This window comes from Sorex araneus, chromosome 10, assembly GCF_027595985.1.
Source record: "Sorex araneus isolate mSorAra2 chromosome 10, mSorAra2.pri, whole genome shotgun sequence".
Classification (NCBI taxonomy): domain Eukaryota; kingdom Metazoa; phylum Chordata; class Mammalia; order Eulipotyphla; family Soricidae; genus Sorex; species Sorex araneus.
In genome coordinates, this window is record NC_073311.1 from 66,648,024 (window position 1) to 66,769,919 (window position 121,896).

The 121,896-nt window shown below is 59.3% G+C and overlaps 2 protein-coding genes across 10 annotated transcripts; both read left to right on the forward strand.

Annotated features, from left to right (window-relative positions):
- The first annotated feature begins 10,968 nt into the window (after window positions 1–10,968).
- Window positions 10,969–31,908, forward strand: RESF1 (retroelement silencing factor 1). Of its 4 annotated transcripts, none has more exons than XM_055118403.1 (4): window positions 10,969–11,087; window positions 11,378–11,523; window positions 25,133–31,035; window positions 31,117–31,908. In XM_055118403.1, the coding sequence occupies exons 3-4, from the start codon at window positions 25,167–25,169 to the stop codon at window positions 31,260–31,262; spliced, it is 6,015 nt and encodes a 2,004-aa protein (XP_054974378.1). In that variant the 5' UTR covers window positions 10,969–11,087; window positions 11,378–11,523; window positions 25,133–25,166; the 3' UTR covers window positions 31,263–31,908. The 4 variants fall into 4 exon arrangements, with proteins under 4 accessions (XP_054974378.1, XP_054974379.1, XP_054974380.1 ...); XM_055118405.1 differs by lacking the exon at window positions 10,969–11,087 and having other exon boundaries at window positions 11,198–11,523; window positions 25,133–29,719; window positions 29,759–31,035; XM_055118404.1 differs by lacking the exon at window positions 11,378–11,523 and having other exon boundaries at window positions 11,045–11,087.
- A 21,783-nt stretch (window positions 31,909–53,691) lies between these two features.
- Window positions 53,692–114,024, forward strand: BICD1 (BICD cargo adaptor 1). Of its 6 annotated transcripts, none has more exons than XM_055118163.1 (10): window positions 53,692–53,994; window positions 83,951–84,163; window positions 92,759–92,911; window positions 96,923–97,327; window positions 101,922–102,986; window positions 103,985–104,136; window positions 105,083–105,290; window positions 105,781–105,940; window positions 110,463–110,538; window positions 113,441–114,024. In XM_055118163.1, exons 1-10 carry the CDS (start codon window positions 53,782–53,784, stop codon window positions 113,724–113,726), a joined length of 2,931 nt encoding a protein of 976 aa, XP_054974138.1. In that variant the 5' UTR covers window positions 53,692–53,781; the 3' UTR covers window positions 113,727–114,024. The 6 variants fall into 6 exon arrangements, with proteins under 6 accessions (XP_054974138.1, XP_054974140.1, XP_054974139.1 ...); XM_055118165.1 differs by having other exon boundaries at window positions 110,453–110,538; window positions 113,441–113,583; XM_055118164.1 differs by lacking the exon at window positions 105,781–105,940 and having other exon boundaries at window positions 110,453–110,538.
- The last annotated feature ends 7,872 nt before the right edge of the window (window positions 114,025–121,896 follow it).

Sequence of the window (121,896 nt, forward strand, 5' to 3'; positions counted from 1 at the left end):
TTCTCAGTACGTGCAGTGGAGGATGTGGTTCAGTGATGAGGCCAAGGCAAAGCTTCATGACTTAGGTCATTCTGGATGAAAGTTTTCAGGGATAAAATTGATTTATGAGATGGTCATAGGCTAAAGGAAAATAGCACGACCCCAAGGAGGCACCTTGCCTCGTGCTGTTTTTGCTCCTGTCTGTCAGGCAGCCCTGTGGACTTTGATTGTTTTTTTTTTTTCTTTCTGGGTCACACCTGGCGATGCACAGGGGTTACTCCTGGTTCTGCACTCAGGAACCACTCCTGGCGGTGCTCAGGGGACCCAATGGGATGCTGGGAATCGAACCCGGGTTGGCCGCGTGCAAGGCAAACGCCCTCCCACTGTGCTATCACTCCAGCCCCAGCCCTGTGGGCTTTGAGAAGATTGATGCAGATGCAGAATTTGAGGGACGCTCCACAGGATCGCTCAGGGGCCCTGGGAACCATTCGCAGACGTTACAGGGAGGTTGATGGACGCAGTTGATACGCAGGTTAAGTGTAAGGTGACTCAGCAAAACCCGTAGAAACAATTGGCTTTTGTGAGGGCTGCCAGGCTGTTCTGCGCCCCACTAAGGAAGACGTAAGAGGAAGGTGTGTGTGATGTTGGCTCCGTGCAGTGCAGAGACACGCTCAGGAGAGTGTTTCTATTGTGGGAAACCAGGTCACTTTCGAGAGGACTGCAGGGAGCCCCCCAGCCCCCCACTTCGAGAGCACTGTGAGGACTGGCCCAGGAATTCCAGGACAGGCCATAGGAATCTATTTAACTGTCTTAAGATTCTTTTTACAGGAACCTGCATTGTGAAATAACTTGTCTATCTGTCCCTGAGCAAGGAATTTGGAACCAGGCGCCCTGGGTCGCAAGAAGGGTGGTAGTCAGACCAGATAGCCGGATGCATATCACAAGACCCATGTCACAAGACCCAGGACTGCCCCAGAACCGGGACATTCCTGAGTATTGGCGCGAATACTGTTCTCTAAAACCATAGGCTAAGGGGTGATGTCATTTTAAATAGATTGGTTAAGAAAGTTTGCAACATTACAAATCTATTGGCTATGAAATGCGCGGGCTCTGCTGTAACGGCCGGGGAAGGCCTATATAAGATCTCCTTTGGAGAAGCTCGGGGTCTTGCCCAACCTGCTGGACCTGCGTGTCCGTGTAGGCGGCTGGACCCTGGCTAGCCAGTCTCACAATAAACCCTGCTTGCTGTTTGCAGTCTCTGGACTCTCTGTCGGTAAGGGAGATCTCGATCCACGCCCTAACAAGCACCACCCAGGCTCTTGGCTCCGTGTAAGAGAAAGCACCTCCTTCAGGGGGTAGCAGTTGATTTCACACTGGCGGGCCCAGAGGAGAAAATCTCCCGAGTCTGGCCCCGAGCACAGAGAAGTGGGCATTACGCAGCGTCATTTCCGGACAGATGACCACGGGGACGAGCAGGGCCTGGGGCTGGCGGGTGCTGACACAATTGCGGGACCTATCACAGGACCTTGGAGGGGCCTTTGGAGGAACACTTGATGTCGGTGGGCCCACGGGTGACTTCCATGAAGCAGGGAGGAGAAAGACGATCACTTTCTCCCCAGCCGCCTCTACCACCTGGGACCCAGAGTTACTGGGTTCTTGTCTTCGCTCGAGGAAAAGAATTTCAGGAGTAGACAAGCAGTGAAGTAACAGATTTTATTTAGAGGTTTCTGAGGGAAGGAGGGAGGGATAAGTGGAAAGGAAAAAACAGTAGGAGTAACGCGCTCAAGAGGGAACGCGGGCTTCTCCAAGGGTGGAGGAAGCTCTACACACATCCTAGCACTGGACACGAAAGCATGAAAGTACACATCTCAAGGGGGGAGATGCGGGCGACACATGTGGTCGGCCACGTGGGCACAAGCAGTACATGGGCTCAGGCAGCATACGCGCGCACTTCCTTTGTTCAAGGTGGCCTTTATAGGGTTTCTCCAACCTGCCCCCACGTGGGGCTTCTTCCCAGGTAAAAGTCCGTTGCTAAGGAGGTTACCGGGGAGGCTGGGTCTTCTTTAGGCTGGATCACATCTTAATCAGATTAAGGGAGAGGTCGAGGGAATTCGGGAACTTCGTGGGGAGGGCCCAACCTCCTCAGGGTCTGCTGAAGGTCCTATCAGGTCTGTTTTCTGCATCCACAGGGTGGGTCAGTCTCAGGATTCTCCTTCCCAGAGACTTGGTTAATCTGTTCCATTGCCAAGGGCCTTTCCCTACCTACCTGCCTACATCACACTCACCCGGGGTGTGGGCGCGTGTCCCTGTGGTTACTCCTGCCTTAGTGCTCAGCGGTGGTTTCTCACCCAGGGTGGTGGACCTAACCCCTCCTGAAAAACAGGAACTGGACGGTACTGGTGCCAGGTCCGGCTGCATCGGCATGGCACCCGCAGGCCAGCCTCTGCCACCCCACAGCAGGGGGAGGCGGCTGTTCTGTAGCCGCATCCTCTGGTGGCGCCAGAACTGTGTGCTAGGGAGGAGGAAGCCGCTTGCAAAGGCCAGTGGACTCAGCTCGTGTGGGCAGCTCGCGCTGTCCCGTCAGTGCGACCTCCCCCTGGTGGATAGTCGGAGCCTGCCAGTGTCTTTGTGGCCCCAGCCCTGGCTGTTGTCTGTTTTTTGTATGAACAGGCTTTGGGGAAGCTTCTGGCGAGGACAGGAGGGGGCGGGGCTCCGAGCACGTGCCAGAGTGAGATGTGGTCCTGGGTTTGTCCAGTCATCCCCGTGGCTGTGGCTGGGACAGGGCCCTTGGGTCTCAGTTGGCTCGATAAGGAAATGCGTGTTATCATAGACACACTGCCATGTATGTGTGTACATGTGCTTGTGTGACATGGGGGACATGAGATATTCCAGGTTCAGTGCTCAGGGGGCACTCCAGGGTGATGGGGATCAAGCCTGGTCCTTGCACATGCAAAGCCGGGGGTGGTCCTTGACCTGGGAGCATCTCCTTACACTGGGAACTTTCATGTTTAGTTTTCTGGCAACTGAGTTACTCACAGGGACTGTGAGTGCGATAGTCTAACAATGGTACTTTGTTACTATCTCCTGAGTTACTGTGTTACAAAGAGTGAGTAACAGTAACATAGCCGGTAACATAGGGAGTAACTCAGAAACTATGTGGACTCTCCCTACTGCCAAGAGGTTTGTTCTCATAGGAGGGGGGAAATGAGGCAGGTGAGTTTACACGTGGGAGTCCCAGGCTTGGCCCCTGGACTGCCTGATCCCCTAAACACTGACAGATTAGGCCCCTCCACCCCCCAAAAATAGAGAAAGAATAATTCTCAGTCAGGGATTGTAGTTCAGCAGTGGAGCACCACACACATACACACTCACACACACCATGCACATACACTCATTTACACTCCATTCATTCACATACACACATTTACATACCCACACATTCGCAACAGTCATTCACACACACTCACACATTACTCACACACACTCCCATTTACATTGAGCTACACTGGCATGTGACAGGGACGAATAGAGACGTTACTGACTCCCGCTTGAGCGAATCGAAGATCAACGGGATGACAAGTGATACAAGTGATACACAAAAATACCCACACATACACTCACACATTCACATACTCTCACACACACTCATTGACACATACTCATACATTTACACCCCCCACACATTCACATTTACACACTCACACATGTTCACTCTCACACACACACATCACCCACTCACTCCTGCCTTCAGAAACTGTCATAGTGTTGCAGGTGACTTATGTGAGTTGGGGGGGGGGGTGAGAGCCACTGTGAGGAATCTCAGGCTGAGGGAAGTCTGCGACGCCCCTGCTTGCACGGACACTCGTGTTCCCCCAGCCATAGGGCAGCCCCCAAATACGCCTGGAACCCATTTACTCTGCCCAGAGTGGGGAACAGATCTGCCATCCAGTTTCTTTACATTTTTGTTGGTGTCCAACTGAATCACGAAGATGAGTCCTTGGATGCTGCCCTGCAAGCAGGAGGCAGAACCAGGACCCGACGTTGCACTAAGTGGGCGAGCCTAAGCTTCAGAGTCTGATGGATACAGAGAAGGCAAAACTGACCCTCGGTGGCCAGCAAGTTTCTGCAGCACACTGTTGGGGACTGTTCAGGACCCTGAACAAAAGAGGACCCCGAAACCTTTACCCTGGACAAACCGGAAAATTCCATTACCAGCTTTGCATAACCTGAGGCACAGGTGCCCTTGTAACAAAGGAAATAGCTAAACTCAAGAAGTAAAAGTAGCCCAGGGCAGGTAACCACGAGACCCCAAAAAGCCCGTAAAGTAGAGTGCCTTCCTCTACACTAAAAGCTTTGTGCATTCCTCCTGCCAGATGCTCCTGCCAGATAAACCCTTGTCTTCCTCTCCCCACTATTTCTCAACCTACTCTTGGAGAATGTTGTAAGCCCACCAAAGGACGCCCCGAACCTTTCCTTATTTGGTCTGAGAAGACACTTCCCTGATTGTGAGGGTCCCGCCCTGTCCAGCAGGTAGGACCCTTGGTGGGGCTGAGGAGGGGACGCAGCCGAATGAACAGACGCAGAGACAGAGGAGGAGGAGAAAAGGAGAGAGAGAGCTTTATTCACTGGCAGCTACAGCATTTTTTACTTGCCTGCTGGGAGGCAGGTAGTGGTATGCGTGCCCGGACCCCGTACAAACAGTAGTCAATCACAGATTGTGACATGTTCTTCTATCATGTCAGGCACGGGTATCGGCTAGTGGAATGGTAAGGTCAGTAAGGTCAGTAACAGCGACCTTGTTAGAGAAGTTTTAATTAGGCCCCTGTTTGAGAAGTGCCAGGCTCTGTCTTACTTGAAGATAAGAGCCAGGATTGAAATATGGCTTCCTACACCTGATGATTGACAACTCATGTACCAACCCCCTGCTAAGAAAGGTATAAAACCAGCATGGCTGTTAATAAAGGCGCTCTTGATCGGTATTATCGTCTTGAGCCCCCTATTTATTATCCTCACCAGTTTTATTTTCAGATCAGGACCGCTCATAGAACCCACCCACTTAGGAGCGCTTTCCACTGTTGTCTCTCTGCGGGCCGGAGAGATCTCCGGGGGGATGCGCAGCACGCGGCAGCGGTTTCCCCTCCTCACGGATCTCAGGCCTGGCGAGGCTTTGGATGGAAACATTCGGTCCGGTTTTCACAGACCCCAGGTGGGAGGAGGTCATGACCTATGTTTTCATTTATGTAAATAACTGTTTTCGTTACTGTAACTGACTATGTTTCCGTTTCTGTAACTGATCATGTTTCCGTTTCTGTAACCGGCTGTTAATTTACATATTCTTACTCCGTTGTTAAATTTCATTGGCGATTAGAACAAGCCAGCAAATAAAAGGAGGCTGAAAAGGCTGCGCTTGGTCAGAAGATGTGGGCCAGTCTTTTGATCCTCTATGAGCAGTAATTTCTCTCGAGTTCCTGTCTCAGCGCCTCAGACCGCTTAATTGAACGTTCGTACAACACATTTTCCTTTTCTTTTCTTTCTTGTTTTTTTTTGGCTTGATTTCGGGCCACACCCAGTGGTGTTCAGGGTTACTCCTGGACCTGTGCTTAGGACTTACTCCTGGCAGTGCTCAGGAGACCATCTGGGGTTCCGGGGACTTAGCCCGGGTCACCCCACATGCAAGACCTGCTGTGCTGTCTCCCGCTGGGGCCGCCCGACTTCTCTGGAATTGGGGCACCTCGACGTCATGCTCTTCCAGGAGAGCAAAGCCAGTCCTGAACCTTGTCAGGCTTCGAGGGTCTATTTGCACAGAAAAGGATTTCAGGGGGGTGAACAGTGAAGCAAGGCAGTTTTATTTAGAGGAGAGAGAGAGGGAGAGAGAGACAGAGTGTCGTTACCCCCTTCTTCTCGTTCCCTTAGGAGCCCTCGACCGACCTGCGAGGACTAAAAAAGGGAGAGGAATGGGGGAACAGAGATCCAAAGGAGGTCGGGCCCCACTTCCTTTGTGGGAAGGGTTTGCGAATGGGCCAGTCTATGCCGCTGCTACAGAAAGGAACTGGTAGGGCGCGGATCAAGATCTCCGTTTAACGACAAAGAGACTCCAGAGACTGCAAATAGCAAGCAGGGTTTATTGTAAGACTGGCTAGCCAGGGTCTCGCCACCTACTGGGACACGCAAGTCCAGCAGGTTGGGCAAGACCCCGAGCTTCTCCAAAGGAGATTTTTTTTGGGGGGGGGGTTTGGGTCACACCCGGTGATGCACAGGTGTTACTCCTGGCTTATGCGCTCAGGAATTACTCCTGGCAGTGTTCGGGGGACCATATGGGACGCTGGGAATCGAGCCCGGGTTGGCTGTGTGCAAGGCAAACGCCCTACCTGCTGTGCTATTGCTCCAGCCCCCAAAGGAGCTCTTATATAGGCCTTCACTGGCAGTTACAGGAGAGCCCGCACATTCCATAGCCAATAGATTTGTAACCACACATACTTTCCTAACCAATCTTTCTAAAAGCACATCACTCCTTAGCCTATAGTTTAAAGGTCAGCATTTGGGTCAGTGCTTTGTGTCCTGGTTTTTAGGGCAGTCATGGGTCTTGTGAGAGGCATCTGGTTATCTGGTCTGACCACCACCCTTCTCGTGAGTTGCAACTCGGGGCACCTGTATCCGAGTTCCTTGCTCATGGGCAGAAAAATAAGTTATTTTGTAATGCGGGTTCCTGTAATGAGGATCTGAGAAAAACAAGTTAACTCCTGTAAGGTGGTTAGAGCCCGTTCCTTACAGGAACAAGCACGTGGGCACAGCAGGGTTCTGTCAACCAGTTCCACTGTATTGAGCGACAGCAGGGCTTTATACGGGTCGAGAAGGGTGCTGGAGAGTGCCTGTGGTGACGTGCTCAGGGTTGCCAGAGCAAACAAGTTCTTTTTCCCCATTACAGATCTATAGATAGGGTTACATATTTCCCGTGTGGTCACAGTGGTTAAAATGTCATCCCTGCATCCACCAGAAACATGCTGTCCCATAGTCCCAGTGACCCATGGCCTTAAATATGCACTGCAACAGGCTTCCTGAATAGTCTAGGGCATCCACCCAAGGCTCTGTCAAAGACGCAGCCTGGCACATCAAAGCAGGGTGGTTTTTTTTTTTGCTTTTTTTTTTTTGGGTCACACCCAGCGATGCACAGGGGTTACTCCTGGCTTTGCACTCAGGAATTACTCCTGGCGGTGCTTGGGGGACCATATGGGATGCCGGGGATTGAACCTGGGTCGGCCGCGTGCAAGGCAAATGCCCTACCCGCTGTGCTATTGCTCCGGCCCCAGCAGGGTGTTTTTTTTTTTTTTTTAAATTTTATTGAATCACTGTGAGATAGTTACAAGCTTTCATGTTTGGGTCACAACCTCACAATGATCGAACACCCATCCCTCCACCAGTGCACATCCCCCCCAATATTGCTGGTATAACCCCCCTTTCTCGCCCTCCCCCTGCCTCTAAGGCAGACCATATTCCCCATACTCTCTCTTTCGTGCATCATGCTTGCAGCACAGACACTGAGAGGTCATCATGTTTGGTCCATTACCTACTTTCGGCATCTCCCATCCCAACTGGCTCCTTGAGCCATCATTTTCTTAGTGATCCCTTTTCTATTCCATCTGCCTTCACCCCTCTGCCCATGAAGCAGGCTTCCAGCTATGGGGCAATCCCCCTGGCCCTTGTATCTACTGTCCTTGGGTGTCAGCCTCGTGTGATGTTACTCTGTACTCCACAAATGAGAGCAGTCCTTCTATGTCAGTTCCTCTCTTTCTGACTCATTTCACTTAGCATATTCTCCATGTCTATCCATTTATAAGCAAATCTCATGACTTCATCTCTCCTAAAGCAAGTTTTTTTTTTTTAATGGGCAAGATATTCCCACCATTTTTTTTTTTTTTTTGCGTCACACCCAGCGATGCACAGGGGTTATTCCTGGTTCTACACTCAGGAATTACTCCTGGCGGTGCTCAGGGGACCATATGGGATGCTGGGAATCGAACCCGGGTCGGCCGCGTGCAAGGCAAATGCCCTACCCGCTGTGCTATCACTCCAGCCCCAAGATATTCCCACCATTTAATCCAAAATGTTCCCAACAAGAGAGACAGAGAGAGGGAGGTCATTGAGCACCTGCTATGCCTCAGTTTACTCATCTGTCAGGCTGGGGTAAGAGTCGCTCCTGCCTCCTCGGGCTCAGAGGACTGCGGGGTCCCGCCTGCCTGTGAACAGGGCTTGGGGACGGCACTAGCCCAGCGTCTGGCTACTGCTGCTGTTCCCTGGGGAGCACCTGGCCGCAGCTCAGGCACGGCCGCCAACGGGCAGGACCCTGCCCCGCCCACGGGAGCCACACACGTGCTCGGACCATGCCAGCTTTACCGGCTTCTCCTGAGCCCTCCCATGTGGGACTCTGCCCACAAAGGGCCCGTTGCTATGGCATTGTCAAGGCGAAGGCTGAAACTCTGTGGCCACCTCCAGGCCCTATCACTGCCCTTCGTTCCCACTGCAGCTTCTCTCTGAGGGGGGCCAGCCCTCTGGGGGCCTGTGCTGGCGACACTCAGAGTCTGATCAGGCCTCAGGTCCTGGGTCCCGCAGTGATGCTTCTAGCTGCTTGGGTCACTCCTGCAAGTCCCATCTTGGTCTTATTCCTCCCAAGAACTCATTGCCAGGTGTACCCGCCCCCCCCCCCCCCCCCCGCCTCAGTAGTATACTTTTTTTTTTTTTTTTTTTTTTGCTTTTTGGGTCACACCTGGCGATGCACAGGGGTTACTCCTGGCTCTGCACTCAGGAATTACCCCTGGCGGTGCTCAGGGGACCATATGGGATGCTGGGATTTGAACCTGGGTTGGCCGCGTGCAAGGCAAACGCCCTACCCGCTGTGCTATCGCTCCAGCCCCTCAGTAGTATACTTATGCATTCCTTAACTCAGCCTTTAGACACTGAGGGTCAAGGCCTGGCTCTGGGCGGAAGCAGCAGACAAACGCCTTTGGGAGCTGCAGGGATGGGTGGGGAGAGCTGACCCCAGTAGTAGCTGCTGCAGGGAGGGGAGGGGAGAGCCAGCAGTGTGATAAAGGAGAGCACAAGGCTGAGTAACTGGAAGGGAAGGGCAGGAAAAGACAAAGGAATCCAGTGCCCTCATTTACAACACCCAGGTTCCTATTGACGTGCTAATAAGCTTTTTCAGAAACATGTTTTGTAAATATAGGCACTCATGGGCCCTGAGGGTTAGCATTCTGCTTTGTGAAAGTTTGAGATAGCATCTGTAGTTTCTTCTTTATTTATTGCAGGAAGGGGATGGGGCGGAGTTTGGCCAAACCCCACAGTCAGGGCTTACTCTTAGCTCACTCCTGGTGGGTCCAGGGGACACTACAGGACGGTCTTTCCCGTGAGTGGGCCTGTGTCCAGCCCCTGGCAGCACAGACGTCCAGGGGCTGTATCCTCTCTGGGAGTGTTCTGTTGCAGCCAGTGGGCGAAGGAGGCAGGAGGGCTCCCAAGGCTGAGGAGGCAGCCAGTAGGCAGTGCGGGGCGGGCCAAAGCACCCCTCCTCCTCCCTCCCTCCCCCCCATCTGAAAGGTGGGCTCCTTGCGGGCTCAGCACCAGGTTTATTGTGCATAAGGAGAGAAGGAGGTGGGGCCACAGGCGCTGCCCTCCCGGGGCAGCCTTATCAGGCCGATTACTGCTGTTCGCCCGGGGAGGCCCATTCCTGGATGCAGCTGAAGCTTTGGGTGGTTGCGGAGGGGCCCTGTGCTATCAGCGTGTGCTGGGATGGATCTCGGCGACCCTACCATGGGCATGACCGAGGGGGTCAGGGGGCAGCTGGGGAGCAGGTTTGGCGGCCGGAGAGCGGGACCTGACCGTCCGCGCAGCGTGGTCCCTGCATCCAGGAGCAAGTGGTCCCCAAGTGGGGCACTCGGCGGCACGGGGGTGGGGGCGTGGGGAGTCGGTGCGAAGGCACCACATGACCCCAGACCACCAAGCGTGGCGCGCTGCCCGGGAGCATCCCGCGAGTACCACTGGGAGTGGCCCCTGCCCGGTGTTTGGACTCTCCCTCCTCACGCCCCTCCTTTCTCCCGCAAAAAAGTAAGGGTTCGCTAATTCGGCGCTTGTTCTCGTTGTGTGCTGTCTTATTCTAACTCTGCAGCCACAGGCCAGTGCTCGGCCAGGGCGAGCGCCGGGGCCCACAGGAGTGGCCGACGAGGTCCTTTGGGGGACCCCCATTCCCGCCACTATCCTGCCCCGGAAAGGCGAGCTGCGCGTTCACGGCGAGTTCTGGTAGGCCGGTCAGCGCCCGGGAGAGCCACGCCTCGGGCCTCCCCGACGCCCAGTGCCCAGCGCCAGCACGCCCGGAGCGCCAGGCACAGCCCCAAGCCAGGCGTCCCGGGCGCGGCCGGGCGTCCTGGGCGCTGCGCCGGCGGAGGGCGTGGCCCGGCGGGCGGGGGCGGGGCCTAGCTCTGCTGTGGGCGGGGCGTTCCGGGCGCTGAGCTGCGAGGAGGGCGTGGCCCGGGGGGTTTAGCCCGGCTGTGGGAGGGGAGTTCCGGGCGCTGAGCTGCGAGGAGGGCGTGGCCCGGGGGGGGGTCTAGCCCTGCTGTGGGCGGGGCGTTCTGGGCGCTGTGCGGGCGGAGGAGGGCGTGGCCCGGGACCTGAGCCCTGCTGGGGGCGGGGCATCCCGGGCTCTGTGCCGACGGAGGGCGTGGCCCTACAGGTGGGGGCGGGGCCTACCCTGTTGTGGGCGGGGCGTTCCGGGCGCCATGCCGCGAGGAGGGCGGGGCCGGGCAGGCGGGGGCGGGGCCTACCCTGCTGTGGGCGGGGCGTCCCGGGCGCTGTGCTGCGAGGAGGGCGTGGTCCGGGGGGGAACCTAGCCCTGCTGTGGGCGGGGCGCCCAGGGCGCCGTGCGGGGGCGGGGACGTGGCCCGGGCGGCGGGGCGGGGCGGGGCTTCCCGGGTGCCCCGGCGGGCGGAGGGCGTGGCCCGGAGGCCCGGGAGTCGCGCGCAGAGCGGCACTAGGACCGCGCGGAGCCGCGCGCGCCCCGCCCCGGAGGCGGCCGGACGCCTTCCCGGTGGGCGCGGGCGCCCCACTCGGCCGAGCGCCGCGCCGCGGTAAGTCGGCCGGGCCCGGCGCTTTGTTCCGCGCCCGCGCCCCCCGCCCCAGCATCTTTGTTTCCTGCCGCCCGCCCCGCCGCCCCGCCCGCCCCGGCCCGGCCCGGCCCGGCGCCCCGGCCCGACCCCGACCCCGACCCCGCCGGCCCCCCCGCCCCGCTGCCCCCGCCGGGCCCGCTGGACTCGGCCCCGCTGCCGGTGGCCGGACGCGGTCTCCGGGCTCGGGTTCTGGTTCTGGGACGCCCTCCCGGCCCCCCGCGCTCACGCGCCGCCCCGCCCCGCCTTGACAGGAGGACCATGTAGCCGAGGGACCCGCCGGTGCCGATGCTGGGGGGCGACTGTCGCCTTCCCCAGAGCCCGGGCGGTCGGCGGCCGGGGCCCGCGGGTGCCCGCTTGGCGGGAAGACGGCGCTCGGGCCCGCGTCCAGGCCCTGGAGGTAAGTGGCGGCCCCCTTGGTGGGGACCCCGGCTTGGCCTTGCAGACCCCGCGCAGGGCCGGCCCTGCCCCTCCCCGCCGCGATGGGGACCCCCGGGCTTGGCCTTGCAGACCCCGCGCAGGGCCGGCCCTGCCCCTCCCCGCCGCGATGGGGACCCCCGGGCTTGGGCTCTGCAGACCCCGCGCAGGGCCGGCCCTGCCCCTCCCCGCCGCGATGGGGACCCCCGGGCTTGGGCTCTGCAGACCCCGCGCAGGGCCGGCCCTGCCCCTCCCCGCCGCGATGGGACCCCCCCCCCCCCCCCCGGCTTGGCCTTGCAGACCCCGCGCAGGGCCGGCCCTGCCCCTCCCCGCCGCGATGGGGACCCCGGGCTTGGCCTCTGCAGACCCCGCGCAGGGCCGGCTCTGCCCCTCCCCGCCGCGATGGGGACCCCCGGGCTTGGCCTCTGCAGACCCCGCGCAGGGCCGGCCCTGCTCCTCTCCGCCGCGATGGGGACCCCCGGCTTGGCCTTGCAGACCTCGCGCAGGGCCGGCTCTGCCCCTCCCCGCCGCGTTGGCGACCCCCGGGCTTGGGCTCTGCATACCCCGCGCAGGGCCGGCTCTGCCCCTCCCCGCCGCGATGGGGACCCCCGGGCTTGGGCTCTGCAGACCCCGCGCAGGGCCGGCTCAGCCCCTCCCCGCCGCTGTGTGGACCCGGGCTTGGCCTCTGCAGACCCCGCGCAGGGCCGGGCCCAGAGCGCCCTCCCGGCCGCGATGGGGACCCCCAGCTTCAGGGCCCTGCCCAGCGCCTTCCCTGCGGTGATGGGGATCCCTGGCCTTTGGCCTCTGCAAACCCTGCTCAGGGGCCGGCCCAGCACCTTCTCCCCCCTGGGGCTTCAGACTCCAGCAGGTGTTTCCAACTCTGCCTCAGTCTCCTCATTGGTCACAGGAGGTGCGTTTTCTGGTCATTGGGGTCGGCTCCCCACCTAGGGCTCTCCTCTGCGTGTGCTGTAGGGTGTCCCTCACCTTCTCCAGGGCCAGGCGCTTGCCCTCTCGCGGGCCCTGGTCACTCCCCAGCAGCATCGCCTCAAGCCAGCCCTGAGTACCTCCAGATGTGGCTCCAAATCCAAGCCGAAACAAAATGAATTCTTCAGCCGGGCGGCCTTACTCCCGAGCCCGTATCCATGGCTCTCCGTGGCCCCTCGGGCGGCCAGTCCTGGACCCTTTAGGGAGCTCAGGTGGTCAGAGGATTAGTCTCTCTGGCTCCTGAGCACGTTGCAGGGCTGGAGGGGTCTGGCTAGGCAGTCTTCACCCCCGCCTGTTCCGCGGGAGGCTGTGTGAATCCGCCCTGGGAGCCCTGCAGCCACGACTGGCTGGGCTGCGGGCAGCCGAGGGCGTAGCTGTCCTTGGGTGCTGAGCTGAGACGTGACTCCCGCTCCTGTGAATCCAGGCAGAGTTGGAGGCTGGCCTGGGGGGAAATGTCTCCAGTGGAACAGTCACGGGCCTGGTGATTGCTGAGGTCTAAGACAGTCGTGGAGATCCCTTGAGATGTGTTAGACTATGAGACACCATGATGAATAAGTCAGATTGAATTGTGAAAATCGTCAGGTGGTGATAGATTGTATTACCGTTCCTGGAGGGTCATGAAAAATCTATAGGCCCCTGAGAATTTACTGGATTTATTGGACCCACACCATCGATAAGCTCATCGATAAGCTCAGACCTTCAGGGTTGGCTGGACTTAGCATCAGAACCTGAAAGGCAACTTTTAGCAGCAGCTCCTGGCCTCTCGTGGAGAACCCTCGGAAGAATGTCCCCCAGCCAGGGTGATGCGGCATCATGTTGGTCTTGCCCTGGGGCCTCTCCTCCAGGGACATTCCTCAGCCCCCCCAGCTCCGCCACTGGAGTAGGACTGGGGGAGGAGCACACATGGTCAGCGGTACACAAGGTAGTGCCCCCAGCCCGCCCCCTAGGGCAGGACTTCACTGTTATCCTCAACCCCCACCCCCACTAAGTGATGCTTGGGGCTTGCTCCCTGCTTTCTGTTCAGGGGTCACTCCTGGTGGTGCTCCGGGACCGTAGTGGGCACCAGGGATGGGTCCAGTGTGAGTTGGCCGCGTGCAAGGCAAGCGCCCTCCCTGCTGTACTGTCCCCGACAGCAAGACTTCTTGAGTCTTTTGGGGGGAGGTCGGTGTTGGGGTTTGTTGGTGCCACACCCAGAGGTGCTCATGGCACTACTGTAGTGCCAGAGATGCAGCCAGGGTCAGCTGTGTTTGTGCCAGGCAGGCACTTTCATCTTGGACTCCTGCCCGTGGCTCTCTAGGGGAGCGGGATGGGGGGGCTTACGTTTCTTCACGAGCGACTTTCCCATGACCCTGGGTGTACAGTGTGTGAAAGGGGTTTGCCCATCAGACGCTGAATCACGAGTTTGTTTTTCAGCGCAGCTGCAGCCTGCTGTGCTCGGGGACTGAACTGGGCTTGGCTGCGTGCAGGTGCCGTCGTGTGGAAGCCGCAGGACCGCGTCCCATTCCTCTGCCAAGCCCTTCAGCACGACATGCCACCTTTTGTCCCGTTACCAGCTCTCAGGCCTTCGGGCCTGGCTCCCACGTTGGACTGTGGGGAATGACCGTGCTGTGAGCCTCCACGGAGGGTCGTGTGGACGGACCGTCTGCAGGCGTGATGTGCTTCCTGGGCACACGGGCTTTGCTCTGTGGAGAACTGCCTTAGGCCCCTCGCAGTAGGTCCCTTACAGAAGGGGGACAGTCTGCGTTCTCCGCCTCCCTGCCCGATTCCCGGGTTGTCCGTTCCTCACCAGCACCTTTTTTTTTGTTTGTTTATAGCATTTTTGGGAGGAAGGGGAGTGCCGTGTTGATTCTGGGGCTGTCCCTGTGGAACTGCATGCGGATGGTCTTTGTGGACACTGAATTTGAGGGGCAGTCGTACAAGTTGTAGGGGTTCTTTATACACACACACACATACACACACATACACATACATATATATTTTTTTTTGTTTTTTTGGGTCATACCCGGCGATGCACAGGGGTTATTCCTGGCTCATGCACTCAGGAATTACTCCTGGGGGACCATAAGGAATGCTGAGATTTGAACCCGGGTCAGCCGCGTGCAAGGCAAACGCCGTACCTGCTGTTGTATTGCTCCAGCCCCATATATATTCTGGATTTTATTTCCTGCCTGGGACCACATTGGTCTTGCTTATATTTTTTCTGTGTGTTTGGAAATTGGGGGATGGGTGAGCCCCCTTTATTCTTTTGAAAATGAATTTGAAGATGAACTGCTCAGTTTCTTAAAGACAGCTAGGATTTGGTAAGAGTTGGATTGAATCTGTGTAGACTGACTGACACTAGTAAATCTTCTAATTCATACATGTAGGATTTCCTACATTTAGGGTTTTACTCCTTTTGGCAATGTTCTGTAATGATGATGTGTATAAATTTTGATATTGTTACAATTTTTAAAGGTATTTCATTCTTTTTATGTTACTCCAAGCAGAATGCTTTTGTAATTTTTTAATATTGTGTTGAGGAACCAGCCATATTTAAAAGAAAAAATAGTGACCAGAGGACACGCTGCGCAGACTTGGTTGCTGGGAGGCCCCGGTGGCTGGTGACTGTGACTTGGGGGTGGCTCTCCAGACAGGACAGTGGCCAGCTACCCCCGGGCAGATTCCTGGAGGGAGGCCCACCTGCTGCTCATTGCACAGAAAGTGACTGTGACGGAAAATCTGTGCAGCCTGAGGTCTCTGGAGCGGACTCAAGAGGACAGGATGCTTAGGGGATTCTCCACTGACCAGTCCTGCACCACGTCCATCACGCTAGGAGACAGTCAGCGGACTAGCAACTTGCAGTTCTCTGAGTCGAAAATAGAGATGGTTGCAAAAGTCATACACGCCTTCCCTGGCCCTGGCTGGGCCCAGGATGGCCCCACTGCCCGCATGCCCAGACCAGCCCCTCTATACCTCACTCTGCAGTGTCTGGACTTCCTCTTGATTAGAAACTCACACGTCTTGAGGCTGGAGAGGACAGCGGGTAGGGCTCCTGCTACGGACGGCCTGACTTGGGTTTGATGCACTCCACGTGGGTCCCCAAGCCCCACCAGGAGCGAACCCTGAGTGCAGACTCAGGAGGAGGCCTTGAGTACAGCCAGGTGTGGCTCCCAAACAAAACAACAAAAATTGCCTAAATCTGGAGGTGACAGAAATAGTTACAGTAAGTCCCTAACTACTGCCAGGAGTGACCACGAGCCCTGCAGGGTGTAGCCCATCAAACAAAATCATTCCCTCCAAAAGCATCTATTAGTAACCCAGCCACCCCAATGCAGAGGTTGCAAAGAACTTGGCGGCCGCCACCACAAGTGAAAGGTTTCTTGGTACAGGAACCTTGGGTTGGGCGGCCAGAGGCGCAGAGGCAAGACACGCGAGAGGCATGCAGAAGCACGGAGGGCCAAGGCTTGCTCAGTAGCCCGGAGCAGCTTTCGTAGCCCCGTTTATTTGCTCTCCTATTGTAAACACCTCCAAGAAATTCAACAGAGCAGAAAGAATCAAAACAAGGAAATGTAGAGGTGCAGGATGAGCATGTATCAAAGTATACATTGTCCAGCCCTGTTTGGATGCAAACAGTTATAATCAGTTAATCTTAGAGGAAAACATGGTCAATTACAATTTCCCTGGGAGGAAAACATGGTCCTACTAGGTCACGACTTCCTCACACCTGGGGTCTGTGATGAACCGGAGGAGAGGATGTTTACATCTAAAGGTTAAACTAGGTCTGTGACGCATGGGAAGGGGAGGACGGCTGCTTTGTGCTGCCTGAACTCAGTGTATGACCAGGCCGGGGCCAGAGGGTAGCCTTTTCCAGATCAGACTCACAAGCTTCGGATGGGTTGCTTAGTTCAAAGTGGGGTCCTGTTCTGCTTCCTGCTTGCAGGGCAGCTTCCAAGGGCTCGTCCTCATGATCTGGTTGGACCCCAACAGTTTCCGAATACACTGACCTGGAATTAATTGGAGAGGAACTGCAGTACAAATCCTGTCGCTGCTGCGTCTTTTGGGTACAGAGAGGTTGTTGGTGGGGAGAGGTGAAGGCCTGAGCCAGCTCTGCTGGTTCCCCTGGTCCCTTGGGTGTTGGAGGGGTCTTCTTACACTGCCCGATATTGAGATGGTGCCATCTGTGCTCGGCACCCAAGGTCTTTGTTTCCATTTCCTCCTTGTTACCTGCTGCCTTGGCTTGACCTCGAGCTCAGGCCTGACTAGGATGGCAGGAGCAGGCCATGTGCCTCTACTATGGGCTCCCTCTGATAAGCCCGATGGCAGCTGAGCTTCCAGTGGAAACGGTTCCCTCTGGAGAAAATCCCTTCATTGATCATAAGAGGGTGCTGGACTCATTCATTAGATGGTTGCTTTTTTTTCTTGCATTTGATTGATGTTTGACCTTGTTTCTTTTTCTTTTTCTTTTTTTTTTTTTTTTGCTTTTTGGGTCACACCTGACAATGCACAGGGTCACTCCTGGCTCATGCACTCAGGAATCACCCCTGGCGATGCTCAGGGGACCATATGGGATGCTGGGATTTGAACCCGGGCTGGCCGAGTGCAAGGCAAACGCCCTACCCGCTGTGCTATCGCTCCAGCCCCTCTAGGGTCACTCTTGGCGGTGTTCAGTTAAACCTGGGACTCGGGCATGCAGAGCCTGTACTTTGGGTCCTCTACTGGTCAATATACGCCATCTTGATCCTTTTTTCCTCCTTCCCTCCCTCCTTCTTTCTTGTCTCTCTAAAGCAAGGTAGTATTTTTTAAAACTTACTTAGATGTGAGGGGAAGAGCCTGTGTTTGTTTCCAGCCATCTTGACTAGAAATAAGCCAGTGCCATACGTGTTCAAGGGAGAACACGGGGTTGAAGACATCTTGATCCTCCTGAGTCAGTTTTGGTCATTTGGAGTTTTGTCCTGTGTATCTAAATACCAGGTTATCGGCAGTTGTTCACAGTGTTCCATAGTCCTCATCATGGGATTCTGTCATAGTACTTTTAGTAATTCTCTTGTACCCTCACGATACTTTCGCAGTACTCTGTGATCTCATATTACTAATAATACTCTTTCATTACTCTCTCTTCATAGTATTGCCTTATAGTACTCTCAGATGATTGTAGGATTGGTTATAATGTCTGTTTCCTTAGTAATTTGTTATTTGTTGACCCATCTTGTTAGTAACAAGTCTTCTGGTTTGTTTTAAACTTCCATATTTTGTCCCGTTCCACACAGTCCAAAAGAAATGGCCTGCCATGCAGAAGACAGATGAGAGAACTGCATGCATGTCCCATCAGCATGGCAGACTCTGGCCTCACATGTGGCACATTCTTGATGACGTAGAATGCCTTATATTTACAGCATTAGAAACTAAAATGGCAAATTTTAAGATCGATAGCACAGCGGTAGGGCATTCGCCTTTCATGCGGCTGATCCGCGTTCGATTCCTCCACCCCTCAGAGAGCCCGGCAAGCTACCGAGAGTATTGAGCCCGCGCGGCAGAGCCTGGCAAGCTACCCGTGGCGTATTGGATATGCCAAAAACAGTAGCAATAAGTCTCTCAATGAGAGATGTTACTGGTGCCGCTCGAACAAATCGATGAGCAACGGAGTGACAGTGATTTAAAAATAGCAATCTTTGAGGTTAGGGCTGGAGTGATAGCACAGTGGTAGGGCGTCCGCCTTTTCTGCGGCCGACCTGTGTTCGATTCTTCTGCCCCTCTCGGAGAGCCCGGCAAGCTACCGAGTATCGCGCCCACACGGCAGAGCCTGGCAAGCTCCCCGTGGTGTATTTGATATGCCAAAAACAGTAACAGTACATCTCACAATGAGATGTTACTGGTGCCCGCTCGAGCAAATGGATGAGCAGCGGGATGACAGTGACAGTGACAATCTTTGAGGTTGGATAGTACAATGGAGAGGGTGCTTGCCATGTACACAGCTGGCCTGAGTTCAGTCCCCACATCCTTTATGGCTAACTGAACCTGCCAGGAGTGATCCCTGAGAGCAGAGCCAGAAAAAATTCCCAAGCACAACTGGGGTGTGACCCCAAACACCCGCCCCCAAAAAAAGATAAAATGTAATAATCGTCACTAAAATAACAGATCCAGAGGTTGGGAAGTAATACAGCAGGCAGAGTGCTTGCTTTGCACTCTGGGTTCGATTGGTGACTCAGGTTCGATTCTCAGCAACACACATGGTACCCTGAGCCCTGTCACGAGGGATCCTTGAGCAGTGAGCCAGGAGTAAGCCCTGAGTACTGCTGGGGGTGGCTCCAGAGTTAAAAAAGAAAATTTAAACATTGCTTGTTTGTTTCTTGTTATTGCACCGTGCTTCATAAACAACACCTGTTTCCTATTATTGCACCGTGCTTCGTAAACAACACCTGATAAGGGAGCAGGACATCCTGTCACGCCCACGGGGTGTAACTAGCCTATCAGCTGCAGACACTTGGGCATAAACAAGCAGCGAGAGGGATAAAAGGGGGGAAGCCACCTAGCTAGAGGCTCCTCTTCCCCATGCATGGGAAGGTTCTTGAATAAGTCGCTGTAAGAAGAATCTCCGGGTTGCGTGTTTCTTTGCTGGTTGAAGCGGCGCGCAGCAGGGAACAGCCGTGAGAGATGGCAGTGTTTTCAGACCTGACTCCTTAGAGGCTTGAGGTTGCTGTCATCTGCCACCTGTGGGCCACCACTCTGAAAGAGCCAGCCTCAGCATCACTGGAAGGTCTCCCTGTCCTTCCACGTGATGGTGTCACTGGACACCTTGGTGTGCTGAGGACCTCTGGGGACAGGGTGGCAGGGCCACATTGCAGCTTCCGCATCTCACTGCAAACCTGCAGCTCTCACTGTGCTGGGCCTGGGTTGGGGGGGGGGGCAATGGGCTAGCGCCCCTCACAGGTGCTGTTCTTCCAGCCCCCGCAGGCCCTTGCCACTGTGCTCGGCATAGCTGCCAGCCCGTCTGAGTACCTGTCCTGTTAGTCATGGGTTCCTGGGTGAAGCAAAGGGGACGCTCCTGCATGTTTTGTTTGGGACAGTGTGGGGAAACTGAGCTATATCTCTGAGCCCACCCAGAACTGGTTTTCTACAGTGCCGCTCCTTGACAGGGGTCTTGACCCACAGTGGGATCTCCCTCCCCGTGTGCATGTGGAAAGAGGTCTGTTCCCTTCCAGCTGCACGCAGAGGGGCCCTGGGGGGCCAGGGACTGGTGCTGGGCCTGCGGTATCCCTGAGCAGTTCCTGGGAGGCAGGATGGCAGTGTCCTGGCGGTCACCTCCCAGACAGACAGAATGGGGGTCGTCATTGGGCATGTCAGAACCATCTCCCTATGGACTCTGCAGCTGGTGTCCGTGTGTGTGGTACCTGGGTGGGACGCTGTCTCGGGTGACTGCTCCTTGCAGCTGGTGGGTGGTGTGTGCGTGTGGCAGCTGGGCAGGACCTTGTCCTCGGTGACACTGCCTCTGCTGTCCCCACCAGCGGTGTGGTCACCTTCTGGGCACTGTTTGCTGGCATTTTTTCTTTGTTAACGTCTTGGATTCAAGGTGTGCGTCGTTGATGCATTCAAGAGTTGGAGTCCATGCCTTGTGTTTCAGGTTGTTTACTCCATTCAGAAATGAGTTGCTGGGATGGAGAGACAGGACCGTGTAAGGCTGTGCACAGATGACTCTCAGTACCCCAAATATCACCCGCTGTGATCCCTGAGCACAGAGCCACAAGGAAGCAGCAAAGAACACTGCTCTCCCGTTGCCTGGCTTGGATTCACAGTTGCGGTGGTTATTGATTCGGTTGCATTCGCAGTTGTGTGTGGGGTTATTGATCCCATTGCATTCAGTCGTGGGCAGTTACTAATTCGACTGCATTCACAGTTGTGGGGGGTTGATCTGATTGCATTCCCAGTTGGGGATTATTGATCTGATTGAATTTACATCAGCTGTTTCTGTCTCATGACTTTGTTACTCATTGTTTTTTGTATCAAGTGAGTCTTTTTGTTCTACAGCATTTTAATCACTCCACTGTTATCATGTGGAAATAGAAGGTGTTTGTCTTTGTTAAGTATTTAAAGTCTGTTTTATGCTTTGAGGTTTTTAAAAATTTTTTTTGGGTCACACCCGGTGAAGCTCGGTTTACTCTTGGCCGGCCCCGGAACCGTATGGGATGCCGGGGCTAAAACCTGGGCCAGTCGGGAGCAAGGCAAACACTCTAGTGCTGTACCGTCAGCCCACACTCGTGATCTTGAACCGAGCCAAGGCTCTGGGCTGGGGAGGGGGGAGGAGTGTGGGGACTGCGTCCGTGTGGGGTGGCAGGTGTGCATGGAGCATGCAGATGGGGGTGGTCCCTGGATATGAGGGTGACAGGACTCTGCTTCTACCTTCCGGAGTCTGAGCCCCGAGTTGGGGGAGTCTTTGTGGGTTTGAGTGCGGGGTGGAGGAGAGGCCGGAGGTGGGACGAATGTTGGTTTTGGGGTGGTCAGTGCTGCTCCCCGCATGGCCCTAGCTCCCCCCCGGGGAGAGACCCGGCCTGGAGAAATCCACCCAGGGCCCAGAACCGGTCTTGCTGAGGCTTCACGACACTAACAGGCAGGAGAGGGCGGTTGCCCCCAAGTCCCCATTGGCCCCCTGGGCTCCTCCTCTGGGTCCATGCTCAATACCTGCCTTGCCCTTTCCTGTGTGCGACCCCCAGCTCTTAGAAGTACTTGTCCTTGGGGGGGCCCCTTCTTCTGGCTTCTTTAACTTGACCCCTTCCCCAGGCCCTGCCCTCCAGTGCAGTGACCCTGGGGGTGATGGTTCAGCATGAGAACCCGAGGCACGAGGAAGGCTGCGCAGGGCTGAACCAGGGGCACCTGGGAGATGGTAGTGGCCCGGGTCTGTCTTCTGGGCTGAGCACACACCTACTGGTCGACTTGCAGTCCCACTGTCAGAAACGAAACGGTTTGTGTCCTTGTTGTTCTGTGTTTCTATAAAATTCTACCCATATTTGCTGGGATTGCAGTGAGTCTACAGCTGAGACTGGAGATCACTGACCCATTTCTGTCTGCTAATGTTGAACGTGGCGCCTTCATGCTGAAGTTCTGTGTCTCCCTCACCTGCGGATGAAAGGCTGCCCGCGCCAGCAAGGGTTCTGCTCACTGTGCTGGAGCTTTCAGAGCTTTGCTTTTCTAAGTTGACTTTCTGTGATCCTGAAAATGGTTCCTCTTACTGAGTTCCCATGTAGGGGGTGTCACTGGATTGTTCTCACTTCCTGTTACTGAGTTTCTAGTAGTGGATGTCACTGGATTGCTCTTGCCTCACTTCCTGTTACTGAGTTTCCAGTAGTGGATGTCACTGTTTGCTCTTACCTCACTTCCTGTTATTGAGTTTCTCTGTAGTGGGTGTGACTGGATTCTCTTGCCTCACTTCCTGTTACTGAGTTTCTCTGTAGAGGATGTCACTGGATTGCTCTTGCCTCACTTCCTGTTACTGAGTTTCTCTGTAGTGGATGTCACTGTTTGCTCTTACCTCACTTCCTGTTACTGAGTTTCTCTGTAGTGGGTGTGACTGGATTCTCTTGCTTCACTTCCTGTTACTCAGTTTCTCTGTAGTGGATGTCACTGTTTGCTCTTACCTCACTTCCTGTTACTCAGTTTCTCTGTAGTGGGTGTGACTGGATTCTCTTGCCTCACTTCCTGTTACTGAGTTTCTCTGTAGAGGATGTCACTGGATTGCTCTTGCCTCACTTCTTGTTACTGAGTTTCCAGTAGTGGATGTCACTGGATTGCTCTTACCTCACTTCCTGTTACTGAGTTTCTCTGTAGTGGGTGTGACTGGATTCTCTTGCCTCACTTCCTGTTATTGAGTTTTTCTGTAGTGGATGTCACTGGACTCTCTTGCCTCACTTCCTGTTACTGAGTTTCTCTGTAATGGGTGTGACTGGATTCTCTTGCCTCACTTCCTGTTACTGAGTTTCTCTGTAGGTGTGTCACTGGATTACTCTTATCTACTTCCTAATTCTGAGGGCCCATGTAGTAGGTGTCACTGGGTTGCTGTCACTTCTTGTTACTGAGTTCCCATATAGTGGGTGTCACTAGATTGTTTTTAACTCACTTCCTGTTACTATTTCCTATAGTGGGTATCACTGGATTATTCCTACTTCCTGTTACTGAGTTCCCATGTAGGGGGTGTCACTGGATTGCTCTTATCTCACTTCCTGTTAGTGAATTCCTATGTAATGGATGTCATTGGATTGTTTTTATCTCACTTTCTGTTGCTAAGTTTGCTTCCAAGCCACATACCCCTTCACCTGACTCACACTTTGCAGGGTTTCCAGTGATTGAGAAATGGAAATACGGGTCTCTTTTAAAATTTAAATAAAAACTTTTTTTTTTTGCAGGGGTCTTGGGGGCACACCTAGTGGTGCTCAGGGCTAACTCTTGTTTCTGTGTTCAGGGACCATTATTGGTGGGTTCAGGGGACCATATGGGTGCTGGGGCTCACATGTGCTCTTAGAAGGTATGTAAACTTTTTTTTGCCACGTCTGGCAGTGCTCAGGGAGCATTTATGGTGGTGCTCCTGGGGGACCTTATGGGGGTGTGGATTGAACCTGGGTGGGCTGGATGAAAGGGAGCCCACCCCCTTGTCCTGTTTCCGCAGCCCCTATCATTGACTCTTTCAGGAACTTTCCACCCATATTTTGAGTCTCAGTGTGTGGACGGCCCTGTAGAAGTGGCCATGGTGTAGTTAGTGTCTCAGGGTCACCTACCCACAGTGTTAGGCTGACCTAGCAGCAATAACTGCCAGCCTCAGCAGTTTGGGGACCAGCAGGGGGAGAGAAGGAAATTACTGAAATAACTTACCCGGAAAAAGGCAGCTAATCCCGAGCTGGAAAGTCCCTAACCGCCCTGAGGCGGTTGACAGTTGGGGTCCGGGATATAAGAGATGTAGGGGTGCTCCCTGGGGAGGCGGCCCTGATGGCTCAGTATCTGGACTCTGTGCTTGGCGCTGAACTTGAGCATTTGTGTAGCCCTTGTTCCTTAGGTCGTGGACCCTAACACACAGATGTCTGGGTCAGTGAGGCTGTCGCCACGCATCAGGGAGCCCGCCTGGCCCCTCAGTTGCTGACCCTCTTGTGGCACTTGGTCCCTTGACTTGTCGGTCCACAGGTCCGAGTCAGTGCCCCAGTGTGGCTCTGTGGTGCTGCCGGCACCCTCGTGATTTTTCTTGTTCTTGGCGGTGGAGGAAGCTCGGACCCGGGCAGCACCCCGGGCCGTGCCACCTCTCGTGTGGATGCCCTCTGTGCCCTCATTGCTGCCTGGGCTTTCCAAGTCGTCTTTCCAGTGCTATGGCAGATCTGTAATCTTCCCTGAAAGGAGTAGGCTTCGCTCATTTCTCCAGACACTGCACTTGACTCGGGGGCGAGGGTGGAGGGGACAGAGTGGCCCGTGGGCAGAGGCAGGGCCATTTCCTGGCTGCCCTGTTTCCTACAGGTTCCATATTAGTTTCACTGTGAGTTAATCAGTTCTCTTAATTCTTTGAAATTTGATTTGCTTATGACCTGATCATTTACAAAATTCCATGTATACTTGGAAAAATTCTTGTATATTCTGTGGTTATTGGTTGTACTTTCAACATTAAGTTGAAGTTTGAATTATTTCAATCACTTTTCCTCTTGTTTTGCCAGAATGATGGGTCTGTCCAGCTTTAGATATCCTGGTGTACTAGATAGTGTAAAGTTCACCTTCTTTTGAAGTCTCTGGTCACTATAAAAATAATTGTAGTATCCTTTGACTCATTGATTTCATTGTATAGTTTTGGTATTTTCAGAAACAATTTAGCAAAAATTACAGAGCATGTGGAAGAATTCTTAGTTTAGGCCAGTGAAGTGCAAAGGGCAGTCAGGTGGCCTGGTGCAGGCTGGTGTCTGCCTGTGATTCTGTGAGACTGATTCTGGTCATAGGTATCACTGACCGCTGGGATGGGCCCTGACTCCCATATGGAATGCACACGCCTTGTGGGCTGGCTCCCCACCCCGCCGCACACCTGGATCCCATTCGGTTTTGAAAGATGAGGTTTGACCTTTAGTACTATTTAAAGTGATGGATGGTAAGTGTCAGGCCCCTCGGAGTCAGCCTTGGAAGAAGGCAGACCGTGTTCTTCTTGCTGGGGGGCGTCACACTTGACATGATCAATCAGGGCTGACCCCGGCACTTGACTCCCCCCTGCGTGCTGCAGGGGGAACAAACACTCTGGCTTGGGGCCACACGTGGGCACTAGGGCTTCCTAGTGGTGTTTGGGGCACATGTGGTGCCAGGGACTGAACTCAGACCCGACGCATCTTTCCTTTGGTGCCACATTGTGCTTTTTACAGCAAGCACGGAGGCCCTCGAGCAAAGTGCTGGTCCAAGAAGGGGCCAGCAGTGTCACCCAGCGAGAATGCCATGGTAGTGGGAGAGTCAGAGGTGCCTGCTCCTCCTTTGCTCATCCACAAATTAGAGACGAGGCTTTGTCTTCCATGCAGTCTTAGGGGACAGTCTTGGGCCCCACAGTCAGATCTGGGGCGCTTGTTCCGGTCTGGGGGGAAGTTCTGTGTGCAGCGGGCAGCCTTCTAACAGCAGACCTCTGTTCCCCAAAGGTTCCTCACACCCCAGACCACAGGCGTGTCAGCGATGAATTGGAACGCGAAGCCTGGGAGCGCCCCCCTGCCGCCGCCCGAGTATCCGCGGAAGCGGTCCCCGTTCCTGGAGCAGGCCTTCCGAAGCCCACTGGGCAGCACCCCTCAGAGCTCTCTGGCCTACCCTGGACAGAGCCCAGAAGCCTGCGCCTTCATGGGCAGCTCGGACCTGGCTGCACAGCCGCAGCTTGGGCACCCGCAGGCCCAGCTGAGAAATTACAGCGCCGCGAGCATGCAGAGCGGGGCGCTGGTGATGTCGCAGACCTCGGTGGAAAGGGTCACTTACGCCACCATCAAAGGGCCCAAAGCCCTGGACCACAGTGTGTCCCAGGGCGCGTGGCTGAGCCCCGGCCTGAGGAACCCTGTGCTGCAGCACCCGGCGGCCAGTGCCATGCCACAGAGCAGCTTTGGGACAAAGGCACCTGTGGTGGCCCAGGTGCTGCAGAGTCCGTTTGTCACGTCCGACACCTACTCGATGCAGCTGCAGATGGTCCCTGTGAGCTCGTCACGCGCCCCCGTATCATGCCAGGGCAGCTCGAGGCTGAGCCCCGCGTCTCTGCAGGACTTCCAAGGCCACTGGACGCAGCAGCAGCAGCAGCAGCAGCAGCAGCAGCACCAGCAGCAGCACCAGCACCAGCACCAGCAGCACCAGCAGCACCAGCACCAGCAGCAGCAGCAGCAGCAGCAGCACCAGCAGCAGCACACGGCCAGCGGGCCGGCCTGCCCGGAGTACAGGCCCCCTCAGCACACCTACCCTTACTCCGGCGTCCTGGCGAGGAACAGTGCTCCAGCTGCAGGCCTGGCCTTGCCGCCCCAGCAGGCAGCAGCCGGGCAGCCAGATGCAAGAGTCACCTCTTACAGCTGCAGCTATGCAGGGCAGCCTCTGCCGAGTCCTCAGCACGTCCCCAAGCACATGGCTGCAGAGCCGCCCCGGGCCCAGGAGTCTCACGCACCCGACACCAGGAAGAAGTTTGGTGGCAGCTTCCGACCCCTGTTGCCAAAGCAGGCTGAAAACCTCAACACGCTCGGAAGTTTCTGCAACTTGAAGGTGATGAACAGCATTTCCAGCGAGCCTTTCCACGGGTCCCCGGGGGCCTCCATGCCCGGAGAACCTTTCCACGGGTCCACGAGGACCTCTGTGTCCGGAGAACCTTTCCATGGGTCTTCGAGGACCTCTGTGTCCGGAGAACCTTTCCACGGGTCCACGAGGACCTCTGTGTCCGGAGAACCTTTCCACGGGTCCACGAGGACCTCCGTGTCTGGAGAAACTTTCCACGGGTCCACGAGGACCTCCGTGCCCGGAGAACCTTTCCACGGGCCCGTGAGGACCTCCATGTCTGGAGAATCTTTCCACGGGTCTGCGAGGACCACCGTGCCCGGAGAACCTTACCACGGGCCCGTGAGGACTTCCATGTCTGGAGAAACTTTCCACGGGCCCGTGAGGACCTCCGTTTCTGGAGAAACTTTCCACGGGCCTACGGGGCCCTCCGTGTCTGGAGAAACATTCCATGAGCTCTCGAGGGCCTCTGCTTCCATGCCCGGTGTGCAGACAGTTGTGCCACGCAGGCAGGAGAAGAGAGTGGCTCCCTGCACCCTCCCTCCAAATTCAGCGCTGGACACGAGTGTCACAAAAGAAAAGCTCGTGAGAGATATTAAAACACTGGTGGAGATAAAAAATAAGTTTTCAGAACTTGCCAGGAAAATCAAAATCAATAAGGAACTTTTGATGGCAGCGGGTTGCATTAAGACCCCAAATGCTCCATACAGTGACCCCGCCCCAAACCGTGAATTGGCGCAGAAAGAAAGCGGCAAAGTCCACTCTGGGTCTCTGCTCAGCCTCCTCACTTCAGGCACCACCGAGAACAAAGAGCTGGACAGGGTGGGAGGCAGACCCTCGAGTCACGGAGCGCTCGGCTCTGGCCTGCATGGGCCCCTCTGCCCCGAGATGCTGCCAGTGTCGGCCCAGGCCCAAGGCCGTCCGGCTCACGGCTCCTCGCAGACTCCCGCAGTGGAGGGGGCCCCGGCGGCTGGAAGCAGCACCCCGTGTTCCTCAGGAAGTTTTGCCGGCATTGAGCAGAATGAAGCAGCCGACTTGGGAGCGCCCTCGGCGTTTCCTCCGCAGTCCCTGAACGAGGCCGAGGACAAGTACCTGCACAAACACCCCATCATCCTCCGCCTGCTCGAAGTCGGGGAGCACACAGCACAGGGGAAGCTCTGCAGAGGCACGCACGAGGCCCTTCCGGGTTCCCAGCCCACTGGTCCCGAAGCGAGCCCCGGAGCCCCGGAAGCGAAGGCTGCGGAGCACGCCCTCCCGCAGGACCTGCCATCCCCAGCCAGGGAGGCACACTCGCACAGCGACAGTCCCTGCTCCATGGAGCTGCTGGCCACCTGCCTCTCTCTGTGGAGAAACAGTCCCGCGGAGCCTGCCAGGGCCACGGCCCGGGAGCAGCTGGGCACCAGCCCCGCTGCCTCTGGGCCCTGTGGCAAGAGTGGACTTGCGGCGGGAGCTCCCGGGAGCAGGGCCGCCACCAGCCCCCAGGACTCAGCTGCGCCCGGGGCCCCGCAGAACCACGAGCTCCCGGGCGTGGCTGTGAGCAAGGGGTCAGAGCTGCAGATCGCTGTGGTGACCCCGCTCGTCCTCTCCAGCGCCAAGCCCGCAGCCGTGAAAGGAGGCGCCCCCGAGACGGTGTACCCCGTGATCAAGGAGGGCAGCGTGTGCAGCCTGCAGAGCCGCCTGGCCGAGGAGGCGGGGAGCCCGGCTGCCCTGAAAGCCTGCGTGGACGGGCTGAAGGACTGGGCTGGGGCGCGCCCTGAAGACAGCGCCCGGCTCTGTCCGGGACAGCAGACCCAGGCCGCGCCTGGGGACGGGGAGAGGGCAGGTGAGAACAGGCTGCAGATTGGCAGTATCTGCTCTCTGGTGGAAGGGGCCACGTCCTACAACCCCCACATCGCAGAGATGTTCAGTGAGCCCCCGGGCCCGGTGCTGGCTGAGCACAGAGACACGGCTGAGCAGAGCCAGGCTGCCACACACGGGGTGGCGCTTCCTGACAAAACCGCCCAATGGTCGGCTGCACCCCAGCCCTTGGAACCAGCCTCCCTGCATCCCCCTGAGCCAGGACCAGCCTCCCTGCAGCCCCCTGAGCTAGAACCAGCCTCACTGCACCGCCCAGAGCCGGAACCAGCCTCCCTGCAGCCCCCAGAGCTGGAACCAGCCTACCTGCGCCCTCCAGAGCCGGAACCAGCCTACCTGCACCCCCCAGAGCTAGAACCAGCCTCCCTGCACCCCCCAGAGCCGGAGCCAGCCTCCCTGCGCCCCCCAGAGCCGGAGCCAGCCTCCTTGCGCCCCTCAGAGCCGGAGCCAGCCCTACCACAGCTCCCAGCACCAGCCTCTCCATGCCCCCCAGTACTGCCTCCCCCAGCGCCCCTGCATCCTGGGGGTCAATACCGTGTGGCCATGGAGGCGAGTGGACCCGGGTGTCGCACGGAGCGAGGAGGCCTGACCTTTGCCCAAGGCCCTGGGACTGCTGCTCAGGAAGGGTCCTGTGAGAACACAGCCCCAGACTCCACGGAAAGGGGGGCTCCTGAAGACGAGCCGCCTGTGTTGTACCTCCACGACCAGCTGTCGGAGCTCTTAAAAGAGTTTCCCTATGGCGTAGCGCCCGTGAGCGCCTGCGAGGAGCCGGCCTCCTGGCGCCGTCCTGGCCGTGGCTGGAAGCGTCCACGTGCCCTGAAGCCTGCCGCTGCGGCCGTGGCCACGGAGGGCCAGATCCAGATCACCGTCCTGAGCTCTGAGCAGATGCGGGCGCTGTTCCCCGAGCAGGACCTGTGGGAGCCGGACACGGAGACGGAGGCCCCGCACGGGGAGCTCGTGTCTAAGGAGAGGAGTCCCCCGGTTGTAGGCGGTGAGGAGGGGGGCCAGTGTGGACCCCAGGCCCAGATTACCGAGCATGGCAATAAGGAGGGGGGCCCAGTCCAGGTCAGTGAGGGGCGTCAGGGGGATCCCCCTGGCCAGGCAAGCGAGGAGAGGGGCCAGCAGGGACCCCAGGCCCAGGTGAGTGAGGAGGGGGCCTGGGAGGACCCTCTAGCACAGGGCGCTGAGGAGAGGAGGCAGAGGGACCCCCCAACGCGGGGCAGTGAGGAGAGGCAGACGGACCCCCCAACGCGGGGCAGTGAGGAGAGGCAGAGGGACCCCCCAGCGCAGGGCAGTGAGGAGAGGCAGAGGGACCCCACGGTGCAGGGCCGTGAGGAAGGGAGGCAGAGGGACTCCCCAGCGCAGGGCAGTGTGAAGGGGAGGCATAGGGACACCCCAGCGCAGGGCAGTGTGAAGGGGAGACACAGGGACCCCCCAGCGCAGGGCAATGGGGAGAGGCAGAGGGAGCCCCCAGTGCAGGGTGGTGTGAAGGGGAGGCACAGGGACCCCCAAGTGCAGGGCAGTGTTAAGGGGAGGCACAAGGACCTCACAGCGCAGAGCAGTGTGAAGGGGAGGCACAGGGACCCTCCAGCTCAGGGCCGTGGGGACCCCCCAGCGCAGGGCCGGGAGGAGGGGAGGCAGAGGGACCCCCCAGCGCAGGGCCGGGAGGAGGGGAGGCAGAGGGACCCCCCAGCGCAGGGCCGGGAGGGGCGCGGCGGGGACCGCCCGCCCGCGGCTGTGCAGGCAGAGTGCCCCAAGAGCAAGAGCGCGGACCCCCAGAAGGAAGACTTGCCGTGTTGCGCCCTGGGCTGGCTCTCGGCGGTCTATGAGGGGGTCCCTCAGTGCCAGTGCAGCCGTGCCAAGAGTCATCGGAATCCAAAGCCCCTCAAAAGGAAAAGTGGGCACCCCCAGCCCTCTCAGGACACCTCGAGGCACAAGCAGGGGGAGGGGCCCGCGGGGAAGGACGGCCCCCGCCACCGCAGCCCCCTGGCGCGTCTGGACAAGAAAAGGCCCTTCATGGGGTCGGGCAAGGTCCGGGACAAGGACAAGGCCAAGGCCAAGGCCGACGGCCCGGGGAAGGCGCCGCACCCCGCGCCCCGGCCGGCCGAGCCCAGGGAGCCCGCCGAGCCCGCGCCCGCCCCGCAGGGGCCCCCGAGCACGGCCAAGCTGCCCGGCGAGCGGCCCGGGAGCCCCCCGGAGGCCCGGCCCCGGAAGCAGCCCGCGCCCAGCCCGCAGCCGCCCAGGGCCAGGCTGGGCTTCCCGCCCCACAAGCCCAGGGAGCTGCGGCCAGGCGCGGGGCCCCGGAAGCTGCTGCCCAAGGCGGGCGCGGCCGGCCCCAGGGCCTGGGAGAAGCGCAAGCCCGAGGGCGGGGGCGCCGCGGACGCGGCCCCCAAGAGGAGGAAGGTGGACGGGCCGGAGCCGGGCCAGGCCGCGGGCCCTGCCGCCGGCGCGGGGGGCGTGCCCAAGGAGGGGGGTCGCGGGCAGGACCGGGCGCCCCCTCCCGCGCCGGGGCCCGTGTCCTCCGCGCCCCCCGCGCACAAGCCCAGGAAGGAGCCGGGCACGGCGGGGCCGCGGGACAGGCGGGCGTCCCCCGCGGCGGGCCCGGCCAGGGGCGAGAGGCCCGACCCGGGCGCCGACCCCCGCGCCGACCCCCGCAAGCGCTACCTGAACCGCGTGGGCTTCCAGTGCACCGAGCGCCAGAGCATCCGCCTCAAGCAGCTGGACCCGCCGGCGCGCGCGCGGCCCGGGATGCTGCAGTTCCGCCTGTGCCCCGAGGCGCTGGTGCCCGGCGCGCGCGCGCCCGAGGGCCCCGCGCCCGCGCCCGCCCCGGGGCCGCCCGCCCCCGCCCCCGCGCCCAGCCCCGACGCGCGCGTGTCGGCCGTGAGGAGCACCAAGGAGGACTGGCTGCGCCGCGCGGCGGGGGAGCGGCGGGACCCCGCGCCCGGCCCACCAGGTAAGGCGGCCCCGCCCGGGGGGGGGGGCAGGGCTGGGGTGGGGGGCTGGGGCGGGGGGCTCAGGCCGCCTGTCTCCGCAGACGCCAGGGCCGCCCCCCGGCCGCCGCGGAGGGCCCTGAGCTCGGACGGGCGCCCGCCCGGGGCCCTGCAGGCCGTGTTCCAGACCTACCGCCGCCTCTACATGGAGAAGCGCAGCCGCAGCCTGGGCGCCAGCCCGCCCCGCTGAGCCCGCCGCAACCCCGCCCGAGCGACGCCGCACGTCAGGCGCCGACGCTTCAGTGACATCTCCGGCCGCTCCCGCCCGAGCGACGCTCTGTGACGTCAGGCGCCGACGCTTCAGTGACATCTCCGGCTGCTCCCGCCCGGGCCACATACTGTGAGGTGACTCGACGACGCTTCCGGCCGCTTCCGCCCGAGTGACGTGCCGGGACCTGAGGCGGAGACACTTCAGTGACATCTCCAGCTGCTCCCGCCCGAGCGACGCTCTGTGACGTCAGGCGCTGACACTTAAGTGACATCTCCAGCCGCGCCCGCCCGGGCCACTCACTGTGAGGCGATGCAGCGACGCTTCTGGCCGCTCCCCTCGGGGTGATGCCCCGTCGCGATCGCCCCGCGCCGTTGCGGAGCCCCAGCCGTGAGGAGCCGCGTGAGGCGCGAGCGGCCCCCGGCACGGGGCTGTACACGTGTTTGCTCCTGAAACGTGTTAGTACAGACTTGTTTTTCAGACATTCCCACTGTGACCGTTGAAAGTATATTCTAAGGTTTTTGTATTTGATTGTAAGACTTTTGTCAGATGTCTCGTTTTATACCTGTTATTCCGAAGTTTTTGGATGTTAAGACATTGTCTTTCGTACTTGAAATAAACATTTATTTTAAAAAAAAGGAAGTTCTGATGGCTCTGTGTCTTTGGATGCCTCTCTGCGCCATGCTCAGGGGTTACTTCTGGCTTTGCACTCAGGAATTACTCCTGGCGGTGCTTGGGGGACCATATGGGATGCCAGGGATTGAACCCGGGTCGGCTGCGTGTTTGTTTTGCTTTTTCGGGTCACACCTGGTGATGCTCAGGCGTCACTCCTGGTCGTGCTCAGGGGGCCATATGGGATGCTGGGAATCGAACCTGGGTGGGCCGCACGCAAGGCAAACACCCTCCCCTCTGTGCTATTGTTCCCACCCCTGAGAAAGGTGTTTTAAATGGAAAACTGTCCAGCTGACTCCCAGGGGACATTTCATAGACTCACAAGGAGGAACAGAGATTGTCCCATGGTCAGGGAGTTTCAGGAAAGCAGAGATGGGACCCTTTGAACGTTCATGGTTTTTTCTTTCACTAGGAAAGGGTTGATGCTTTTCGTAAAGTGTTATTGCAGGCCCTGATTGGCGATACCGTGGGTAGACAGTTACCTTGTGTGTGGCTGACCAGGGTTCAATCCCCAGCACCCTTCGGGCCCCTGAGCCCACCAGTGCATGGCCAAGAGGAAGCCTTGAACACCACTAGGTGTGGCCCCCAAGCAAAAAATGCGCCTTGCGATGGCAGACCCCTCTGGGCCCTGCCAGCCCCTGTGCTGCGCAGTACATTGTCTGCTCTGACAGGAGTGCTCAGGCTTCTCTGGGAAAGCCCTTGGTGGGCTCTCAGCCAGGTCTGCCACCTGCTAAGGATCAGGGTCTTCCGGTCTTCTCCCTGGGGTTCCCTTCCGGCGATCCTCGGCCAGCCCTGCCTTTGCCGGACAGCGAGAGTCGAGTATGCAGTGTGGTCAGCGCCCCGGTGATGCTCAGGGAACCCAGTGGTGCCCAGGACCAAGATGGGCTCGGCAGCGTGCAAGGCCCATGTCCTCCTGCTGCACTGTCCCTGGGCATGGACCGGGTCCTGCTGCGTCCTTGGAATGGTAAGTGGATAGCTGTGTTCTTGAGCTTCACCCCAGGGGACACTGGCTTGTGCTGATGCTTCCTGCCTTCCACACTGTGCAGGATGGGTGGGCTGTCAGGTAACCACGGCCCATACAGGGATTGGACAAACCTCGGGAACGCCACATTTCTCACAACCATCAGCCTGACCTTTCAAGGATCGCGGCAATGGTTTGGTTTTGTTTGGGGGGGGCCACACCTTGGGGCTCAGGGCACATGTGATGTCAGGAATTGAACCAGATCAACTGCGTGCAAGGCAAGCGCCCTCCCTGCTGTCCTATTACTCCAGCCCGAGGACACGGGTGGCAGAATTGGACCTTTTCAAGAAATAGCCTTTGGACACCTTATATCTGAGGCCTTGAGGGCCAGTGTCTGGACCTTTGATAGAAACTGAAGGGGACACAATAACTGGATGTTCTGACGTGTGCTGAGCTGGTCAGCAGCCAGACAGCCCACGTAGTTAATGACTTGTGTTTCCGTGGCTGCCAGGTGGAGGTGGGTCTCAGCAGAGGCCAAACTGTCGCCAGGCTTTAGGAGACGGACCTTGTTACTTCTGGCCACGTCAGGAGTGTAAAAAACTAAAGCACCCGAGGGGCATGTGCACTCCCAAAGTAATGTCATCCTACACAGGAGGATGTGCAACATTGGTAGGGGTGCAGGGGGCAGAGCCCGCGTGAGCTGTGCGAGGCTGATGTGTGGAGGCAGTGAGACCAGCTTCCTAGCGGAATTCACTGTCCATCTGAGCTGGCGCTAGCGAGACTGCAGACCTCCAAAACATCAGGCTTCTCTGCGGGCCAGTTATGTTCTGTGAATTCTGCGGGTGTGTGATTGTTTGACGTTGGGGGGATGTTCAGACGGCACCTGGCAGTACTGACTCCCGTCTCCCGGTGGATGAAACCGCGATTCTTTTCTAAAAGTCACTTCAGATGATCTGCTTTTCGGTTTGTTTTTGGCCATACAATGGCGCTCAAGTCATTTCTGGTGGCGACGGACCCCATTCAGGGTGTGCCAGAGGGTGGGGAGGAGCCATGAGGCCCCAGGCCCCCACCCCTGCCGCATCTTCTCCCTCTGCCTCCACAGGGTTCTGCTGCTTCCTGTCCTTTGTGATGCTCCTGGGGTGAAGCACAGACACTCGCGCTCTCTGCTCCTCTGGTCTGGCCGTAGACCCGAGCAGAGGTTCTGTACCCTGCTCGTGTCCTGCTCAGTGGCAGCTCACATGTCCCTTGAGGGGATCCTAGAGAGGCAGGGTGGCAATATGGCGGCGGGGTGCTGCCGAGGCCTAATTTAAGCCCAGAGAAGGACCTCGGCCAGTATTGGGGAGCTGGTGAGAAGGCGCCGGGCCTGAGGACAGAATCTCCCCGGAACCAACGTGTTGGGGCCGGAGATAGCGCAGGGGTAGGCTCGGGCCACCCCCGGCACCACTTAGGGCCCCTGTGAGTGAGTGATGCCTGAGCAACAAGGACAAGAAGGGGCTGGGGACACAGGACCCACCCCCCAGCCCCCAGACACGGTCCCCACCTCCCACCTCCAGCCCCGGTGCACCCAGCAGCCCTTTCTCGCCCTCCTGTGCTCCTCTTGGGGCCGAGACTCAGGGTTCACGAAAGAACCTGCATCTGGGACTAAACTTTCTAAACTAAACTTTCCACGAACCTCCATGGAAGCTCACTCACCAGCCACAACCCAGAGATCAAAAGTAAATTTCAATAGAGACCAACAACCTGCAGAGACCCTCCCAGACTCAGTATCAGGCAGAGTCGTCCGGGGCACCCTGGATTGAGGGTGGGTCAGCCCAGCATCCGCCCAAACAGAACCCCGGCAGCTGAAAATCTCCATACTCCACATTTGCCCCATGACTCGTGTTGGACTCCACTGCCTCAGGATGAGCCTCACTCAGAAATAAATCTGCTGAAAAATTCAGGTGTGTGGGTTTTGTGACTGAAATCTCCAGCTTTCACAGAGTCTGGATGGGCTACCTCTCCCCCAGCTCCCCTAGCGCCTGTCCTTCCAGAAGCCCCTGCAGTCACACTCCCCAAAGCTGCCACCCAGTCAAAAATCTAACTCCAGCTCTACCACCCTGTTGAAGTTTCTGGACTTACGACTTCTGGGAACATATCCCAAGGGTGCAAACAAGCACAGTAGAAATGACATCTGTACCTATATGTTCATTGCAGCACTGTTCACAATAGCCAAAGTCTGGAAACAACCCAATGCCCTAGAACAGATGACTGGTTAAAGAAACTTTGGTACATCTACACAATGGAGTACTATGCAGCTGTTAGGAGAGGTGAAGTCATGAAATTGGTTATAAATGGATAGACATGGAGAGTATCATGCTAAGTGAAATGAGTCAGAAGGAGAGGGACAGACATAGAGGGACTGCACTCATTTGTGGAGTATAGAATAACATCACATGAGGCTGACACTCAAGGACAGTAGATACAGGGGCCATGAGGATTGCCCCGTAGCTGGAAACCTGCTTCATGAGCAGAGGGAAGAAGGCAGATGGAATAGAGAAGGGATCACTAAGAAAATGATGGCTGGAGGAACCAGTTGGGATGGGAGATGCCAAAAGTAGATAATGAACTAAACATGATGACCTCTGAGTGTCTCTGTTGCAAGCCATAACGCCCAAAAGTAGAGAGTATGGGGAATATTGTCTGCCATGGAGGCAGGGGGAGGGTGGGAAAGGGGGGTATACCCGGGATATTGGTGGTGGGGAATGTGCACTGGTGGAGGGATGGGTGTTTGATCATTGTGTGATTGTAACCCAAACATGAACGCTTGTAACTATCTCACGGTGATTCAATAATTTTATTTTTTTTAAAGAGAGATACAAAGATAAATAAACAAAATAAAATTTCTGGACTTCCTGGAGTGACATCTCAAAGTCTACAACACTGGTAAATCAGGAGTAGCAACCAGATTGGATGGATGTAATGTAGAAAACAACCAACCTCAGTTAATAAACACAGAAACACAGAAGGCTTCACTGTGTAAAAACACAAAAAAGAAAAAGGGGCGGAGCGCCTCACTGCACCGAGCCAGGCACAGGTCACAGGGTAATGGCGCTGTCTCTCCCGCCACCCGAGTTCAGTAGTCTCCAGCTGCTTCTCCCACCCCAGGGAGGTTGATGGCGATGATGAGGCAGGAGAAGGAAGGAACGGAGGCCAGACTGGTTGGTCTCAGTTGCAGTTTATTCCATTCCCATCTCCATTCTCCTCTGATTCTCCTCCTGCTTCTTCCTCTCCCATCCTACTTCATTCTCTCTCCCTGCTTCCCCTGGAACTCGCCCCCAGCCCCCTCATACAGCCACCTTAAATCCCCTCCCCCACATCCGGCGCCGGATGCGGCACTGGGGCTTATGCATAGGTGTGGTTACAATCAATAGGGGGTAAAGTTCTATCCCTTAGGGGATGCTTTCACTAGGACAGAATCTCTTTCAGCAGGACATCCGCCCAAGAGCGGAATCCCATGGATGTGTTTCTCCTCTCTTTGTCCAACTAACATATAAGTATTCATATTATAAATCATTTTGTATGGACATAGTAAGAGACGCATTAAGCTTATAGAATTGCTCTCCTGGGGTCACCTCGATCTCAGACTATAGTGCTGAGGCCAAATTAGTCTTTCCTAGCCCTAGCAGGGTCCTAGTCTCGTCGTTGCTTTTGGATCATGACATGACATGTCCATGACCAAGCTCTTAACATATAGTTAAGCATTAGGCGCTTTGGCCAGGCCCATCTCGATACCAGGGTAGCACATAACTCACCGCTTGCCCTGAGTCCGTCCCATCCTTCGTCGGGACCCTGCTTTTGGGGTGCTAGGAACTGAGGGCAACTGAGGCTTAAGTCGAGAAAGCAGATGCCCGTGAGTGAATAATATTTGAAGCCAATTAAATCCCATGTTACCAAAGCATATTAACAACTTTCTTTGTCCATACAAAAAGGATATCGTTTTAAAATAAACTATTCAAAAGATATAAGAGAGGAGAAAGACAATATTAACTTACAATGCAAGTTCACTGCCCTAGCAAGGTCTGACCTTACAAATTAACAGAGTTTGATTAGAGGAAGAGCAGATAAACTGGTATGTGAGGGCCCCGCCCTGTCCAGCAGGTAGGACCCTTGGTGGGGCTGAGGAGGGGACGCAGCCGAATGAACAGACGCAGAGACAGAAAGCAACAAGGAGGAGGAGAGAGCTTTATTCACTGGCAGCTACAGCATTTATACTTGCCTGCTGGGAGGCAGGCAGTGGTATGGTATGCATGCCCGGACCCCGTACAAACAGTAGTCAATCACAGATTGTGACATGTTCATCTATGATGTCAGGCACGGGTATCGGCTAGTGGAATGGTAAGGTCAGTAAGGTCAGTAACGGCAACCTTGTTACAGAAATTTTAATTAGGCCCCTGTTGGAGAAGTGCCAGGCTCTGCCTTACTTGAAGATAAGAGCCAGGATTGAAATATGGCTTCCTACACTGGTAGAAGTGGTTACAGATAAACAAAGGAATGGGAGTGACTCGGGAGCACTTTGATGGGCGTGACTGATATACCTAAGCTCCTAGTGGCAAGGGGAGCAGGACATACCAATGTAGTCTAGAATTGTTTAGAGATTATTACCAGATAAACCCAAACTCTGTGGCAAGGGAGAAAGGACAAACAAATGATATCCAACACTTCACCTGTAACATTTTAGTGATCTCTTAGGCAAAAACTTAATAGCTCCATGGTGAAACACAGCAATTTTCATTATCTTTCTTCTAAAGTAAATTTTTCGATCATTCTGTTAGCAAATTATTAATAACATGCAGTATAAAATAAACTATTGTGGGTCTGCTATGGGGGGAGGCTTAAGGGGTGGTCAGGAAAATTGGGGGCAGTGGTGGAGGGAAGGTGGAATGAGGGTGGGAGTGGGGTTGGATTACTGACTGCCTGTAACAACATCACGATCAACTTTGTAAACCACAGGATTTATAAAAAACGTAAGGGGAAAACTTACATATGTAGACCTTACCTATTCATGTAAATTCCAAAATATATTAACGCAGAATTGCAAAACAAACAAGTAAATAAAAACTTCTAAGCATTTTGCATGGAAATGTGGTGCCTGCCATTAATCAAACTTCTGTTAGTAAAACCACTTAACACAGAGCGGGACTGGAGCAATAGCACAGCGGGGAGGGCGTTTGCCTTGCACGCGGCCGACCCGGGTTCTAATCCCAGCATCCCATATGGTCCCCTGAGCACTGCCAGGGGTAATTGCTGAGTGAAGAGCCAGGAGTAACCCCTGTGCATCGCCAGGTGTGACCCAAAAAGGAAAAAAAAACCCACAGAGAGTTTCTCTGTGTTAAAATCTTATGTATATGAGCGTGTGTTTGTGGTGTGTGTGTTACAGCAGGTGTGACTATGAGTGGGAGTGCCTGTGTGTAAGACTGTGGCTGTGCATGTATTTGTGAGTGTGCATGTGTGTAGGAATGTGGCTGTGCAGATGTGTGTCCATATGTGTAAGAGTGGCTGTGCCCAGATGTATTTGCATTTGTGTAACATTGTGACTGTGTGTGTGACTGTGCATGTAAGAGTGGCTGTGCACATGCGTGTGCATGTGTGTGCATGTGTAAGAGTCATGTGACCTCTCATGATACTCATAATAAGCAATAGAAAGTAAATGATCTAGCATCTGCCTGTGGCAGGCAGGCTTGAATGGTAGTGGGAAAATTTGAAATAATGGTGAGAAGGTGGGCTGTGGGTGTGTGCATGTGCGTAAGAGTGCAGCTGTGTGTGCTGTGTGTACATGTGTGTAACTGCGGCTGTGTGTGCGCATGTGTATAAGTGAGCCATATGTGTGCATGTGTGTAAGAGTGGGCTGTGAGTGTGTGCATGTGTGTAAGTGAGTCATATGTGTGCATGTGTGTAAGAGTGGGCTGTGAGTGTGCATGTGTGTAAGTGGGCTGCGTGTGCATGTGTGTAAGAGTGGACTGTGTGTGCGTGTGTGTAAGAGTGGCTGTGTGCGCGTGTGTGTATAAGAGTACTGTGTATGTAAGAGTGGGCTGTGAGTGTGTGCATGTGTGTAAGTGAGCCATATGTGTGCATGTGTGTAAGAGTGGGCTGTGAGTGTGTGCATGTGTGTAAGAGTGGGCTGTGTGTGCATGTGTGTAAGAGTGGCTGTGTGTGCGTGTGTGTGAGTGGGCTGTGCGTGCGTGTGTGTGTGTGTGTGTGTGTGTGTGTGTGTGAAATGGTAGTGCTCCCGCTTTTCTGAAATGCCCCCTGCTGACTTCATGGCCCTGGATTTCCCTCTGCAGGCAAGCAAGGCTGCTCGAGCGGGCGTCGCCTGGGTCGGGGTCTCAGACTCCTGCAGCTTGTCGGTGGGTGAAGGGGTCTCCCCGTGGGACCCCCTCCTCTCCCTGGTGCTCAGGCTGCAGGAGACGCGCCCCTGGGCGCGTCATGCTGCTGTCTGGCCAGCAGGTGGCAGCAGAGGCCCAGCAGGCTCCCCTGGGTCCTCGCACCCCTGGCCTTTGTGTCCCCGGGAGCACATTTGGTTGCTCTTTATTCAGTTTATTTACTCTCTGAATACATTCTTTTTATTCAATTTATTCAATCTTTTGAATAAATTTAATTCAATTCAATCTTTAATCTTATTCAACTTTTAATTCCACTTATTCAATCTTGAATAAATTCTTTGAATAATATTCAATCTTTTTATTCTTTTTTTTATTTCAGGGGCACACCTGGTGTTGCTTGGGGGGCGTCAGTGTCAGTGGTGCCAGGGATGGAGCCCGGGGATCCAGCAGGCACAGCCTGAACTCCAGGCCTGTGGGCACCTCCCCAACACACACTCATACACACACACGCTCACACAGTCACACACATACACGCACACACACTTAGTCACACACACACAGTCATACAGTCACACACATTCAATCACATGCACACACATACACACACAGTCACAGGCACACACACATAGAGACATACAGTTACACACTCACACACTCACATACACACACATACACAGTCACATGCATACACATACACTCACACTCATATACACACATTCAGTCATAGGCACACACACATACATACACTCAAACACAGTCACACTCACACTCACTCACATGCACACTCAGTCACACACACTCACAGTCACACAACAGACTCACAGTCACACACATACACAGTCACACACTCACATTCATGCACATGGTCACACTCACACACACACAGTCTCCCCCTTATGTGCTGCTAACAGAAATTGCTCTTGCCCGCAGGCTTTGCCTGACTCGCCTTGCTCAGTAGACTTGCTGGCCTCGCCCGCCGCATGTCAGCTGAAGTCGCCTTGTAGCTGAGGGAGCCCCACACTGGGGCTGCTGGCCCGGCTGGGCGGTGCCTGGCATCCCGGCTGGGCAGTGAAGTGGGGGTCCCTGAGCCCTGCTGCCTCCCCCAGATGGACTCAGGCCGCTGGAGGCCACTGGCCTTTGTTTTCAATTATTTGATTACTTGGTCACGAGGAAATGGCACCCACTGTTTCACAGCCCCCTCCCCCAGTGCCCACTTCCCCCCGCCCCCCGCTGCTCGCCACCCCTCCCCTCAGGTGCCCCTCCCCACTCTGCTCCTACAAGTGGTGCCTTCCTTCTGGGACATGTTTCTGCACTGTGGTTCGCAGTCCCTTGCCCATGGGCTTCATCGTGACGCGCCCCCCGACAGCACCCCCTTCTCCGGGCTGAGCTTCCTGCCACCACAGTGCTGCCCCCTCCCTGTCTGGCCCTCAGCCCGCTCCAGGCCCCCTTCCCTGAATCCCAGCTCTCAGGCTCTTTGCTCCCGTTCTCTCCGGTGTTTGCCATCCCCTGTTGTGTTCCTTACACCACACGTGGTCTCTCTCCCTCTGGTGACCTCTCCCAGCACAGTGCTCGCCAGGCCCCTCCACGGAGCAGCAAATTTCATGGCTGTATCTTGTCTTACAGCCGAGTATTGTTCTGTTGTGTATGATGCACCGGTTTCTTCATCCAATCATCTGTTCTTGGACACTTGGCTCGTTTCCAGATTTGGGCTCTCCTGGACAGTGCTCCAAGGAACACGGTGGGGGTGGGGGAATGTCTTTCTCCACTTAGTTTTAGGGCCCGTGGGGCATATTCCAAGAAGGGGGGGTGCAGGGTCATATGGAAGCTCAACTCCTAGGTTTCTTAGGAAGGCCCGTACTGTTCCCAGAACGGCTGGACCGGGCGGCGTTCCCACCCGCAGTGAAGGCGAGTCCCTTTCTCCCTGCGTCCTCACTGCACTGGGTGCTCTGTGCTTCCTCACGTGTCTCAGTGTTGTTTGGGTTTGCATCTCCCTGATGACTAGCGATGTAGAGCTTTCGCGTGCCTTTTTGCCATTTGAATTTCTTTTTTGTTTTGCTTTTTGGGTCACACCCAGCAATGCACAGGGGTCACTCCTGGCTCATGCACTCAGGAATTACTCCTGGCGGTGCTCAGGGGACCATATGGGATGCTGGGATTTGAACCCAGGTCGGCTGCGTGCAAGGCAAATACCCTACCTGCTGTGCTATCACTCCAGCCCCTTGAATTTCTTTTTTTTCTTTTTTAAAAAATTTATTTTTTAATTATTGAATCACCATGAGGGTACAGTTACAGATTTACACATTTTCGTGTTTGTGTTTCCCTCATACAATGTTCGGGAACCCATCCCTCCACCAGTGTCCATTCTCCACCACCAATGAACCCAGTATCCCTCCCACCCCCCAATCTCATCCCCACCCCACCCCACCTTGCCTCTGCGGCAGGGCATTCCCTTTTGTTCTCTCTCTCTCTCTCTCTCCTTTTGGGTGTTCTGGTCTTCAATAGGGGTATTGAGTGGCCATCGTGTTCAGTCTCTAGTCTACTTTCAGCATGCATCTCCCTTCCCGAGCTGGTTCTCCAATCACATTTTACTTGGTGTTCCCTTCTCTATCCGGGCTGCCTTTCCCACAGCACGTGAGGCCAGCTTCCAAGCCATGGAGCCAATCTCCTGGTTGGTACTTATTTTTACTATTTTTGGGTATTAGTCTCCTACTCTGTTATTTTATATTCCACAGATGAGTGCAATCTTTCTATGTCTGTCCCTCTCTTTCTAACTCATTTCACTTAGCATGATACTTTCCGTGTTGATCCACTTATATGCAAAGTTCATGACTTAATCTTTTCTAACAGCTGCATAGTATTCCATTGTATAGATGTACCAAAGTTTCTTTAACCAGTCATCTGTTCTCGGGCACTCGGGCTTTTTCCAGATTCTGGCTATTGTAAACAGTGCTGCGATGATCATATAAGTGCAGATGTCATTTCGACTATACTTTTTTGCTTCTCTGGGATATATTCCCAGGAGTGGTATTGCTGGATCAAAAGGGAGCTCAATTTCTAATTTTTTGAGAAGCGTCCATATTGTTTTCCAAAGGGCGTGAACCAGTCGGCATTCCCACCAGCAGTGTAGAAGGCTCCCTTTCTCCCCACATCCTCTCCAACAACGGTTGCGCCATTCGTATTTCTTTTTGGAGAAATTTTCTGTTCATTTCTTCTCCCCATGTTTGATGAGGTTGAATTTTTTTCTTGTAAAGTTTGAGTAAGGAGAGGCTGCTAAAATCTCAGGGCTGGGAGAAATAGAGACATTACTGGTGCCCACTCGAGTAAATGACGAACAACGGGACGACAGTGATACAGTGAAAGTTCTACCAGTGCCATATATATCTTTGATACTAACCTCTTACTAGATGAGTATTGGGCAAATAATTTCTCCCATTCTGTGGGCTGTCTTTCTATCCCGGTGATCATTTCCTTTGAGGTGCAGAAGCTTCTTAGTATAATGTGTAGTCCCATTTTTTAATCTTTGCTTCTACTTCCTTGGTTAGTGGAGTTTCATCCTCAAAGATGCCGTTAACTTCCATGTCCTCTGCCCACGTCTTCCTCTATGTACCTTATGGATTCAGGTATGATATCAGGGTCCTTAACCTATTTTAATTTGACTTTTGTGCATGGCATTAGAAAGAGGTCTGAGTTCTTTTTTTTTTTTTTTTTTTTTTTTTTTTTTTTTTTATGTAGCAGCCCTCTTCTGTCCCTCTCGGAGAGCCCAGCAAGCTACCGAGAGTATCCCACCCGAACAGCAGAGCCTGGCAAGCTCCCTGTGGAGTATTTGATATGCCAAAAACAGTAACAACAAGTCTCGAAATGGAGACGTTACTGGTGCCCATTCAAGCAAATTGATAAGCAACGGGATGACAGTGACAGTGATGTAACAGCCCAGTGTTCCCACCACCACTTTTTTTTTCCTTGACTCAAATTTTTTTTTTCTTTATTGAGTCACCATGTGGAAAGTTATAAAACTTTCAGGCTTAAGTCTCAGTTATGCAATGATCCAACACCCATCCCTTCACCAGTGCACATATTCCACCACCAAGAACCCCGGTATACCTCCCCCCTACCCCCCCCACCCTGCCTGTGTGGCTGATAATTTTCACTTTACTTTCTCTTTACTTTGATACATTCAATATTTCAACAAAAAACTCACTATTATTGTTTGGAGTTTCCCCCCAAAATCAGACCTGCTGAAAAGGAAGCATTTGATAATTTGTTTTCCATTGCTGAGAATGAAGAGATATGAGGCTGTGGCCACACGATTTTGGATTTCTGTATTTTAGTAACTAAGTCCAGGGAAATTTCTGCCAGAAATTGCATCATTGCAAGCTCGTGCCTCTCTTTAGTGGTCCTTATGAGATGGCGGTCGCCACGCTGCCCCCCTCCCCCCAAGGAAAAGCGGAGAGAGAAAAACCTTTCCCCTCCTGGGGCGGCATGGGGCTTAGTTCACAGTCTAGAGACATTTCTGCAGGAAGCTGCTGGTGCCAAAAGTAGATAGGTGGCCTCCGGGGTCATGGTCATCCAGCAACAGAGAGGCCGCACACGTGCAGCCACTCAGGTCACATCTGGGGGAGATCCCCCACCACCACTCATTGAAGAGGCTTTCCCTGCTCTGCTTCATATTTTTTGCTCCTTTGTCAAAGGTTAACTGATCATCTCTGAGGGTCTGCCTTAGGATGTTCAGCTCTGTTCCTCTGCTCTGAGTTTCTGTCCGTGTTCTGGTCACAGGCCTTTTGCTCAGGCTGAGACTCGGGTTGCCCTAAGCATTAGGACAGTTCCCTGTTTTAGCCAGTAGGACACATCTATTTTGGATCAAAATACTAATGTCAGTATCATTGGCAACAACATTAAATGCTGCAGTTCCAGTTTTTCCTATCTTTCTATTCTTGGGATATATTGCACTGCGACGTCCTGCCAACCCCAGGCACCGTGTTCAGGTCGCTGGTCCCTCTGGCTCTCCAGGACTAGGTGCTCACTCTCCTTCCCTCGCTCTTGTCATTAGCCGATAGCCGGACATTTGCTTCTGCCTGGGACAGGAGACTCTGTGTCCGTCGAGCTCTGTCCAGGCTCCATCCCCCTCGCACTGTGCTGCGGGAGTGGCCCCAAGTCCGCTGGGTGTGCCCTAAATCGAAGAAGAAACACCCATCTCCAGTCACACTCCCCACGTAAGAGAACCTCTCTTCCCAGAGCGCGTCCTCACTCGGGCGCTCTCGGGGCCACTCTGGTTCTGCAGGGGCGGCAGGAGGCTCCGGGCTCTGCTGACAGTGCTCCAGCGGCACCAGCGAAGGCTGGACTGGTGAGCGCCACAGCTGGGAGGAGTGAGACCGGTCATCACAACAGGGAAGGGAGAGCAGGGCAGGGGAGAGGAGGGCAGGGAGGGGAGCGGGGAGGAGGGGTGGACAGGGCAGGGAGGAGAAGCGGAAGGAATCTGAAGTGCGCTGTGCGTGGGGTCACAGCCCACTCGCGCATTCTGCCACGGGGGCTGGGGAATGTGCCCTCCAGCACCAGTGGGAGCTGCAGGGATATTTGAGGTTATGGAGAGAAAACGCGTGATTGAGCAGTTTGGGGGGAAGAAATGGGGTGAGAAGTTGCTCCTTTGGCATTAAAAAATCTAAGAAATATTGGTGAGAAAAGTGAATAAAACATAGAAAGTAGCCTCTCGGAAGTAGAATATACGCACGCACGCACACAGACACATGCGTACACACACGTACACACACGTACACACGTACACACATGCATGTGTGCATGTGTGCACACACATGCACACATGTGCACACACACACACACACACACAAGCATGATCACACACAAAGAGTGAGCTGGTGGCAGTGGGAAGGACCAGCCTCTCTGTTCCCAGCGAACTGGACCAGCCCCCGCGCGCCGCCCCTGCCCCGGGCCTCCTCAACGCTGCAGTGGGGAGCTTGCGTGGGCCCGGAGAAATAGTGCATCAGGGAGGGCACTTGCCTCGCAGGCAGCTGATCCCTGGCACCACAGCGGGGCCCCTGAGTTCTGCCAGGAGTGATCCCTGAGCACTGCCAGGTGTGGCCCTAAACCCCAAATTTGAAGACCCTCAAAGCGCTAGATCTGTTTCAGACCTGCACCGCCTGCGGTCGTTCACCTGTTCCTGCCTCGTCCCCAAAGTCTGAGACACAAAGCAACCACGTGTGCGTGTGGATCTGGGTTACTGTGCACACATGTGTGTGTGCCTTTGTGTGTCCACGTGTGGCTGTGTGCGCGGCAGCCTTGCACTCCACCTGTCAGGTGTGGACGCTCGCAAGGGCAAGGGCCTGCAGAGCCCTCTCGCACGCTCTGGCCTGCCGCCCGCCGCTGGGGCTGGTGCCTTCTGGCCCCTCGCCGCGCCCACCCTCAGCTCTCGGCTAACCGTTTCTTCTTCTCAGGTTTAGTGGCCGCGCTCCGGCCTCTCTGCGGGGCCTTTGGGACACCTGCAGGATCTGGACGCCCCCTCGCCCCCTCTCGGGACCTGGGTTTGCAGTCATGGGCTCGCTGGCGCACCCCGCAGTGCTCGGGGCCGGCGCCTGGCTCTGCACTCAGGGGTCGCTCCTGGGTGCTCAGGGGCCGTCAGTGGTGGCGGGAGCCGGGTTGGCTGCATGAAGGCCCGTGGCCTCCCCTGCCCGGGGGGCTGCCAGAGTACTGAGGCGGACGAGAAAGCACTGGGCCTGCACGATGACAGTCTCCGCTCACAGGGCCTGAGCTGGCCAGCGTGGGCCGTCCTCCCCGCCCGGCGGACAGCGGCGGGCCCCCAGCCTCAGCCAGGGGGCGTCGCTCTGGGTTTCAGCTGCCGCCCCAGGGTCCCTGCTCCGGGCCGGGCTGCCTCCGGCTCCAGGCTCGGCTTATTCTGGGCTTCCTGCTCCCAACCGTCCCTTCAGCCAACTCTCGCCCCTGATCTCCTGGCGGGGGACCCTCTCCTCGTTCTTCCTCTCTCTGCCGCGGCAGGCACGGGCAGCTCCACACCCCCGCGGCGGGACGGGGATGCCGGGAACAGAAGGGGGTCACAGGGACTTCGGGGCCAGCACAAACGATCCTCACGCCATGGGGCACTGGACCCTCAGACCCGCACCACCAGGCTAGGTACGGAGGGCCCGGCAGAGAGAATATGCCAGGGTCCACCCTCGGCCAGGCTCGCTAGTACTGCTTCCATGCTGGTCTCTGTTACTCCCTCTGAAGGTCTGTTACTCCTTCATGCTGGCCTGTTACTCCTTCCATGCTGGCCTGTTACTCTTTCATGCTGGCCTGTTACTCTTTCATGCTGGCCTGTTACTCCTTCCATGCTGGCCTGTTACTCCTTCATGCTAGACTGTTACTCCTTCATGCTGGCCTGTTACTCCTTCCATGCTGGCCTCTTACTCCTTCATGCTGGCCTGTTATTCCTTCCATGCTGGCCTGTTATTCTTTCATGCTGGCCTGTTACTCCTTCCATGCTGGTCTGTTACTCCTTCCATGCTGGACTGTTACTCCTTCCATGCTGGTCTGTTACTCCTTCATGCTAGACTGTTACTCCTTCATGCCGGTCTGTTACTCCTTCATGCTGGCCTGTTACTCCTTCCATGCTGGCCTCTTACTCCTTCATGCTGGCCTGTTATTCCTTCCATGCTGGCCTGTTACTCCTTCATGCTAGACTGTTACTCCTTCATGCCGGTCTGTTACTCCTTCCATGCTGGACTGTTACTCCTTCCATGCTGGCCTGTTACTCCTTCATGCTGGACTGTTACTCATTCATGCTGGCCTGTTATTCCTTCCATGCTGGTCTGTTACTCTTTCATGCTGGCCTGTTACTCCTTCCATGCTGGTCTGTTACTCCTTCATGCTGGTCTGTTACTCTTTCATGCTGGTCTGTTACTCCTTTCATACTGGTCTCTGTTACTTCTTCCTTGCTGGCCTGTTACTCGTTCTGGCTGATCCCTCTGCTGCTCCTTCAGGCTGGCCTCTGGAACTCCTTCAGGGGCATACCCTGCCCCTGAGGTCACCCTCTGACATCTCCACCTTGCTCTGGGTCTGGACAGAAGCCATAGCTGATTATGCATTCCATTCCCTGCATCTATTTTGTGGGAATAGACAACAGCTGAGCCATATTCATGTCTAATCTAATGATCAAACAGTGGGTAAAATTACATTAAAAATCTGGTTCCCTTTCTGGGAAGGAAATTCACTTAAGTGCAATTTCCTGTCCTGTTACCGAGAGCACAACTGTGTGATTTTGATGTTTTTCTGTCCTTGCTCTGTAGACGCGGTGGTGAAGCTGGGGAAAGGCCAGAGATTCTGTGGAATGTGGTCCCTGCTGCTCCAGACCTGGGCTGTATTGGGGAGCTTCTCTGTCCGTCAGGGGGAAGCGGGGAGCCCTGAGCCACACGTGCTGGCCCCGGGGTCTGCGAGCGCAGGAGGGACAGAGGGGTCAAGGCCAGAGACCCTCGGGGGCAGAGCTGCTGGGGTGGCCTGAACCCCCACTTGTGTTCACGGCTCTTGTGTTTCTGGCTGTGCCCGGCCTCTGCCTCCTCCTTCCCGCCTCTGCCCCAGGACGTGACCCCGTCCAGCTCCTGGCCTGCCTCCAGCTGTGCCACTGCGTCCCCGTGGGCCACCCTCGCTCAGGCTGAAACTGCCCAGTTGCGTGTGTCCCCCAGGAGAGGGTCTGTGCCAGGTCTGGGCCCGGGGTCTTGGCCCCTCGGACTCAAGCTCCAAGGTGCGAGGGCGCCCTTATCTCTGCCCGTCCCCTGTGGCCTGACTGCCGGGGGCCGGGCACGGTTCCCATGCACCCACGCCCCCCTGGCACTGACCTCTGCACGTGGCACAGCCCCTGTTCCCGGGCTCTGGTCTCTCGGGCCTCTGGCTCCGGGGAGGGCCTCACTGTGCCGGGGACCTGCGGTGGTAGGGTGGACGGGGCGTGTGGTCAGTGTGGCCAGCGCCCCCTCCCTGTCCCTACCATCACCACGGACCACGCCCATCTGGAGGGAGCTCCGTTCTCGTCACGGGACGCGGTGCCTGTGATGTCACGGCTGCCTCTTCGCCGTCCCCCTCCAGGATGGGCACTGGGGCCTGGGGGCACCTGGAGAGACCCAGTGCAGGATGCGGACCCTCTGGACTCACTGCCAGCCTGAGACAGCGCCCCCAAGGGGCAGAGGGCAGTCAGGGCTCCGCAGAGGGCCTAGATAATGTGCCCACACCCCGCTTTGGCCTCCTGTCCCCTCTCCTGGCCAGAGGGTCACTCCCTGCCCCACTTCAGTCCTGTCCCCTCCCTGCGGGGCCACAGGCCCAGCCCCCAGGTCACCTGGTTTCTTTCTGCCCTTGAGTCAGGCTGACTCTGGCCCTTCTGGACGCAGGCAGGGGACGGCAGCTGGGGCCCCTGGGTGCCAGGCTGTGTCCACCTCCTGAGCCAGGCCTGGCCCGCGCCCACTCTCTCCGGGATGCCCCTGTGTGGATACGAAGAGCGGGCCAATCTGCGCTCAGCCTGGGGGCTGGGGGGCTCCCACCCACCGAGAGGGGCTGAGCGCTGAGCCAGGCCTGGTCAGGACACTCAGGGACAGTCGCATCTCCCCGGTCATTGCTGCCCCAGTCAGTGCTGCCTGCTGGGGCAGGGCCACAGACGTGTACTTCCTCCTCCTGGGAGCCTTCCCGACACCTGTGGGATCTGCAGTTCCTGTGCCCAGGGCCTGGGATCCAGTGTCCTCCAGTGCCTGGGATCTGGTGTTTCCAGCGTCTGTGACTCAGTGTCCCTCTGTCTGTGACTCAGTGTCCTGCTGTCTGGGATTCAGTGTCCCTCTGCCTGGGACTCAGTGTCCCTCTGTCTGTGACTAGTGTCCTGCTGTCTGGGACTCAGTGTCCCTCTGTCTGGGACTCAGTGTCCCGCTGTCTGTGACTCAGTGTCCCACTGTTACTCAGTGTCCCTCTGTCTGTGACTCAGTGTCCTGCTGTCTGTGACTCAGTGTCCCTCTGTCTGGGACTCAGTGTCCCGCTGTCTGTGACTCTGTGTCCTGCTGTCTGTGACTCAGTGTCCCGCTGTCTGTGACTCAGTGTCCCACTGTTACTCAGTGTCCCTCTGTCTGTGACTCAGTGTCCCGCTGTCTGTGACTCTGTGTCCCTCTGTCTGTGACTCAGTGTCCCGCTGTCTGTGACTCAGTGTCCTGCTGTCTGTGACTTTGTGTCCCTCTGTCTGTGACTCAGTGTCCCGCTGTCTGTGACTCAGTGTCCCCGTGTCTCTGGTCCTGTGTGTCCCACACCTGACTCTCTGCACCTCTCCTGCATCCTAGCGAGAGTCACTGACCTCTACTGTACAGCCATTGCTGGCCCTGGACAGCACCTTGGGGCTGGGCCCTGTTGTGGGTCTGGGGTCATCAGTGTGGCAGAGGAGCAGGTGTCCAGGGCAGGTCCTGAAGGCCACTGAGGCCCTTCGAGAGCCCACTCCCCACAGGGGCCACTCCCGGGAGCCAACATTCAGGCTCAGTGCTCAGGGGCACGGGACCACCCACCCCAACTGCCGTAGACCCCCTAGATCCTTGTGTTTGTCACGTGTGTGTCCCTGTTAGGCTCTGCCTCGGGCCCAGGCTGCAGCATCTCAGTCACCGCCTGCTCAGACCAACCCTGGACGAGAGTCAAGGATGGGCCGGTGGGGCCGGGAGTGAGCAAGGGGCTGGGCCGTGCCGGCACTGCCTGGGCCCCGAGCTCCTTTGCAGATCAGGTGATCCCTCTGTCAGCTTTGTCGTGTATGGGCGGATCCTTGTGGCACGTGGGGAGCAGATTCCTGGGAAAGGATCCCTTTTGCGCCTGGGGTGGAGATCTCTTTGGCATGGGGGGGTGGATTTCTTGATAAAGTGGGAAACGGATCCATTTGGCATGTGGGGATGGACCCCTTTGTCTTTCGGGGTAGATTTTATTGGGATGTGGGAGGCAGAACCCTTCGGCATGTAGAAACAGATCCCGTAGGCACCGGGGAGCAGATCCCTTTGACACGTGGAATTGGATCCCTTTTGGCATCTTGGAGTGGATCCCTTTGGCATATGAAGGTGGAAATCTTTGGCATCTCTGGGGGACTGGATCGCCTTTACATACAGGGCTGGCACACGGGATCAGCTCACCGAAGCTGAATTCCCCTTTTTTCAACTTTACCCTCACTGCATCACTGTCATCCCATTGTTCATTGATTTACTCGAGCAGGTGCCAGTAACGTCTCCATTCGTCCTAGTCCTGAGACTTTAGCAGCCTCTCCTTACTCATCTTTCCCAATGACTGGAGGCTCTTTCAGGGTCAGGGGAATGAGACCTATCGTTACTGCTTTTGCATATTGAATACGCCACAGGTAGCTTGCCAGGCTCTGCCCGTGCAGGCGGGATACTCTCGGTAGCTTGCTGGGCTCTCTGAGAGGTATGTGTGTGTGTGTATATATATAATGTATATATATTAGATAGATAGATAGATAGATAAGTGCTATACTTGAACAATACGACAAAAGGAAATACAAAACTGTCTGGAGAAATTCTTCCGCTTCCTAACTTTCAAAGATGGATAAGATTTTCCACCAAGAACAAAATACCAGATCTACCCTACAAAGTCAGTAACCCGAAATCAATAAACTAAACAAAAATATAAAACTGGGGTCCGTTAGGCACTTGCCGTCCATCAAACCTGCATGGGTTTGATCCCAGACTACACAGTCCCCCAAGCAGCATTGGGAGACGGGAGTCAGTACTGCCAGGTGCCGTCTGAACATCCCCCCAACGTCAAACAATCACACAGCCGCAGAATTCATAAAACATAACTGGCCCGTGGAGAAGCCTGATGTCTCGGAGGTCTGCAGTTTCGCTAGCTCCAGCTCAGAGGGACAGTGAATTCCGCTAGGGAGCTGGTCTCGCTGCCTCCACACATCAGCCTCGCACAGCTCACGGGGGCTCTGCCCCCTGCACCTCTACCAATGTTGCACATCCTCCTGACATTGCCAGAAGTAACAAGGTTTTTCTCCTTAAGCCTGGCGACAGTTTGGCCTCTGCTGAGACCCACCTCCACCCGGCAGCCACGGAAACACAAAGGTGATGAACTACGTGGGCTGTCCGGCTGCTGACCGCTCAGCACACGTCAGAACATCCAGTTATTGTGTCCCCTTTGGTTTCCATTAAAGGTCCAGACACTGGCCCTCAAGGCCTCAGATTTAAGGTGTCCAAAGGCTATTTCTTAAAAAGTGTGTGAAGATTGTTGTGTTTCATCCTGGAGCCATCTAAGCCCTTGTCTAGGAGATTACAAGCATGTATGTTAAAACCAAACAAATGTGTGCTACTTTTGGTACATCGGTGGGCTGGAGTATAAGAGTTGCTCCAGGCTGTTCTCTGTCGCTGTCTTCTGGGCGCTTTATCTCATAGTCTCTGGAGCTTGGCCGTTGATGAGATTATATGGCGCTGGGGGTGTGTGGCAGTTTGTGTGTGTGTGACTGCCAAACTACTGGAAAACTGGGGAGGAGGTCCAGTCCTGTTCTGAGCGAACTTGGAGATCTCAGTCATGGGTCCCGCATAATTGGGTTTTTCTGCAAGTTACCCCATAGGTGAGGCTCGTCTGAGCCTGTGGAGGGCAGCCTGGGACATGGCAGCGTTTGAGTTCTGGAGGTTCTCAGTTGCCGGGGTTCTGCTTGGAGTGGGGAGGGAAACAACTCGCCTCCCTCGAATTGCCCTGGTGAAGACAGCCTGAGGGCCAACCTTTCACTCTCCTTGGAGAGTTCTCTCAGATGTCGCCTTCTCTGACACACCTTCCTGAAGACTCTGAAGCAGCAGCCTCGCCACACGCCATCACGACACCCTCGTCACCTGCCTGTGACTCTGCTCTGCTCTGTCATGAGACCGGGGCTGTGCGGACTCCACCTGGCTGTGCTCACTGAGGGTCAGTTCCTCGGCTCCCTCATGCCAAGACAAGCCGGCCACTCAGGGTGAAGCTTCCCTTAAATGGTGGCCTGCGAATGGTTTCCCCAGATGGAGATATCACAAGATTAGATTCAGAAAACTTTACCATATTTTAGTTTTTTAACTTAAAACATTGTAACACCGTGATTTACCAAGTTGTTCATAATACAGCTGTTTCAGGCATTACCTGTTCTAACGCCAGTCCCACCACCAGTGAGCCCTTCCCTCCACCGGTGTCCCCAGCTTCCCAAACACCAGCCCGGGCTGCCCCCTTCAAGGCACAAACAAATTTACTTGGTACTGACCGTTACAGCACAAAGGAGGCCCAGGAGCTGTAGATCCCAAACAATTTGGTTTGGCGCTTCCCGGTTTGATGAGGTTCAGTTGTGGAGCCCAGCGTTTCTGTGTGGACAGGGTGGGCTGTGGCTGTGAGGTGCTGTGCCTTCAGGCGGGGGGTGACTCTGCCCACCCCCACTCTGAGAAGGCCCCAGAGTTCTCAGCCCAGACCCACCGGCTGGGGAAGGTTCAGTGGTAGCCATGTTCTTTCATGGTGTGTCTCTGGGTCCTTCCCGGTGGCGCAGTCTGGGGTGGATCCCTTTGGCAGTGGGGAGCAGATCCCTTTGGCACGTGGGGAGCAGATCCCTTTGGCAGTGGGGAGCAGATCCCTTTGGCACGTGGGGAGCAGATCCCTTTGGCAGTGGGGAGCAGATCCCTTTGGCATGTGGGGAGGAGATCCCTTTGCACGGGGGAGCAGATCCCTTTGGCATGTGGGGAGCAGATCCCTTTGGCAGTGGGGAGCAGATCCCTTTGGCATGTGGGGAGCAGATCCCTTTGGCAGTGGGGAGCAGATCCCTTTGGCACGTGGGGAGCAGATCCCTTTGGCATGTGGGGAGCAGATCCCTTCAGCAGCAGAGGGCCTGTGGTCCCCACTCAGCGATGAGCCTCACTCAGCGATGCTCAGGTGCCAGGCAAGTGTCCCCCTTCCTCCCTCGTATTGTCCCTCCGACCCTTCCGGCTTCCAGAGGGCCTAGCTGGGGCCGCAGGCCAGGCCGCGCTGGGCGCGCAGGGGGCTGTCCCCGCCGCGGGGTCGGCTCCAGCTGCCCAAGGCCCTCGGGGGCGGAGACCTCCAGGTCCCAGGGGACGCGCGCGCCCCCACGGCCCGCCCACCCCGTGCGCCCCCGCGCCACCCCGCGCCCCCGCCGCATCCCGACCCCGCGCGCCCCGCGCCCCTGCTGCATCCCGACCTCGCGCCCCCGCTGCACCCCGCGCACCCCCGTGTCCCCCCGCCGCATCCGGACCGCGCGGCCCCACGCGACCCCGCCAGCGCCGGCCCCGCGGCACCCCGCGCGCCCGGCGCGCCCCCGCCTTATCCCGGCCCGCGTCATCCCGACCCCGCGCCCCGCGCGCCCGCCCGCCGCATCCCGGCCCCGCCCCGCGCCCCGCCCCGCGCGCCGCCCCCTCCCCTCCCCTCCCCTCCCGACTGCAGCACTGGGCGGGCGCGGCCGGGCAGGTGCAGGCGCCGCCGCAGCGGCCGGGCCGGGCCGGGGCCGGTGCCCGCGCTGCCCCCGGCCATGGCCGCGGACGAGGCGCTGCCGTCGGCCGAGCAGTACCAGGCGGAGATCGAGCGGCTGAGCCGGGAGCTGAGCGAGACGACGCACGAGAAGATCCAGGCGGCCGAGTACGGGCTGGTGGTGCTGGAGGAGAAGCTGGCGCTCAAGCAGCACTACGACGAGCTGGAGGCCGACTACGACGCGCTCAAGCGCGAGCTGGACCAGCTCCGGGAGGTGAGGGCAGTGCCCGCCGCCCCGCGCCCGCGCCCCGCGCCCCGCGCCCCGCGCCCGCGCCCCCCGCCGCCCCGCATCCCGCGCCCCGCGCCCCGCATCCCGCGCCCCGCGCCCGCGCCCCCGCCTCCCCTCATCCCGCATCCCGCGCCCCGCGCCCGCCGCTCCGCGCCCCGCGCCCCGCGCCCCCGCCGCCCCGCATCCCGCATCCCGCGCCCCGCGCCCGTCCCGCTCCGTCGCTCCCTCCCTCCGTGCCGGCGCGCCCTGCCCAGCCCTGTCCCCGTGGACAGCCCCTTGCACCTGCCTCCGGGCCCTGGGCCCCTGACCGGAGCCAGACCTCCCTCCGCCTCCCCGCGCAGCCTTTATTCCAGGCCCATCCGCACGTCCCTCTAGCGGGGTCTGTCAGAGCGCCGTCGGGGCCAGGGCCCAGGTGCCGCCTTGCTCGGCCCGGCCCGGCCCGCTCTCCGCACGCCTCTTGTTTTCGTCCTGCTTCCCTGCGCCTCTCTGCAGAATTGCGCCTGTGTCTGCCGTGCTTCTCACGCTGTCCACACCGGCGGGCTGGTGTGTTTCTCCCTGGGGTCCAGCGGGGCTGCTGGCTTCAACCTTGGGAGGTCAGGAGGTGGGCCGGGGTGTGCGTCGCGGGGTGTTTTCACCTCCTGCCCTCAGCTTGTCACTCCTCCCTGGCCAGGGCGCGTTGGCGGGGGCCGGGGTCGCTCGGGCAGTGCCGGGCATGATGGCAGGGCAAGGGGTCTCTCGGGCAGTGCCGGGCACCATGGCCGGGGACCCGGTCACCAGGGCAGGGCCCGGAGCCTGCCAGACTGCCGGGCTGTCTGCGCCCTCCCAGCCGTGGGCGCCTGGATTCCTGTGCTCGGAGTCTGACTGGGACCTCTCCGGAGCACACGGTGGGCGTTCCATGAAGGAGAACATTCACTGGAGGGGATACCTTGTCCTTGGCCACACTCGCTTAGTGGCGGGGACCAGGTCCAGCATACATCAGGGAGGGCGTTTGCCTATCCCTGGCAACCCATCGGATCTCCTGAGCACCCTCAAGGGTGCTCCCCGAGCACAGAGCCAGGAGTGACTCCTAATCCCCCTGGGTGTGACCCCAAACACGAGAAACAAACAAAGACTCGTGAGTGGCCTAGACGGAGTGCGGGGCGGCGAGGGGTCTGGGAGCTGCCGTGAGCTCTCCCGGGAGCCGGTTCCTGGGCTGGCAGGCAGGCAGAATGACGCCCTCCTGGGTGTTGTGGCTTTCCCTTCTTTTCCTTTCTCTGTAAATTTTGAAGCCTGTTATCTAGTGTAGGAGGCCGATAAAAATGTAATCAGACTGCTTCTTGACGGTGCCAGGCTTGTGTATATATTTTGAGTTGCATTTAGCAAAACTTTAATTCAATTTTAGGCTCCTATCAGCTTATACAATCGAATAAATGTGCATTTCAGCATAACAACACAGTCATGTTGGGTTATTTGATGATAGGTTGTCTGATATTTGGTAAATAATAGACGGGCACTGTCATTTTAATTTATTTTTGTTTTCTGGGCCGGGTCCGGCAACACTGGAGGTCTGCTCCCTAAACAGTGCTCGGGATCAAATCAGGAGTTCCAGAGGCATCAGCCCGTCTTCCTAGCCGCCTCCCTGGCCCCAGTACCTGCCATTTTCATCCTTTAAACAAACGAGCTGGTCACTGCCAATGTTATTTTCTGTTTGGACTGGCCGTGCTAGGGCTGACTCGGGACAGGGGCTTGGACCCTACTGTCCCCCACGGCTGCACGCGTGTCCCTTGCAATGTGCACCTGTCACTGAGCACACAGGGGGCCCCGGGACCCCCTCACTCAACAAGAACAGCTGCCTGTCCTGAAAGAGTTAGAAAACTAAACACACACACAGAAAAATACCCCAAAACTTTAAGGGGGTTCATTATTTAAACTTTTTTTAAATTTCATTATTTAAACTTTAAGATGGTTGATATTGAACATTTAGTAAAGTGTGTGTGTGTGTGTGTGTGTGTGTGTGTGTGTGTGTGTTTCTTTTGGCCACACCCGGCGATGCTCAGGGGTTACTCCTGGCTCTGCACTCAGGAATTACTCCTGGCGGTGCTCAGGGGACCTTACGGGATGCCGGGGATGGAACCGGGGTCGGCTGCGTGCAAGGCCAGCCCTCCCTGCTTGTGCCCTGGCTACCCCATATATTTTTTAAACTTAGTAGTAAAGTCTTTAAATAAATAAAAAAAAACCCTCCTTTTCCCCGCTCAAAAGACTTGCGTGGCACTTTGCATGCTGGAGCCCAGGATTGGTTTTGATCCCTGAGCACCAGAGGGGGAGCCCCGAGTGCAGAGCCTCCCCGGCACTGCTGGGCGTGACCCCAAAATCAAGGAAGAAAGGAAATAGAGGAGAAACTAGAATAGACCCAGAAGGTCTCCTCTGGCCAGCGGCCTGGCTTCCTCCCGGCCGCGGGAGGACAGATGCCCGAGAGGCAGTGACTCAGCACTCCCGGAGGCGGCCCAGGAGGCGTCTGTGGGGCACCTCCAGGGAAGTTTCCAGTTTGGTTCCGGAAGCTTCTGTGTCGAGACTGTTGGCTTCTTCTCTGGCTGTGACCCCGCTGTGCAGACCGAGCTGCCCTTCCTCCCGGAAACGGTGCCGCCGGGCCTGTCGTCAGAGCACCTGGGACAGGCCTGGCCCCTGGTCCTGCCTGGAGCACTTCTCCGTACTGGGGCGGAGCAGGACTTCCTGCTGTGCGCTCCTGCCGTGGCTCAGGAAGGGAGAGCAGATCCCTGTCCTGACCGGCGGGTAAACAGAGTCCCCCTTCTGAGCAGGGTCCACTTCCGGCAGCAGCGCCGTCGGCTGGGCCATGCTTGGGGGCTCTCGGCCACCTCTGCAGCCTGGGAGGGGCCTGAGCAGCTGACTCCTGGTTGGCGTCCCCGTTCCCCGTTGTTTTAGAAGAAGGGACGCTTGCGCTGACCGCGAGAGTGAGTGGAGATGTGAAACCTACGGCGTGTGCTTCATGGCTCGGCGCTCGGGGCTCACGCCCACCAGTGTGCAGGATGTGGTGCCAAGGGTCGAACCGGGTCTGATGGGTGGTGAAGCCAGTGCCCTGCCCGGTGCCCCCGGCCCCGCATGTCCTCCTGTGCACGATTCACGGGCAGCGTCCCCCAGCGAGCGTAGCCCCTTCGGACTTGGCAGGTACTAGTAGGCGAACTCCAGCCCCAGGTGGCCCTCGGGTGGCGGTGATTCTTGGTGGGTCTGTGCCCGCGCACGCCCGCTGAAACACATGTATTTATGGGCATCGCATCCGTGGTTGGCAGGAGCTGGTTGCCGGGCTGCTGAGGTGCCAAGGGGTGGCCGGGAGGGGCACGGCCCCTGCCGAGGGCTTTGCCCATGGGCTGCCCCCACTGTGCAAGGCCCTGATGGGTTTCTGAAGGAGCGGGGTCGGCAGGGGGTCACTGTCCAGATCTTCGGGGCCGTGAGGCTGGTCGAGACCAGCAGGGGAGCTCCAGGGTGAGGGTGGGCGCTGGTCCCCAGGGGGGCTCGGGCTGGTGCCGTGTGGGGGAGGGCTCTGGGCCGGGCTCTTCTGCGGGAGGCGTGAGAGAGCGGCGAGACCACAGGTCAGTGGCTGAGGTGACTGGGCATCTCCTCAGCCAGCCTGACTCCTGGTGGCCCCAGCCCACAGTACCAACACGTACCTGCACGTCCACCCGCCGTGAGGGCGGCCGGAGAAGCCTCTGTGTGGCCGTGACTGGGCTGTCCTTGGCGGGGCTGAGGGGAGCCCGTCCCTGCACCCCGTCCGCTTGCCTGCGGTGGACGCGGATTTATTTATCTATTTGCATTTTGGGTCACACCCAGTGATGCTCAGGAGTTACTCCTGGATCTGCACTCAAGAATCACCCCTGGCGGTGCTCGGGGGACCCTGTGGGATGCTGGGAATCGAACCCGGGTTGGCCACGTGCAAGGCAAATGCCCTCCCCGCTGTGCTATGGCTCCAGCCCTGACCACGGGTTTCTTTCTCTCGCTTTAAGCCTCTCTGGGCATGTGGCCCACGTCGTTTCACTTTTCACAGTGGGGCGCTCTCGTGTTTCTCTGCCTGAGGCTCCCCCTGGGGTCTCTCATGCTGAGTGCCTGGGGTGGGCGTGATGGGGAGGCTCAGGGTCAGGGGCCCCACGTCGGCTGCACACACGGGAAGCTATGTGGGCACCTGTCAGAGACCTGGACCCGGGTCCTGCACTGGGTGGTCCCGGCAGGCCCAGGGCAGCCCTGAGAGGGAATCTGAGACCCTGGGGTGTTGCGGCGTCAGCTGGAGGGGACCGGCCGTGCAGGGACTTCTCCCTCAGTTCTCCATGTCATCACTTCAGTTCCCGTGTGGGCTCGGGGCCGGAGGGGCTCCTGGCCGCCCTAACCATGGCCACTCGCTCAGCTCCTGCCCCGACCCCGCAGGTCATTCTCTGGCCTTGGAGCACACACTCTTGCTTGACTGTAATAATTTCACTTACCTTCGGGGACGTGCACCCAGGGATCCGTATTTTTATCCATGTCCACTCAGGCCGCCGGCTTCGCCAGACACCCCCTGATTTAGCCTGGTCTTGGCCCCTCATAATTGTATGTTGAACACTCGTGGTAAACATGCTCCTTGCCCAGGCCCGCGGCCAGCCAAGGTGCAGTGGAGAATTCCTGTCTCACACGCGTGGACTTGGCCTTGGAGAGGGGGGTGAGGCCCAGGGGCCCCGGGAGCCAGATTCTGGGTCCAGATAAGGAATGGACAGAGCTGGCTGTCCGGTCAGCTCCCCATCACCGAGGGAGGGCCGGCCCGCCCCCTGCGAGCACCCTTTGGAGGCCCCACCTGGAAGGGGTTCTTGTCAGATGACCTCCAAGGGCCCCGTCTTCCAGAGGCCTCGTTTAGGGTCACGTTCCCGCCTCTGCCCCGGTCAGTATTGCCAGCAGGGCTCACTCCCGTTTCCTCGGCCAGCATTTCACAGTGTCCCTGTCAAACATTTGGGATGTCCTTAAAATGTCACAAAGCTCTGTGTTAATTTTTTTTCGCTTTTTGGGGGTCACACCTGGTGATGCACAGGGGTTACTCCTGGCTCTGCACTCAGGAATTACTCCTAGCGGTGCTCAGGGGACCATATGGGATGCTGGGAATCGAACCAGGGTTGTCCTCGTGCAAGGCAAACGCCCTACCCGCTGTGCTATTGCTCCAGCCCCTCTGTGTTAATTTTGATTAATGTTTTGCTTGATGGTCAGAAGAACACCGATATGTTGTAAATAATTTCAGACAAATTTGTCTTTACATTTTAAGAAGTTTGAGATAAATTTGATGCATTTTGAGCTGTACGGGTGCTGAGAGGGAAGCCTCCAGCATTCAGACTGGCATATACACACATTCTCACGCATGTACTCTGCATTCACACGCATACCCTGCATGCTTGCATGCCTGCACATTCATGCACACCCAGGAATGTACACACATGCACATCTGCACACACATACACGTACGCACCTCTGCACAAGCACACACATTTACATGCCCACACCTCTGCACATAGGCACACACATTCGCACACATGCACCTCTGCACACAAGCATACACATGCACCTCTGCACATATGCACACACGTGCACACATGCACATACATGTACACGTGCACCTCTGCACACACACGCGCACACATGAATGCATATCTACACACATGCATATACATGTACATGTATGCACCTCTGCACACATGTACACACATGCACCTCTGCACACATGCACACACACCTCTGCACATATGCACACATGTACACACACGCACCTCTGCACACATGCACACATGTACACATGCACCTATGTGCAATACACACATGTACACACATGCACCTATGCACACACATGTACACACACCTTTGCACACATGCACCTATGCACAATACACACATGTACACATATGCACCTATGCACACACATGTGCACACATGCACCTCTGCACATGTGTACATACAGTACACACATCCTCACACATAAGTATACACATGAACTTCTGCACATATGCACACACATGTACATATAGGCACCTTTGCACACATGCATATATATGTGCACATGAGTGCACATCTGCACACACATGTGCTCACACAAGTGCATATCTGCACACATGCATACATGTGCACACCTGTGTGTATGTTCACGCTCATATACAGTCATGCACACTTGCTCACACTTTCAAGCGCACACGAGATTGTTCTGTCCCGGAACTCAGTCCTCCCGGGCTGACTGGCAGCGGCTGCTCTGTGAGAGCCCCAGTTTCCGGATCCCGTCTCCTCCCTGGGTTGTTGGCATTCGGGCAGCACACCCTTGCCGGGGCGCCTTGGACCCCGCGTGGCAGAGCTGCGGGGGTCCTGCTTGCTGGTGACGGGCTGAGTCACGGCCTTGGCGTTGTGGGCACCTGGGTTTCTCTGTGCTGTCGCTGGCTTCGCTTCTCTGTCCGTCTGCACTGGGTCCTGCGCCCTGCTAGGGGCCCGGGGCGGCAAGCACCAGGACGCAGCTGCCGAGAGCACACAGACGTGCTCCCTAGAGACGAGGTGAGGGGGGCGGGGCGGAGACGGCGGGCTGCACACCAGGAGTGTCTGAGGGGGCCGAGTGCAGAGGAGGGGGCGTGGCGGGCTGAGGCTGACGGAGGGCGGGAGTGGAGATGGCGCAGAGCGACGTGTGGCCGTGGCCGAGGCCCGGCACGGAGCACCGGGCTGTGGGGACCTCAGAGTCTGCCAGGGAGGTGGGGCTCCACCCGGGGAGACCCCTGAACCCTGATCTCGGGGGTGCCAGGTCAGCAGTGACTCTGGCCTGAACCCGCTCCCAGATCCCCGGCCCGACACGTCGGTCACTGGTGTCCCCGGTGGTGGGGCAGTGCCCGACCTTCACTGTGGGCAGGACAGGATGCCACGGAAGCAGGGGGGACTCACGGACCTCAGCCCCACCTTCTGTTTCCTGCAGACCCGGCCACCTGCCCAGCGCCCCACCCCCACACAGGCCTCGGCAGCCTGCCCCTAAGGGAGGGGCTAAGGAAGTGCCAAACCAGGTAGACCCTTGGATTGTCCATCTTTCATGATGACTTGAAGTTTCTTCCAGAAACTTCTGGTCCTGTTATTGCTTTGTTCTGTTTGTAGCGTTTTCTGCCAGGGTCTAGGAAGATGGCTCAAGGAGTGGAGTGCCCGCTTTACTTGGGGAGCCTGAGCTGGGCCCCAGGACTGCCGGGTCTCCAGCAGTCCCCGGAGAAGCCACCCCACCCCACGCCTTCACTGTGCCCTAAAGCTAAAGGTTGACATAGAAGAGAATCACTCCGAGCCCATCTCGAACCCCTCTATTCTGAGTCGTCCTTTGGTCCGACACGTTCTGTTTGCACATGCTTTGGATAAGAATCCAGTCGGTGAGTGTGTGGGTACAGGGGTGCGTCAGCTCAGAGTATGCATGTGCTGAGTGCAGGGGTGCGTCAGCTCTGACTGCGTGTGCCGAGTGCAGGGGTGCATCAGCTTGGAATATGAGTGTGCTGAGTGCAGGGGTGCGTCAGCTCGGAGTGTGAGTGTGCTGAGTGCAGGGGTGCGTCAGCTCTGTGTGTGCTGAGCAGGGGTGCGTCAGCAGCTGGAGGCTCTCCACAGCCTGTTTACTTTGTGGGATTCGCAGTGACAGTAGCAATTTCCCTGTCTGCCGGACCCCAGGCTGGGTGCCAGAGGGACGCTCGCTCGCTGCCTGTCCCTGGGCTGGAGGCCGTGTGTATCCTGCCTGAGTGTGCCGTGTGATCGCCCTGTGTTCCTGGTGGGGACAGTCTCCGGGCATGCCCTGCTGGGCCCCCTGCGCAGCCTGTCCTGCGTCTTGGCTGGGGGAGACCTCGGGGCCGGGGGGGGGGGGGGGGCAGCCTCTTCTGCCCTTGCGCCTGGCTTGCTTCCGGCCGGTGCAGGGTGGGCGCTGCCCGAGCTGGGCAGAGGAAACCTGCTTTCCTTGGGAGGACGGGAGGGTGGGCAGGGTGGGCGCTGCCCGAGCTGGGCAGAGGAAACCTGCTTTCCTTGGGAGGACGGGAGGGTGGGCAGCTGTCCCGTGCGGCCAGGCCCCGAGCAGAGCTGCTGACGGAGGCTCCTGCGGGGCTGGCTCTGCACAGACCCCCGGGGCCTCTCCCTTGATACTTGTTTGCTTTCAGGAAAATGTAGCCAAGTACGTGGTGTCTCCCTGCGGCTCACTTTTTTTTTTTTCTTTTTGGATCACACCTGGAGATGCTCAGGGGTCACTCCTGGTTCTGCACTCAGGAATTACTCCTGGCGGTGCTTGGGGGACCATATGGGATGCTGGGAATCGAACCCGGGTTGGTGTGTGCAAGGCAAACGCCCTCCCCGCTGTGCTGTCGCTCCAGCCCCATCCCTGCGTCTCACTCTTGATGCGCGTTCATTCCCAGCGTCCTGGGCTCCGAAGCGCCTGTCTAGAACCCCCGCTTCTTGCTGAGACCCTAATAACAGTCACCTGTATTGCTTTCTAGGCGTCTTCTGGCTCAAGTGTCTTTTTTTTTTCTTTTTTCTGGTTTTTGGGCCACACCTGGGCTTACTCCTGGCTCTGTACTCAGAAATTAGTCCTGGCGGTGCTCAGGGTATGGGATGTCGGGAGTTGAACCCGGGCCGGTGCATGCCAGGCAAGCACCCTCCTTGCTGTACTGGCACTCCAGGGTACATTTCAGGCTCAGATTCTCCTGGTTTGCTGTGGGGTAGAACTCGAAGGCCTCTGTGCTGCTGTGACCCTCCCCCCGCCAGGCCCACCCGCCTCTGCCCTGCACCTCCCCCATGTCCCTCCTCCATCCGTCAAGCACATGCAGGGCGGGGGTGTCTTCCTGTGCGACCCCCACATTTCTCTGGCAGCCCCTGGGTGTGCCGGCCCCCTGCAGGCCTGCCTCACAGTCCCCCTCCGCTTCCTTCTCCTCCCTGGGAAGCACAGCCCTTCCTGCCCCCTTCCGGCCCCGTCCGGTGGGGCTGGAGGTTCCGTGTCAGTCCTCGTGCATCCGTCAGACGGTTTCAGCCCAGGAAGCTTCCCTGTCTGGTTAGCCTTCCCAGAACTCTCATCGGCTCTCTGATCCAGTTCTTAAGAAGTCACTGGAGTCATAACGTCATAAAGCGTTAAAAATGAAAACCAAGCTCTGACCCCAAGTCCTTCTCTTTTTTTCTTTTTGGGTCACACCCGGCAACGCACAGGGGTTACTCTTGGCTCTGCACTCAGGAATCACTCCTGACAGTGCCTGGGAGACCATATAGGATGGGAATCGAACCCGGGTCGGCCGCGTGCAAGGCAAACGCCCTCCCCGCTGTGCTATCTCTCCAGCCCCCAGACCCCCAAATCCTTCTGAAGTGCCAGCTGCTGTTCAAGAAGGTTCTTCCTTTGGCTTATTATTTCCCCCTCACATGGCCCCTCGGAAAGGAAATTTCTCCGGAATTACAGCCGGCTGTCCCTCCTGGTCTGAAGAGCCTCCTGCTCTCGTGAAAGGAAAGCTTTACGGGAAAGGCTCACACAGTGTGTCAACTAGGGGGAAACTGGTTCCTTCTTATTGTTTTCCATTTTATTCCTCTGTCACTGTCACTGTCACTCCGTTGCTCATCGATTTGTTCGAGCGGGCACCAGTAACGTCTCTCATTGAGAGACTTATTGTTACTGTTTTTGGCATATCCAATACACATGGGGAGCTTGCCAGGCTCTGCTGTGCGGGCTCGATACTCTCGGTAGCTTGCCGGGCTCTCCGAGAGGGGCTGAGGAATTGAACTCGGGTCGGCCGAGTGAAAGGCGAACGCCCAACCGCTGCGCTATTGCTCCAGTCCATTTTATTCCTAGTATTATGAAATTTTTTTCTTAAACAAAATCTTAGCAGTGGGCTGGAGAGAGTCCAGAGAAGGCTCCTGCCTCGCCGGGGCCAGCCTGGGTGTGGTTCCAGCGCGGCAGATGGTCCCGAGATGGCAGGACTGAGTGCCAAGCACCACTGTCTCCAGCCCCTGCCCCATTTCCCTTCATTGTGCCGGGTGGCTTGGACGCGGTCACTTCCCTGTGGCAGCTCCTTCTGTCTTCAGGCCCAGGTCTGTCCCTGCTTCCTTCTGCACGATCCCGTGTTGCTGAGCCGAGAAGTGAGGGACTCGTCAGACTCCCGCGGCTGCTGGCGCCCGGCCCTCGCCACATCCTCCCACCCCTCCTACCCCTTCTAGTGCCCGCGGTGGTCAGAGGATGTGTCTAGCCTGAAGAAGGTTGCCGAGACATTTCTAGGCACCTGGGGGGACCTGCCGCCAGCGGGGAGACCCGGGTCACTCAGGGTGGGTGGAAGGGCCACGTGGGAGAGGGGCACAGCGAGTGTCCGAGGCCACGAGAGCCGCAAGGAAGAAGCGGCAGGTGTGGTGTGAGGCGGGACGGCCAGGGGTCCTGACGGCTGCTTGGTCACTAGGGGGAAACAGGACAGAGGGCAGCAGCGTGTCCAGGTGGACAGCACGGTGGAGGTGTCCCTGCAAGTCCCACGCTCCAGGCAGCTCTGAGAGTGGGAGTGACACCTGTGCTGGACAGGGTGTGTTCCCGCTGCCGTGAACACCAGGCGGGGACCGAGGGGACCACAGCCAGCTCCCACACCGACCCTCCCCATGTGGGGGTGCTGTCCCCAAACACTGCCCCAAGGCCAGGGCACTGGGCGGGGCCCTCGCCTGCACCCCTGGGACCGAGCCCCAGACGCCTTCCTCCTCCCTGCCCGGTCACTGTGTCCACCTGGCCAGGCTCTAGCCCCACAGAGGGGGGGACTGGGAACGCGCAGGGACTACATAGCCCCCCCACGCCGAGCCTGTGGCACTGGATGGGGACCCAGTGTGACGGGACAGTGTCAGTGGTGCTTGTTGGGGTCCCGGGGTGCAGGGGACAGTCTGAGGGGTGCTGGGCAGGGTACAGGGGTGTGGGGACAGTCTGAGGGGTGCTGGGCAGGGTACAGGGGTGCAGGGGACAGTCTGAGTGGGCTGGGCGGGGTCCCGGGGTGCAGGGGACAGTCTGAGGGGTGCTGGGTGGGGTCCCCGGGGTGCAGGGGACAGTCTGAGTGGGCTGGGCAGGGTCCCGGGGTGCGGGGGACAGTCTGAGTGGGCTGGGTGGGTCCCCGGAATGCAGGGGACAGTCTGAGGGGTGCTTGTTGGGGTCCCGGGGTGCGGGCACCTCCTCTCTTCCCCTCGCACAGACCTGCAGCCCCCCGGGAGTGGGGGGCCGGGGGCGCCCGCTGCTGAGCAGACCCTGTGGTGAGGCGCGAGGGGACCTGCCCTCACGGTGAGGTTTGGGAGCTGAGACTCCCGACGTAGCGGGTTCGACACTGCTGTGCGCCCCGTCTCTGGGCTTGGTTGAAGAGAGGGATGGCCTGTCTCTGTCCCGAGAGGTGGGCGGGCCTGTGGGTGCTCCCGGTCGCCCCTCCTGGATTGGTCTAAAAACGGCAATACTCGGGGCTGGAGCAATAGCACAGCGGGGAGGGCATTAGCCTTGCACGCGGCCGACCCGGGTTCGATTCCCAGCATCCATATGGTCCCCTGAGCACTGGCCAGGAGTAATTCCTGAGTGCAGAGCCAGGAGCAACCCCTGTGCATTGCCAGGTGTGATCCAGAAAGCAAAAAAAATAAATAAATAAAAAATTTTAAAAAAAAGGCAATATTCTCCCCAAAGCATTGTAGAGTCAGTGTGTCCCTATAAGGACATCCATGACATTTTTCAAAGAAATAGATCAAAACAGTCCTGAAATTCACATGGAACACGAAACCCCATGAATAGGCAGAGCAGTCCGTGGAGAAAGGAGGACGAGGGTCATCCCCCCTCCCCAACGCCTTCCCCTGCTTCAGGCTGTACAGCAAAGCGGCAGTGGCTAAAGCAGCATGGCACGGGCATAAAGGCAGACCCGCAGGTCAGTGGGATGGAGTTGAATATCCTGACACAGACCAGTTAATCTTTGATAAGGGAGCAGAGGAATAAGTGAGTAAATAAATAAAGTGGACCAAAGAAAGCCTCTTTAACAACGGATTCTGGGAAAACTGGACAGCTACATGCAAAAAGAGTGAACTCAGACTTCTTTCTAACACCATGCACAAAAATCAAATCAAAATGGATTAAAGACCTCACTATCAAACCAGAATCCATGAAGTACACAGAAGAAAACGCAGGCAGAACGCTCCATGACATGGGAGCTAAAGGCATCTTCAAGGATGGAACACCACTGACCAAGCAAGCGGAAGCAAAGATAAACGAGTGGGATACATTAAGAAGCTTCTGCACCTCAAAGGAAATGATGACCAGGGATAAAGACAGCCCACAGAATGGGAGAAATTACGTACCCAATGCTCATCTAATAAGAGGTTAGTGTCAAAGATATATACGGCACTGGTAGAACTTGACAAGAAAAAAAATCCGATCTTATCAAAAATGGGGAGAAGAAATGAACAGGAACTTCCTCAAAAAAGAAATACAAATGGCCAAAAAGCACATGAAAAACTGCTCTGCACCACTAGTTATCAGGGAAACGCAAACCCAAACAACACTGAGACACGTGAGGAAGCACAGAGCACCCAGTGCTGTGAGGACGCGGGGAGAAAGGGACTCGCCTTCACTGCGGGTGGGAACGCCGCCCGGTCCAGCCGTTCTGGGAACAGTACGGGCCTTCCTAAGAAACCTAGGAGTTGAGCTTCCATATGACCCTGCACCCCCCTCCTTGGAATATGCCCACGGGCCCTAAAACTAAGTGGAGAAAGACATTCCCCCACCCCCACCGCGTTCCTTGGAGCACTGTCCAGGAGAGCCCAAATCTGGAAACGAGCCAAGTGTCCAAGAACAGATGATTGGATGAAGAAACCGGTGCATCATACACAACAGAACAGTACTCGGCCGTAAGACAAGATACAGCCATGAAATTTGCTGCTCCGTGGAGGGGCCTGGCGAGCACTGTGCTGGGAGAGGTCACCAGAGGGAGAGAGACCACGTGTGGTGTAAGGAACACAACAGTGGAATGACAGACACCCGAGACAACGGGAGCAAAGAGCCTGAGAGCTGGGATTCAGGGAAGGGGGCCTGGAGCGGGCTGGGGGCCGGACAGGGAGGGGGTGTGAGTGGGGGAGGAGAGTGTGCTGACGATGGAGGGGGCACTGGCGGGGGAGGTCGCTGGGGGGCGGGGGCTGGGGTGCTGACGGGGGGTGGTGCCTGATGAAGCCCACCCCAGCAGTCCCATAACCCAGGTGACCCGCGGCCCTGTGGCTCTCTCCTCCCGGCCGGGTGCTCAGGTCCCCCCCTCCCGTGCCGGTCACGGGCTGTGCTGAAGCTCGGCGGTCAGCCCGTCCCCACACACCCAGTGTGGACGTGGACTCCAGACTATGGCAGGGCTCACATGTCTTCCAGGGTGGAGAGGACAGGCATTGGTGCCCGGCGTTGGTGCGCGGCTGGGCGCCCCGTGGGCCTCGTAGGGAACAGCGGGTGAGAGCGGCAGGCGGGAGTGGGGCGAGCGCGTGCTGTGGACGGGAGGCTGAGGTGTGAAGTGAGCCCGCCCGCGGGGGTCAGCAGCTCGCTTCCGCCCGAGGGTATGAGGTCAGCGCCCCAGGGCCCTCCCCCTGAGGGCCAGTGTCCACCCCGCTGTTGCCCCTTCCACCGACCCAGGCACCCAAGCATCACCTTGGGTCATGCCATGGTGCCATGCGCTGCAGAGCCCGGTAGAACAGCCAGTCCTGTTCTGTGACCCGGGCGCCAGAGCCCGGCGCCAGCCCGGAAATGGATTTCTGAAACAGATTTCAGAAATGAGCCTCAACGCCAAGACCGTCCCGTCCGGGCGGGCGGCTGGTGACGGGTCTCTCTGTCACTTCTTCCCTGTGACCCAAGATTCTTCTCTTCCTCTCTGGAGAACATGTCATCTTCACAGTTTTGTCTCCAGCACGGAGTGGCAGTTTGAGGGAGAAGTGGATGAGTGGGTACGTTTCTGAGTGTGCACCTGTCAGTGCGGGTCTCCTGAGTGTGTTCCTGTCAGTGCGGGTCTCCTGAGTGTGTTCCTGTCAGTGCAGGTCTCCTGAGTGTATTTCTGTCAGTGCGGGTCTCCTGAGCGTGCCTGTCAGCGCGGGTCTCCTGAGTGTGCCTGTCAGTGTGGATCTCCTGAGTGTGTGCCTGTCAGTGCGGGTCTCCTGAGTGTGCCTGTCAGTGTGGATCTCCTGAGTGTGTGCCTGTCAGTGCGGGTCTCCTGAGTGTGTGCCTGTCAGTGCGGGTCTCCTGAGTGTTCCTGTCAGTGCGGGTCTCCTGAGTGTGCTCCTGTCAGTGCAGGTCTCCTGAGTGTGTGCCTGTCAGTGCGGGTCTCCTGAGTGTGCCTGTCAGTGAGGATCTCCTGAGTATATTCCTTTCAGTGGGGGTCTCCTGAGTATATTCCTGTCAGTGCGGGTCTCCTGAGTGTTTTCCTGTCAGTGCAGGTCTCCTGAGTGTATGCCTGTCAGTGCGGGTCTCCTGAGTGTGTTCCTGTCAGTGCAGGTCTCCTGAGTGTATTTCTGTCAGTGCGGGTCTCCTGAGCGTGCCTGTCAGCGCGGGTCTCCTGAGTGTGCCTGTCAGTGTGGATCTCCTGAGTGTGTGCCTGTCAGTGCGGGTCTCCTGAGTGTGCCTGTCAGTGTGGATCTCCTGAGTGTGTGCCTGTCAGTGCGGGTCTCCTGAGTGTGTGCCTGTCAGTGCGGGTCTCCTGAGTGTTCCTGTCAGTGCGGGTCTCCTGAGTGTGCTCCTGTCAGTGCAGGTCTCCTGAGTGTGTGCCTGTCAGTGCGGGTCTCCTGAGTGTGCCTGTCAGTGAGGATCTCCTGAGTATATTCCTTTCAGTGGGGGTCTCCTGAGTATATTCCTGTCAGTGCGGGTCTCCTGAGTGTTTTCCTGTCAGTGCAGGTCTCCTGAGTGTATGCCTGTCAGTGCGGGTCTCCTGAGTGTGTTCCTGTCAGTGCGGGTCTCCTGAGTGTATTCCTTTCAGTGCAGGTCTCCTGAGTATATTCCTGTCATTGCGGGTCTCCTGAGTGTGCCTGTCAGTGTGGGTCTCCTGAGTGTGCACCTGTCAGTGCGGGTCTCCTGAGTGTGTCTGTCAGTGTGAGTCTCCTGAGTGTCCCTGTCAGTGTGGGTCTCCTGAGTGTGCCTGTCAGTGTGGGTCTCCTGAGTGTGTTCCTGTCAGTGCGGGTCTCCTGAGTGTGTTCCTGTCAGTGCGGGTCTCCTGAGTGTGTTTCTGTCAGTGCGGGTCTCCTGAGTGTGTTCCTGTCAGTGCGGGTCTCCTGGGTGTGTTTCTGTCAGTGCGGGTCTCCTGAGTGTGCCTGTCAGTGCGGGTCTCCTGAGTGTGTTTCTGTCAGTGCGGGTCTCCTGAGTATATTCCTGTCAGTGCGGGTCTCCTGAGTGTGCCTGTCAGTGTGGATCTCCTGAGTGTGTGCCTGTCAGTGCGGGTCTCCTGAGTGTGCCTGTCAGTGTGGATCTCCTGAGTGTGTGCCTGTCAGTGCGGGTCTCCTGAGTGTGTGCCTGTCAGTGCGGGTCTCCTGAGTGTTCCTGTCAGTGCGGGTCTCCTGAGTGTGCTCCTGTCAGTGCAGGTCTCCTGAGTGTGTGCCTGTCAGTGCGGGTCTCCTGAGTGTGCCTGTCAGTGAGGATCTCCTGAGTATATTCCTTTCAGTGGGGGTCTCCTGAGTATATTCCTGTCAGTGCGGGTCTCCTGAGTGTTTTCCTGTCAGTGCAGGTCTCCTGAGTGTATGCCTGTCAGTGCGGGTCTCCTGAGTGTGTTCCTGTCAGTGCAGGTCTCCTGAGTGTATTTCTGTCAGTGCAGGTCTCCTGAGTATATTCCTGTCATTGCGGGTCTCCTGAGTGTGCCTGTCAGTGTGGATCTCCTGAGTGTGTGCCTGTCAGTGCGGGTCTCCTGAGTGTGCCTGTCAGTGTGGATCTCCTGAGTGTGTGCCTGTCAGTGCGGGTCTCCTGAGTGTGTGCCTGTCAGTGCGGGTCTCCTGAGTGTTCCTGTCAGTGCGGGTCTCCTGAGTGTGCTCCTGTCAGTGCAGGTCTCCTGAGTGTGTGCCTGTCAGTGCGGGTCTCCTGAGTGTGCCTGTCAGTGAGGATCTCCTGAGTATATTCCTTTCAGTGGGGGTCTCCTGAGTATATTCCTGTCAGTGCGGGTCTCCTGAGTGTTTTCCTGTCAGTGCAGGTCTCCTGAGTGTATGCCTGTCAGTGCGGGTCTCCTGAGTGTGTTCCTGTCAGTGCAGGTCTCCTGAGTGTATTTCTGTCAGTGCGGGTCTCCTGAGCGTGCCTGTCAGCGCGGGTCTCCTGAGTGTGCCTGTCAGTGTGGATCTCCTGAGTGTGTGCCTGTCAGTGCGGGTCTCCTGAGTGTGCCTGTCAGTGTGGATCTCCTGAGTGTGTGCCTGTCAGTGCGGGTCTCCTGAGTGTGTGCCTGTCAGTGCGGGTCTCCTGAGTGTTCCTGTCAGTGCGGGTCTCCTGAGTGTGCTCCTGTCAGTGCAGGTCTCCTGAGTGTGTGCCTGTCAGTGCGGGTCTCCTGAGTGTGCCTGTCAGTGAGGATCTCCTGAGTATATTCCTTTCAGTGGGGGTCTCCTGAGTATATTCCTGTCAGTGCGGGTCTCCTGAGTGTTTTCCTGTCAGTGCAGGTCTCCTGAGTGTATGCCTGTCAGTGCGGGTCTCCTGAGTGTGTTCCTGTCAGTGCGGGTCTCCTGAGTGTATTCCTTTCAGTGCAGGTCTCCTGAGTATATTCCTGTCATTGCGGGTCTCCTGAGTGTGCCTGTCAGTGTGGGTCTCCTGAGTGTGCACCTGTCAGTGCGGGTCTCCTGAGTGTGTCTGTCAGTGTGAGTCTCCTGAGTGTCCCTGTCAGTGTGGGTCTCCTGAGTGTGCCTGTCAGTGTGGGTCTCCTGAGTGTGTTCCTGTCAGTGCGGGTCTCCTGAGTGTGTTCCTGTCAGTGCGGGTCTCCTGAGTGTGTTTCTGTCAGTGCGGGTCTCCTGAGTGTGTTCCTGTCAGTGCGGGTCTCCTGGGTGTGTTTCTGTCAGTGCGGGTCTCCTGAGTGTGCCTGTCAGTGCGGGTCTCCTGAGTGTGTTTCTGTCAGTGCGGGTCTCCTGAGTATATTCCTGTCAGTGCGGGTCTCCTGAGTGTGCCTGTCAGTGTGGATCTCCTGAGTGTGTGCCTGTCAGTGCGGGTCTCCTGAGTGTGCCTGTCAGTGTGGATCTCCTGAGTGTGTGCCTGTCAGTGCGGGTCTCCTGAGTGTGTGCCTGTCAGTGCGGGTCTCCTGAGTGTTCCTGTCAGTGCGGGTCTCCTGAGTGTGCTCCTGTCAGTGCAGGTCTCCTGAGTGTGTGCCTGTCAGTGCGGGTCTCCTGAGTGTGCCTGTCAGTGAGGATCTCCTGAGTATATTCCTTTCAGTGGGGGTCTCCTGAGTATATTCCTGTCAGTGCGGGTCTCCTGAGTGTTTTCCTGTCAGTGCAGGTCTCCTGAGTGTATGCCTGTCAGTGCGGGTCTCCTGAGTGTATTCCTTTCAGTGCAGGTCTCCTGAGTATATTCCTGTCATTGCGGGTCTCCTGAGTGTGCCTGTCAGTGTGGGTCTCCTGAGTGTGCACCTGTCAGTGCGGGTCTCCTGAGTGTGTCTGTCAGTGTGAGTCTCCTGAGTGTCCCTGTCAGTGTGGGTCTCCTGAGTGTGCCTGTCAGTGTGGGTCTCCTGAGTGTGTTCCTGTCAGTGCGGGTCTCCTGAGTGTGTTCCTGTCAGTGCGGGTCTCCTGAGTGTGTTTCTGTCAGTGCGGGTCTCCTGAGTGTGTTCCTGTCAGTGCGGGTCTCCTGGGTGTGTTTCTGTCAGTGCGGGTCTCCTGAGTGTGCCTGTCAGTGCGGGTCTCCTGAGTGTGTTTCTGTCAGTGCGGGTCTCCTGAGTGTGTTCCTGTCAGTGCGGGTCTCTTGAGCGTGCCTGTCAGTGCGGGTCTCCTGAGTGTGTTCCTGTCTTGCGGGTCTCCTGAGTGTGTGCCTGTCAGTGCGGGTCTCCTGAGTGTGTTCCTGTCAGTGCGGGTCTCCTGAGTGTGTTTCTGTCAGTGCGGGTCTCCTGAGTGTGCCTGTCAGTGCGGGTCTCCTGAGGAGGCCTCGCAGTCTCTGCTCTCCTCACACGCACTGCATGTCCAGCCAGCATGTCTTCCCAAGAGCCAGACTCTCATGATTTCCTAAAGGCCTTGCGTGTTTTCTTCGTTAATTGGCATATGCTGATGTCTGTGACCCGCTGTGCAGCAGGGGGCAGCTGCCCCCTCCCCCCTGCATTTCAAAGCCTGCTGTCATTTGCGCTCTGATTACCCAGGGGCAGCTCAGACTGTGAGCGGCCATCTGTGCCTGTGGACGCCATAAGGTGGACCGGGGGGACCTGTCTCATTGACACGCAGATAGGAGGGCACAGCCCAGCTCTGGACATCGGCCCGTCGCCTCAGCGGACAGGCGTTCAGCTTGGCTCCAGGACTCGGTGTTCCTCTGGTGAGAGGAGAGTCAGGTTGAACTTGTGTGTACTGTAAAGGGTCCACGGCCCGCCCGGGTGGAAGGTTCTCGTAGAACCGAGGCACTGGGCTCGCCCCCCATCAGCACCCCCAGGAGGAAAGGGAGAGCGAGCTGTGTCGGAGCATCTGTGTTTCATGGCTCTGAGGGAGATTCACTCGTCACGTGGTTAATTAACTCCTGTGGAAACGGCCCCCTGGCCCCCCCGGGCAGGCTGTCCATCCGCCGTCCTGCCGCCTGGCTCCTCTTTGGCAGAGCCCCCACAGCCATCCCGTCTGCACACATAGCCCGTCTGTGGAGAGTCGGGGCTGCCTGTCCTCGCTGCTCTCTCTCTCCCTCCCTGACTCTCTCTCTCCCTCTCTCTCTCTCTGTCTCTCCCTCTGTCCTCTCCCTCTTTCTTTCTCCACCTTCCTGTCTCTGTCTCTCTCTTTCTCTCTCTGTCTCAGGTCCTCACTGTGCTGTGCATGGTCCTGTGCATCTTGCATTTGGGCCGGAGTTGCTGAGTGATTTATTAGTTTGACCCTTAGACTGCGTATGAAAGTTGGAATCTTCTAGAAAACACTGGGGCCCACTTACAAGTGTGTTTTGGCTTCATGCTCATTTATTCTATTTTTTTTGACCCACCTACAACTTTTTCTCTTTATTTTTTAAAGGTTGTTTTTTTTTTTTGTTGTTGTTGTTTATTTTTTTTATTAGTGAATCACCGTAAGGGTACAGTTACAGACTTACACATTTTCGTGTTTGTGTTTCCCTCATACAATGTTTGAGAACCCCTCCCTCCACAGTGCCCATTCTCCACCATCGATGAACCCAGTATCCCTCCCACCCCCCAATCCCATCCCCCCACCCCACCCCGCCTCTGTGGCAGGGCATTCCCTCTTGTTCTCTCTCTCCTTTGGGGTGTTGTGGTTTGCAATAGGGGTATTGAGTGGCCATCGTGTCCAATCTGTAGTCTACTTTCAGCACGCATCTCCCCTCCCGAGCGGGTCCTCCAACCACATTTCACTTGGTCCCTTCTCTATCTGAGCTGCCTTTCCCCCCAGCGTGTGAGGCCGGCTTCCAAGCCATGGAGCAAACCTCCTGGTACTTATTTCTACTGTTCTTGGGTGTTAGTCTCCTACTCGGTTATTTTCATGCTCATTTATTCTTGTCACACTTGGGGCTTGCGGGTGTGATACTGATGCAGGAGCATCTCCTGGTTCTTCATGGATTGGTGACAGGTTTTTGTATGATTAGTTTCTGTGTCACACGTTCTTTACATGTAGGTATGGATTTCCTGCTTCCCCTTATACAGTTATACAGTTATACAGTTAAGAGTTAAAACGAAGTTTCCATTTCAGGCCATATTTAAGTTCTGTCTGTCTGGGTTTGGCACCGAGGCTCCGGGGTGGCCTGACAGACGCCGAGCATCATTGAAAGGAGCACCTTCCTCGGGAGAGCGTCCTGCCCCGCGCCGGCAGCGCCTGTGGCTTCTGTCTGGAAGCTGCTCCTCCTCTGTCTGGATCTGAGTGTGACTCACCCCCCAGGCTCCTTCCCCCTCTCCTGAGCCCCACGTGGTGAGGCGGAGGGTCCCACAGCCCCCCGCCGCGGGCCGAGAGGGGCCGTCCATGACAGCGGCCTGGGGCGAGCATTAGTGAAATCGATCCCCGAGGCCGGGCACACAGACTCCATTAACGGTCGTCCAGGGCGCTGGCTCCGGGCGCCACGTCACGGCTGCGTCTCCCGCTTCCCGTAACCGGACCCTCTTCCTGGGAGCTTGGCGCGTCCTTGCTCTGTTCCCGCCTGTGCCCGGCTGCCTGGCGCAGGGGCCACTCCTTCAGCCCAGGTGGATTCTGCGGGCGCCCTCGAGGGGGCTGCGCGTGCTGGGAGGGGGGTCCTGCTCGGGTCACCGTGTTAGGGACGCGGCACGGGGCTCCTGCTCGCCTCCCCGTGGGCCAGCTCAGATCTGCGTGGTGCCCGGGCAGAGTCCGGCCGTGTGCCCCCCAGAGCTCCGCGGGGAGCCGGGTCCTCTGCACACGTGTTGCTCCGCGCCCTCTGGCTGGCCCCGTGTGGTGCCGGCAGAGACGGGCTGCGACCAACGGCACCTGACACGTTCGATCTGTGCTCCAGTTCCACCGTGGAGCAGCTGGCGGCCCGAGCCGGGCCACCATACCCCGGCTCAGGCCTGCGGGTGCTGTGCTGCTTCCAGAATGTTCCGTGCATGGCAGCAGGTCGCCCTCACTTCCCTTCCCTCCCTCCATAGCGAAGGCCCTGCAGCCACCAGCACTGCTGACGCGGCAGCAGCTGCAGCAACTGCCCCAGGGCGGAGCTGCGGGTGCCCCGGGGCTCACTCAGGCCTGGTGCTCTGGGGGCTCAGGCTTTGTGCTCCCGAGGCTCAGGCCTGGTGCTCCTGGGGCTCAGGCTTTGTGCTCCCGAGGCTCAGGCCTGGTGCTCCCAGGGGCTCAGGCTTTGTGCTCCCAAGGCTCAGGCCTGGTGCTCCCGGGGGCTCAGGCTTTGTGCTCCCGAGGCTCAGGCCTGGTGCTCCCAGGGGCTCAGGCTTTGTGCTCCCGAGGCTCAGGCCTGGTGCTCCCGGGGGCTCAGGCTTTGTGCTCCCGAGGCTCAGGCCTGGTGCTCCCAGGGGCTCAGGCTTTGTGCTCCCGAGGCTCAGGCCTGGTGCTCCTGGGGCTCAGGCTTTGTGCTCCCGAGGCTCAGGCCTGGTGCTCCCGGGGCTCAGGTTGGTGCTCCCGGGGCTCACCCTCACCCTGTTCTCCCCGAGTTTCAGGGCTCTGGTGTCACCAGCTGCCCGTTGGCTGCTTCGTGCCCTCGGCCCACCTTAGAGTGACTCTGAGTGCGGCCCCTCCTGTCGGGAGCACCGCTAGGGGGTCACGGCTCACGCCCGTGCGTTCCAGCACAGAATGCCGTCCTCTGCGGGTGGCAGGTGAGCCCAGGGGGTTCCGGGGGCAGCACTAGAGATGAGCCGCCTGGTGCCGACACGGGCGTGAGCCCTCCCGCACCCCCCTGCACCCGCTCATGCCCGCAGCCGTCAGGTGCCCGAGCTCACCCAGTGCCCTGCGACCGGGAGGGGGTGGTGAGGGCGAGGGCGGCGAGGGGCTCTGTGCCTCCTGCCTCTTGGGGGGCCCTGGCCACCCCGGAGCCGCACCCCTTCAGGCGCTGCCAGCCGCTGGGTCTGTGACGGCTTAAGCCCCGAGGAAAGTCCCTCAGGCTAATGTGGTGCCGAGACTCAGCGAGCACTGCCCCAGGAGGCTGCGCGGGCGCAGAGCCCCGTGAACGTCTGTGGGCAAACGAGCCCGAGTCCTGAGGTACCGTCCACCCACGGACGGTCTGTAGCAAGGATTCCAGGGAGGAGCCTGTGTCCGGCGAACCAAGCACAGAGCCCCGCCTGCCGTCCACTCCAGGCGGGGGACAGCCGTGCTCGGCCACCTCGCACATGTCCTGAGCTCGCCGAGGCTGGAATTGGAAAGGCGTCAGCGCTCTCCTTACGGACCCCCATCTCTTTATTTTCCTTCTTTTAAAACTTTTTTTTTTTTTGCTCTTTGGGTCACACCCGGTGATGCACAGGGGTCACTCCTGGCTCTGTACTCAGGAATCACCCCTGGCGGTGCTCAGGGGACCATGTGGGACCATATGACTTGCTCCCAGAGGGCGGGTCCCTGCCTCTCTCCTGTCGGCGCCACGGAGGGTCAGCTGGTGAAGCCCAAAGCAGCGTTATTAGTGGAATTTTAGAGACAGCAAAGATTCCCTCTATTAGACTGGGTCTTTGTTGTTGTTTTGCTGTTGTCATTGTTTTGTTGTTTGGGCTACACCTGGCCATGCTCAGGGCTACTCCTGGTTCCCAGGAATCACTCCTGGTGGTGCTCGGGGGGTCATACGGGACGCCGGGGACTGACCCTGGGTCGGCCGTGTGCAAGACACTCTCCCCACTGTGCTATTGCTCCAGCCCAGTTTTTTTTTTTGGGTAATTTTGTTGAATATCTCTAGACTTTTATTTCTTATATGCCATTGTAAATAGTTTACGTCTGAACACCTTGATGGAATTCTAACTGAAATTGCAGGTGGTCTCTCGTTCACAAGCCTGGACTCTGTGATTCTCTGTGATTTAAAAAGTTTTCTTCATGTAGGATTTATACCTTTCCTAAGTATTTTTTAATGTTTTTTTTTTTTTTTTGTAAATAGAATCACTGTTTCACCGTATCACTGTATCAATGTCATCCCGTTGTTGATCAATGTGCTTGAGCAGGCGCCAGTAACATCTCCATTCGTCGTCCCTGTCGCGTGCTAGTGTAGCCCGATGGCGTATTGGGGGCTCTTTCAGGATCAGGGGGATGAGGGCCGTCGTTGTTACTGTTTTTGGCATGTGGAGTACGCCATGGGTAGCTTGCCAGGCTCTGCAGTAAATAGAATCACTGTCACTGTCATCCCATTGCTCATCGATTTACTTGGGCAGGCACCAGTAACATCTCCATTGTGAGACTTCTTGTGACTGTTTTTGGCATATCGAATACGGCACGGGTACCTTGCCAGGCTCTGCCGTGTGGGTGAGATACTCTCGGCACCTTGCTGGGCTCACCCCTGGTGGTTCTCAGGGGACCCTATGGGATGCTGGGAATCAAACCCGGGTCGGCCGCATGCAAGGCAAACGCCCTCCCCGCTGTGCTACTGCTCCAGCCCCCTAGAAGCAATAGTTTCTAATCACGTATTTTATTATCTGAAAAGCTTCCTTTCATTCAAGTTCTTGTGGTGGCTACTGCAGCAGTGGGTCCTGCCTGTCGCCCCCAGGGCCCAGGTGGCCTGGACACCGCCCAGGGCCCCACTAGGCCAGGCCTGTGCTCCACTGCTTGAGGCACGTCCGCAGCATCACAAGCATATGTTGAACCATTTTTTCTTCTTTCTTCTGGTTTTCTTTTGGGCTTGGGGACCGGTGGGCTCAGGGGACCAGATGGAGTTCCGGGGATCGAACCCACGCCAGTGCGTGCCGGGCAGGGCCTGCCGCTGTGCTGGCCCCCAGCCCCCATTGCTGTATTCGCTGGCCCTGGGGGCACCTGTGTGGTTCAGGCCCAGCAGGGCCGGGGAGCTTTCAGGCCCACCCCTCGGTGGAACTCGGAGCCAGGCCCTGCCACTCAGCTGCCTTCGGGCTGTTTCTTCTGTGTTTCAGTGGAAGGTGGATCAGGCTTGTCTTGTCACTCTTTCTCCTCGTCACTGTGTCAGGCAGGGAGTCACTTCAGAAAAATGCCGGCACTTTCTCAAAAGTCACCGACAGGCCCCATCCAAGCTGGCTTGGAGATCTCAGTCACGGATTCCCGCACGTCTGGGTTTTCCTGCCTGTAGGCTCTCTGGTGAGGTTCATCCTGTCTTGGGTGAGGCTCATCGAGCATGTCGAGAGTAGCCTTGGGCATGGCGGTGGTTGGGTTCTGGAGGGTTTTGGCTGCCGGGGTTCTGCTTGGGGCAGGGAGGGAAACTCAACCCACGCCCCCTCCAAGGTGCCTCCTCCCCCCAGGTCCCCAGTTTTCCAGAAGCTTGTCAGTCACCCCCACAAACTGCCCCTGGTGCCGTGTAATCTCATCAATGGTCAAGACCCAGAGACTAAATATAAACTAAAGCTCCTGGAAGAGAATGACACAGAATTTCCTGGACATTATATTCTATCCATAACAAGCAATACAAACAAATCGTCTAGCATTGCCTTTTCGGCAGGTTTGAGTGGTGGTGGGACTGGTGTCGAAATATCGAGTGTAACCAAAGTAGAGAGAGAGTATGGGGGAAATTGTCTGCCACACAGGCAGGGGGAGGGCTGGAGTGGTGGGGGATGGGAGGGTGGGGAATACTGGGGATTTTGGTGGTGGAACGTGTGCACTGGTGGAAGGATGGGTGTCTGATGATTATATGACCAAAGCTCAAACATGAAAGGTTTTTTTTTTTACCTTTTGGGTCATACCCGGCGATGCGCAGGGGTTACTCCTGGCGGTGCTCAGGGGACCATATAGGATGGTGGGAATCGAACCCGGGTCAGCCGCATGCAAAGCAAATGCCCTACCTGCTGTACTATTGCTCCAGCCCCTCAAACATGAAAGCTTTTCTCATGGTGAATCAAAAGGGGGGGGAAATAATAATAAAATAATAAAATTAAGTTAACATTCAGAATAGAATTTTAAAAAAAGTAATGTGGAGTTCATGCCCAATTCAGTCAGCTTAATCAATGGCTGAATGAATAGCAGTACTTTCATTACTGAAAAAAAAAAGTCACCCACAAATGATCACTTACACCCCTAGGTGCAGGAGCACCAGTGGATGGCTGCGTGAATGAATTATACTGCTTTATTTTCTTAGCTTGCAGGGCCTAGCGGCTACTGGGGCATCGTACACCGGGGAGCCAGCTGGGGCTGGCCGAGTGCTGCCTGCCTCTCCTGCCCACAACATCTTGTTTCCAGGAATCCATCCTAGGTTCCCCCACCTCCCGCTCTGGGCGTCTGGCTTCCCTCCCTTCACTTTATGGGGCTTTCTCTCCTCTGATATTTCCGGGGAAGAAAAGTACCAAAACCATTCTATTTTAAAAAGAAGTTGGGGCAGATTCAATCATCAGCTGTACTTTCCCTTTTTAAATTATATTTCCAACACTGGCAAACTTTGAGAATGCCTGAATTTCTGCTCCCAGTAACTTGGGAAGACCCCCCAGTTGTTCTCCTTCCCAGAGCCCATCTTACTTGTCACCATAAACCCCCCCAACTGTACGCCACCACTCGGCATTATTCCCAGTGACTCCAGCACGGGAGTCACGCCCGCGCCTGTGTTACTCCGGCAGAGTAAGACACTGTTGTCCTCCCAGGGTCCTCCATGGCCGCTCGTGGTCACTCTCTGTCCCCTCCCGCAGGGCAGAGCCCCTTTAGTCCCCTGGGTTGGCCTGTCCTGGGCATCTGGCTTCCGTGGGGTCAGCCTGACGTGGCCTTGTGACCGACCATGCCCCCGCCCGGCCCCCGGCTGCTGACTCTGTCCCCGCAGTCTGCGGGTCACGCCGGCCTCGCCACAGCCCCTCGGCTCCAAGGGGAAGCTGCGCTTGGCGTCCCGGCAGCCCTGGTGGGGAGCAGGTTCCTCCTCAGGGCGCTGGGGGCTGCCCGCTGGTCGGCGGGCGGCATCTGCCCTGCTGTGCTTCTGGCCGAGGGTCTCCTGCCGTCACACTGCGCCAGCCTCTCCCGTGTGATGGCGTGGTCCACACCGGCAGCTCACAGGATGCGCGGACGGTGGTTGGCAGGTGCATGCGTGTGGTGTGTGTGTGTGTGTGTGTGCGTGCATGTGTGTGCACGTGCGTGTCCCAGTCACGGTACAGAACGTCTCCATTGCCCCAAGCCCTCCGGCCTCGTGTCCCGCAGCCCCCCCTTCTGCTCCCACATCTTCACTGAGGGGCTCTGACAGCACCTCGGGACCAGCCTCGGCCCGGGAGTCGGTTCTGTTGGCATCTGTCGGGAACCCGTTCCTGCAGTCTTCCTGTCCTGCCTCGCCTGTTCTGTGCTTGCTGAGGGAGCCCCAGAGTGAGGACGTGCCTCCTTTGTCACCCCTAACCGGTGCCGGACACTCCATCGCCAGTAGCTCGTGGTTCTTAGGGACCAGTGACGAGTGTTCTTGTACAGGACTGATGGGTCATCCAGGCTGCTGACGTGTCCACTCCGGCCACTGACGTGTGTCCACTCTGGTCACTGACGTGTGTCCACCCCGGCCACTGACGTGTGTCCACTCCGGCCGCTGACGTGTGTCCACTCAGGCCGCTGATATATGTCCACTCAGGCTGCTGACGTGTCCACTCTGGCCGCTGACATGTGTCCACTCAGACTGCTGACATCTGTCCACTCAGGCTGCTGACGTGTCCAATCTGGCTGCTGATGTGTCCAATCTGTTTTCTTTTTTTTCTTTTTGGGTCACACCCGATGATGCGCAGGGGTTACTCCTGGCTCTGCACTCAGGAATTACTCCTGGCGGTGCTCAGGGGACCATATGGGATGCTGGGAATGGAACCCGGGTTGGCTGTGTGTAAGGCAAACGCCCTCCCCGCTGTGCCATCGCTCCAGCACCCCTGACGTGTTCAATCTGGCTGCTGACTTGTGTCCACTCTGGCTGATGGAGCGCTAGATGTGTATCCACTCAGGCCGCTGACATGTGTCCACTCAGACAGCTGACGTGTGTCCACTGAGGCTGCTGATGTGTCCACCAGGCTGCTGGCATGTGTCCACTCTAGCTGCTGCTGATGTGCGTCCATTTAAGCTGCTGACGTGTGTCTCTCCATGAGGTGATGTGCATCTATCTGGACTGGTGACTGTGGACACGCACGTTACCAAGTGATCGTGTCAGACCTGGCCTTAGGTCACTCACCCCTCCAGGGAGCCACCCCGCACCTGGGTCCCCACAGCCTCTGTGCGGTCTGGCCTGCAGGACAGCTGGGGGTGGCCACTGGGGGTGGTCACCGTGGACCCGAGTAGATCATTTACATCGATAAAGCAGGAAATTCTCCTTGTTCTCCAGGAAATTCTCCTTGGAGGAGATTAAAGCAGAGACACTGTCTCCCAGACACATTCACGTTGCTTTCATCTTTCCCTCTAGTTGTATTAACTATCAATACTTGCAGTTTGGATAAACACAGTAAGAGCCGAGGATCCCAACACTTAGTTCTCTGGGCTCTGAGAGCAAGGCTTGTGCCGTAAATCCTCGGGCCAGTTCAATTTGTCCTTCCCCACGGGGGTCCTGTCTCTTAAGCCATAACAGCTTGCATCAAGACCATGCATTTGTGCTTTCTAGAATGTCCTGTTTTGATGCGGGAGTAGCTTTGCCACTCGCCCCACGTCCATCCCAGTCCCACGGCGGGACCTCCCTTTTGGGGTGTTAGGAACTACAGCAACTCAAGTCTGAGTCAAGTAATTATGACCAAGTAATTATGCCCAGGAGTAGATACATTTCAGAGTCAACCAACTCCCAAATATTAGGAGCGCAGCATTAATGGTCTTTCTGTGTTTAACCAAAGAACATTGCTCTATAGTAAAATATGAAAAGGCTCTAGGGGAAATAGAAAGCAGGAACCAATACACAGCACTTCAAATACAAAGCAGGGCAAATACAAAGTCAGAAGTACCAGAAAGTTTTGGGCTTATAAATAATCAAGACTGCCTTGGGGAACTGTTACAATGGGAGGTGAGAGACAAAGGAAAGGTTAAACATACTTAAACTAAATTAGGGATGTTAGTAAGAGCATGGTAAGCTTCTCTGGGAGGAGAAAAGGGGCAATTCACTGATGAAACCTAAAGCACTGAGGGTCGACATCCAACACAAAGGAAAGGTTGGAGATAAATCTTATCCTGAATTAGGGATGCTGGCAAGGGCAGGTCAAGCTTCTCTGGGAGGAGGAAAGAGGTAATTCACCAAAGATCAAAACACTTAGAGTTACTACCCAGCACGTGGGTCCCTGACTGTGCTCACGGGGGTCCTTCCTGAATGTGAGTTTATGGGGTCTCTCTGTTTGCTTGAGGCGCACCTACCTTCTCTGTGGCTCACCAGGGGTCACACCTCGTTGTGGTGCTAAAACACATGCAGCATTTCTGGTCACTTCAAAGGGAAGTGGACAGATGTTTCAAAGGGAAGTGGACAGATGTTTCAAAGGGAAGTGGACAGATGTGTGGCCCCTTGTGCAGTGGCTGCCCTGTTCTCTCTGACTGTGCAGTGACCGCCCTGTTCTCTCTGACTGGGCAGTGACTGCCCTGTTCTCTCTCTGACTGTGCAGTGACCACCCTGTTCTCTCTCTGACTGTGCAGTGACTGCCCTGTTCTCTCTGACTGTGCAGTGACCACCCTGTTCTCTCTGACTGTGCAGTGACTGCCCTGTTCTCTCTGACTGTGCAGTGACCACGCTGTCCTCTCCGACTGTGCAGTGACCACCCTGTTCTCTCTCTGACTGTGCAGTGACTGCTTTGTTCTCTCTCTGACTGTACAGTGACTGCCCTGTTCTCTCTGACTGTGCAGTGACCGCCCTGTTCTCTCTCTGACTGTGCAGTGACCGCCCTGTCCTCCCTGACTGTGCAGTGACTGCCCTGTTCTCTCTCTGACTGTGCAGTGACCGCCCTGTCCTCCCTGACTGTGCAGTGACTGCCCTGTTCTCTCTCTGACTGTGCAGTGACCACCCTGTTCTCTCTGACTGTGCAGTGACTGCTTTGTTCTCTCTCTGACTGTACAGTGACTGCCCTGTTCTCTCTGACTGTGCAGTGACCGCCCTGTTCTCTCTGACTGTGCAGTGACCGCCCTGTTCTCTCTGACTGTGCAGTGACCGCCCTGTTCTCTCTCTGACTGTGCAGTGACCGCCCTGTTCTCTCTGACTGTGCAGTGACCGCGCTGTCCTCTCTGTGCAGTGACCGCCCTGTTCTTTCTCTGACTGTGCAGTGGCCACCCTGTTCTCTCTGACTGTGCAGTGACTGCCCTGTTCTCTCTCTGACTGTGCAGTGACCGTCCTGTCCTCCCTGAATGTGCAGTGACTGCCCTGTCCTCTCTGACTGTGCAGTGGCCTCCCTGTTCTCTCTCTGACCTCGAGCACTGGAATGTGACTGAGTGATTCTCTTTTTCCAGTGCTGTGACACTGTTAGAGTATGGAGTCGACCACCCCTCAAGGACAGAGAACAGGGCCGATAATGCAAATCACGTAGCCAGGTTTATTGTTTCAGCTAGCTGGGGTCCACGTATCCGCCCGACGCAGTGGGATTACACAAGGACCCCAGCTCAGCAAGTTCTTATACCTTCATTTTGGCAGGTCAGCGTTACTCAGCAATCTCTATACCTACAGAGTACACATCTATTTTGTTGGTGTTGTTTTGGCTGCAAATCCAGCCCCCCCCCTCCCTGACAGTTACATTCCGGAGACCTAATCTTATTACTGAGATAATCTTTGACAAAAGCATCTGGTTTTTCTGCTTTTTTTGTTCCTGGAAGAGGCCTAGGTCACTCAGGAGGCCACAGAGCCTGTCATGGTGGTTCTCGGCTAAGTGGGTCCTGCCAGCACACGAGCAAGGGGTTGTTTCCAGCCCTGAGAACTAGTTCTGCAGGGCCAGAGTGGCAGTGCAGCAGGGAGGACACTGGCCTTGCACACAGCCACCGGGTTCAATTCCTGGAGCCCCGTGGTCTCCTAAGATCCTCCAGGACTCCCCGAGCACAGAGCCAGGAGTAGCCCCTGAGCACTGCTGGGTGTGGCACAAAACTGAAAGAAAGGAAGGAGGGAAGGAGGGAGGGAAGGAGTGAAGGCAGTTCTGTAGGTCGCTCTAGAGTGAGAATGAAAGTGTGACTTTCCGTGGGCCCTCGCTGCCCCGTGGCTGCCTTTCGGTGTGTCCTGGACCCGGTGCCGCCCCCTATCACCCCCTTCCAGAAGGCGTTGGCGGGCCCCTGTGCCCGCTGAGCGGTGGCACGTGCCTGGGCGCAGCCCCCCTCGGGGTCTGCAGACTCACAGTCTGTCCCTTTCTGCACCCTGCAGGCCTTCGGCCAGTCCTTCTCCGTCCACCGCAAGGTTGCCGAGGATGGCGAGACGCGGGAGGAGACGCTGCTGGCAGAGTCGGCGTCCAAGGAGGCCTACTACCTGGGCAAGATCCTGGACATGCAGGCGGAGCTGAAGCAGAGCCGCGCCGTGGTCACCAACGCGCAGGCGGAGAGCGAGCGGCTGGCGGCCCTGGTGCAGGACCTGAAGGAGGTGGGAGCCTGCGAGCGTCGCCCCGCGGGTCTCCGGCTCTGCCTGAGGGAGTGGGGCTGCCGTTCCCGTGTTCGTGCAGCAGAGCGAGTCCGTGTGGGGCCGCCCGGGAGGCAGGAAGGGCTCAGACCCGCCTGGCCGGGCGCCCGAGGACTGAGTCAGAGCCCCGTGGGCTGCCCGGTGCTTTCAGCTCCAGGCACTTTCTCTGGGGAAGGAGACCCGGGGCCTGGCCGGGGGTCCTGAATCAGCTGGAGGGGCTGCGGGGGGCTCGGGGCTGCAGCATCCCCGTGGCCACAGGCCAGGCCAGGCCAGAGGGCGCGGCCCTGCGGGGCGGGCTCCTGAGCTCCTGCCCCTCGGCCGGGGTGGGGGCACACCTGCTCCCCCCGGCCCCCACAGGTGTCTGGGCACAGCGTGGGGGTCCAGCACGCAGTGGGCTCGGGGGACGGCACCGAGAGGGGGTGCAGGGCCCTGCCGCAGTGCAGCCAGGGGCGAGTCGGCTCCCCACCCCTGCAGGCGGGCCGGGCCGGGGGTGCTGCCCTCGCCCAGGACCCCGCAGCCCGGCTCCCGGGCTCTGCCCCTTCCTGCCCGCAGCAGCTGCGCAGTGAACAAAGCGGAACCAAAGGCACATGCCGTGGGTCGGTCGGGTGGTTGGTTGCTGGGCCAACCCCGGTGGTGCTCAGGGCTCCCCCTGCCTCTGCTCTCAGGCCTCAGGGCCGCAGGGGTGCTGGGGACCGGGCCGGGGCCCGCGGTCTGCACTCTGCACCTTCTCGCCGTCCTGTCTGGCCTCCGAGAGGCGGCAGTTCGGAGCCGCTCCAGGAAGCTTCTCTGCGGAAGCTTCAGCTGGACGTGGCCCGGTGGTGTGGCTTCAGCTGGATGTGGCCCGGTGGTGTGGCTTCAGCTGGACGTGGCCCGGTGTGTGTCGGGCGGGTGTGGCCAGCAGGAGGGCCAGCGGCTGTGTCCCGCTCCCAGGGGAGGGGCTCTTCTCTTGAGCTGCCCGCCCGCAGCTGCGCCTGCGCCTGTCTCTCCGTCCTGCCCGTCTGCGTGTCTGTCCCTTCGCCTAGACCACACCGGGCGATGAGCCGGGGTGGGGGACGCTAGGCTGTGGGGGTCTCCGTGGTGGAAAGGGAGACGGGGTGCTGGAGGCAGGAACGCCACGAGCGAGGCAGGGGCTGGGCGGCCCTGTGCTCCGGGTGGACTCGGCGCGTCCTGGTTCGGTTCTTGTAGCTTGTCTTCAGTGTCTGTGGGTGCGGTGGCGCCTTGCTCAGACCAGCCTCCTGCCTGCCGGTGCCGGGCTGTGTCCCCAGTGCCCCGAGAGTGAGAGCACACACTTGGGGGGGATGAGGAGAGAGAGAGAGAGAGAGAGAGAGAGAGAGAGAGAGAGAGAGAGTGTGGCAGGGGAAGCCCCGAGGCAAGTGTGTATGTGTGTGTGTGTGTGTGTGTGTGTGAGTGAGCCCTGAGGTGACTCTGTGTGTGTGTGTGTGTGAGAGAGAGAGGGAGAGAGAGAGACAGAGAGTGTGTGTGTGTGCGCATGTGTGTGTGTGTGTGTGTGTGTGTGAGAGAGAGAGAGAGAGAGAGCGCCCTGAGGTGAGTGTGTGTGAGAGAGAGCGAGAGCCCTAAGGAGAGAGAGAGAGTGTGTGTGTGTGTGTGTGTGAGAGAGAGAGAGAGAGGGAGAGAGACAGAGAGTGTGTGTGTGTGTGTGTGAGAGAGAGAGAGAGAGAGAGAGAGAGAGAGAGAGAGCGCCCTGAGGTGAGTGTGTGTAAGAGAGAGCGAGAGCCCTAAGGAGAGAGAGAGAGAGAGAGAGAGAGAGAGAGAGAGAGAGAGAGAGAGAGAGAGAAAGAGTGTGTGAGAGAGAGAGAGAGAAAGAGAGAGAGCCCAGAAGCAAGTGTGTGTGGGGGGAGCCCCGAGGGGAGTGTGTGTGTGAGAGAGAGACAGAGAGAGCGCTGAGGCGAGTGTGTGTGTGTGTATGGGGGGGGGGACCCCCAGGGGAGTGTGCGGGGTCTGTGGGGCTGGGAGCAGGGCCTGGAGCCGGGACCTGTGGGGGCATCCCGGAGCGTCAGTGCCGGATCCCGAGACCCCAGGCAGGCGTGTGCAGTGGGCAGGCGGAGCATGGCCTCCGGGGCACTGCCAGAGAGGAGAGAGGCCGTGCCAGGCCAGCCTGGTCAGCCGCGAGGGGGCTCTGGGGAGGGAGCAAGCCCACGGGAACCGTCTAGGAGGGGCCGGTGACAGAGGCCCTCCCGGAAGCTGTCTGAAGGCAGAGGTGACCGGGACCCGGCTGGGGGGCTAGGGGCCGTCCACGGGGCCGGCGGGTTTGGAGAAGCCGGGGAGTGGCCGTCCACTCTGCTGCTGATGGGGTGGCCTAGTGGGCGTCAGCCACGAGACACGAGGGTCTCCCCGAGGCAGGGAAAGGCTGGACTCAGGGGTCCTGGGCGCCGTGGCCCATTTGCCGCCGCTGGTTTTCGGTTTCAGCCTCTGACCGCCCCGGGTGCACACTCAGCACTTTCCGGACCCCTCGGCCCTTTCCTGTCGCCCCTGCCCACGGGGCGTCCGGTTTCCAGGGGGCGGCCTGACTGAGAGTCTGTGGGCATCTGACTCTCCCTGGGGAATCCACAGCTTCACCTGCCGTCAAGGACCTGGGGCCGGCCCCTTTCGAGAAGGTCACAGACGCTCCGTGCAGTGCCGAGAGCATCAGCTTCCCGCTCTCTGGGCGCCTCGACCTCCCTGCTGAGCTGGGGCTGCCTGGGTGCCGCCCCCTGCCCTCCCCCCACCCGGCAGTGGTCAGACGTGGGTTTGGACGCCCTTGGGGGGTTCCGGCCAGTCTGTTGGCGTGAGTCTGGGTGTGTCGCTCTCCCCGGGGCTGGCCCGGCTCTACCACGTCAGTGGCTGGTTCTGCGGGCTTGAGCGTTTCTTCCTGTTCGGGAGGCCCCTCCCAGGCCCCAGGACGGCCCCCCGCCCCCCGGTGGCTGACCAGCCCGGCAGGCTGAGCATCGGGGCCTGGAGGGCGGCACCCGGGCTGCAGGGATGGAGCCCGGCCCAGTGCATGCCTCCGCGTCCTGCCCCTGAGCAGGGGTGCGGCCGAGCGCGTGTCCAGTGGGAGGGGGCGTCTGGGCAGCGGGCGGCTCCCAGCTTCCCCACAGAGCAGGGCAGACGTGCCTGAGCCCGGGTGCCCGCCCTCTGCCGCAGGAGGCGCCTTCCTGGACGCGGCCTCCCGCTCGGAGGACACCGTCCGTCTGTCCTGCGTGAGGACTGGGGACCCTGAGGAAGGCCCAGACCGTGGCCGTGTCCAGCCCCTGCCCGGCGGCCTCGAGGGCAGCAGCTGGGCGCTGACGCTGCTCTAGCCGCTCGCAGGGCCTGGGCTGTCGGTCAGCGGGGAAGGAGCCGGGGCTGGCCGGCGCGAGCCGCACCCCTGTCCTTCAGTGGGGCCGCGGCAGGCAGGGAGCTGGGGGACGTGCCCTGGGAGACCTGCCCGCCGCCGGGGTGCGGCCTGAGCCCCGGAGTCGTGCGTGCGGAGGGAGAGAGCAGCTGCGGCTGGCCAGGCCTTCGGAGCCCTTCGCACACTGACACTATCTGCTCTGGGAAACTCTAAGAAATTACTGATTTTTCGGTTGTTGTTGCAATGAGTTTTCTTTGTTTATTTTTATTTCCTCTGTTTATTTTTGTTGTATTGATTTTAAAAATTGGGGGCTGGAGCAATAGCACAGTGGGGAGGGCGTTTGCCTTGCACGCGGCCGACCCGGGTTCGATTCCCAGCATCCCATATGGTCCCCCGAGCACCGCCAGGAGTAATTCCTGAGTGCAGAGCCAGGAGTAACCCCTGAGCATCGCTGGGTGTGACCCAAAAAGCAAAAAAAAATTTTTTTTTCCTCCTAACACTTTTGGTGGGGAAGGGTCCTGGGGCCCCTAGGGGCTCCCCACGCTGTGCTCCACCCGCACTCCGCCCTGTGCAGCCCTGGGGTCCCCCGCTCATGGCAGGGATCATGGGGTGGGGAGCAGACTGGGTCCCTTCCCGCACCACACACGGCGCCCCAGCCACTAGGGGGCAGCCCTGAGCACGGCCGCTGGGCCGGAACGGACAAAATCCTGGTGTCCCCTGCTCCCCTGCCCCGGCCTCAGCCGCCCCTCCCCTCAGCCCCTCCAGACACACAGTTAACACTCAGTCACATTCATCGCCGTGTATTACGAGTGTTCTGCTCTGAGTGACTTTCTCCTAATTTCCTTTCAGCTAAACTGGGCTGGATCCCCCCTTTCTGTTGTTTGTGTTTTGGCCTTGGGCCGTGCCCTGTGGTCCCTAGGGGCTACTCCTCGCCCTGTGCTCAGAACTGACCCCCGACGGTGGGGGAAACCCTGGTCTCTTAAAGGCACGTGCTTCCGTTCCCAGGACGGCGGCCCCGCGTGCACCCTGACCTGTGAGGGGCGCCTGGTCCCCGCCGAGCCCCAAGGGCTGTCTCCCCCCCCTGGGGTCTGCGCCTGGGGTCTGCGCCTCCCTCCGAGGTCAGCCCGTCTGAGCAGCCTGGCTCCCCTCCCCCCCCCCTGCCCCGGGAAGCGCTGCGTGCTCCCGCGAGGAGCGCAGGCAGGCGGGCCCAGGCCCTGGTTTGCCTTCTCAGGGCGACCCTCAGTCCGAGAAGGGCCACGCCTGTCCACTCCGTGGGCGCCGCGTGGACGCCGCGACGATCACCAGCAGGCGCTGCAGACCCGCACGCGAGGCTGTTGGCCCTCAGTCCAGCAGAGTTGCCCCGCCCAGACGGCTCCAGCCGCTCCTCCGGGACGGGGCTCTGCCTCCCCCAGCCCGGCCCTGCGCCCTCCGCCCCTGCCTGCCCACTCGCGCCTGGCCCTGCCCCCGCCCACACCCGCCGCCCTGCGCCCTTGGAGCTGCCCGCGCGCCTGGTCCTGCTGCTTGCTGGCACCCAGGCCTGGGCGGTGGGAGCCGGACCCTCTGAGCGGCCGCAGCGCAGGGGCGTGTGGAAAGCGGCTCAGAAGAGCATCAGGAGCGGAGACCCCGCCCAGCCCCACCTCTGCACCTGTCAGCGTGAAGGTCACGGGGAGCGGACGGCTCGGCCTGGACTCGGAGGGGGACCGCCCCGGGCCTGGCTCTGGGCACCGTGGGGCATGGCCCCTGTCCGAGCCCCTCCCCGCCCCGCAGTGTGAGGACTGGGCTTCCCAGGGCCCTCGGACTCGCCCCGTCCTGCTCACATGGCGCCCTGGTCCCTCTGGGCCCTGGGCCTGCGTCTCCCTCTCAGGGGTGTCGGCTGCTTCTTGGGAAATGTTCCGCTTGGCGTTGGCTGCTTTATTCCACACACAGTGCTCTGAAGAGCCTCAGGCCCTCCGCGGCTGATGCGGTGAGAGCGACAGTAATGGCAGTGATGTGCGAGAACAGCCGGGCTGAGCGATGGCACAGCGGGCAGGGCGTTTGCCTTGCACGAGGCTGACCCGGGTTCGATCCCCAGCATCCCATAGGGTCCCCTGAGCACCGCCAGAGGCGATTCCTGAGTGCAGAGCCAGGAGTAACCCCTGAGCATCGCCGGGTGTGACCCAAAAAGCAAAAAAAATGAAAAAAGAAAAAAAAAGAAAACACCTGTAACCCAGGCGGGCCCTGGCAGCCCGGGGGCTCACGGGGCAGGCAGTGGGGGGCTCTGGGCGTGACCAGTGCTGCTCCTGTCAGGCACATGTGTGGCCGAGGAACAGGCCGAAGCCTGAGGCCACTGTTTTCTCGCCAGCTGTAGGAAAGTGCCAACAAGCAGTTGTCTCAGGGAAACCACAACCTGTCCCCACGGGTCCCTGGAAACCTGGAGCACTGCAGCCCGAGTGCAGCCCCACAGAGATGCTCCCTGTCCTGCCCCGAGACCGTGTCTCTGGTTCCCAACTCCTGTTTGGAGGGCCCTGCTTTCTCGCCATGTCCTCTGGGGTGTGGCGGACGGCTGCTCACTCTGCCGTGTCAGGCTCACCCTCCGCTAACCGTGTTCCCTCCGGGGTCCACTCCCAGGACCGATGGTGGACGCCCGTGGGCCTGGACTTCCATGGATGCCTTTCAGGAGGGGCCACGCTTAAGTCCTTCAAGGTTCTGCCCTGTTAATTTCTGTCATGCAAACTCCCCGTGGCCAATACGCCAAAAACCGTGACAAGTCTCACGATGGAGACGTTACTGGTGCCCGCTCCAGCAAATCGATGAGCAACGGGATCACAGTGACCTTTATCTTTATTTCCAGTCTAATTCTGTTGTGTTTACTCTTTGCTAAATTAAGTCACCTGGATAGCGTAGCTCATTATTTTTCAGATTTTCGTCTCTCCTATTGTCCCACCTTGGGCCTCCTCTTGATCGTGCTGGTCTTCCACAAAGTGAGATTCGCTGGTTTTTACAGTGGCTTTTCAGTGTTGGCTGTGTTTCGCAGGTTGGCAGGTGGATTGCTTTGAAAAGCTTTCCTGACTTTGCAGTTTGTTTGGTTACTGATTCTAAAGAATCTCATGGCCTGTGCGCGTTTATCCGGCTCTGACTGGGTCCGAGGGGCGTCGTGGTGTGCAGCGAGCTCTCGGGGGGTGGGGGCGGCTGTGTCCTGCGCAGGGCTCTGCCTCCGGCCCCCCTGCCCCCTGCCCGGTGCTGTCGGACCCTGTTCCCCTGGTCCTTCCGTCCCAGAGGGGGTGCGCCAGGCCGTCCTGCTCTGCTGGGCCTTTGCCTCTTTCCCTTTGGTGGTTGTGTGCTCTGTGTTGAAGCTGATCGTCCCCGATTAGCGACTGCCGTGGCCTCTGATAAAGTTTCTCAAATGAGCCGCGACTTTCTCGGGTAGGAATGTGCATCCGCTGCATTATGTTGTATCATGTTTTATGTAAAAATTGTTAAAAAGAAAACGGTCTGAGCCCTGGCAAGCAGCACAACTCAGTGAACAGTGAGGTGGGGGACGGGGGGCGGTGCAGGAGAATCCCAGGGAGACTCCAGTGAGGAGGGTCACCCGCATGCTCACCAGAGACCTGCACTGCAGGGAGACGCTGCCACGCTCAGCTTGTCACAGTCACACACACACAGACGCACACACACACAGACATGTGCACACACATGCACACAAATACATACACATACACATGTGCATACACACATACACATGCGCACACACACATACATACACACATGCATGCACATGGATACATACATACACATGCACACAATACACATACACGCACACACAGACACACACATACAAACATGCACACACATACACACACGCACATACACACGTGCGCACATGCGCACATACATGCACACACGCACACACACACATACACACACACACACAGCCTTTCCCCGGCGCGTCCAGGGCCTCAGCTGCACACTCTGCGCGTCTTCTGTGTCCCCTGTAGCGTGCCACCCGGTGGTGCTATGCTCGGGGTCAGCGCCTGTACTGGGGTCCCGTGCCCAGATTCTGGCCAGGTGCAGACACGCGGTTTCCTCCCTCAGGCCTGTCTGCGCCAGAGCCGCAAACCTCCGCGGCTGCTCCTGCCTGGACCCCTGAGCCGGCCTTGCCGCCCCCCCCCCCCCCCCGGGCCTGCTCTTGGGATGGCCGCGGCCCCTGCTGCGTCCTCTCCCGTTCACTCCCCGCCCACCCTGTGCGGTGTCGTGGCCTCTTGGCCACGCGCCCTGCTTGGCACCGTCGGCCCTCCCCGGGCCTCTGTGGGAGGGGCCCCACGCGTGCATCCCGTGTGCAGGCCCGTCTTCCGGGGGCCGCAGAGCTCCTGGTGAGGCTGCAGGGGAGGCTTTCCGGGGCCTGTCACCGGCGTCCACCCGGGGCGCCGTGTCCCCTCAGGGTGCTGGTTGAGGCTCGGGGTCCAGGGCTGGCGGCGAGGCTGCGTCCCTCCAGCCAGTGTCCTGCAGAGGCCCCGGGCACAGCCCTTCCCTGGGGGTCTGCGGGGGAGGCCCCTGGCCCTGGCCCTGCTCTCCCCGGCCCAGGGCGCGGCAGGGAGGGGGCGTCTCATGGGCACCCTCGGTTCCAGGGCAGCCGCCGCAGAGCCCCAGGTGGGTGCCCAGGGCGCAGGCGAGGGGCGGGAGGGACACAGCCAGCTGGAGGGGCCCCTCCGAGGGGACGAGGGTGCTGCCGGCGGGGATCCCCCACTTGGGTCCCCCCCAGCCGCCGAGGCTCTGCCCCTCCAGCCCACATGCCCCCGTCCTTGTTGCCAGCCCCACGTGTGGCCTGTCCCATCTGTGCCTCCACGCGTGATCACTTGGTCACTCCCGACAGCTGGCGAGAGGCGCTTCCAGATCTCTGCGGCGCACTCGCCTGTTTCCTTCCTGCCACGTGCCCGAGGGCCGGCCCAGGGCCCGGAGAGGAGCCTCACGGCGCCAGCAGGAAGCGGAGCCCGGGCGGGAGGACGGTCACCTCTGCGTGTGCCCCTGTGCTCCAGGCAGGGAAGCCCCAGCTCCAGGGCCTTTGCGCGGCCCGCGGCCCCCTGGCCGAGTGTCTCCGGCAGCACCGCCCGGGCCTCCCAGCACACACGCATGTGCCCGGGCTGCGCCGTCCTGAGCCTCCGCCCTGCACTCGGACACAAGGCACTCCAGGGTTTGCCGCGCCCAGACTTCACGTCTGTGCCCGTGTTGATGGCGTGTGTCTGTCGTTCCAGAGCAACGAGATGGTGGAGCTGCAGCGGATCCGCATGAAGGAGGAGATCCGGGAGTACAAGTTCCGGGAGGCCCGTCTGCTGCAGGACTACACGGAGCTGGAGGAGGAGAACATCACGCTGCAGAAGCTCGTGTCCACCCTGAAGCAGAACCAGGTGTGGCGCACGCAGCACGCCGTACACGCACCACACGCAGCACGCCGTACACGCACCACATGTACCACACTGTACACACACCACACACAGCACACTGTACACACACCACATGTACCACACTGTACACGCACCACACGCAGCACATTGCACACGTACCACATGTACCACACTGCACACGCACCATATGCATCACACTGTACACGCACCACACGCATCACACCATACATGCACCACACAAACCACACTGTACACATACCACATGCACTACACCGTACACACACCACACATACTACACTGTACATGCACCACACAGAACATACCACATAGGCACACTCACCACATGCAGTGCATCGTACATGCACCACACCGTACATGCACTACACACACCATGCTGTACATGCACCACATGCAAACATACCACATAGGCACACCACACGCAGCACACCATACATGTACCACACGCACCACACCATACACGCACCACACACACCATGCCGTACATACGCCACATGCATCACATCATACGTGCACCACACACACCATGCTGTACATACACCACACGCATCACACTGTACATACACCACACGCACATGCACCACACTATACACACACCACAGCACCACACGCATCACACCATACATGCACCACACTCAACACGCTGTATACACACCACATGCCACACTATGCATACCACACATACCACACCATACATGCACCACACACACCACACTGTACACATACCACATGCACCACACACACTATGCTGTATATGCACCACATGCAACATATCACATAGGCACACCACACGCAGCACATCATACATGCACCACACCATACACGCACCACACACACCGTGCCGTACATGTGCCACATGCATCACATCATATGTGCACCACACACACCATACGCATCACACTGTACATGTACCACACGCACTATGCCATACATGCACCACACACACATGCACCATACTGTACACACACCACACGCATCACACCATACATGTACCACACGCACCAGATTGTACATGCACCAGACACACACCACATCATACATGCACCACACACACCACACCGTACATGCACTACACCGTACATGCACTACATGCACATCATACATGAACCAGACACAAAACATCATACATGCATACCACACACCACACCATACATGCACACTACATGCACCACACTGTACATGCACACCACACACCACAGCATACATACATACTACACCACATCATATATGCACAGCACACCACACATGCAACCAGACATACCACATCATACATGCACACTACGTCATGCATGCACACCACACACCACATCATACATGCACACCACACACACCACACATGCATGCACACCTCACACCACACACAGCACACACATATAGGGCACACATTCCATGCACTTCCTACATCATACACATACCCCCAACACGCGTCCAGCACACCCTGCACACATATGGTGCCCGTACCACACTTTCTCCCCTGGGATGGTGTGTGCGAGCGTCTGGCACCGCTGTGTGGGCTGGTGTCGAGGCCCAGACGGGTTTAAGCGGCTTCCCGGTGAGGGCGACCTCAGCCTGCAGCTCTGCAGCTGTTCCAGGAGGCGGTTTGGCTCTGATCTGTCTAACCCGACTGCTCCTTTTTTTAAGATTTTATGACTGGATCACTGTGAGACAGACCCCTACAGAGCTGTTCATGACTGGGTTTCAGTCTTACAGTGTTCGACACCACCCCTCCACAGGGCACACTTCCCAGCACCCGTGTCCCCAGCTTCCCTCCCGTCACCCCCACACCCCACTCCCCACTGCCTCTGTGGCAGACGCTTTTCTTCTCTCTCTCTCTCTCTCTCTCTCTCTGTCTCTCTGTCTCTGTCTCTCTCTCAACCTGACAACTTCTACGTGTGGGTCTTGGGGCTGGGGAGGTGGCTCAGTGGGCAGAGCACATGCTCGGGATGCGGGAGACCCAGGTTCAGTCCCCAGCACGGCCCTGGTCACCAGGCGCCGCTGGAGTCAGATTGAGCACTGCTGGCTGTGCCCCCAACAAGATGACAAAGATAAGCCAGTCGGTGTAAGTGGTCCCCTTTCCTGCCCCCCTCTGTTCTGAGCTCTCTGTCCCTCTCCCTCTCCCCTCTCCCCTCTCTCCCTCTCTCCCTCCTCCTCTCCTCTCTCCCCTTCTCTCCCTCCCTCTCCCTCTCTCTCCCTCCCTCTCCTCTCTTCCTCTCTCCTCCTCTCTCCCTCCCTCTCCCTCCCTCTCCCCTCTCTCTCTCCTCCTCTCTCCCTTTCTCTCCCTCCCTCTCCCCTCTCCCTCTCTCCTCCTCTTTCCCCCTCTCCTCCTCTCTCCCCCTCCCCTCCCCTCCCTCTCTCCCACCCCCCTAGGTCACGCTCCAGTGTTCCAGAGGGGCCCTACAGTCAGAGTCTGTGAGAACCAGCGGGCTGAGGGTACCTGCCTCTGTGCCCCCTCCCCGCGGGCAGGAGCAGGAGGGAACGCAGTGCTCCTGCCATACCCCTCGAGTCTGTGGTGGAGGCGTCTCTCCCTGCCCTGGCACTGGGTGCTGGGACCTCGGTGCTCGCCGTGTGCTGGGCTGCCGGAGCGTGGCCCTGGGCTGCCCCCCGGGCATGGCGGGTGTGAGCTCAGCTTGTCTCTGAGACACTGTCCAGCCTCGGCGCTGTCCAGGTGGTCTCTGCGGCAGGGTGCTGGCGCGCTCTGACGCTGGGTCTCACCCCTCCTGGCCTCGGCCACGTGAGCCAGGCCTGCCCCCGCCAGAGAGGCCAAAGGAGGGCAGGCGGGGAGGAAGGGGTGCCGGGGCCGTGGTTGGGGTCTGCCCCAGGCCTTCAGAGCCTCCGAGGTCGGACTCACGCCAGCGTGGAAGTCAGTGTCAGGGTCGCGTGGGTCAGCGTCCCGGCCCCACCCGTGGGGCTCGGCCGGCCCTTCTGGGAAGGTGGACGCTCGCCACGTGTGGGAGGCGTCTTGAGCCGGGCAGGAGCGGCCCTGGAGGGAAGACGCAGAGGAGCGACCCCCAGGAGGGCACCGAGCAGGGTCTGGGTGCTGCGGTCTGCAGGGTGCGGGCACCTGCCCGGGGAACAGCGGCTCCTCCGCTTCCTCCCAGCCCCCAGACCGCTGTGGCGACCCCACCCCCAGAGATGCTCCTTTCTGCTGCACTTCGTAGGAGAGTGACGGGGACAGCCTGGAGGGGCTGTGAGCGGGGTATGTCCAGCGTTCGGGCAGTGCCCAGGGCCGTGTTTCTGCCCGGCCAGGCACACGGACCTCCTTCTAATCACTCGCACCTCATAAGGAGAGTCCACGAGACCACAGACAGCTTTGCATCTTGAGAACGGAATTTGTGTTGCTTGTACTTATTACAGTAGAACGCATTTGTGTGTGCAAGTGTGTTGTCTTATTTTGCTTACAGAACATCAAAAAGTATATCAGTTATAGGTGCTGGAGAGATAACACAGCAGGTAGAGCCTTAGTCTTACTTGTGGCTTACCTGGGTTCGATCCTCGGCATCCCAGGTGGGCCCCTGAGCACCGGTAGGAGTGATTCCTGAGTGCAGCGCCAGGAGCAAGCCCTGAGCATCACCAGGCGTGGCCCCAAAACAAAACCAGGAGCATATCATCAGTGATAATGTACCTGAGATATATGCATATGCATACTTGTGGTGTGCACATGTGGTCCATGTGTGTTGGCACACTGCATAATACAGCTATGATACACATGTACCAGGCAAGCTAGTATAGGTGCACAGAAACATATATGTGTTACCGTGTCGATGTCATGTGTGTGCCATCTGTGGGAGTGCATTACATCAGGCCACCTCACATACATGTGTGTACTCCAGGGCACACGCCTAAGGTATGGAGTGGATGTGGCTGTGTATTGCAGTGTCCCGTGACGTGAGACACACCGTGAGTCACAACATACACGCGTCGGCACGACCTGCTGCGTGGGTCACGTGCATCGCGATAGGCCCGAGCGGCCCCGCCTCAGCCGCCCCTCTCGCGCAGGTGGAGTACGAGGGCCTGAAGCACGAGATCAAGCGTTCGGAGGAGGAGGCGGCGCTGCTGAACAGCCAGCTGGAGGACGCACTGCGGCTGAAGGAGATCGCGGAGCAGCAGCTGGAGGAGGCGCTGGAGGCCCTGCGGAGCGAGCGGGAGCAGAAGAACAGCCTGCGCAAGGAGCTGGCGCAGCACGCGGCGCCCGGCGACCACCCGCTCAGCCTGGCGGTGGACGGGCTCAAGCTGGCGGACGAGGGCGCGGAGCCCAACAACGACGAGCAGCTCAACGGGCACCTGCACGGGCCCCTGAAGCTGCCCGGGGAGTTCCGGGCGCCCGCCCTGCGCAAGGCCGAGTCGCTGCTCAGCGAGCTGAACATCTCCGAGATCCAGAAGCTGAAGCAGCAGCTGGTGCAGGTACCGCGGGGTCGCGGGCAGGGCGCTCGCGGCGCGCGGCTTCAGACACGGTTCTGCGGGGAGGACCCTCCGAGGCTGGAGGCAGCACAGGCCGTGTGGGGTCCTTTGGGTGCCCGCGTGCATCTCCCTTGGGCCGGTGGTGGGCTGGGGCCCTCGGCTCTGCAGGACTCTCTCCCGTGGTGGGTCTGGGACGGTCGCTGGCGTCGGGGGCTGTGGGGGAGGCTCCAGCTCGCAGATGCTGGGCTGAGGCCGTCTTGGCGGCCGCGTCCCCAGCGTGCACGGGCCGGCACTCGCCTGCCCAGAGTGCACAGCAGCTGCCCGCCGCTCAGCCGGGGGTCCGCTCCAGTCCGGGTGTGGGCCAGGCTCAGCCAGCTGTGCTGTCCGGCTTCCTGCCTGACCCACACGAGCTGCTGATAGCACTGTGTGTGTGCGCACGCGTGTATGTGTGTGTGTGCATGTATGTGCATGCATGTGTGTGTGTGCATGTATGTGTGTGTATATGCGTATGTGGGGTGTGTGTGTGTGTGTGTGTGTGTGTGTGTGTGTAAGTGCAGGGGTGCGGCAGTGCCCCCACCTGGCCTTGTCAGAGCCAGTGAGGGCAGCCGTGGGTGGCCGAAGCAGCTCCTGTCCCTGAGTCCCCTGCAGACGTGGAGCTGACAGGGACAGAGCCAGGACCGCCCGGGGCGTGGCCTGGGAGTCACTGTGGCCACTGGGAAATCGCCGGGTGCCGGGCCTGGGGGGCAGTGTTGCCGGCGCCAGGCGCCTTGTCCGTCCAGGCCAGGGCTGGCCGGGCCCAGACCTACCACCGGGCCCCGCGGGATCACGTAGCTGCAGCCGGGCACCTCCTGGGCAGCTTTGGAAACCCCCTCCCAGATCCAGGGGCAGCTCTCTGCCCGGCTGGGGGGTCCCGAGCCACACTCTCTGGGGCTCCCTTCTCCACCCCGAGGGCAGGGGCTGGCACTGGCCCCTCTGCCTGCCGGCACGAGGCCGGCCCTGAGCGGAGGCGCCCTGCAGAGGGAGTGTGGCTGGAAGGAGGTTCTGTCCCCGCCGGCTGGCACCAGGCCTGTGCCAGGCTCCGGGCTGCAGGAAGCTGCGTCTGCCGGCGGGGGACAGGCCCCAGAGGGACCCCGACGGGCAGGTCCTTCTGGGTCACAAGGCCAGTTGCAGGTTCCAGATTCAGCCAGTCCCACCGACTTCCATGTGCATGAAGACACGCAGCCACGCGTGTGAAAGTCGGGCTCGGCTGGAAGCAGCACGTGGCAGAGGGTGTGCCCTGGCTTTTGCCCCCAGCCCCAGCCTGCCAAGGCCGTGCCCAGCAGTGGTCACAGGTGGGAGCTCACGCCTGTCCCCTCCGCCAGCCCCAGGGCGCGGCTGGACGTGAGCGGGGAACCATGGGCCCGGCTGGACTCAGTGTTTCTTGAGAGTCCAGGCCCCCCGCACGGCACTGGGAGAGCCTCACGGGGCCGCTTCAGTCGGCCTCGGGACGCCTCGGGCCCCTGGCGCTGACTGAGAGGCTGGGCTGCCTCACTGGCTCTGGGGGTGCCCAGGGGGTGCCCACCGCCCCAGTTGGTGGCGCCTTCCTGGTTCTCCGGCTCGTGTGGTGTTGTCTGAATGTCCCACCCGGCGTCTCTCCCCGGAGCACTGTCCACTGCTCACTCTAGACTCGCTGGGTCCAGTGCTGGTCCTCGCGGGCAGCTTCTGGGTCAGGCTTCCTGGCAGCTGTTGGTCTGCGGTTTCCGTGTAGCGGTTGTTAGTTTTGGTCTCAGAGGAACACTGACACGTAGGATGCATTTCTAAGGGCCCCAGAGAGCTCCCAGCTGACTGACGGTGTGTGAGTGCAGTGTGTGAGAGACAGACGCACACGAAGACCGACCCGGACATAAACACACAAACACAAACACACACATATGCATGCACACACATACACACAAATACACACAAACATGCAAACACATGCACTCATGCACACGCATACCCACATGCACACACATGCACACAAATACACACAAACATGCAAACACATGTACACACATGCACAAACACACACAAATACATACACACACATCGCATGTACGCATGTGCACACACAAACACGCACACACACACATGCACGCACATGCACAGACACACACAGCCTGCTGTGCTCCCTGAGCGTCCTGTGCTGGCCTTTCTTCGTGGTGCTTTGCCAGGACGCGGACGTGTGTCTGTCGGCAGGGAAAGGGCGGCCGCCTCGCGGCCTGGGCGCTGACTCCCGCACGAGCAGAGGCAGCGGGTGGACGGAAACAGCCTCTGACGGTTGTGTGTCGAAAGAAATGGGTCTGGGGCCGTGGGGAGAGTAGCCTGGCTCTCCTCGGGCGCAGCCCAGGGTTCGAGCTGGAGTCCTGCTGGCTGCGCCTCGCCGTCTGCTGGGTCACGCTCCTTCCCCTGCGCCCTCGCCAGGCGCCCCCCAGCTCCTGCTCGGCCCCTCAGCTGCCCAGCTCTGTCCTTTCTCCCTGCCCTGGACGGTCCCCCTGAACCTCCGTGAGTCCAGCCCTGCCCGGACTGCAGCTCAGGCAGCTCCGGGCCCGAGTCCGTCGGCCTCACTGACCCGCGGGCAGGAGGCCCGCCCAGGGGCCTCAGGCGCCAGAAGCAGCGTGACGAGCCGGGCTCGGGTGACGGCGCCTCCCTGGGGCGCGCCTGACCTGGCGGCGTGGTGACGGCAGCTCGCCCCGCGGGGGCCGCCCACCCACGGTTTGTGCGGGATGTCCGGGGCCGAGAGTCCACACTGCCAAGTGCTACTGTGCCTTAATGATCCCGACTCAGGCATTTCACTCCCGGGAGCTCAGAAGCGCTGGGGGCCAATGTGGAGTGTGGGGGCGGCCCCTTCCTTCGGACGGGCAGACCCGCAGCCCAGCTTTGTCCCCTGAGCAGCTCTCACGGTTTTATTGCTCGTTTATTTTTAACAGTTTGTTTTTGATGATTTTTTATTGAATTAAAGAACAGTGACTTACAAAGTCATTGCTGGTTGCACCTACCCCAGCCCCAGGGTCAGCGACCCTTCTCCAGTGCTCACACCCCATCCTGCACACGTGCGCGCACACACACACACACACACACAGAGCTGCCTGCCCAATGCTCCCCCATCCCAAACACACATACACACACACACACACACACACACATACACACACCCCTGCCTGCCCAGTGCTGCCCCATCCTTCCCCCTACACATACACACACCTGCCTGCCCAGTGTTCCCCCATCCCATACATACACACACACACGCGCACACACACACACCTGCCTGCCCAGTGCTGCCCCATCCTTCCCCCTACACACACACACACACACCTGCCTGCCCAGTGCTCCCCTATCCCAAACACACACACACACACACACACACACACACACACACACACACACACCCCTGCCTGCCCAGTGCTGCCCAGGCCTCGTGTCCACAGTGTGCTTGAGTCTGTGTCTGGCTGTGTGGCTGCGTCACTGTCCCACAGGAGCCGAGAGGACGGTGCAGGTGTGGTCGGTAGCCGAGCCTCTCTGATGCCTGGACTGATGTAGTTACTTTTATCGGAAGACACTGAATTTATAAACCTGCAAAGACTCTTAACTCATAAATAATTCTCTCTATGGAGGGAGAGAATGTTTTATTTTATTCCCAGGTAACGGTATGCTTTCTGCTCATATTTATTTATTTATTTATTTATTTATTTATTTATTTATTTTGTCTTTTTGGGTCACACCCGGTGATGCTCAGGGGTCACTCCTGGCTCTGCACTCAGGAATTACTCCTGGTGGTGCTCAGGGGACTATATGGGATGCTGGGAATCAAACCCAGGTTGGCCACGTGCAAGACAAATGCTATCCCTGCCGTGCTATCGCTCCAGCCCCTCTGCCTATTTTTAATGACAGAATAGAGACCCGATATTCTCAGTTCATAGTCATACCACCTGTATAGTAACAAAGCCAGTGTTACTCAGACTAATGGCTAGTTTTAAAAGTTCCCATTTGAAATGCTTTGTAAACTGTTCTTATAGATCTAAGACTCCACATTCTCTGCCTTTTATATTACAGACTTTCAAATTGTTGCGGGTGTATTTGGGGGATTAAGTGCTTATCCTAAGGCAGCGGTTTCAGTAGTTGGTTTTACTTAATTAAGCGGCTGGGCGCTGGGAAAGAGAGCCGCCTCTCCCTGCCGGGGACACGGGTGCCCCAGAGCCCAGGGGAGAGGCTGTCTTCGGCCCCTGCTTCTCTTGAAGCCGAATCCTGTTTCAGGGTGTTACGGGACTGTGGAGTGTCTGAGACGCTTTCGGCTGGCGTGAGTGTGCGAGGCGTGTGGGAGAGCGAGCTGGGCCCATGTGCATTGCGTGATCCCTCCGGAGGGCCCCCACTCAGGCTCAGTCGGAACCGGGGGTCTTGGCCACGATGCCGTCCCAGGCCCGGGTCCGTCCTTGCGTGGATCATCCGTGCTGTTCCCTCGAACGGTCTTGTCGGTGCATCTGGGAAGGCGCCACGTGGCCAGGGCCCAGGCGGGGCCGGGGCCGGTGGTCCCGGGTGTGGCGCCAGGCTGTCCGGACCCTCACGCCCTCTCCCCCGACAGGTGGAGCGGGAGAAGGCCACCCTGCTGGCCAGCCTGCAGGAGTCGCAGACGCAGCTGGAGCACACCAAGGGCGCGCTGACGGAGCAGCACGCACGCGTGCACCGGCTCACGGAACACGTCAACGCCATGCGGAGCCTGCGCGGCGAGCCCAGGCCCGAGCCGGATGGGGAGAAGGGCCAGGAGCCGGACGGGGAGGCCCACGACTACGAGGTGGACATCAACGGCCTCGAGGTCCTGGAGTGCAAGTACCGGGTGGCCGTGACCGAGGTCATCGGCCTCAAGGCCGAGATCAAGGCGCTGAAGGAGAAGTACAACCAGGCGCTGGAGACCTTCAGCGAGGAGAAGAGCCGCTACGAGGGCCGCGTGCAGTGCTACGCCGCGCAGGTGAGCGGCCTGGAGAAGGCGGCCCGGGACAGCGGGGACAAGGCCGAGCGCGCCGAGCGGGAGCTGCAGCGGGTCAGCGGCCTGGCCAGCGAGAGCCACGGCACGCTGAGCGCGGCCCAGGACGAGCTGGTGACGTTCAGCGAGGAGCTGGCCCAGCTCTACCACCACGTGTGCCTGTGCAACAACGAGACGCCCAGCCGGGTGGTGCTCGACTACTACCGCCAGAGCCGGGCCACGCGCAGCGGCAGCCTCAAGGGCCCCGATGACCCCCGGGCGCTGCTGTCCCCGCGCCCGGCCCGGCGCGCCGCCGCCTCGGACACGCAGGCCCCCGCCGAGGCGGCCCCTGGGCCGGGCGCGGAGCCGGCCAAGACGCCCAGCGTGTCCCCGGTCCTGGCCGCCCCGCCCTCCTCGCCCGTGCTGGACTCCAGCGACCTGCGCAAGGAGCCCATGAACATCCACAACCTGCACGCCATCGTCCGCGACCAGATCCGGCACCTGCAGAAGGCCGTGGACCGCTCCCTGCAGCTGTCGCGGCAGCGGGCGGCCGCGCGGGAGCTGGCGCCCGTGGCCGACAAGGACAAGGAGGCCCTGATGGAGGAGCTGCTCAAGCTCAAGGCCCTGCTGAGCACCAAGCGCGAGCAGATCGCCACGCTGCGGGCCGTGCTGAAGGCCAACAAGCAGGTGACCTGCCCCACGTGGCCCAGGCGTGGCTGCCCTGCTGGTGGGGCTCCAAGCGGGAGCTGGTGGGGGATGGAGAGGGGCAGATGGCCCGGCCCGGCGCACACCTGCATCTCAGGGTGCCCGGGGCTGCTTCATGCGAGCCCCCAGCTGAGCCCTCGTGCTGGTGACCAGCAAGTTTCCCGTCCAAGTGCTCGTGTGCCGGGTCCGTGGGAAGCCGGCAGCGCAGTGCTGGTGCCGGTCAGCTTCTCTGGGAGGGACCCAGAGCCCCGGGAGGGGGCCGGGGCCCCACCCTCCCCCTGCTCCCCAGAGCCGCTCGGGGGCCCGGTGCCGTGCCGTGTGCGCGTGATGCCCAGGCGACGCTGGCCCCGAGGACGGGCTCCTGCCGTCGGCCCTTCTGGAGACCCATAGCCGTCGAGCGTCCCTGACGCCGCCCGTGCCCCGGGGCTGAGGCCCCCTTCGTGGGTGGACGCCCTGGCCACGCGCTCCCTGACTCGATTCCCCCGAGGGCTGGTGTGTGGGAGGCGGGACCCGCACCGACAGAGCTGGCTCGGCCGTGCGGGGGTCTCGGTGAGCCACGGGCTTCCTGCCTGTGCTTCTCCTGGAGCCAGCGCAGCCCCGGGGCCTCGGGGGTGCCGGGACCTGCAGGGCAGCTCTGGGCACACGGCAGTCGGATGTGCCGGGCAGAGCCGATGGCACGGGCCCCCCCGCGGCCCTGGCGCCCCGCCTGCCTCCACACACACCCCCGGTTTCTGGCTGTGCTTCCCCGTTGGCCGCTGCGTGATGCGACGCGTCATGTGCAGTTCTGCGGGTCAGCGTGTGCTGGGCACTGCGGGCCGCCCCTCTCACAACCGAGGTGGCCGCTCTGCTCCAGTGCAGGAGGCTGACGCCCGGCGGTGGCTCGCTGAGATGCGCCCACACAGCCCCTGCCCCCGCAACTCAGAGGCAGTGGAGGGTCCCCGCGTGTCCCCCGCGTGAGCTAAGAGCTGTCTCTGCTCCAGACGGCCGAGGTGGCCCTCGCCAACCTCAAGAACAAGTACGAGAACGAGAAGGCCATGGTGACGGAGACCATGACGAAGCTGCGGAACGAGCTGAAGGCCCTGAAGGAAGACGCCGCCACCTTCTCCTCGCTGAGGGCCATGTTCGCAACCAGGTACGTGTCCCGTGCGTGAGGGACCCCGGGACACGGCTCAGGCGGCAGCACACGGCAGGCGCAGGAGAGCCGCTGAGAGGGCTGGGCGTCCTGCAGAGCAGGTGCCGAGTCAGCGTGCACGAGCCAGTGTGCTGAGCCTTACATGTGCACTGAGCCCGTGTGTGCTGAGCCTTACGTGTACAGAAACCCGTGTGGACTGAGCCCGTGTGTGTACTGAGTCTCATGTGTACTCAGCCCCATGTGTATGCTGAGCCCATGTGCTGAGCCCCATGTGTGTAATGATCCCATGTGTGTGCTGAGTCCTGTGTGTGTGCTGAGTCCCATGTGTGTACTGAGCCCGTGTATATTGATTCCTGTGTGTGTGCTGAGTCCCGTGTGTGTGCTGAGTCCCGTGTGTGTACTAAGCCTGTGTGTACTGATCCCTGTGTGTGTGCTGAGCTCGTGTGTGTACAGAGTCCCGTGTGCACTGAGCCCGTGCGTGCTGAGCCCCGAGAGGCTCCCATCATGTGCTGCAGCGGCTGGGCGTTTGCCTCCACCGTGGGGCTTTGTGGGCAGTTCAGGCGAAGGCCTGGGCTTGTTCCCATGTCGCGGGTCTACCCAGGGCGATGACAGACAGCAGCTCCTGCAGGGAGAGAGGTGGCCGCCTGGAGGGGCCAGCGAGCTCAGGAAGCACAGACCACTGGGCCGTCCTGGGCCGGAGAAGTCTGGGCGGATTCGCGGGTTCGGGTTCCAGCCAAGCTGCGGTGGGAGGCTGGCAGGAGGCGGCTCCCCTGGCCGTGCTCGGGGCTGTTCTGGCTCAGAGCAGGGAGGCGTGGGGGCAGGGACGGGGCCGAGGGCTTAGAGGGTCTCCCCTGCCGGGAGCAGGCTGTGGGCCGAGCGGTGGGAACGGTGCCCCCAGCACCCACAGCCCGCGAGCCCTAGCGCCCCGACCCCTGCCCCGCCCCAGGTGTGACGAGTACGTGACGCAGCTGGACGAGATGCAGCGGCAGCTGGCGGCGGCGGAGGACGAGAAGAAGACGCTGAACACGCTGCTGCGCATGGCCATCCAGCAGAAGCTGGCGCTCACGCAGCGGCTGGAGGACCTGGAGTTCGACCACGAGCAGTCGAGGCGCAGCAAGGGCAAAGCGGGGAGGAGCAGGCTCGGCAGCCCGAAAGTAAGTGGGGCGGCGCCCGCGCCCACCGCCGACACGCGGCCCCCGCCCGCGCCGGGCCCGCCGGGCGCCCGGCCGCCCCGGAGAAGGTCCGCGTGCCGCGGCCTCCCCAGCCTGGTGCCGGGGCCCGCCTGGAGCTGACGCCCGCCGCGGGTGGGGGCGGCCTGGGGGGTGACCCCGCTGGCCAGCGTGCCTCGACGCCCGCCCCGGCCCCCTCTCCCGGGAGAGGGGCACTGACCGCTGCTCTCGGGCTGGGGTCCGTGCCAGAGGCCGGCGTGCCCACAGGCGGCCCCCGGCCAGCCCAGCCCCGAGCAGGGCTGTCTGCGGGACGCTGCCGGTAGGGAGACCGCGGGGTGTCAGGACGGGTCAGTGCTCGGAATGCTGCTGTGTCTGGCCAGGCTGGGGAAGGTAATTAAAGTCCAACTCTTTTGTTTCCTATATGTATTTTCTTGGATCTCCTGCAAGACAATTCTCACCTTCCCTTTGTGATCAGAGCCGTCCCGGGACCGCGGGGGCCTCCTACCGCCCGAGTTTATTAAGAGGGCCCCCTGCCCCCACGTCCACAGACCCAGTGCCCAGGGGCCCTCCCCGGAGCCAGCTCCTCCAAGGGCGTCGGCTCGGCACGGAAAAATGCTTAACCGTGGCGCCAGCAGGTAAACAGCCCCCGGGTGCATGTGGTGTGAGGAGTGAGGGGAGAGCGGCCCCCTCCGAGGCGCCGGACCACCAGCCCCGGGACCACCTCTGCCCCTCCCTCTGCAGGGCCAGCCAGCAGCCGGGCGGGGGCCACCGGGACAGGTCTGGACAGGAAGTAGGGTCAAGGTCAAGGGGACACGCCTGGACAGGAAGTAGGGTCAGGGCCACGGGGACACGCCTGGACAGGAAGTAGGGTCAGGGCCACGGGGACACGCCTGGACAGGAAGTAGGGATGGGGCCACAGGGACACACCTGGACAGGAAGTATCGGTCGGGGCCACGGGGACACACCTGGACAGGAAGTAGGGTCAGGGCCACGGGGACACGCCTGGACAGGAAGTAGGGACGGGGCCATGGGGGACACAGCTGAATCCTGCTTGTGACCGGCAGTGGGGGCAGTGGTCAGGTTCTGTCGGGCCCTTTTCTCCCGAGCAGGAGTGTCCTGTGGAGGCTCCGGCGCTGCCCACAGCCTGCCCGCGTGGGCCCAGGGCCCCTCCGGGCACTGCAGACTGAGCACTGTCCAGGCTGGGGGGTGAGGTCAGGCCCCTCCCGAGTGTCCTTAGCAGAGCTGTCCTGGCCACGGCCCCCGTCCCGTCCCCGCCTCCCTGTCCCTGCAGACAGCCCTGACCTGTGCCGTGGCCCCTGCCGTGCCCCGAGGGGAGCCCCCAGAGCGTCCAGGAAAGTCACTTGGTCTCGCCCCACCTCCTTCCCATCCGCCTCCCCTGAACCTCCCTCCCTGCCGGTGAGGCGGGGCTGGGACTGCCGGGTGACGGGTCACGGTGGCACCAGGGCAGCGTGGCCGGGAGGAGCTGCTCGGCCTGCCGTGTGCTCACGGCGTCTCCTGCCCCGGTCCTGAGGCCCACGCCGGACCTGCCCACGCCCCTCCAGCAACGGGGGGCCCCACCTCTGCAGACAGAGCCTGGTGTCCCGCGCAGAAGGGCCCCTGGGTGTGGGCACGGGGCAGGGCCACGCTCGCCGTCTGGGGCTGGGATGCACGTTTCACACCATCTCACGCGTCTCATGTCATCAGCGTCTCGCGTGTGACCTCTGACTGACTGGGCGGCGTCGCCCCGGCTGGGCGCACGGGAACAGGCCCGTGGCCCTGCCTGCAGTGGCCGCCAGCGGCTCGTGCAGCCCGTGGGGAAGGGCCCCAGGCCCAGCCCTGGCCACTGCCCTCTGGGCTCTGCACAGTCTGTGCCTGGCCCAGCCCGGCCTCCTGCTCCCGTCCACCTTCGCTCGCCGGCGTCTTTGCTGGACTTGCAAGCCGGCATCTGGCGGGAGTTTCCTCTGCCCTGTGCGCCAGTGACCGCCCTGTGCGGCTGCCCGTGTGAGCGAGGAAACGGCCCTCCACGTGTCCACACCACAGTTCCTCCAGCAGCCCGCTGCCACCGTCCCCAGGGAGCAGCGTGGGTGGCCCACACGCCCGGCCCTCCCGGGGCTCTGGTGTGGGCAGTGTCCGGCCCGGCAGCAGCCCGGTGCCCGCTCCCCCTGGCGCCCAGGCCAGCCTGCGGGAGGGATGGCGCAGACTCTGGGACAGACGCAGGCTGGGTGCTGGGGTCAGAGGGCACGTCCCGGGGAGGTCAGCACAGGCCACTGGGCCTGCGGAGGAGCACTGGGGTCTGCAGGTGCCCCCCGCCCCCGTCTGTAGGTGGAGTTCCTGCTCTTTCTCTGGGGTCAGCGGTCAGGGCAGAAACAGGCGCAGGCCAACCCTGGGACCGGAGCCCGACTCACACCCAGAGACTTGCCCGAAAATGAGGATAGAGAGGACGGGGCGGCTGGAGCATGGGCCACCTACGGGGTGGACACCAGGCCTGAGTGCTGGGGAGTATTGCTTCCATCCACCTCCACCACCACCACCATCATCTCCGTCTCCTCCACCACCATCACCTCCATATCCACCATCATCTCTGTCTCCACCATCACCATCATCTCCGTCTCCTCCACCACCATCATCTCCATCTCCACCATCGCTGTCTCCACCACCACCACCTCCGTGAGACTCACGCCTCCACCTCCGTAGCTGCCCGCCCCGTGCCGTCACTGCCCCGCCACCACCTCTGTCTTCGCTCTGCCTCTGGGCCGCCATCTGCTGAGGCTCCCATCTCCTGAGAGGACCAGACCCTCTGTCTCCTCACTCTCTCCTGCTCGGCCCAGCTTGACGGTTCTGCTGGCCTAGACATGGCACGTCCTCCAGCCATGTACCCACCACCCTTGGCCCCCGAGCCATGAGCTGCAGCCCCTCCCAGGGTGGCGGGCAGGGCCTGGGGGGAGAGGGCTATGTCATTTGCCACCAGTTCCAGCCCGTGCCGCAGGCAGACGTCATGGTGACCGTGGTGACGGGGGCTGGAAGACCCCCGAGTTGGGCAGTATGGCTCCTTCTTCATGCCACCCCCTTAAAATCTTTGCTTTTAGTCTTTCTTTGGGTTACTCCTGGCTCTGTGCTCAGGGCTGACTCCTGGTTCTGTGCTCGGAGTCACTCCTGGCTTTGTGCTCCGGGACCCTATGCAGTGCCAGGGCTTGGCCAGGACTGGCTGCATGTAGGCAGCTGCCTTCACCCTGGTAGTAACTCTTTGACTCAGTTTCTTATTCTCCAAGGAAAACACTGAGTTAAGCACTTGTGAGTCATAAGGACGCAAACGTTACCCAAGGCGGTGTCCCTGCTGAAGAGGAGGAAACGCGCCCCGCCATGCCCGGAGCAGCCCGGTGCGGGGGCCGCGGGCTCCCGGCTGCGCTTGCTGGTTCCCCGGCGCCCTCAGCCCCTCAGTGACTGAGAACAGCGGGGCTGTGCTGGCGGACCGAGATGCTGTGGCTTGTCAGTGAGCAGCGGGAAGGTCCCCGTACCCCGGTCGGGGCTTCCTGTTCTGCGGAGCCGGGAACCAGCAGGAGCCACCTGGCGGGTCCCACGGCCCGTGTCCAGGGGCCACGCTGGGCTCCGGGGACCATACGTGGCAGCAGCGGAACCTGGTCGGCTGTGTGCAAGTCAGCCCCTCTCCCTGCCTCACCCTCCTTGGGGTTGAATGACCTTTGTTCAAGGGCTCCTGGTCCTCTCTGGCCGGTGCTCTCACCACGTACACCACGAGAGGGCAGCACCCCCACGTAAAGGGAGCAACTCCAGCCAGTTGCTGTGCGACTAAACCCAAACCCTTGCTCTGCCAGGGACTCTCGGAATACTAGAGAGAAAGGGGTCCACCGATGGCGACTCGGCGTTCCCAGAGGGAATCACTGTGCTGACTGCGGGGGTGGTGCTTCCTTTGGACCCTGCCCGGTCCGCGGGAGGGCGTTTCCGGTTCCCCTCAGGCCAGGCCTCGGCAACCTCGCTCTCTCCCTCTGGGCTCGGCGTCGCGCTGGCCTCCTGGGCCGGGCCGGGCAGTGCGGCGTGAGCGGCCGCTTCCTGTAGGGACGGCAGGTCTGCGGTTCCGGGCCAGGGAGGCCTTGGTGTCGGCCGCGGTGTCTGAGGAGGACGCTGTTGGTCAGGTCTCCACGCAGTCGCTGAGAGTAACTGGCCTTTAAGGTCTAACTCTAGTTTCAACATTTTTACACACGTTTTGCAGAAGCAGAATGCATGCACGTCTTCATCTGTTTGCTTTTTTTGGGGGCCACCCGACAGTGCCCAGGGGTTACTCCTGGCTCTGTGCTCAGGGATCACTCCCGGTGCGGCTCGGGGGACCATATGGGATGCCGGGGGTTGAACACAGGTGGGCCTTGTGCAGGGCAGACTGTGCTCTCACTCCAGCCAGAATGCGTGCGTCCTCACCGCGTCTGGGCTTGACAGCCGCCAGACAGACTGACTCAGGCTTGACTGATTCAGAACAGACATGCGCACGCACACACGCATGCAAACACGCACACATGCACATATGCAAACATGTGTGCACTCATGCACATACATGCGCACAAACGCACACATGTGTACACACATGTGCGCACATGTGCACACATGCATGCACACATGCATGCGCACACGCACACAGGTGCACACAAATGTACACGTGCACACATGCACACAAGTGCACACAGCTGCATGCACACACATACACATGCACACACCTCAGAGCACAGGATCAGCTCCAGGTGCCAACCCTGGCAGAGCTGCTCCAGGTGCAGCCTGGCAGCAGCGAGGAGAGGAGGGCCCCTCGCGGCCAGCAGGCCAGGGTACCGCCACATGGCTGTGCCACACGTGCTCGATTCCCGTGGTGGCCCCAGCGTGGGGCGCGGCCCTGCACTCTGTGTCCGGGACCGTGGCCGTTTCCCCCTCTGCCGTCAGGGCTGCGCTTCCCACCCGCCCTCCGGAGCTCAGAACGGCCGAGTCAGGGCCGGCAGCGCGGCTGAGCGGCCAGACCTCCCGCCTGGGTGGCCCCCACAGGCCCCACTGGCTTCCTTCAAACGACGTGAAGGGGGGAAGCTGCTCCTCGACTGGCCGGGCGGCGGGGCCGAGCCCTCGCTGTGGTCCCGTGTACATGTCTAATTTATCAGTTTCTCCTAGATTGTCAGCAGCCTGCTGCCCCCGTACCGCAACAGTGCACACAGCTAGCCGGGAGCCCAGCCTGCCCGCCACACAGGTAACACGCCGCGTGGCCTGCATGCCCCCCCACACACACACCTGCCCACAGGTAACACGGCCGCGTGGCCTGCATGCCCCACACACACCTGCCCACAGGTAACACGGCTGCGTGGCCTGCATGCCCCCCACACACCTGCCCACAGGTAACACGGCTGCGTGGCCTGCATGCCCCACACACACCTGCCCACAGGTAACACGGCTGCGTGGCCTGCATGCCCCCACACACACCTGCCCACAGGTAACACGGCCGCGTGGCCTGCATGCCCCTACACACACCTGCCCACAGGTAACACGGCCGCGTGGCCTGCATGCCCCACACACACACCTGCCCACAGGTAACACGGCCGCGTGGCCTGCATGCTACCCACACACACACACCTGCGCACAGGTAACACAGCCAGATGGCCTGCATGCTCCCACACACACACACCTGCCCACAGGTAACACAGCCACGTGGCCTGCATGCCCCCCCACACACCTGCCCACAGGTAACACAGCCAGGTGGCCTGCATGCTCCCCACACACACCTGCCCACAGGTAACACGGCCGCGTGGCCTGCATGCCCCTACACACACCTGTCCACAGGTAACATGCCGCGTGGCCTGCATGCCCCCACACACCTGCCCACAGGTAACATGCCGCGTGGCCTGCATGCCCCCACACACCTGCCCACAGGTAACATGGCCGCGTGGCCTGCATGCCCCCACACACCTGCCCACAGGTAACATGGCCGCGTGGCCTGCATGCCCCCACACACCTGCCCACAGGTAACACGGCCGCATGGCCTGCATGCCCCCACACACCTGCCCACAGGTAACACAGCCGCGTGGCCTGCATGCCCCCACACACCTGCCCACAGGTAACACGGCCACGTGGCCTGCATGCCCCCACACACCTGCCCACAGGTAACACAGCCGCGTGGCCTGCATGCCCCCCCCACACACACACCTGCCCACAGGTAACACGCCGCATGGCCTGCATGCTCACACACACACACACCTGCCCACAGGTAACACGGCCGCATGGCCTGCATGCCCCCACACACACCTGCCCACAGGTAACACGGCCGCGTGGCCTGCATGCCCCCACACACACCTGCCCACAGGTAACACGCCGCGTGGCCTGCATGCCCCCACACACACCTGCCCACAGGTAACACGCCGCGTGGCCTGCATGCCCCCACACACCTGCCCACAGGTAACACGGCCGCGTGGCCTGCATGCCCCCACACACACCTGCCCACAGGTAACACGCCGCGTGGCCTGCATGCCCCCACACACCTGCCCACAGGTAACACGGCCGCGTGGCCTGCATGTCCCCACACACACCTGCCCACAGGTAACACAGCCGCGTGGCCTGCATGCCCCCCCCACACACCTGCCCACAGGTAACACGGCCGCGTGGCCTGCATGCTCCCACACACCTGCCCACAGGTAACACGGCCGCGTGGCCTGCATGCTCCCCACACACACCTGCCCACAGGTAACACGGCCGCGTGGCCTGCATGCTCCCCACACACACACCTGCCCACAGGTAACACGGCCACGTGGCCTGCATGCCCCCCACACACCTGCCCACAGGTAACACGGCCGCGTGGCCTGCATGCCCCCCCCACACACCTGCCCACAGGTAACACAGCCAGGTGGCCTGCATGCTCCCCACACACCTGTCCACAGGTAACACAGCCAGGTGGCCTGCATGCTCCCACACACACCTGCCCACAGGTAACACAGCCGCGTGGCCTACATGCTCCCCACACACACACCTGCCCACAGGTAACACGCCGCATGGCCTGCATGCCCCCCCCACCTGCCCACAGGTAACACAGCCGCGTGGCCTATATGCCCCCCCACAAAACCATACCTGCCCGGCAGGTAACCATAGCCCATGTCTGCTCTGCATGCAGGGACCCCACACACACCTGCCCTACAGGTAACCCCACCCTGCATCTCCCCTGCATGCAGGGACCCCACACACCTGCCCGACAGGTAGCCTCACCCTGCGTCTCTCTGTGCCCATGGCCTCCAGGTGGCCTGCAGCAGCCGGGGTGGGGACAGACTCCGCAGACTCCGGGCGGGTCACTGGGTCTGGGCAGGCCGGTGATTCTAGGCGCACGCGGCAGGAGGGCGTTCTGGGCCGAGATGCCTGGCTGCCCACGCCCTCAGCACCCGACCCGAGGCGGCCCCTGTGGGCCCCTGCAGGGACGCGGACACAGATGGCTGGAGACATCTGCATTCTGCCTCGGCAGTTTCCGGGAGTGTGTCTGGCCTGGGTGGGGGTGGGGGTGCTGTGCCCAGCCCCCGAGAGACGGCGCCAGGAGTGGCCCCCAGCAGAGAGCGAGCACTGTGCCAGGGCCACCGGGAGGGGCGCCCCAGCCCACTGGCGGCCACCGGTTTCTGAGGGTGCCCATGTTCTCCAGCTCCAAACCCCGCTGGGGCAGACGCCTTCCGCTGCACGCCGCGGGGCAGAGGCGGGTCCTGCGGGGCTGGGCTTCACCCGCTGCAGGGAGCCGCCGCTGCGGGCGGGTCCTCGAGTCACACTGCAGAGGCCCGAGGTGGGGGCACGGCCAGAGGGGACGCTGGGACCCGCCTGGGCTGAGCGCAGCGCCAGGCCCCGCCACAGCGCGCGGACACTGGAGCTGGCCTGGCCGGCGGTGTGAACGGAGCCGCCCGGCGGTGTGGACGGAGCCGCCGCCCCCAGGCTCAGGCTGGGTCCTGAGGTCTGCAGAGGCTGGGCCGCGTCCTGCCCGCCGCCCCCTTTCCGAGAGAGCGCAGAGAGTGCCCCTGCTCGCAGCCGGGTGCCCACTGCCCCTGGGGTCCCAGGGCCCCGTGCATGGGTGTCCGGGCCCTACTGCATCCTGCCCGGCCGGCCCCGCCTCTGACCCGCTTTGTCTCTTGCAGTGCTGAGCCCCGGGAGGAGCCCCGGCCACGGCCGCCCTGTGCCTCCCTCCGCTGCCTCCAAGCCTCCTCGCCTCTCGCCTCACCTCCGCCACTGCCGCGGGCCGCGGCGGCCGCCCTGGCACTGCCCCCGAGCCAGCGGGCCGCCCTGCTCGCCCTGGGACCGCAGCTGGCCCAGCCCGCCCGCAGAGTGACCGGGCACCTGGGACGAGGCGGGGCCCAGACCCCCGAGGCTCAGGACCCTGCCAGCGGCCCACCCAGCAGCTCCTCGGCGGCCCACGTGTCCTGACCCAGTCCTCCCACCGCTGCCCGTCGGCTCGGACGCGGCGTCCACGCTCTGTCGGCAGCTGGACCGGTGCGTGGACCCGGCATCGTGGCTGGACTCCGTGGGGCCTCCTCTAGCCCGGACGACGGAGCCGCACACGGCCCTCAGACTGCTGCGTGCTCGTGGCGCTCACCGCCACCCTGGACTCTGCGCCCTCCGCCCGGGCCACCCTGGACACTCGCGTGCTGCCCGCGGACGCTGGTGCTGCCCTGCGCGTGCGCGAGCGTGCGTGCGGGACATTAAAGGAATAAGTCTGCGCGCAGGGAAGCGTGTTTACTCCACGGCGGAGGCCCCGCCCCAGGGTGGTGGAAGTGGGCATTTGGCTGTTGCTGAGTTGTGCCAAGAGTCTCCCTCCCCGTGGCACAGAGCCCTGAGCGCGTGTCTCCTGCGGGTCAGCACGCACGCGCTGCGGTCAGTGGGTCACTCTCAGGCCACGTGTTCCATGTGCCTTGGCTGCTCTCGCTGGGACCAGGACCTGCTGGCGGCTGTGGCTCAGAGCTGTTTGTCTGCACGTGGCCTGGCCTCAGGAGAGGGGCTGCGAGACCCTGCCCGGCCCGCGGCCTCAGCGTCTCGGCTCGGCCCCGTGGGGGAGGGAGCAACCAGGGGTCAGCAGTCTGTGGGGCCTGGCCAGCAGCCGGGTCTGACTGACCCCTCGGGTCAGCAGGGGATGCAGTACATGTGTGCCGTGTGAGCGGGTCACACAGGAAGGTGCCGTGTGAGCGGGTCACACGTGCTGATGCCCTGTGAAGGGCTGGCATAGTCCATTATCCAGGTTCAGTAAAGGAAGCCCCTTGTTTTGTTTTGTTTTGTTTTTCACTTTTTGGGTCACACCTGGCGATGCTCAGGGGTTACCCTGGCTCTGCACTCAGGAATCACCCCTGGTGGTGCTCGGGGGACCCTATGGGACGCTGGGAATCGAGCCTGGGTCAGCCGCGTGCCAGGCAGACGCCCTCCCCGCTGTGCTGTCGCTCCAGCCCCAGGAAGCCCCTCTGCCCTCTTTACCCTGCCCTGCTCTTGGTCCCCAGGGCCAGGTGCCTGGGCTCCCTCGCTGCGAAGGGCCCTGGGGGACAGTGGCCTTTCCGTGCCCCGGGATGGCCGCTGGCCGCTGGCGCCGCCTCCGCCAGCCTCCTCCGTTTCCCCCTGCGAGGAGCAGCGTGAGACGGGGCAGAGGCCCTGCTTGCTTGGAGACACTAAGTCACGAAGATGCTCACTCCAGCCCTGAAGCAGGGACGCGGGGAGATGGGGCCTGACGCTCAGCTCGGGATTAGACACCAAGTCACGAGTCCGGCGTAGACCGAGCCCTGACCGACAGGCTGGAGTGAACACGCGTGGCCGTGCCTGGGGGACGCCCTGAGGGAAACGCGGCGGGCGGGGGGGTGTCAGGGGGCGGCGGGGAGGAGGGAGGAGAGAATTCAGAAGTGCAGAAAGACGAAGCGAAGACTGGCCGGGGAGAAACCCACATTCAGAAACAGTCCCAGCCAGAGCCCGGCCCGCTGAGGGGAGCACTGCGCATGGAGCCCAGGCCAGAGCCACCTGAGACAGCCCCGTCCATGCACTCCTGATGAGGGCACCCTCAGCAGCGTGGCTGGACCCCACTCTGTCCTCAGCACCTCCAGGGGGCACCCTAAGCACAGTGCTGGGACCGCCCCTGCGCACCTTGGGGTGTGATCACCCAAATAGGAACGGTCAAAGGGAGAGGGAGGGACGGTGGTGGCCAGTGGCTGAGCAGAGGGGCTGGCCAGCACCGTCAGGGCTGTGGGGGCCGGGGGGGGGAGTGTGGTGACGGGCAATGACAGCGGGGGGGAGGGGGGAGGCGTGACTGTCACGGAGATGGTGTTGGTGGAGGCAGCGATGGGGGAATTTAACTTATAATTCTGGAATTCCAAACCCGCGGATCTTTCAAGATTCCAGGTGGGTTCAGATGTGATCAGTCGAACCCTGTCCCTGTGGCCAGCACCGGCAGCCACCCCCTTTAGTCTTCATGCCATGTGGCCGGGGCACGCCGAGCCCTGTCTCTCGTTCCCGCCGGATTCACCGTGTCCCTGGTGTTGCCCAGAATGTTCTACTCCAGAGGCTGCAGGCCTGGCGCCTGGGCACGGGAGAGAAGGCCGTGCACCCGGGGCTGAGTCCTCACTCCGGCCTGTCCCACGAGCGTCTTCCTGTCCTGGCAGAGGCATCGGCCCCCGCATGCTCCTTCCCGGCCCCCTTGAGCCCAGCGCCCGGACACAGACATTTCTGCGGGTCTGTGTGTTAACAAGGACGCCAGGAGGGGGCGCTGGCGCTGAAGGCCCTGAGGGAACCAGGCCCTCAGGGACAGAGTGGCTGTGAAGGATCCTCGTCTAGCTGCAGAAGGAAGGGCAAGGAGCGTCTCCAGAGAGGAGCGGGCGCTGTGGCAGCCCCGCTGCCCTCCCGCTGGGCAGCCTGCGTGCCCGGCCTTTCCCACGGCCCTCGGGTGCCACAGCAACACTCCCGAGACTCGTCTTGGCTCTGGCACCCAGCGAGCCTGTCTGGTCGAGAGCCCCGGGCACTGCCTTCGTCCGGGTCCTGGGAGCTGCGGGGCCGGGCGTCAGCCTGGGGGGCTTCTCGGGAGCGAGGGTCGGGGCCGCCCTCAGCCTGGCTCCCCGGCGCGGCCTCTGTCCCTCCCTCGGGCCTGGCCCGGCCTCAGAGTATTTTTAGTCCCTTTCTCCGGGGTTATTTACAAGCTGCCCTATTTTAGCCGGAGCCCGAGCAGCGGCGCTTCCGGCAGGTCCCACGGCGCTCCCGGACTCGCTTCCTCCGCAGTGCCCGCTGCCAGCTCCTCCCGGGACGCACGGATCAGTGAACACGGGGCAGAGCCAGGAGTGACCCCTGAGCAGCGGCAGGCGGGCTCTAAGCGAGCAGACAAAATGCTGTCTGAGAATTAAGGTTGAGACGTCAAAAGAAAAAGCCTCGTCGTCTGACAGATCCTTATGCAGTGGTGGCAACACGACAAAAAGGAAAGTTTCAGGGGCTGGAGCGATAGCACAGAGGGTAGGGCGCTTGCCTTGCACGCGGCCGACCCAGGTTCAATTCCCAGCATCCCATATGGTCCCCTGAGCACCATCAGGGGTAATTCCTGAGTGCAGAGCCAGGAGTAACCCCTGTGCATTGCCGGGTGTGACCCAAAAAGAAAAAAAAAAGAAAAAAGAAAGTTTCATTGTTTGGATTGACATATGGCTTTGCACCTAGTCTTAGAGGAAAATCAGTGATTTTAACCTCATCGCCTTAGAACTGTTTTAAAGTCGACGGTCTCACTGTTGGCGCCCATTGAGCAGGTTCTTTGGAGACTCTGGTGCGATTTGTCACCTGCTGTTCTTGTTTCACAGTCACACGGATGTGCTTCTGAGTCGCCCTTCCTCCGAGCTCTGTCATTCCTGGGGTGACTTGCACGTGGCCTGGTTATTGTGGCCGTGACACTGTACCAACATTTCTACAGAGTTTGGGGTCCCGTGCTGTGCAGTGAGGTCACTGGACTAAGAGCCTCACTTGCCACGTTGCTGATCATTTTCAGAAGCAGAGATCTCTGAGGAAGCTTCTCCAGAGAGATCTCTGAGGGAACTTGTCTTGAGAGATCTCTGGGGAGCTTGTCCAGAGAGGTCTCCGAGGGAGCTTGTCCAGAGAGATCTCTGAGGGAGCCTGTCCACACAGGTCTCTGAGGGAGCCTGTCCTCAGAGGTCTCTGAGGGAGCCTGTCCGCAGAGGTCTCTGAGGGAGCCTGTCCGCAGACATACTCAGGGTTCTCGCGGGCTCTGGCCATGGCTCGTGTGTCTGTGGGCTCGCAGTGCTGAGTGATCGTGACCCGGGCTCGTGGCTCGTGTGACGGCTCTGCCCCCAGGCCGCACTCTCTTCAGAGCCCACTGGGGGAGACGAAGCTCTCACCAGGAAGTTAACAGGTCGTCCTGGTTGTCTTGCCGTGGCTATCATCATCTGAGCGGCCTTTCTGTGGCATTTTGACCCGTGCTTCTGGGAGCTTCTCCGAGCACTCTGGCCACACCTGCCCCCGCTGACCTTCCCGCAGGCCTGACCCACTGTCTCTGGCCCTATCTCTTTGTTCTCTTTCAAAGAGTATGTTTTGGTAGAGGGAACTTGAGCCGAATTAGATTAGAAATATGTGACCTGAAGTAAAATGCCCGTTTCATGAAAAGGAAACATTTTAGCGAAGGAGAAAGAGATAAGCAAGGGAACCTCAACCCCGAGGTCCTGTCCTGTCCGGAGCTGTTCTGCCTTGGGAGAAAAACAGTGTCACTATTCCCAAAGGCTTCCGGGACAGCCCCTGCCCCAGCGTGGCCCTGTGCGGCCGGAATTTCTGAACTATGACAGAGATCAGGTGATACGAGATGATAGGAGCCGTGGAAGGGAATCCTTACACTATCAGCAGCAGACGTTTTAATTAGCGGCTATTAGAGGAGCGCCAGGCCCCTGAGGGCCCTTCGTGGGTGAGTCCCTCTGAAGCTGGCAGTGACCCAAACGCCTGGCAGGTGCCATAGGGAAAGGCCGAGAGCTTTAGCAGAGGCGTTAGAGCAAGATCAGGAAGTGGCTCCTCTCCCCCACTCCCCCCCCATCTCCAAAGACCCCCCCTAGGGCCACTCCAAAGAACGGGGTTTCTCGGGCGGGCGCTGGGTGGGCCTGTGCTCGGAGGTGGGCGAGGGGACGCCTGGTCCCTTGCTCTCCTGTGTCAGCCATGGACAGAGCGTCTGTTCAGCAGGACACAGCAAAGGCGGATGCAGGGGACACCAGCGGAATCAGGAAGAACGGGCTGGACTCTGGGGACGATGGGCTCTTGCAGGTGACGCAGAAACGTGTGGGACTTTGCTCTGGGTTTGCTCTTGGCACGGACGAGCTCTGTGATGTGGGGAAAGGATTCAACCTCTCCGAGCCTGAGTGTGAAATTTCTCATCTTTTTATCTGATTCACTTAGAGGAGGTTCTCCCCAGCCATGCTGGCGGGGGGGTGGCGGGGGGGCATTCCCAGTGGCACTTGGCCAACCAGACGGGCCCAAGGGTGCGGGGCAACTGCGCAGCCCCCGTAGTGCCCGCAGCCACTTGCCATGCTAGGGGAGCTCGAGGGACCAAGAGAGCTAGAACGCAAACTCCGTTTGCATAGTCTGCCAAGCATACGCTCTAACCACTGAGCCGTCTCCCTGGCCCCTCAAGTGTCTCATTATAAAGTCAAGGATAGGGTGCTCAGCCAGGCAGTCATTGTGAAGAAGAAAAAATGTAGCACACGAGCATCCTTGGTGCTTAGTTATTGTTTGGTGGCTAATATTGCGGCCAGCAGCAGTGCCCAGACGCTGGCTCCACGTGGACCAAATGCGTCCATCCGCTTTTCTGAGCATCCGGCTCAGAAAATGCTGCTGAGATCCAGGCTGTGTCCACAGTGCTCTGGAGGCTTGGCTGAGTCAGAAGACAGAAAGAGGAGGTTCGAGCCTGTGGGAGTCTGCATGGGGCATGTGTATGGACAAGGGGGGCAGACGGGACGCGTCAATGAGCCTCTTACTGCCCACGCCGAGACGGGGGAGGCTGTGAAGGGAAGGGGCAGGGGGCACAGACTGTGGGCAGGGGGTGGCTGGGCGGAGCCCCGGGACAGAGAGGAGTGTGGCTGCTTCCTCCATAGAAGCCCCCATAGCACGCACTGCCCAAATGCTCGGGGGGGTCAAACAGGGACCGACATAAAGCAATCACACGTCCAGAGCCAAACCACCTCAACTACTGTGAGCACGAGGAGTGACCGTGACCAAATATGCCCATATTTCATGGCGATGTTGCTTTAAGATCCCGGTATTTATTTTACAAGCAGATCCTGTGCCTCATGGGGCCTGAGGATGTGCCCTTTGTACTTTGCTCCAAAATGTTTGAGTTAAATAATTTTATTCAACAGACGTATTGACGAACTTATAATTGGCTCTAAAAATAACCCTCAGAAAGCTGGTTTGTAATAGTGGGTACAGCCTTTCTGCCCAGCACGCTCCTCCCTGAATGACCCTTTCATCTGAGCATTCCATAAAGCTCGGGCATTGTGTCAGCCAGTTCCCGGGAGTGACCCGTCCTACGACAAAGGTCAGGCTGAGGTTTGTGTGAGCCTGGGGAGGCGGCCACGGTCCTAGGCCTCTGCAGGGCCAGGCCCCTGACAGGCCGTGCCCGTTATGTCTCTGGTCACGGCTGGGCTGCGCGGGGATGCTCTCCCACCAGCGGACACCTCCGAACTTCAGGCGTGGGTCACCCAAGGACACTGAGCCACTCTGTCCTGCAGGTGGAGGCAGGGTTTGAGGGGCTCTCGGGACTTGGAGCACCGCCCCTTTCTCTCTCATAGGTCACCTTGAGGCCAGCAGTGCTCCGGTGGTCAGCACACGGACAGTGGACGCCCTTGACTCCTAGCAGCACTCGCCTCAGTGACCCCATGAGTTGCACCCACTGGGGAGTACACGGCCTGGCTTGCCGTGACCACCGGCGTGGCTCCAGGGCCTTGGGTCGGCCTCTGCCATTCAACAACTCTACGCCCGTGTTAGGTGCAGAGCTGGGTGAACTTTCCGGAAGGTTCGCTCAGGAGCAGTGAAGGGTGGGGCCTAACTCCAGTGTGAGGCCTTGCGGTCAGTCCCCTGCACACACTCCCCATCCACCACGACTGTGAAGGGCGTGTCTGAAGCCCTCTGTGGACCTTGCAAGGCAGAGACCGTCCCTCAGGCCCAGCGTCAAATGAGCCGGTGAGGCAAGTGGCTGGGGCCTTCCTGGACCACAGCTCCCCGGGGGACACGCAGGCCCACCTCTCCGGCCCCAAGGAACCCCCTGGCCCCTTGCCCAGCATCATGAGGTAGAAAATTGGGGGCTTAGCTTCTCCTGTTCCCACCTTCATACCCCGTCCTTCCTCCTGCCCCCCGTCTGCACAAGCTGGGTTGGAGGGGCCCTGTGCACGGCACTCTCTCACCTGCGCGGGAAGATCCTAGAAGCCCCCGGTGTCCCTCTGCACCCACTGAGCAGAACCCGGTCCTTGCCCTGTAGAGCACCGAGTCAGCAGGAACAGGTCCCCGCCCTCTGTCTGGGCTCGGCGGCTGGTGGAGGGGCCACAGCTCACTGCCATGGTGCCCCCACATTGGAACGAGTCGGCTCTGGTGTGAGGTAAGTGGACAGCAGTGTGGACAAGGGAGTAAGTGGACAGCAGGGTGGACAAGGGAGTGCCCCCACGTCCTCGAACTCTTCCCCCGGCCCATGGAGGGAGTGAGGCCACCCAGGCACCCGGCTCAGGCCGCCTCACCAGGGCAGAGAAGGTGCCCGACGCCGTGGAAACGCCCGCAGTGGTTCCCTCCCGGAGCCCTGGCAGGTAGCTCCAGTAGGCAGCAAGCCAGTCAGCACGCAAGCAGGGAAGAGGGAATTCGTTTAAATCAGGCACCGAGGGAGCTGCGCAGCATCTCGTTCCTTCAGCGTATAGGAGCACACGGGCATCTGTCCTCAAACAGACGCCACGTCTGCACCCTCCAGGTGCGTTTCCTCGGGGCCAGAGAGAGCACAGTGCCCGCTCGGGTTTTATCCTGGCACACATGCCTCCTGACGCCACTGGCAGTGGCCCTGTGTGGTGGGAATTCTCACTGTGAGCCAGGGGAAAGCCAAGAGGCATGTGCTGAGGGGCGGGAGAGCTGTTTCATTATGCGTGGACCCAGCGGGGCCCCCGCCCCAGAGCTGGCCGGACCAAGGGCAGGTACCCGCTTCCCCACACGGCCTGCGGGCTGGGCGTCTGCAGGCGGCTGGCGCAGGACAGGGACTCCCGCCGTGCTCTGCAGAGCAGGCTCTGGACACCTCAAGCACTCGAGCTCGCTGGGGGTGTTCCCAGGTTCCTGAGGTTCCCGAGGTTCCCGAGCCAGACTGGGACCTTCCCCACTGCACTCCGTGTGCCGTCTGTCACCCAGACTCAGCTGCCCGCCTGCCGAGTGTGTGTGTGCGTGTGTGTGTGTGTGCGTGTGTGTGTGTGTGCGTGTGTGTGCGTGTGTGTGCGTGTGCGTGTGTGTGTGCGTGTGCGTGTGTGTGTGTGTGTGCACGTGCTGCATGTGTGCGTGCCTCAGGCTTTAGTAATGACCCTGCTCACTGGGAAGGGCCTCTGGCCCCTGAGACCCACCCCCACTTCCACCT

What these genes read in the sequence shown, in the direction of transcription:
- RESF1 (XM_055118403.1), top strand. Translation starts at nt 25,167, where the DNA reads ATGAATTGGAACGCGAAGCCTGGGAGCGCCCCCCTGCCGCCGCCCGAG. An exon ending in CCCCGCGCCCGGCCCACCAG is followed by an intron (nt 31,036 to 31,116) that starts GTAAGGCGGCCC and finishes CTGTCTCCGCAG; the next exon opens with ACGCCAGGGCCGCCCCCCGG.
- BICD1 (XM_055118163.1), top strand. Translation starts at nt 53,782, where the DNA reads ATGGCCGCGGACGAGGCGCTGCCGTCGGCCGAGCAGTACCAGGCGGAG. An exon ending in CCACCCTGAAGCAGAACCAG is followed by an intron (nt 92,912 to 96,922) that starts GTGTGGCGCACG and finishes CCTCTCGCGCAG; the next exon opens with GTGGAGTACGAGGGCCTGAA. An exon ending in TGAAGCAGCAGCTGGTGCAG is followed by an intron (nt 97,328 to 101,921) that starts GTACCGCGGGGT and finishes CTCCCCCGACAG; the next exon opens with GTGGAGCGGGAGAAGGCCAC.